This window comes from Saccostrea cucullata, unplaced genomic scaffold (assembly GCF_032062105.1).
Source record: "Saccostrea cucullata isolate Sc308-1 unplaced genomic scaffold, CSIRO_AGI_Scuc_v1 ctg330, whole genome shotgun sequence".
In the NCBI taxonomy this organism is placed as follows: Eukaryota; Metazoa; Mollusca; class Bivalvia; order Ostreida; family Ostreidae; genus Saccostrea; species Saccostrea cuccullata.
In genome coordinates, this window is record NW_026935947.1 from 172,162 (window position 1) to 296,575 (window position 124,414).

Below are 124,414 nucleotides of genomic sequence, written 5' to 3' on the forward strand. Positions count from 1 at the left end.
ATCAGAACAAAGGAAATTTCCCATCAAGGAAAACTCAGGCTTATCAATGGTTTCCAAGACGCACCCTCCATCCTGTTAAAATAACAAGAGCATAAAAAGAGCATAAATAATGTACATACTCCAATAACTTTACTCTCCCCTTATTTTTTGTCAAATCTTTTTAATCAGTAATATTTCAATCCATCTAAATTTTTCAAAACTCCTCTATGTTTGTGAATAACATGTACATACCAGTTTTGTATTCTAAAGAACAAAAAATAAACATATAAATCTGGAACAAAATGCTCCCTCCCTTTCTTTAAAAAATGTGAAAATGTTTTCTTCAAAACAATTTCACATATCGTAAAATTTTCATGCTAAACGTAATTGTACCTTAGGGTTGACCTTGGCAATGTGAGAGTTGATTTTGGTCACACCACCTTTACCATCCATTTTAACATTTTTCATCAACTGAAATATTAAATAGGAAACTTTATCAATCAATTAGGCATTCAAAAAAATATATATTTACATTGCATTGCAAACTAAAAAGTTTCACACTTTAAAACATATGCAGGATAAATCATTCTCTGGGTAATACTATCTTACAGGATGTAAAATGGAAAAGGGTATGCTTATTCTCTATGCAATAAAGACTTAATATCCATTTTAGCTGTTAATATCAACTACAAAATTATTCACTGCAGGAATTCTCTTTTATAAAACAAAAATTTTGCTGCACAATTTTTATATCAAATATTGGTTAATAACCCATGCTAGAAAATACGAAGAAGTAGGTAAGCCTGACCTCACTGTTGACCCCTACAATATGACACGGTCCAGCGCCCGCTCCAATCATAAAAGCACCAGGCAGTCCTACAGACTCCGCTATCTGACGATAGGTAAACTTCTGTATCAAAAGAAAGAATAAAAGGCTAACTCAATCTATTCAATTCAAACAAGATATTTTTTCTGTTATAAAGGTCATTTTCAGCTTGAATTAAACATCATTTTAGTAAGATTTGTAAAATATAAATGAATCCTCATTTTTTTTTTTCAAATGTCCAATAACCACCATCCTTGGGCAGAGGGGGTAGAATTCTCAAAGAAGCCTTTGAGACTTTCTTGTTTGTAACTGTCCCAGTGTCATTAAATTTCAACACTAGAACACACAGACTACAAAACCTTTAAAAGATACCTTGTCCTTCTGTGGGAGTGGTAGCAGAAATCCCGGTCCTCCTACATCTGCCAGGCGAGCATTTCCACATAAACCTGAACAACAAACAAGGATTTATTTTAGGTGTCTATAATGATCATAATGGAGAAAAAAATTTAAGGTTTTTAGCTATCTAATATTCATAGTTATGCAAACACACACCCAAAAGAGAATACATGTATTGTAATAACTTATGGATTCTTATAAACTTAAAGCAATATTCATAAATTAAATTGTAAAAAAAATTTCAAATAGAGTAATAGAAATATTCTAATCGTATTGCTGATAGATAGCTGCAGATCTGTAGCTCTCCGAAAAATAAATATTGACAGACCGGAGAGCTACAGTGCCACCCATTGAAAAAACTGTATATTTATTGCGCACGAAAATGTGCACACGGTTTTGGATTAATTCTTCCAGATTCTTACCTCAATTGCAAAAAGGATAGATTTTAAAAGATTCCTTACTCCTCTATCAAGTACTTTCATACTTTACATCTGTGCGAAGCGCGCTGGACCGAATTATCTCACAAACCAAAATGACATTTTAAATAGGCGAATTTTTCGATGATCTCAATTTCAAGGCCAGGAGGGCTGTTAACAACAACTATTAGGTATGTTTTGTCGTGGAAATAGTGAAATAATATTATGGGAACACACAGTTGGTAATATTTTGAGATGACAGTTTTAAAAAATGGAGAAATAATTCCAAGAAACAGCACACTTTTTCGGTGCAATAAATATACAGTTTTTTCAATGGGTGGCACTGTAGCTCTCCGGTCTGTCAATATTTATTTTTCGGAGAGCTACAGATCTGCAGCTAGCTGATAGAGTGATAAAGTGGACTTTAAAAGAAATTTTTTTCAAAGATAAACTTCGATGATGACTAGCGACAACTCCCAGTAACTATGAAGACATATTTTAATTTACCTGGAGCAGCCAATGTAAATGGCTTCTGGGTTAAATCCGGACAATCTACGACAGATACCGAGATATTTGTAAAGTTTTTCTTCAGGCCATCATTCAATACTACAATAAATAAAATAAAACCATAATGAGTTGAGCAAAATAATTTAGAAAATAAAAAAAAATAGATGAAAAAAATTAATAAACACAAAGAAAATGCATAAAAAAATGAATATCTAAAAAAAAAAACATAGAATGCACAAGTGGTTTAATAAACAGCTGATAAACTTTTTGTTTCTCAATTTAATTTATTTATTTTTCAAATCAAAATCCAGCATTATTTCGCAATAAATCATTTGATGAAGAGATTAAGTATTATAAATAAGAGCTAATACTACAAAAAGATCGATAGAAAATGTATTTTATGCACAAACTGTTCTGTTACTGTTAGTACAACACAAGCAATGTGTAGTTTTTTAACATGACGAGATAACTCATCGTGCATGCATGCAACCCCCCTTCTTTCCTCCTTGAATGTTTTTGAATCACGTAATGTCAACCTGAAAAAATGTTTCTGCACAAAAGACACAATTCAAACTGACCTTTCACAACTTCATCCAACGGAGGAACGTGAGCTGGTATCTTGTTAACTGTTGGCGATGACATCTCTGCAAACAAACTTTGGTCTGTCGGCGTGCGAAATAAACGGAGTTATCGTCTCCTGTGAGCATTCTATGGATCAATTTTCGCGCAATAAATTCCACGCTTTGAATACTTTAAAATTTCACCCTAACCTCATTTATGATTAAAGGAGATATGTATCTATACTTTTATTAGGTGCATGTATGACCATAACCCCTCTTTTTGTTTGTCCCTTCAGAATCTCGCCAAGATCCTTCTGTTGATTCACCTCAGGTATTTCCATACTTTAGACAACTTCCCGCGAAATTCTGTCGGAATCCCTCGGTCTAGATCCATTGTAGCGTTGCAAGGAGAACCATGCCCCCAAGAAAACGAAAAACTGTCCTTAAACCGACAGAAAGCCTTGATAAAACTTCGGTTGAGAAGAAAGCAAAGACAGACGCACCCGTTCCTAGGGTTATCATCGAACATTGGTAAAAATAATTCTAGTTTTCAAAACATTATTGGCTAGCTACGTATACTCAAAATACTGCACTGTCTGTCATATGGTGCAGCTGGTATGCTAATGCTGGTAAGGACCTGTAGAAAAGTATCTACCCTCGAAGAACAGCTTTCATCTTGACCTAGTGAATACACTGAATAGTTTCCAATTTTAAGGTTGATGAGGTTTTAATTGTTATAAATCGAAACGAGGGATTTGACTGCTTTGACTGGATTTGGTTGCTTTCCTTGATTCCTTTGTCAGTCCAGTCCAATGCGAAAATTCGTAATATTACGAAAAAACGTAAGATTACGAGAAAGCGTAATATTACAAGTTATCGTAATATAAAACAAATATTACTATTTTTCGTAATGTAGTTAAATTACGAATACGCGTAATATAGCAGGTTGTAAGAGTCTATCTTACGAGTTTTCGTAATCCAAGACAAATTCAAGTATTGCACGAAATTGAGTAGCGGGTAGCAAAGTATGACGTTTACTACGAGATGCCACGGGCGATAACTTGTACGACTCTTACTGAGATTTGAATTCTGTGTATTTCAATAAGAATTTCACGAACAGTTGAATTATGAGACGAGGGTGTGATTTTTAGGGTAGACTTCGCAAGAAAAGTAGGGAGTTCGGGTGATATAGACCAATGCGACATGCTTAAGCGAATATTGAAATTTATTGGAAAATTGGTCTTATCCTTGGGAAAATTCCTATAAAAGAATAATAAAAGAAATTGTCCACTCACCCATCGTTGGCGGTACTTTCTTCTTGAATTTCCATGCTTTCTGATAGGCGTAACTGACAAAACTGACCGCGTGCTATCAGTAGCCGTGGAATCTAATATATAACTGACGTCATACTTTGCAACCCACCATTCAATTTCTTGCAATGCTTGAATTTGTCTTGGATTACGAAAACTCGTAATATAGTCTCTTACAATCTGCTATATTACCCGTATTCGTAATTTAACTACATTATGAAAAATTGTAATATAAGTTTTATATTACGATAACTTGTAATATTATGCTTTCTCGTAATCTTACGTTTTTTCGTAATATTACGAATTTTCGTATTGGACTGGACTGTTTGTCCCTATATTCCTCCATTAACCCATTAACAATTTTCCCTCCCCCTCTTACAGTTTTCCCCCTTCTCATCTCACCTGTACTCTCTAAAATTAAAACCCATATTTTAAAAAGTATTATTTAATAAATCGGACGATTTATTAATCGGATACATAAAATTTTCTCCATTGGCAGCGTTGGAGGAGGTTTTGGAGTCGCACTTCTGTTTCGCTTTATCTGATTGGTTAGATATTTAAACTTTATCACAATTAACCAATCAGATAAAGCGGAACAGAAGTGCGACTCCAAAACGGCATATAAAACATTAATGGTGGGGGTTTAGGTTAAATACTTCAGTAGGAGAACATCTCCCAGATAGAGCGTTAGCAAAATTATGATAGGTAACACTATTATTACCTTGGAAATCTGTCTCGAAGCGGGGAACCCCCTGTTTGTTTATAATTTTTGTTTCTTACCTTGTGTATTTTTATTATACCGAATAGGGTCATTCTTTAAACGTGAGAAAAAGTACAATCTGCTTGCATATAACGACATATATATAGATGTGTTGGACGGGGAATTTTTATATCTTTGAGATATTATACACTCTTACATTTTTTTTTCATTAACAAAAAAAAGGGGGGGGGTTATTATCCATACTTCAGGTGCCTGTGGTTTTTGCCTGTACGCCGATCTGTCTGTTTGTCTCGCGCTGTTTACACACAAAAACTTTTAACTTGCACATAACAGAGTAAATTCTCTATTGAGAAGTTGATGGCTCGTTTCAATACTCCCCCTCAGTATTGAGGGGGAGTATTGAAACGAGCCATCAGCTTCTCAATAGAGAATAATAACAGAGCTGTTGCTATCATATTTTACATGTGTATTTATTGTGAAAAGACCTTCCTTTGGGTACCAACATACATGTACAAGTATTTGACCTCTTGAAAAAGCAGATTTTAAAGAAGATAGACCTTTGTAATTTCATGTATTATTTATAAAAATAAATTATCAGAACCTGGGATCTAAAATTGTATCATAAATATTGATGAAGCACAGTAATATAAAAGCAGTGATGTGTCTTTTAACCAGCAAATCCTGACAAGTGTACAAGAGGAAGGCCCTGGCTTTGGCTGAGGCTTTGAGGACAGAGTTTGAGGATATTCCTGTAGAGTTTAACCCCTCTGCCCCACGGAGAGGAAGCTTTAAGGTTACCTTAATTGTGGGAGACACAGGAGGTACTAGATTTTCTATTTATAATGGTACAGTAAAACATGATTATAGCTAAGACACTTATCATGAATTCATGCATACAGTGAAGTGATTTTCATTCCCTGTAAAAGGTGTGTAAACTGAACAGATATAATAATGAATAATGTATTTATGAATTAGAATATTTGGTTCCTTGCTTTAATGTTTCAACTGAGATTGAAACATCCAAATTTCATCAGATAAATTTTGAATACTAGTACATGCATTTTTAGCTCACCTGAGCCGAAGGCTCAAGTGAGCTTTTCTGATCACATTTTGTCCGTCGTCCGTCCGTCTGTCTGTCCGTCTGTAAACTTTTCACATTTTCGACTTCTTCTCAAGAACCACCGGGCCAATTTTGACCAATCTTGGTACAAAGCATCCTTGGGTGAAGGGGAATTTAAATTGTTAAAATGAAGGGACATATCCCCTCGCAAGGGGAGATAATCAAGAAAAGACAAAAATAGGGTTGGGTCATTAAAAAATCTTCTTCTCAAGAACCACTGGGCCAGAAAAGCTGAAACTTATGTGGAAGCATCCTGGTATAATGTAGATTCTAAATTGTTAAAATAATGACCCCCGGGGGAAGGGTGGGGTTACAATGGGGAATCAAAGTTTTATATATAAATATATAGGAAAAATCTTTGAAAATCTTCTTCTCAAGAACCACTGGGCCAGAAAAGCTGAAACTTATGTGGAAGCATCCTGGTGTAGTGTAGATTCTAAATTGTTCAAATCATGACCCCCGGGGGAAGGGCGGGGCCACAATGGGGTATCAAAGTTTTACATAGAAATATATAGGAAAAATCTTTGAAAATCTTCTTCTCAAGAACCACTGGGCCAGAAAAGCTGAAACTTATGTGGAAGCATCCTGGTATAATGTAGATTCTAAATTGTTCAAATAATGACCCTCGGGGGAAGGGCGGGGCCACAATGGGGAATCAAAAGTTTTATATAGAAATATATAGGAAAAATCTTTGAAAATCTTCTTAAGAACCACTGGGCCAGAAAAAGTGAAGCTTATGTTGAAGCATTCTGGGGTAGTGTAAATTCTAAATTGTAGGAATCATGACCCCCGGGGGAAGGGCGGGGCCATTATAGGGAATCAAAGTTTTACATAGAAATTTATAGGAAAAATCTTTTAAAATCTTCTTCTCAGGAACCCCTGGGCCAAAAAAGCTGAAACATATGTGCCCATGGAAGGATCATGGGGGAGTGTAGATTTCAAAATGTCTAAATTATGATCAGTGGGGTAGGATGGGGATGCATTATGTATAACAAGGGGGAAATCTGGTAAAGAACAGAATGGTCAAAGCTTCTCAGGTGAGCGATGTGGCCCATGGCCCTCTTGTTTAAAATATATTTTTATGCCCCCCTTCGAAGAAGGGAGGGCATATTGCTTTGTTGCTGTCTGTCGGTATGCCGGTCTGTCGGTCCATTTAGTTTCCGTTCATTTTCTTCACAACCATCGCACATACTGAAATGAAATCTGGTATACAGATACATCAGATGAATATCTAGGCCAAGTTATGTTTTGGGTACGATCACACCATTGTTGTCAGAGTTATGCCCCTTGTACTTAGAAAAATTCCACTTATTTGCAGTTTCCGTTCATTTTCTTTGAAGAGGTTGCACATATTGTAATGAAATTTAGTATGCAGATTAATCATATGAATATCTAGGTCAAGTTCTGTTTTGGATACGATCACACCATTTTTGACAGAGTTATGCCCCTTGGACTTAGAAAAATTCCACTTATTTGCAGTTTGTCAACTTTCTGTTCATTTTCTGTGCAGAGGTTGCACATATTGAAACGAAATTTCGTATATAGGTTTATCAGCTGAATATCTAGGTCAAGTTCTGTTTTGGGTATGATCGTTCCATTTTTGATAGAGTTATGCCCCTTGGACTTGGAAAAATTCCAATTTGGGGGAGGGGGGCATAAGTATTTTTCAAACAGCTCTTGTTTAAAGATTAAGTTAATTAAAGTTAATCTTAATACAAGTAGAGCTTTTCAAAAAAGCTTACCATCTTTAGCAACAATTTTAAACAGTAAACAGATCAACACTTAAAAGGCCGTATAATTCTTTTGAATTTCTTGATTTTGTATTTCTAAATTAGCTTTTTACGGGCATTAGCCCTACCACGGTTGTCGCTCGGTCATCTCCGTAAACTTTGACTGGCCGAGAGCTTTCGGCAAGCCTTGGCTGATTCCCATTCACTCTTCAAACAAGAAAGGGGAAAAGAATAATAACAAATTGTAAAGCCTGCAAGCAATAACTATCAAATTTTATTTATAATGAAATTAAAGAGACCTTTTTATTTATTGCTATAAAAAATATCATGTTATTAAGAAATAATTACTGCTGATTTTGTTGTTCGTTTTGTCATTTTTTTAAGATTGGAAATCTTGCAAAATTGTTAAGTCGTACGAAAAATAGATCATCAGAAAATTATCTCCCTTGCCTTGAACAGCATTTTCAACCAATGAAATAATTGAAAATTTTCTCATCATGCAATTTCTACCAATCACAAAAGAGAGGAAGTGGATAGTCCGAAGACTGTAAAAAACTTCAACTATACAATACCGTCTTCCAAGGAAGACGGTAATCAACAGATTCAGACTTTAGAGTATTGAACCAGTTATAAATCAATGCCTGTGTAACAGGATGAAAGAGGAGAATCCTTGGACCTTAATGGTCACCTACTTAGGCTACTATGACTCCTCCATTACCCTGGGGGACTAGCCTGCTCTAGATTTATACCTACTTAAATTTACACTGCATGAGAAAGTTTGCTAATCATTTTTGTCAGTTATGTTTTGAGTTAACCAGAATTTTTTATGTACAGACTCATAAAAAAAACTCTAGATATATAGGTGTGATGTACTTCTAAAAAAAAAAAAAAAACTCGGACTGTGGCCCAATAATAAATATTTCTGTCATTGTCCAATGATATTAATTAATTGTATTCTTTGTTTTTTTATCAGAGGTCCCTCTTTGGACTGGTATCAAGAAAGGCCCTCCCAGGAAACTGAAGTTCCCAGACGATCCCAAGCCAATCTCTGACATGATCAAAAAACATTTACTTCCTTAGATTCGATGTTCGTTTATTACATATACATTGTATTACAATGAATAATCAGGCTGGTTTACTTATGTAGCTGTCACATATATATCATCCAGAATTTTCATGCATTATGTCCTGTGTATGACAGATTTCATGTAAAGTAGTGCAACATTTCGCCTACCATGGAAACTTGATTTTTTTTTCTACAGGTATAAATGCCGATTGTAAATAATGGTATGTGCTGTTAATTAAACCATGCATTCATTTAGCATGATGTCTGTGTAATTACTGTGTACATGTGTTTTTTCTCTGTTTTTTATAATTCAAGTAAATCACTAAAACTATACAGTACAAATTGATTTGTTCATCAAGTTGGTATCTTCACACAGTGTCAGCAACTAGAGCTCAATCTTTTTGAGCGTATCAAAGGATTTGATTTTAATCAGACTGGAGCTTATAATTGGTCTGGAGGGGCTAGCTGACGAGGTATTATCTACGTTGCTCTCTACAATATTAAAACGATGTTTAAGGTCAGACGACACGTTCCTCAAATATATGTTTTGTATCTCTTGGTATTATATCAAAAATTATTCATATTAGTCATTCTCTTTTGATTTCTACATTGTTTTCAAAATGTTTTTTAATGTAAGTACACAAAAATTTGAGTTACAGACCATTTAGAAGATTACCCATAAGGGTTATATAAGAAATATGACCCTGTGGCATCTTTTCCAAATGCCTGGTAAGGTACCCTAATTTTTTGTGAGGAAGCTTGTTTTAGTACCTTTACTTCAATGACAAATTCTTAGAAAAAATTATATATTTTTGAGGAACGTGTCGTCTGACCTTAATTCATGTACAGGATAGTAGTTTGGATAAAATGACCCTGAATGCAGACCAAAGCAAAAAAAATATTTTGTATGGACTATTAATTGATAAACAAGATGTTTATGTGTTTTGTGAAATCCTGATGTCCCCATATGGCAACATAGGATATACTTTCTTAAATGTAAATTGAAATATGGTACTGTTCCAAAAAAAGAAAGGGCTACATTATTGCAGCCAGTTGATACACAAAGTAAGATCTTCTCACAAGAAATACACATTATGAAATATAAAAGCCTTAGCTCCACCTATTCAAAAGTGAAGGCAAGGTTAAAGAATTTTTAAAGTAGGTCAAACTCCTATGTCAAGGTCACAGTTGTTACTTTCTAAAGAAAGGTCTTGTCACAAGGATTACATAATTGAAGTTTGAAAGCCTTCCTGTAACTGTTGAGAAGTTAAGACCAAGGCTAAAGTTTTTTAAAAAGAAGGCCAAACTCCTAGTTCAAGGTCAAAGGATCAAAGTTGTTGGTATTCTAGGAAAGCTCTTGTCAGGGGATAACATATAGGAAGAATGAAAGCCTAGCCCTAATCGTTAAAAAGTTATGGCCAAGGATAAATTTTTTTTCCACAAAAATTTTAACCTTGCCCATAACTTTAGAGTGGATGGGGTTATGGCTTTCATTTCTCATAGGTGTATTCCATGTGATAAGACTTTTTTGTACCACCAAATTTGAGTTTGTGACCTTGGAGTTTGATCCACTTTCACCAAAAAACGATGTGTTTGAGAAACACTGATGCCCCCGTATGGCAACATAGCAAAGGTTGAATTTTCTCAAATGCAAGTAAAATATGATGATACCCAAAATGAGGCCTTCTCACAAGAAATACAGTTGTGAAATATAAAACCCTAGCAACACCTGTTCAAAAGGTATGACCAAGGATTATGTATTTAAAGGTAGGTCAAGGTCAAAAGGTCAAAGTTGTTGGTATCCAATGGAAGGTCTTGTCAAGAAGAATATATATGTGAAGTTTGAAAGTCCTAGATCCAACCGTTATTGCCAAGGTTAAATTCTTTTAAAAAGTAGGTTAAAGTCCAACAGGTTATGGTTAAAAGGACAAAGTTGTTGTTTTCCGAAGAAAGGCCTTGTCACATGGATTACATATGGGAATTACGAAAGCCTAGCCCCTACCATCCAAATGTTATTACCAAGGTTAAAGTTTTTGAAAAGTAAGTCAAACTATAAGGTCGAGGACAAAATTGTTGATATCCAATGATAGGTCTTTTCACAAGGATTACATATGTGAAGTACGAAAGCCCTAGCCCTTACCGTTCAAAAGTTATGAAGTTATGGCCAAGGTTTAAGTTTTATTTTAAAGGTAAGGTCAATTTCCAAGGTCAAGGTTGTTGGTATCCAATGGAAGGTCGTGTCACAAGGATTACATATGTGAAGTATGAAAGTCCTAGCCCTTACCGTTCAGAAGTGATGGCCAAGCTTCAAGTTTTTTTTTAAGTAGGTCAATCTCCAAGGTCAAGGTCAAAGTTTTGGTATCCAATGGAAGGTCTTCACACAAAGAATACATACACAATATATGTCACACATCTAAAGACAGATAGATAACAACAAAAGCTACATATACATTTTATATATCATTTTAATCAGCATATATTCAGAAATTTTTTTTTTGAGTCAGAAGTATCCAATATTCTCCACTTCAGTTACTATGGCAACAAATCCTAAAATGTTATTCTCCAAGTGTTTTCCCAGTATTGTCCTAAATAACTTAAGAGACTAATGCTTAGAAATTTCTGACCACTGTGTTGTAATTTTCACAGGATACTTGAGACTTTTCTTGTTTTATATCTGGCTTTTTAGAACCCCCAAAGTACATATCTATTTTTATTTAAAGTTGCATTTAAATAAATGTGTCGTTCCAGAACTACCAGTACGTGTTAATTGGTGTTCACTTCTTTCGCTCTTCCTTTCAGTCAATCTTGGAAACTTGAACCGGCTCTGAACGTCAATTGGCTTTAAATGCTGAATTTTTTTATGTAGACACAAAACTCAAATTTAAAATTTCTAAATACTACATATGGTACACTTGATACAATTACCGGCATTGTTACAATCCATTTCCCTAAACTGATGGATCTAACTTTAATGAGGTTTTCTCAATGATTGACTTCACTTTGATATTGTTCTCATCTTTTCTTGATTTTTTTTTTGGTGTGTGTGTGTGTGGGGGGGGGGGGGGGGGGGGGCAGGATTTAACTGTCTTTCATCTTTACATTTTGATTAAGTTCAAACTCTAAATATTCTTATATATGAAAACTAGACAGTATATTTTCTGATCTGGATATTTTTTATCATCACACCCTGTACAATATTTAGGATATCGTTTTTATAATAAAAGTTTGCTACAATTTTTTGCTGCAAGTTGTACTCCAATTTGAGAACATCTGAAATTATGCCATCATTGATTATATCATCAGTATTACTTCTTGGTATATCATACTTTGCATTATCATACCCGGTAATTTTAGATCAATATGCTTAGCCATGATAGTGTTTTGGTATTTTTGATTTCATGCTCGATATTCAGATTATGCCCATTTAGATGTGTGACAAATATATTGTGAAACACCCTATATATGTGAAGTTTGAAAGTCTTAGCACCAAGTTCAAAAGTTATGGCCAAAGTAAAAGTTTTGAATTTTGGTTTAAAAGTGTGTCAAACTCCAAGGTCAAGAGGTCAAATTTGGTGGTACCCAAAGCAAGGTCTTGTCACAAGAAATACACCTGTGAAATATGAAGGCCATAGTCCCCCCAGTCAAAAGTTACGGACAAGGTTAAAGATTTTGCAGACAAACAGATAGACAGACGGGCGGAGAGGGCAAAAACTATGTACCCCGAAACCTTGTTTACGGGGGCATAAAACATATTTTAAACTTAGCCATAACTTTTGATCCGTTGGGGCTAGGGCTTTCATACTTCACATGTGTATTAATTGTGACAATTAATACCTTTCAATAGGTACAATATTTTTTTGAACTCTTGACCTTGACCGTAGAATTTGACCTGCTGTTTAAACACCTTGGCCAACAGTTAGAAATAGGGATTTCATATTTCACAGTTTTATTCCTTGCAACATGAGCTTCCTTTGTGTACCAACATTTTGACCTTGACCTTTGAAGTTTGGCAACATAGCACAGGTTAAATTTTCTCAAATGCAAACCAAATATGTTGGTACCCAAAGTAAGGCCTTCTTGTGGAATACAATGAAAGGTCTTGTAACAAGAAATAAATGTGAGAAGTATGAAAGTCCTAGCACCCACCATTTAAAAGTTATGACCAAAGTAAGAGTGAGGTATTTTTGTAGGTCAAACTCCAAGCAGACCATATTTGGTCAATCAGAAGTTATAAGGAAAAATTAACATTTTTGAAAAGTAGGTAAAACTTTAAAGTAAAGGTCACGAGATCAGTATTCAGAAAGTCTTGTCACAAGCAATATACAGCTTTAGTAAGTAAGCCCTGTCTCTTCTCATTAAAAAAATCATGACCAAGGTTAATGTTTTTGGAAAGTAGGTAAGGTCAAGGTCACGAGGTCAAAATTCATGATGATTTTAGAAATGTCTTGTCACGGGTAATACACAAGACCATTTTAAATACAATTTGATTTTCGACCCAGTGACCTTGACGTTGATTGACCTCCTTTAAAAAAAATTAAACGTTACTTTGAATTGGCCATAACATTTGAATGAGAAGAGATAGGACTTTTATATTAAATATGTCTATTAATATTTGACAAGATCTTTCCAAATACACTATGATTTTGACCTCGTGATCTTGACATGAAGTTAGACAATAGACATACTTTTCAAAAATTTTAACCTTGGTCATGGGTTTTGAATAAGTAGAGATAGGGCTTTCGTCTTATATACCTGTGTAATGCCTGTAACGGGACCTTTCTAAATACACTTTGATTTTTTGATTCCGTGACCTTGGCGTTAAAGTTTGACCTACTATAAAAAAAAATTCAACATTTTCTTAAAATTGACCATGTTATGATCAAGTTAAATTGAAATCAAATGAAACAAAATTATTTTTTGAAAATAGCAGTCATTTGGAACATGTGAATTCATTTATGACAAATTATTAAACTGTTTCTTTAATTTTGGATATCTATTGATACTATCAAGCTTGTATTGTTTTGTTTTTTTGTTTTGTTTTGCTTTTTTTTAAAGAACAAGATTTGTTTGTGAAACACATACCCCCGTATGGCAGCATAGGGAAGATTAAACTTTTCTTAAATGCAAACTCACTGGAAATACAATTATGAAATATGGAAGTAGGCCAAGTTAAAGTTTTTCCTAAGTACGGAAATCTCCAAGGTCAAGGTCAAAAGATCAAGGTAATTGGTATCCAATGAAAGGTCTTGCCACAAAGAATACATATGTAAAATATGGAAGCCCTAGCCATAACCCTTCAAAAGTTAAGGCCAAGGCTAAAAAATTTTAAAAGTATGTCAAACTCCAAGGTCAAGGTCAAATGGTCAAAGGCTTGCTATCAAATGAAAGGTCTTGTCACAAGGATTAAATATGTAAAGTATGAAAGCACTAGCCGTAACCCTTTAAAAGTTATAGCCATTGTTTGCTTTTAACAGTAGGTCAAACTCCAAGGTCAAAGGGTAAAGTTCTTGGTATCCAATGAAGGGTTTTCTTACAAGGATTACATATGTGAAGTATAAAAGTCCTAAAGTTATGGCCAAGGTTAAAGCTTTTTCATGAGTACGGAAATCTCCAAGGTCAAGGTCAAAAGGTCAAGGTTGTTGGTATCCAATTAAAGATTTTTCCACAAGGAATACATCTGTGAAATATAAATGTCCTGGTATCTACTGTTCAAAAGAGATGGCCAAAGTAAAAGTTTGGGATTTTTGTGAAAAAGTAGGTCAAACTCCAAGGTCAAAAGGTCAAATTTGGTGGTACCCAAAGAAATGTCTTTTCACAAGGAATACACATGTGAAATATGAAAGTCATAGCTCCATTAAATCAAAAGTTATGAGCAAGGTTAAAGTTTTTTGCGGACAAACAGACAGACAGACGGACGGACACGACAAAAACTATATACCCCCCGAAACTTCGTTTACGGGGGCATAAAAATTGGGTGTTGCTAAAACGCGGAACGGAAAACGGAACGGAAAACGGAAAATTTTTGTCAAATTAACAAATAACATAGATTCGATATAAATCACACAAAAAAGCAATATTCTTGTTATAAAAATCATTTCTGATAAAAATTTATTGTAAACTATTATATATTCATGAGTCATACACACCCTCTGTGAAAAAAATGGTACTGAAAGAAATTCGACCCCCCCCCCCCAAACACACACGAAATAGGATTTTCGTGTTGGGCATCGTCGGAAACCCACGGGTGATCTCGTCTTTACGAGTAAAGACGAGATCACCCGTGGGTTTCCGACGATGGTGTTGGGCAAAGGGCATATTATGAATTGGTGTCTCATAATATCGCGGTATTTAATCCTTTTGCAAAAAAGTGTTATTCCAGTTTGTTTACTTTAACTGTCATCAAGTACTTTCTATAAACCAATCCATGGCCTAACTTTTTAGTGTCAAATTATTTCTCAAATTTGCAATATTTAATTTGTTGTCTATTTTTAAAACGGGAAGTCTTATTTATCTCCTAAATTGGACAGTCTCATAGTATCGCGGTATAGGAAAACATGGAAACCTGTGGCTTACATAGACTTCAAATTTTATTTTTATATGAACGATGTAATTCTACATGAAAATTAAACAATTATACAAATTATAGATTTTCAAACCATGAACTTTATTATGGCTTTTACCAGGTTATGAAATCAGGAATCTTAATATAATAAAAAAGGGAATGGAAATCTAAAAAATTACGTTTTATTTGAATAAAAAAAATTTACCAACGCATGTTCCATACATTTTAACCATAACAAAAGTCTTCATCCGGATGACAAACAGATAGCATTTTAACAGAAAGGATATGAGCTATGTATCTGAATTTTTGGAATAAACCGCGATACAATGGAACCCGCGATATCATGAGAAGCGAGTATGCCCCTTATTTTGGCTTGCCAAATTTGTTGTATGTTGGAAATTTTTTACTGACCCCCCCCCCCCTTTCAATTTTTTTCCAGTGTCAATGTCTGTAAAAATTAGTTATGATATTCATATTATGCACGCAGTGTCGAATTCGCGAACAAACTCATTTTTTACGGGTCATTCATATACACCTTCTCCCCCCCCCCCAAAAAAAAATACATACATATGTACCGCAACAACAAAATTTAACTTCATTGAATGCAAAGATTCTGTATTATATCTACCACATGAAAGTTTTCCATCCAGAATTTAAATATATAGAAAGCGACTCTACTTTGAATAAAATTTTAATAACCAGTGTGTAGAAGAGATGTTTATTCGAGCTTGCCATAAAAGTTTGCCCTAAACGTAATCTTAATAATTTTTATTTTTTTTTTTTTACATTTTATTTCTCTTTCCATGGTTCATCTAGATATCAAATATTAAACACCCCCCCCCCCCCAGTCAAAACCTATTTACTACGGAAATGTTCGGCCAAGTTGACATCCTCACACTTTTTGTGAATGTAATTAATGTAGTATCAGGAATCAAATAATTGTTTTCTTTTTGTGTTTTATCCCCCCCCCCTCCAGAACTTTGAACAATTGTTTTCTTTTTGTGTTTTTGCTTATCAAATACTTTTCAAGTTCGTTTATCCCCCCTTTTCAAATTCGATTCTAGGTGACTGCTATATGTTAGCGATTTTCGTAAATAAGAGACTGAGCATGACAAAATCAACTTGTTTTTAATAGTGGGGGATTGAATATGTACAAGATAGATCGTTTATGATAAAATCTGTGTATTTTAAGTGATTTACATTCCGTTCTCCGTTCCGTTTCGCTTTCCGTTCCGCGTTTTATCAACACCCATAAAAATACATTGTATCTCATGACCTAATGTTTTGTAACGAATAGTTTATACACGAGTTAATAATGCATCGAAAACGAAAGTAGGCAATTGACAAATAACCAATGTAAACAATAAGGGATTAATAATTTCAGCTCAGCGGTGAGTAACAATATGCTGAATTTTAAAAATATTTTCTTTCAGTGTTTTAAAGTAAAATCAATTCATGAAATGCATGAACAAATTTTGGTGTAGTGTCTCGATGTTAAACGTTACACCAGTCTCTTTGTAGCGACACCAGATCAAAATTTGTAGTCTTTATGGATCTCACTGAGATATTACTCTTAAGGGAATCAGATATGTAAGGAAGATATTTCAGTCTCAAAAAGTTTAAGCAATTTATAATTTATGAAAAAAATACTGCAAATTTTAGCTCAATACTTGGCACTTTGAGCAGTGAGGGATCTTTCTCATGCCAGTCAACCCAGAACATAAAAATCAACTCCTCACTCTAAGCCTCAAGAGCAAATGCTCACTCTGATCTTGGCGCAAAATGACTGCTCGTGCTATATAAATGTTAGCTGCAGAACTGTAACTCTCAGAAATAAAATATATTGACAGACCAGAGAGCTAAACAGTGCCACCCATTGTAAAAACTCTATATTTATTGCGCACAAAAAGTTGTGTTTACTTCTGAATTAATTCTTCCAAATTCTTACCTTAGTTGTGAAAAAGAAAGATTAATTTTTAAAAATTCCTTATTCCTCTATGAAGTGATCCCGTAGTTGACATCTGCACGAAGTGCGTTGGACCGAATTATCTTGCAAACCGAAATGGCAGTATAAATAGATGAATTTTTCGATTATCTCAATTTCAGGGATAGGAGGGCTATTAACAACAATTATAAGGACTGTTTTGTTCTGGAAACAGTCAAAGAATATGTTAGGAACACACGGCTAGTAATATTTTGAGATGACAGTCTTGAAGAAATAAATCGAGAAACAGTGCATTTTTTTTGTGCGCAATAAATACACAGTTTTTTCTAATGGGTGCCACTGTAGCTCTGCGGTCTGTCAAAATATTTTTTTTCGGAGAGTTTCAGATCTGCAGCTATATAAATGTATAATTATATGAACTCTTTTTCTCTCTAATAAGATATGGAGAAAGCCAGCATTAGCTAATAGCTTAAATAATAATGTTTTAAATTATTCAAACCATTTCAATTTTTTTTATTTAATATAAAATAATATCATTTATTTTTTCCTATAAGTTTGCCATTTCACATTACATGTAAAATGTATACTTTGTTTATATCAGATTAAAGATGGGCTCAAAACCTAGCACACGACGGCATGAGACCCTCAACACAATCAAGCGCACACAGCCAAATACTCAATCAACAAGGAATGTGAAGTCTGAAAACACTTTTTCTCCTCATGAAGTTCCAGAAAATTCAGACAAGTCAGATGTAAAGAGACAGGATTCCGTTTCCTGTCGAGATCTCATGATCAGCTACAGTCACCAGGATAAAGAAATGATGGCTAAACTAAAAGGTAGGTCTGATTAAATATTAATTTTAAAAAAGTTAAATATAAAATAAACACACCAATGACACACAGCAAATACACACAGAAAGGCACTAGTACTGCTTCAGTGCTTCATTATAAGATGACTGAGATCTTGTCAATTGGGATTTGTCATTTAGTGAATAGAAAATTACATGAAAATTTAATTGTTATCAGTATTTGTGGAGTAGGGTTTCATCATGTTCATTGTGTTGGTCATCATCATCAGTGGTAAAGATTGAATTTTTTCTTTATTTGTTGGAAATCCTATTGTATTTTTATTTTAATATTTACTGACCAGTGGGGGGAGGGGATACTCTGTATGTATTATTCAGAGATACTCACTTAACTGATAATGAATTATACCTGCATGTTCATTTCAGAGAACCTGGAGATAAATGGAATCAGCGTATGGGTAGATGTGGTAGGACTTGGTGCAGGAGTAGATTTTCTCAGTAAAATTGGTCAAGCCATTCTTGATGCAAAGGTATTTATATTTTAACAACGGTTTAAAAAGCTCACCTCAGCCAAAGGCTCAAATGATCGAGCTTTTCCGATTGAACTTTTTTTTCATAATCCTCTTCTCAAGAACCACTAGTCAGATAGCTCAGGTGGTAGACAATCTAATGGCAATTAAATCTTTGATTCATTCCAGCTAGATTGCTTTACACTTTTAGTCCTGAGTTTAAATTCTGATACATGTAAGTGCATATATGATCAGTCAGTTTTCACCCTTTCATTTACAAACTTAGTAAGATTTACATGTAATCAGAAAAATTGTGGGATTACCAAGACAGCATCTTGTTAAAATATTATGCAAATAATGGGAAAATATAATTTGGAGAATTTTTATTTCATTTCAGCTGTTTGTCTCGTTGCTGAGTACCTCCACAGTGAAATCAAAGTACTGCCAGGATGAGGTGGCCTTAGCTTACATATCAAAGAAAGCCATGTTTCCAGTGGCTATACAACCCAAGGAAGAAATATATGCCATTATGGACACTGGAATGTAAGTTGATTGAGGTATAGATATAGAATTTTTAATTGAGGAGGTTCATGTAACTCAAAAGCCGAGGAGGTTCATGTAACTCAAAAGCCGAACCATGAAATTTTTATTTTGTTGAATTTTAGTGATTTCTTGTTTGTTTTCTTTTACAAGGAAACTACAATTAGCCAGTTTAGAATGGACTACACTTGATCCTGATAATTTTGATGAGGGGTTCCAGGAATTGTTGCCAAAATTAAAAGCAGAACTTGAAGATCAAGAAAAGGAAGGTATAAAATATAATGCCTATAATGAATATATGCAAGAATTTGATAATTTTTTTCAAAACTGACATCAACTGGATAAGACTTTTTTTTGATGAAGTGTTCAAAGTAATAATTATGAGAAGTGTGACTGATGTTTAGAGAGGGAGGGGGTTTTAATCAGACTGGACATATTTCATTCAGAACAAGATGATTCTGATATATTTTTTTCACTCTTCATAGTAAAACTTGGTCACAAGGTAACAGAAAGATTAAAGGAGAGGCAGAAAAAATTTCAGAGGCAGAAATCAATTTATATTGATCCCCATTTGTCAGAACACCCAACGGTGTACTGGAAAAAAATCTACAAAGACCAGGAGAGCGTGGAACTGGACCAGTAAGTGTTAAATAATAAAAAGTTTACAAGGGTTAATCTCGATCCTCACAGGAGTCTAAAGTTTTAACCCTAAAAAAAAAAAAAAAAAAAATCCAGAAAAAATTTTTCCAACCCTCACCTAAAAAACACGTTTTTTTATGGTAGTCGATGGTGGGAAATTTTTTTCTGGATTTTTTTTGACATTAAAAACTTTAATTACCTGTGATCTCCTTTAAGTTTACAAGAGTTAATCCCCTTTAAGTGTACAAGAGTTATTCCCCTTTGAAGTGCTAAAGTTTTGAAATATTTTAACAGAGTTAAAATTTATAATGGTACGTATGCTAGTAAGAAAGCTAGCATGGGTTAAACCATATGTTTTAAAATACCTACTGGGTATTATGAGTGAAAAGACTGGATTTATTTATGTCTTGACACATTGTGATTAAAAAAAAAAAAATAACCCAAAGTTACAAATAGTTTGATAAGATTTACAGTTTTGCATATCTTAACTGTGGTCTCTTTCCAGATTTGCTGAAGACTTTCAGAAATATTACAAGGATGATTTAAACAAAATCTATCCTTCAGAAGATCAGACATGGTTAATCAACAACTTAAAAGAGGAAGTCTCCATGTCAGTGCAGGATTCAGATACAGCGGAAATCATTACTCCAGAAAGTCTCACTGGTATACAGAAATTCTTAAAGATTATTCTTGCATATTTCATTGAACGCCATGCAGAAAATTTATATTTAAGAATTTTGGAATTTATGGAATTTTCAAATCCTGTCACAAAAATACAATACTAATGTACACAGGATTTGAATTTTAATATTTATTGATTGAAAACCTTCAATGCTTGGTGGACTGAGGCATGTTATTAGGCAGAACTGTGATTCAGATTCTGAACTTAATATTAATTTCTAAGTATGAGACAATATAGAGATAACAATTCAATTTCACAGAAATATTACTGTACATGTAGCGTGCATTATGATTCATAAAACCAGACATATTTGTATTTGATCTCTCATTGGCAAAACGTATGTCAACACATTTAGGAATGATCGTCAAATCCCTTGAGACAATTAAAAACTTTTGCATTATATGTAATATTTTAAAGATTGTCTTATCAAATGAAATTCCTTTTCACTGGAATTAACACTGGACTCTTTTTTTTTTTCCTCTGGGGTAATGTTAGAGTAGATTTCAATCATTATAATGTTTTCCCTATAGACTTTTGTACAGTGGATGGGGAAGAACAGGCACTCTGGCAGAGGGTGACATCTTATGCTCAGGATATGTACGCCATGAAAGATGTGTTTGCCATGGATTCCTCTGTCAGAGTAGATGCTATAGAAAACCTTGGTAAATACTATTTGTCTGCCCCTTTTTGAAAGTAAATTGTGGAAATATGTTTATGATTTCTATATTGGTCATGCATAGCAAATATCACATTGCATTAGCTGCCAAAGGAAATGCATGCAAGTCTTGAATTCCATGTTTATATTCTGTATAATCTTAAATTACATACATAATCTTTAAGATGGAAACAATTGTCTGAAAATGTGGTTTTCTTATGTGCAAAAATATGTTTAAAAAATTTTAACAAAAAAATGTAGAAAATGTGAATTTTTTCCTCAAATTATTAGGAAAATACCAAAGTGCCTCAGTGATAGAATCTCTGAGAGATTTACTCCGAAATCAAGACTCGAACATCAGGGCAGTAGCAGCCGTGTCTCTGGCCAAGACAGGAAACCAGGACAAGTCCACCATTAATGCTCTCCTCAAGTGTCTGAGAGACAAAGATCGACTAGTCAGGGAGGCCGGATGTTTGGCACTCGGACATATGAAGGCAAAGATGGCTGTGCCAAAACTTCTGCACTTGTGGTAAATGAACATATAACTTATATCATTTGGATATTGTATTAAAATTGTCATTAAATATAGGGGACCTGCTTAACCAAATTTTATCAAATATTTGATATTTTGACATATGTCTGTATAGAAAATATGAAATACATGTACCAAAAAATGAATATGTAAGTGGCAGACTCATTTTGTTTCTTCTTATCAGGAACATACTTACTATATACTAGTATGAAGGTCCCTTATTCTATCAGAATTAGTAGGGTTTTGATTGTCCTTTTTTTTTTTAATCTTTGAAAATATTTCAGGAGAAATGATTTTATTTCCCATGTAAGAGAGGCAGCACAGGCAGCACTTCTCCAGATAGGAGGAGAGAAGGTGGACAAAGCCATGCATATCACAAAGGTCCTGGCGGAGGAAATCCGTCTGCTCACCGAGGAAAACTGATGGCAGCTGCCAAGTACACAGGGAACAGATATGGTCTTTACTCTTCTAGGAGATGGACAACAATTGCTCAAATTAATGCCAAGTGCAACAAATTTATACTGTGGTTTCATCAATATTCGTTGAGCACCAATTTTCGAGGAATTCGTTATTGAGCAGATCCACGCAATTAAATGTTCATTGAATTGAGAAATCTGTTACTCATTTGAGTAGATAATGCTTTAGTCCACAAACTTATGTATCCTCGAAAACGTCTGTTCTACAAAATCCATGAAAATTGATGGCAACGAAAATTGATGAAACCTTAGTATGTGTGTTGATATATGATATTAGTTGTATAAAAACTTAGAGTGAGAGAACTCTTAGTGCAGTTTTAATGGAATCATCTATTTTATTCACCATAGAATTTGTTAGTTCCATTTAGCAAATATATTATTCTTCTAGAGTATTATTCTTCTAGTCTTGGATAAAATACAGTTTATATGTATTGCACATGCATTTCTTTACATGCATTCTGTAGCAGTCAGTTGAAATCAGTCTATTTAGCTTGCCAAATGGTGCCTAGTCATGCTTGCAGAAGTGATATGCCTTGAAAAAAATTGTACAAATGATAAACTAGGAAGGGTGGATATTTATTTGACCAGCCAAAATTTAATTGCAAGAATCAATTTAATAAAAATGTAAAAATCATGAGAAATGAAGGCAAAACAAACAAAAAAAAAGGAACAAAAAAATTTATTGTTTATAAACCTGGGTCCTTTGTTCAAATTGACCATGGCTTTCATTTTTTTTTTAAGTTCATGAGGGTAAGAATTTGTCTTCTCACATCAAGATTCAAGAATCATAGCAGCACTTTTTGATAAAATTGCTTACAAGTGTGAAAAGTCAACATCTTGTAACCTTTTCAAAGAATTTAAAAAATATTTTTGTATTTACACCTGAATAGAATGACTTTTTCCTTCAGACACTCATAAATTGAAAATTCATAGAGGATTTATTTCATGAGATTATGAGCCTATGATGGTTTGATTGCTGTGTTTCTATGTATTGACACCATTGTGATGTATCTTTGTACATTACAGTTGAACAGTGATACACAGGTATCTCAAATATGTTAAAGTGATTTGGAATTGTGATTGCTTATTTATACATAAGTGTATGCTACTCTGGATATCTCAAATCCTCAGATATAATAAGCGTTTTCTCAGTCCCATGGAGTTTGAGAAAACAAGGTTTGACTGTAATTTTAAATTTTTACAAAAATTAAATTCCTGCACCAGGTCATTGGTGATAGTTCTTGTACCTTTAATTAGGAAAAAAAACTATATTTATGCCAATACATATTCCTGTATGTAATATATGTATGTTTAGAAAGTACAGTTGAAATTTTTATCTTGAATATCATGGATTTGTACCAATGAGTTGGAAGTCCTAACTACTTTTTCTTGTTGTTTTTTGATCTCAATATTTTGAATCTTTGGATGTTTTGTTTTTTCATTGGCCCTGTCAAGTTCAACATTGTAAGATGTGACTGTGGCATAATATAAATTTGAACAAGAATTCTGTCTAGGTGCAAGTTTTCTAAATTTTATATTGATTGTTATCACAAAATGTACACATTATATGTGCTGGTCACAGAACATGATTATATACGAATAATTAACACAATTTACTGACTCATGGTTGTTAATCTTTGCTTAAAAATACTTTTTTGTTTTTATTTATTAGTAATTGCCATGCAATTTTTGCCTATTGTTATATCCCAAATTTTGTTGGGTATTTGTTACATGTTTATATTTTGGATGATTTTTCTCTTTGTCCGTCCTCTTCTTCAGCCTTGAACATATTCAAACTTTTCTTTGATATCAGGTCCAATTTTATGGTTTTTTATCCCTTCGACAGGCAGAGTTGGATATAGGGCTTATAATATTACACTTTTTTATGTGGCTTGGTGGATTAGTTTGTCCTTTTGTGCATAATGAAAGTGACATAATTTTTAATTTATAGATAAGCTTTTTGCAAGGGATGCAGTGCTTTGTGGAGCCTTCATTATATTTAAATCATATTACTCTTGAATTTCACTAACTTAGTACTTTATAGGGGTGTAATGATTTTAAAAAAATGTGCTATAATTTGATACTGTGTGGTACAGCAAAACTCGTTTAGTACGAACACAGATATTGTGAATTTACAGAAATAGCAAAGTCATCTTGGATCCCCGGCTATATAAATTTAATAAATTTTGTATACAGTTATAACGAATTACGGATATAGTGAAGTAATTTCATAGGTCCAAGCGACTTCGTTGTAACCGAGTTTTGCTGTACTGGTTAATGTACTGCTTTTATTCAGTCACATTGTGACAAGGAGTTTCTCATTGAAGAAAAAAGACATGAATTTATAAAAATTAATTCATGAAAGGCAAAATATCATGCTAAGTATCGTGATACAGTCCTAGTTTATCATGATATACCAAGGTATCATGGCACATCTCATCATATTGTTATATCGCAGAACTTGTACAATATAAGTTGCCAATTAGACATAATGTTACCTAGTTTATAATTACATGCAAGTAGTAATATGCAAGATATACATTTGTAAACTATAATGATATTATTCTTCTGATAGGTGTCAGTGAGCATACCTGTGACCGATTATACAAATTATTTATTATATATCATATACATAAATTATTATTTTTATTGCACTTCAATTTGAATTTTATTGATTGTATTTTTTTTGGCAGCACTTACTGCAGAAAAAATATCTTGCTTACATTAGACGCTATACAATGTATATATATGTAGAAAGAGGCATTATGTCTGCTTTTGGACACTTTAATATTAGCTCTTTAAGTTATAGTATACATACACAATATACATTGCTGTCCAGAGCCAAAATATTCAAGCTTAATTCTATTACTCTGAACAAAATCACTTTTCAAAATTTTTCTTTTTCATTTTTTTTTTTACTACAACCAGGGGTAAGAAAAAGAACTTGCCAAAAATAAATTTTAAAAATATCTACCCCTAAAAGAAATATACAGGACAGGTAATGGTTTGGCTTATATGTTCCGATTTTTTAGCTCACCTGAGCTCAAAGCTCAATATCCCCCACCCTTCCTTCTTAAAAAATGATGGGTTTATCAGACTGAATGTTTGTAAGACATTTCAAAAATAATATTTTTGACAACTGTGAAATCACTAATCTTTTGTGGAGTAAAATTTCATAGTTTGACAAAAATTATTGGTTTCATGGGGAATTGATTTTATGGCATAAAAAGAGGTTAGTATGTTATATATTATTAGAAATTTTATGTTCAACAGATGAAAGGGCATGAATTCATGGATCTTTTCATACCCCCTCCCTCAAAATAAATACCCAAATTTCACAGTAAATGTAAGCATATAATTTTAAATTGATCAGTGAACCATTCTTCGTACAATTACATTGCTCTCTCATTTCTTTCAGCTTTAAATTTTGTAGGATTTTGGCTGCTATTTACTATTTATGTAATGCATGGATTTACCACAGCACTTTTAAAAATTATTTGTACATGTATACACTTAATCTAAATACCTCAGAAAACACACTACTTTAGTATCTTGTGTTATAGCAAAATGTTTTAAATGTTCAAAGTTTTTGATGTCTTGTTAATAACCTGTGATTTTGATACAAATATTATTACTGTTAATAGTAACTGTATTTGAATATTTCTGTAATAAACTTAAAATTCTTTTTTAAAATAGTTTTATTCTTCATTCATAAATAATGAAATGCTATGAAATTCAACATAGACCTCATCTTATACTTTAAACCAACTTTTATTCGCGACGACTTTATTTCGCGATTTAGCAGGGAGAAACTAGTTTGCAACGATCAATTTTCGCAATCAAGCCTTTTTGGATCTGATATTAATAGACACATACACTTTACAGACCGGTTCGCGACAAGCAATATTCGTGATGACGAGGCTCTCGCGAACTTTGCGATAATTTCTCGCATGCAAATAAAAGTTGGTTTACAGTACTCGTTTCTATAAAGGTAAAGATATACATATAACAAGAGATGTTTGTAAAACACTTATGCCCCCCTCCCCCCAAATTGGAATTTTTCCAAGTCCAAGGGGCAAAACTCTGTCAAAAATGGCACGATTGTACCCAAAACAGAACTTGACCTAGGTATTCATCTGATAAATCTTTATACTAAATTTCATCTCAGCAAGTGCAACGGTTGTGAAGAAAATATGAAACTGCAAATAATTGGAATTTTTTAAGTCCAATGTCAAAAATTGTTACCCAAAACAGAACTTGACCTAGATATTCATCTGATAAATCTGTATACTAAATTTCATCTCAGTATGTGCAACGGTTGCAAAGAAAATGAACGGAAACTGCAAATAATTGGAATTTTTCTAAGTCCAAGGGGCATAACTGATCAAAACAGAACTTGACCTAGATATTCAGCTGATAAATTTGTATACCAAATTTCATTTCATTATGTTCAACCCCTGTGAAGAAAATGGACGGAAACTGCAAATAATTGGAATTTTTCTAAGTCCAAGGGGCATAACTCTGTCAAAAATGGCTCGATCGTACCCGAAACAGAACTTGACCTAGATATTCACCTGGTTAATCTGTATACCCAATTTAATTTCAGTATGTGCAACGGTTGTGAAGAAAATGAACGGAAACTAAGTGGACCAACAGACCGACCGACAGACAGCAGCAAAGCAATATGCCCTCCCTTCTTCGAAGGGGGGCATAATCATTCCAGTAATTATAATAATTTCTGTAAAGGTAGTCTTTATCATTCCTTTAAAATAAAAGGTGACTATAATCATTTTTGTAAAGGTAAAGGAACCTATGATTATTCCTACAATGGTACCTGCCTTCCTCTGGTTAGAAGACTTGAAACAATTAAGGGTTGCATAATCGTGATGTTTAAGAACATAGGTGTATATAAGATTAACCAAAACACAAAAGAACGTGAATTTCCATCTTTAAAAAAAATGCATAGTATATCTAGTAAAGTTCTTTATTTTTTATAACTGAATGTACATACAGTCTAGTTAATCGGATCATTAACTGTCCATAGCCTCACAAAATAGAGCAGCACCAAAGGCAGAGTCACACTGTCTGCCCAACTCAACAACAATGTCACCATATTGGGTCATGACCTCTCTTTGAATGATGGGATTTTTATGTATCACTGATCCTGTCCCTAACAATTTTCTGACTCCCTTTTGTTTTAGATAGGAAGGAGACACCATTCTGGTGATGTTTTCTATGAGTCCTTTACAGAGGGCATGAAACACACTGTGAAGGTCCATATTGCTGGCTGTGATTCCAGATACTTCTCCATACTGTGTAGGAGCATGCCTCTCTCCAAATATGGTGGGATGAACCTTTATCAGAGCACTCTCATTCTTGTTTGTTGTGGAAGAGGACTCTAAAAGGGTTTTCCATATATCCTCTTTACTCTTGACACAACCTGAAAGAATTTAACATCAATTTAATGCATTCAGATATCTGGTACATAAAAATTGAATATATCTGTGTTTCAAAAATAAGAATGAATTGCAGACCATGGAAGCAGTTTGTTTACTGTGGTTTCATTAATATTTATTGAGCACCAATTTTCGAGGATTTCATTGTTGATCAGATCCACGAATTTAAATGTTTCATTGAATGAAGAAATTTGTTATTCATTTGTACAGGCAATGCTTTTGTCCACGAAATAACATATCCTCGAAAACATCTGTTTTACAAAATCCACGAAAATTGATGCCAATGAAAATTAATGAAACCACAGTATTTGTTCATGTCTTACCAAAAACTCCAATCCAGTTTTGTACCATGTTGACAAACTGAGAGAGAACATTCCCACCATTTAGACTAGCAGCCACAGCCAAGTACTGGTTATTAAAGTAAGGGAAAAACTGGATGGGAGAGGAGGCTTCTGGGAATGTTGGGACTGTCTCAAGGAATTCTGGGAAAGCCATTTGACAAGAAGTTCCCAAGTTCAAAACTAAAAAAATTAAAATAAATCATTATTCTGTGCAAAACGGTACAGATTTTGAAAAACTAGCTCACATCAAATCCTTAGCTATATTGAATTTTTAAGAAAATTATTCACAACTTTTAAACTAGTTTTATCAATTCTCTATTTTGTGATGCATTAACAAGGTTTTCCTGATTTAATATTTCATTTAAGTTTTTATAAGTGTTTTACAAAAGTTTTGTATTAATATGGATTAGAGATGTAAACAAACTCACCTGCCTCATCTGGATTACTTAGAACTGAGTACACAGCACACTGTGTGTCTCCCAGAGCAACTAAAACCGCTGTTCTTTTCTTTATTCTGAACCAGTCAAACTGTAGGGTACCAGCTTGTTCTCCAGGATTCACTACTCGTGGAAGCAGATGAAATGGGAATGATTTCTGTTCCAATCTGTGAAACAGAGCATTGTAGTAATTGCATACAATTCAACTAAGATATTCTTACATTTCAATAAATATTTCTATGCAAAGACACACAATAATGAATCTTACATAAAATGGTCATTTAATTTTTCTTAATAATCATCAAAACACTTGAATGAATGTATGGGTCACACATGGAATGGCCTATGTACTGTTTACGTTATTCAAAATGAATTAAAAAAAAACAAATTATTTTTAAAAAATAAAATGTACTTTGGAAATAATCTATTCAAAATAAATTGTAATCTGGTCAGTCATCTGCTAAACTGATGTGGCATAAATTGACTATTTTACTATATGGAAGATACCCTTTTATGATATATTATAAACACTTTATTGAACTTGAAAATAAGCTAGTACATGTATAAGTGATCTCATTCACATTTACAGATATTATATTACCTACATCTCCTTATTCCAACACCCTGCACTTGAATCAAAGTAGCCCCAGCTAGCTGCAAGTTGCTTAGACATGATGGGTGAATCCAATCCACACAGAATACAAATTAAGAAATCCATTATTGTTCCAGCCCTATCAAACCTGGCTAAATAATCTGGTTGGTGCTGGGATAACCAGAACAAGGTAGCGTTACCATGTCCGGTTGATAAAGGCAGATGGGAACAGGGCTTTGGAAGGGAAGTAAGAAATTCTTCTGAACATCTCTGGTCCTGCCATGTATAAAGAGGACTGGTATGTTGAACATCAAAGGAATTGTTTTCTTGGGAGTAAAAGTTGTTTAAATGTTTTGAGGACCACAACATAACTCCATGCATTTGTCCTGTTATGCAAATTTTCTTCACAGAAGAAAGGGTTTCTGGAGATAGCTCCTTCATGCATGACTGTACAGTAGATAATATAATAGCTACATCTTGCTCAAACCCAGCACTTCCTACATTGCTCTTTGTATCTGCTTTTGTTGGCTGAGAGACAGAAGAAACTTGTTCCCCATTTAGCACAATACTTATTTTAACTGACGTTGTTCCCAAGTCAATACCCATAAAATATAATCCTGACATTGTCTGAAAATCAAAAGTATTACTCAGTGAAAAAAATATATTTCAATTTGTGATATAGTATTTACATTTTAGTTATATAAAAAGTAATATGAAGATAATATAGATATATCTTTTGCTTGTGACACACTTTAAGCCTTATCAGTTATCGTCCATGTTAGAACTGTGATTTCAATGTTTTTGCAAAATGTTCTGGTTCGGAACCTTTTGTTTACAGAAAATTTATTATTCGATTACAAAACTTTACCAACTCTTTTTGCATGACACTTCTATACAGAAGAAATATTTAGCTTTTAATATTAGTTCATGGGATGATTGAAATGCACATACCTTATCAACCAGGAAGCGAATATATGGCACTAAATTGAGAATCTAGTCGGGTGGAAATGTATATTTCCGCATTAGTGCGCTAAAAACATACAGCATATAATTTTTTTTTTTTTTTTTTTGGTTTCAGATGTATACCAGTAAATATATGAAAAAACACACGGAGATACATTTAAAATGATTCAGCAGACCAGCACTACATTCTCCCAATTTCCCCTTCATCACCATTAAAGCCATATATGGCGTAACTGATCAAAAAAATATATTTTTGAAAAATACAAAATTAAGTAAAGAAACATAGTTAATACATTTAAATTAAAGCTTTTCATACAATTCTGAACACGAAGAACACCTCGTTTCATCTAATAATACGATTTTATCTTCTCTGTAATGTGTTATTTAAATCTTTTGTATTTTTTGATAGAAAACGAGTTATTCCAAATTAAATTGTGATACAATTTATAACGCAATTGACTTAGATTTTGTAATTTACGGAAAAGTTCTATCTTTATATAAAGTAATGATACAAAATAATAAGTTCTTATAATTTTAGTCTAATAATTTCCATTGTACATACGCCATATATGGCTTTAACGTTAACCCCCACCCCCCTTCCCGAAAAAAGATCGATATATATAGGCAAGACACTTCAACTTACCGCGGTATTTAGTGCAAAGCTGACACGACTTTTTCTATTATGGAAACTTAGTAATATAATCAATTCTTTCATAAATAGGGCTCCCATATTGATTTTCATCAACAATAGCATAATATTCAAATGGAAACTGAGCTTCGATTACTTTTTATTATACCCCCCGCTTGAAAAGCGGGAGGGTATATAGTGATCGCGATTTCGCTCACAGTTAACCGTCTGTAGTCTTTTTTTTCTCTTATCCGCAAATCCTATGAAAAAACACACTGAGTGAAATTTAAAAACTTTCACAGAATCTTTATTACATATTGCCATTGTGCACCTCCTATTTTACTTTTTTATTCGACAAAAAGTTTAGATATATATAGCAAAACATGGACATTGCCATTTTTTGTTTACCTATGACTTTTCACATAATAGAAGCTTCTAATATAACATTTGACATAGCAACACATCGACATTATGGGAGGCGGGGGTTCATCAACAATAGCATAATACTCCAGTATTCAAATGGAAAATGAGCTTCGATTACTTTTTTTTTTTTTTTAGAAATGAATGTTATGCCCCATCATATTAAAAGGAAAATTTGAGAAAGTTAATTGAAAAATAAATAATGGACAAGCAAAAGTGAATCTTTACACCAACAACAGATTTGTTTCAAATAATTGAGAGATGGACTGGAGCAATTTAAGGTATAAAAAATGAAGTAAGCTACTGACAAACAAGTTGATGAAACAAGAATATCAAGTTTTGTGTTAAGTCATCAATTCAAATTTCTATGGTCCATAAAATTACATTTTCAGCAAATATATTCTACCAATAAGTTGAATGCCGACTTTTTTCATATTAGGGCCACACCAATTTAATTTGTTTTTAATTGGACCTGTTTGCTTAATGTATTTAAGCAAAAATATACAAATATGGGTATTAATTTAAATTTCCTGTATAAGGAATTTCTGTGCCAATTTCTATTCTATTTCTGCTAAATTATGGTATTTTAAATCATCATAACCTACAATTCAGAAAAAGTAGAAAAAATATGCAAGTCCACTCAAATTCTTTATGTTTGCCTAAAATTGTGCTTTTAAAAAAGTAATACAGTATTATTATTTAATCGCTCATCCAATGAACAAAGTGCAATTCTTCTCTTCAACTTAAATATCTCAATGCTCTTCAAGAAATAATTTTTTTGCAGCCTAATTGTTAGACCATTATTTACACACTGAAACATGTACAGATTTTTTGTCTGATCTAGATAAGAACATGCATATGGCAGGTCAATAAGGGATGGTTACTGCTCATTATTTGTTTTATTTCTATGAACTTTTGAGTTTATTAATGTTCATTATCTTAATATTTTCATTCATTCACTGACTTTGGAGTCTGCCACATTAATCATTTCTAATAGGGCTTAGAGAAGAATTGCACTTTCAGCTTACAATACAGATTACCTTAGGTCAAGAATGTAATATTTCTTCAAACAATTTTTATACCCCCCGCTTGAAAAGCGGGAGGGTATATAGTAATCGGTATTTCCGTCCGTCTGTACGTCCGTCCGTCCGTCCGTCTGTCCGTCCGTCCGTCTGTTACGCTTCTGGGTACCCATCTCTTATCCCCAACTCCTCTCATACCACTGAAGGAAATTTAATGAAACTTTCACAGAATCTTTATTACATATTGCCATTGTGCACCTCCTATTTTACTTTTTGATCTGACATATATTTTGGATTTTCCAGAGCAAAACATGGATACTGCCAATATATTCATATGGGAGGCGGGGGGTATCATTTAGTGAGCTCATTGCTCACAGTACCTCTAGTTTGGTCTAAATATGGATAAAAATGTAATTTTTATAGTATTAAGGATATCCGATCCTCAGCCAGGAAGGATAACTCCAAAAATTAATATTTTATTTGTAATGCATCAAAATGAAGCTTGAAAATGAAATTTTTTCATGCAACAATTTTCATTTTATTCAATTTTATAAGATTCAAGGTTTTTGGAAGTCTTAGAAAAGGTTTTATAAAAAGTTGAAATTTGTACCCTATAAAAGGAAAAAAAATAATTCAGTTTTAGAGAAATAAGATTTTGTTGAATCCAGCCTTAGATACCAATGCTTATTAGCAAGATATGAAATAAGAAGTGATTTGTGGTGTCTTGCAATGATAGCAAAAGACTTTTACACTATGTATTATAGAATACATGATGGAAAAAGAAGACAAAAAGTACCAAATAAGGATAAAAATCATAGCAATTTCTCTGAATGCCTGGATACCTATAGTTTTTTAACTTAAAATATATTTGTTGATCAATTTACAATTAGAAAATGCATCGCTGATATTCCAATTCGTTTTTTGTGCAAAAATATTGGATATTTGACAATTTTCCCTATATAATGTGATTAACTTTATTTTTTAACGTTAAAGAAATACTGTGGATAAATTTACATTACTTTGTGGATTCAAAGATACTTTTATGAGTATTTTTGATTACTTAACTGCTAATTTTATAAACCTGAGGATCGGACTACCTTAAATACATTTTCTTTATTATTAGCATGGTGGTAATTTCTCATTTTATTTGAAGACACACTTATAATATTTGGTACTACCTACATACAGTTTAAAAATTTCCTTTCTGCCATCCAAGACTTTCTTAGATAACAGATTGGTGGTGGGGGTGTTTAAATAAAATAATGAACTCGGATGAGAAAAATAAGTTATTCCTTTATTTCATGAGTTTCATACTTACATCACATGAACATTGAATTGACAAAAATTGTTCAAAACTCACAATGATTTAATTTCTTAAATTGATAAATGAATGAAATTTGGCACCATATCTGAAATTCATTTCCTGAAAGACAAGTGGGCATCCTGAGGTAGAGATATGATCTGCTTAGGGTCAAGGTAAAATAATTTAAAGTATATTTATTTTTATATACAGTCTTACATATTCTACTGAGATATCTGAAAAAAAACCATCAAAAAGGATACACAGTCTTTTTCCTGGAGAAGCTTGATCACTGATTCCAATGGAGGATAACTTTTCAAAGAGTTGACATGCCCAACCAGTATCAACATTTTCTTTGCTCTTGTTAGAGCAACATTCAGCCTCCTGATATCTTTTAACAGCTCACCTGACTGAAAATTTAAAAATAAAATCTTATTAGGTACTTTGAACTCACAATTCATATATAATAAAACTAGGACTAAAACAGCCTACATTTTCAAAATACAGTACGGTAAAGTCCTTCATTTGGGACTTCAACTTGTACTTCCTTATAATCAAATTTCTTCATATCCAAAATATATACTGTAAAGTCTCTTGGAGGATTCATAAGAATTCTTTATAAATGAGATTTACTTATAAATGAGTTCTTTATAACCAATTTCTACTGTAATCCATTACACAATATTGAATTTAGGACAAGGAAATAAATATTAAAAGTAGGAAATAATGAAAAAGCAACCAATTGTGAACCTTTGTTTCTGCATCTGTTGGAGAAGAAAAGCTTCTGGTCAATGATATAATGATGACATCCTTGTCTCGACCTTGGTACTGATCTACTGTGTTGACCTCAACTTCCTGTTTGCAGGTTAAATGGTCACGGATCAAAGTCACCTGCTTTCTATAAGGAGCAATTACCCCTATATTGCTTTCTTTTACACCAATCTGAATTCAAAAAGAAATAAATCCAGATAAAAAAAAATAATTGATCAAACTGTATAAATAACTAAAAGACTGTAGCTCTAATGCTAAATAAATTGTACTTATAACAAAGCACTTGGACTTGAAACAAGGAAATAAGCAATAAACAGATATAGAAGAATGAACCTTGGTTTATGATTTTTTTTAATTTTACAGACAGATATACAGATAACAGTCACCTCCTCCTTGTTTGAAATCACATACATGCCAACTTTTGAAAATTCCCATGGGGGATTTAGCGCGTGAAGACAATTTTCAAAGATTTAAATTCGCGACATTTTATCGTGAAATTAAATGATATGAAATGATCTTTTTTTTTAAATTTATAATATTAATATCACTTATCAATACAACTTAAGGATTAATTTAACACAAAAAATAATGTTTTAATTTCTTTCCAAAATTGAAATATTTTTTTCTAAAAAAGGTGCCTCTCTCACTAAAGAAGGGGTATTTAGTTACATATATAAACAATATTTTTTTTTCTACCAGGACACATATTTAATTTAGTGAAAAATTGAAAATTGTACAACTTTTAAATCATTTTTTTTTCAAAGGCTAAATAATATATGAGGTTTTGATACTGCAAAGTCCTGTTTCTGGAAACATTTTTGAGATTTTATATTTATATTTCAATTAATTAGAAATTCTAATAAGATATTAAATTTACAGAAATTTATACCACCTATCCAAAAGAGAATTATTTTTTTTTTTTTTACAGTCATGAAATTTGTCAGGCTTGATGCCATGTGGGTATTTTCTTAAGTCATGCACATATCTAACATATTACTTTTGGGAGAAGGGAGGGAAAAGAAATTCTAATTGACATACCCTTGGTTGTTTCATCTTAATTTTTTCATAATATTTTGACTGGCAAACTTTACAGTATTTTTCATGATAGGTAGATAAAATCAGCAGCTATGCTTTGTAGTTTTCTACTTTCGTTTTCAAAAAACGATCTCTTTGGATTCCGATTTCATGGTTTGATTAGTATTTTATTGTCTTTAATTTATGTTTTTAATAAAAGAACTAACAATTATCAGGTTAACCTATGTGTTTCACCTTGCATACCCCTTAAAACTGACAAGATAATCCCTAATTGCCCCAAGCTATAAGCTACTTGTACCTGGACAACTGCGTGTGTTCAAGCGTGAAGTGATTTCCTGTGGCTAATTAACATGATTAACACCTGGTTAAATGTCTGTGTGCATTGAATAAACAAGTCTGACATTGTTATCCCGACTGTCAAAATTCAGCGGTAGGAAAACTTATAAAATCGGAAATTTTGGTGACTTTTTTTTTCAAATCGGGAAATTGGGGCAATTTTTCTCTCACGATCGGGAAAGCGGGATGAAAGGGTAAAATCGGGAGGATCCCGCCTAAATCGGGAAAGTTGACATGTATGAAATCAGTCAAGTAAAACTGGAATGAAAAATAAAGCTGTATTTATATCATACCTTAACAAAGGATTGTACCAGACAGGTAACAATCTGAGCCTCTATGACATTCTTGATTAACCCTGAACTATCTCTTTCTTCTTGTGCTGGCACCTACAACAAATGAAATCAATATGAATTCTAGATGGATAGTTATTACAACCAACTCATGAAATAAAATATTTATTGTAAAATCTCATATGTTAGTGGTATGAAAAGATCTACGAATTTATATCCTCCAAAAAATGTTTTGATATTTTCAAATAACTCCCAACTTCTTCAAAATTGAAATCAAAACCCACCAGACCAATGATTTTGTTTGATTAAACACGGTGACAAAGTGACAAAATATCATTTTGATATCTTTCACACTGTGACAAGATATCACTTTAACTTAATTGCAGCATTTCCCTGCCATAAACATAATAGTACATGTACATTTTCTCAAATTGTTCAAAATGGCATGTTATATAACTGTTAGTTACAAGTAAGGCAAAGATTGCCTATTCAGCTACAATATATTGCCACAATTTACATGAACCACTTTGAAAAGTGTATAATTTACCTTATCCGTGTCCAGAAATACTGCTGCCTTATAAGGGTCATCTGACAGAACTTCTCTCATCCAGCTGTACTCCTCAACAACCTGTAGAAATTATTTTTTTTAAATTTTCAGTTTATTACCAGAGAGAAGTTTTAAGAGTTATCAAATGACAAGACCACCTTCAATAAAGAAAGTTGCATCAAAATGTACATGTAAAACTTTCTTAATATGATGTAAAGTGCAAATTTTGAAAGGAACAATTTTGCTAACAAGTTAGACAGAGCAAAATACATTTTGGGTGTGTTATGGGTGTCATTTCTCAATTAAATCAGCATTTTCCCCCTGCAGTTTATTTTTCTGTAAATAATATATCTTTTATTTCATAAATATCTTTTCAGAAAGGATTGGTTTCTTTATTACATAATCGTCTTTCTTTATTTTTAGCCAATTATAACAAAAATTCTATCTTCATTTTTGATAAAATTACTTCATTCACAAGGCTGCTTTTAAACCATTTCAATCTGTTGAAGGCAACAGCATCATTTCCACACTTAAGACATCCATTGTAGACAAGTGTATTGCTCAAATACATAATGTCTCTGAAAAATATTGAAACAAAATATCAAGCATATTGAAACACAGCAAAATGACCATTTTACTAATGTTAAACTAGCTGAAATAAAAACGTAGATTGGATCGGAACTCTGAAAAACATCAGAAATGGGATTAGGTGCCATAAACGAGAAAGCAAGAGAGTGAATTGAAATGCCCATACCTGTTCATTCTGTACTGTAGATTTAATTCAAAAGTAGCAGATCCATTTTGTAATCTAACAAAAAGGCTCTCATCCATACCCAGATTTCTACAAAAAGGAAGGAAATATTCACCGATTAACAGAAGTGTGTCCAAAACTTACATGCGTACATGTATGTGAATGATATAAATTTATATTACTAAATGTAAAATCTGTAAAGTTGATATCAACTTTTTCTGTATGTTTTTATCCTTGTTATTTCCAATCCTGGAAGTGCTGAGTTTTAAATAACAAGTTTGACTATATCAAATGTTTCTGCAGCAGTGAGACACAGCTAATGAATCTTACTGTATTTTTTGTTCTATCAATGCAAGGACAATAGCATCTATAAAGGACGGGTGATACAAACAAAAGATGAATATCTGGATAAGTACATGTATATAATTTGGGTCTATTTTGATTGTAAATGATGCAAATAATAAATTTCTAAACTATTAAAAAATTGCAAAACATTTTATTCTAAGTTTTATAAACCTATACAATTTTTTTGTCATTTTAAATCCCATTTTAGCGAAAGTCTGAATGAAAAAATAAAGCTGTGCAGTTAAACTTGTTCATTTTACTTATAAAAACATGATTTTTTAAAGTTATATTCAAGATATTTGATAAAATTGCAATGAAAGTTGCATTAAAAGTTTTTTAAAATTTTCCAGTCAAAAATTAACATGCAGTGAAACAGCTGAACAAAGAAAACTCTACCTAGCTTCCTTGCTCTGTACAACTGGTGGCAGCTGTTTGGGGTCACCCACCAAGACGAACCTATCAGCGAAGAAGAGGGGCGCAAGGGAGGCGGGCTGAAGGATCTGAGAGGCCTCATCCATTATACAGACGTCAAACCTCCTCTGGGTGAAGACCGGGTGGTTCATCCCTAAAGCTGTGGTAGCAACCACTCTCTGTTGAGCAGAATATGAATCACACCAGAGGGTAAAGAGGATCATCACCAATGTTCATGAATTTTAAACATCAGCTTTACCCACAAATTTGATTGAAAAAATGTTAATTTCATCTACATTTTTTTTTAAATTTTTGGATTAGCTTCTTTAAACTTATAGATATAATATATATAATATATATATTTTTAATACAGCTGAAAACCTACTTGTGAATTGTAGAATTCCCTCAGGTCAGCCACATTAGAGATTTTTTCTGTCAACTTCTCTGCTCCGTAGGGCTGTACAGTTGGATGAATTTTATTTTTTCTCCCAAAGCGTAAAAAGTTGACTTTCTCCTGAAAAATTACAAACTCTACATTTGTAGCTCAAAGGGATAGAATGTGACATTAAATACATATTAATGAATCAGCTTAACAAACAAATTAATTTTATTGACAAATTACCTTGAGGAGTTTGATGAGTATGTTGTCCACTGCTGAGTGGGTGTAGCTGGTCAGTAAGACAGAGTGTCCTAGGAGGGTCAGGACCTTGACCAGAGCCACAATGGTAGAAGTCTTACCTGTCAATCAAAATGTCAGTTCAATCTGTGTTAATTCTTAAAATTAGGTAACAGATACCACCGGGTATATCCAAACAAGTGGGATGTTTTGTTTTCAAATAAATGTTGGTAAGCAAGAGAAAGGTTCGAGGTACCCATTTTCTCAATTTAAGAACGTAATCCTTGCACATCAAAACCTACAAGAACATGATTATTTCAGAGTGATTGCACAAACTGCAATTCCAAATGCTCTCCTTGTGCATTGTTTCATTTCAGAGATTTTAATGTCAAAAAATCAAGGTTTAGAAATTACTTCAAACCTTGAGTTCGTATGTAAAAAAAAATAATTTTTTTTTTATCATTTTTTATTTTACTGTTAAATATATGTTTCTATATAAACATTTGTACAAAGGGTTTAAATGAAATTCTTTGACTGTAACGAAAAAAATGTTGTGTCCAGGGTGTATGCAACATGTTTAAAGTTAAAATACTCTTAACTAATAAATACATGTAACAATCAGTAAAGAATGAGAAAAAAAAAATTTTTTATTAAATGGTCATAATTTATTTTTCAACAGTTTTGTTATATATTCAGCAGGGATTTTAATTGAATAAAGTAATTGTAATTGTGTTGAGTGTAATTAATTACATTTTTCAAAGTAATTGGAAGTAATTTTACTCCTTAGATAATGCTTCCTTACAAGTAATTGCAATGTATTTAAATACATTTGAGAAAAGGTCATGTATTTTCAATTACTTTTCAAGCCTACATTTCAACATACTTTATATCCCAATGAAAGTTGGGATATATTTAAAAAGGTGTAAATTCATACAGCCTGAAGTTTTACTTTCAAATAAATGTTGGTGACAACACTCACCTGTTCCCGGGTACCCCTTAATAAGAACATAATCCTTGCACATCAAAACCTACAAGAACAATGATTTCAGAGTGAGGCACAAACTGCAATTCCAAATGCTCTCCTTGTGCATTGTTTCATTTCAGAGATTTAAATGTCAAAAAATCAAGGTTTAGAAATTACTTCAAACCTTCATTTTATGTAAAATAAAGAATGTGACAGATATTACTGGTTTTATTTATAGCAAAGGAAGAGAAAAATATGGATTTGAGAAATTGAAACTTTACAACAAACAAATAGAATAACCATACTTGATAAAATCTCTTGTATGTTCTTAATGTATGTTTAATTTGTGTGCCAAGTTATAGTGTGTCACACTCAAAACTGTAAAGGAGTAGCATTTTGAAAGAATTTCACAGAAATTTTATTTGTTTAACCAGTGTGTCACACTCATTATAAATCAAAAACCGATAAACAGAATTATGTATCTTGGTGTAGTCTACTTGTGTGCCAAGTTATATTGAAATCAGACCAAAAGTAGGAGGAGTAGCATTTTGAAAAATTGTTTACATACCCAAGAACAAAAACATTACCATCGCATAAGCTCTTCTGGTCTCTGACCAGTAGAGCTAAAAAAAAGTGTGTTTTTTTAAAAAAAAATTTTACCTTTAATATTTTATAAAAATAAAACTTGTTTAAGGGTTTAAAAATGTCTTTAATTACATTTGAAAAAAAAGTAATTGAAAGTAATTAATTACTTTTGAAAAAATAACAATGTAATTGTAATTGCAAGTAAAAAAAATTATCATTTTACACATAAAGGACACAATTCATCTGAGTGAACAAACCAGTTCTAGTAACCAGAGTATTGATCATGTACCTTTTTCAATTTCTCCTTTAGACATTTTTAAGATGAATTCTGGCTTCTTATTTTCAATAAAAAGTTCTCGTAACCTGCAACTAAAAGAAAAGACAACACAATTTACATGAGTACATAATATATCAATTTATCAATATCACTATGTACATAAAGCAGAAATAATATCTAAGTGGATTTATTCCTATACATACCTGACAGGCTCATCATAAAGAAGTCGAGACAAATTAGAGTAAAATATGGCTGACGTGTTATAACTGTCATATCTGTCTAAACGGAAAAGGTGAGATTTCAAGGTCGTCAGCCTCTGTAACCCTTCTCTGAAACAAGATAGGAATATATCAAAGCCTGCAATGGTCCTGAAATGTAGTTTGAATCTCCATTAGTCAAGGTCATGACTTTTGATCATGACATGACCTCTTTTTTAATTATAATTGATAATTTTCAAGCTCAAGATGGCTTTCAATGTTCCTCTAAATAAAATCAGGGTTTGAACACATCGTATACACTTATCAGTGACTTAGGTCTAGCACCTTCCATTCCCCAGATAACATCACAACCAACAGCATATTCTTCCTACTTTGTATTGAAATTTTGTTCACCCTGCAATATGTACCTAACAATACACTACCAGATAACACAAAGTATAAGCAGAATTTTTAGCGAGGATTTAATTTTGGCATTATTAGCGAGCTGAGATCGCTAAAATTGAATATCACTAAAAATTAATTGCGTTTTATTTGTAATGGCTTCTTTAGTGAACTATTTTAATCACTAAAATTACATCGCTAAAAAAAGAATACCAGTTTTTAAGGACAAATCGCTAAATTTGCATCTCGCAAAAATATCTACTTATACGGTATACCTTTCTGTCAGTAGGACTACTTCTTCCTCTGTAATGTCTATTATACTGCCAGCACACACTGCTACAAATTCTGATTTCTCTGCCGTCACAATTACATAATCATGCTTCAAAATTCCCACCATGTTCAGGGGAGGACTACCTAGTCTTTAAAAAGAAAGCAGAGAGTTTGGAAAAAAAATTACATGTACTACAGTGTTCAGCAAACTAGAATTTAAGATAACTTAATTTGTTTGATAATATGCATAAAATCTATGAGTAAAAATAAACTGGTTTTTGTTTAAAAGCATAATCAATCTACACATAAATGTACATGTATATGACTAGAAGTGAGCCTTATTTTTCTTGGTCACAGCATTTTCTAGCCAAAAGTGATAGTTTACCCTGCTTTTCGATGAAAATGAATGAAGACCACATCCTTGTCCTCGCTGTTTTCTGTTTTTTCAGGTAAAACTGTCAGGTGACTCAGACAATCGCCTTTCTTCTCCCTATAATAGAGACATTTCATTTCACTTCAATACCTGCACATGCACTTGCACAAAGAGCTACTTGTACTGCATTTCAATGAATACAGTCAAACTTTATTATCTTAAAATTAAATGGAGCCAAGGAAAATTTTAATGATATCCAATGATTTGAGGTACAATGGTTAAAACACATATTTTTTTGTACATAAGGCAAAAACGGCCTGAGACTTCCAAATCATTTTGACAAAGATAACAATTTTCAAGACACTGAAATTTAACTGTACAATGTATCCACAACTTTCATTATTTTCCACAATATTTCAGAAAAATAAATAATTTACTATTTAAAATTTGTTTTTACTTTTAATTAAAAGCACATGAATTATCAATAAAGTACACAAGACTTCTAATATCTCCACTTAGAAGACATACACTGTATTTAGTGACACTAAATGTAAACTCTTTCTGAACAGCATGAACCTCTCTGTTCGATAATCCTGTCATGCACCAGATCTAACCTTGATTAACAGATTGACACAGATTTCAATGATCTGGCTTTGTTCTATCATGATCCAGCAGCAGACACCAGTGGATAAAACAAAAATACATCATATGTCTAAACTGGCTGTGTTAGGTGAACAAATATATATCTGAACCAACTTTTGCATGGCATGGTTATCTGACAAAGCTCGATTCTCGACATTTCTACAACAGTCAACATCATACATGTTTTATATAACGTCAACCACAAGCCCTCTTTATGCAATTAATCTTTAAGTTATAGCTTAAAAGCATATTCAAGTATTGTAAACTAACTTTTATTAACACATGCAACTATAAGGCCATTTCTTTTTGCCCAACTCCCAAGAGATGAATTCCATTATGTATGCTCTTTAACTTCGCAATGAAATATCTAAAAACACTGTGAGCAATTCATTTTGCTAATAGCCTAATCATTTGTAGAGAATGTTTCTTCAGTATATGATAAAAATTAATTTTTACTTAATTTGATTTTTAATAAGGATACAACTATATTTTTACATTTTTTAGGATTATGAAATTTAAAAGATGTTTTTTAAAAAAAACACTAATAATAGTTGGTTTACAGTATGCTCCATGCATAAATAAAATAATGAATTTTCTTGCAGCATAAGAATAAAATAAGTTTCTAGGAAAGAAAGAGGTGGGAATAAGACCTGTCAGAAAACAAACCCTACTTCTGATAGAGAGCACAATTGAGAAGCTGAGGACATTTGGTACAGGCTCGTGGGTTGTTAATCGTTTGCGGGGGTATAATAAAGTACACAAGACTTCCAATTTCTCCACTAGGCTGTAAGTCACTAAATGACTGTCCTCAACACTACCTTTCTGAACCTGTCATGCACCAGATTTAGTAGGCCATCTCATTCCTCAGATTGATGATACCTGTAACAGTTAGAGACATTGAACTATAAACAATCATTATTTCAAGGTAAACTATGTGTTATCAACATCATACATGTTTTATATAACGTCAACCACAAGTGAGCTTTTTATGCAATTAATTTTAAGTTATGCTTAAAAGCATATTCAAGTCGTTGTCAACTTTTGTCATGTGCGAGAAATTTGAAGTCCATTTTTACCTTCTTCTCAAATAGAAACACTGCGAGCAATTCATTTTGCTAAGCATTTGTAGAGAATGTTTCTTCATTCGCGGAAATTAATCATCGCTGATTGATTTTCAACTGACGAATCGTGAATAAAAGATGACGTGAATAATAGTTGGTTTACAGTATGCTCCTGCATTTAATAGGGCTGGGATAATTATGATATTAGAGAATATATTGCATTTTGACAAAAAATCTTCTATCGCAATACGACCACTGATATAGGCAATATATATAGGTTAAGGAATTTTGTCATTAAATATAAAAATGGACTTATAAAAGTTTGTTATTAAGCCAAACAGTAAGTCAGAAGTTGTTTTGTGGTAAAATTTCAGAGCATAACTTAAATGAAATCAACAAGATTTTTTTCCGTGTTGGTTACTTATCATAGTTGTGTACATTCCGCATGTAAATTAAGGTAAATATAGTTAGAAAATGCCATTTTTATTACATTGAAAATATTGTAATACATATCGCAATACATTTAAAAATATCGCAATATATCGCAATACGAATTCTCAGGCCAATACCCAGCCCTAATAAATAAAATAAAGAATTTTCTTGCAGCATAAGAATAAAATAAGTTTCTAGGAAAGAAAGAGGTGGGAATAAAAAAAACCTACTTCTGATAGAGAGCACAGTTTACTGAGGACAGTTCTGATCTGATCTGTGTTTTTTCCTAGCCAATTGCTCAGGTGAGCGATGTGGCCCCTGGGCCTCTTGTTTTTTTTAGAAATAATTTATTTAGAGCAATATGTCATATCTTTTCAATGTCAGTCTTTAAATATTCAGTCATGGCTATTTCATATCATTATTATATCAAGACCGAAACTGCAAATCTAAAATAACTGTCCAAATTTTAAAAATAAAATAGTGTAAATCACTTTTTATTGCCAAATGCTGGTTGACAGCTTAAAATATCATTCGAGTAATTACGTGAGACAGTGTGCTTGCGAAATTTAAATTCTCGCATATAATAGTTATCAACTTTTCTTTTTTAAGATAATTTATATAGAGCAATAACCACAATTTGTGAAAATTTTCATGGCTATTTCATATCATTATTATATCAAAAATAAGGTGCAAATCTAAAATAACTGTAGTGAAGCCTTCTACAGTAGGTACATGTAAATGCTTTTATTAAAAGTTAAATTAAAGAAAGCCCAGAGTACATCATTTAAAAGAATTAATGCTGTATCACTGCTGTCTTTTATGAAGTTTGTACACCCTGTCACCCACCCCTCTTGTTGATGTGATCCACCTCTATCATTTTCATCACTGGCTCCTTTAGATACAGGAGGAGACCTTGTTTAGGATCCTGACGTCTGTCTGAACTCATCATGCTGTATAAGGTCACCTAAAAAAATCACCAGAGAATAACAGGTAAAACTACACACTGTAAACCAACATATATTTAATTCACAATGCTGGAGTTTTGAATCCATCTGCCACTACTAATTTTCATGACTCATTCTGCATAAATACACTTTTGAGTTAATTGTCATGGCCCAACAATGTTGACTCTCCATTATTTTACAGAATAAGTGCAATTAAACATGGTTTTATCACGCAATGTTTAGAACAAAAATTTTGCATACTCCATATTCTCAATGCTTCAGCCAAATTAACTGAAAAATGTTTTATATATAGTGTGTACGATAGTTAGTGGAAATTGATTTTTGAACAAGTTAACGAAGATATGAGTTGGCGCATTTCTCAATGCTTCCTATCTAATAAACTTTATCTATGTCTATGTGTGCAAGATATTTCATGTTGTACTTATATTTTTTACAGAGCAATACAATTAAAAATGATTTTATCACATAATGATTAGAATACAAATTTGACATACTCTGTATTCTCAATACTTCAGTCAAAGATTTGTGATAAAAGTAAACAATATATTTTCCATTAAAATGAGTTTAAAATTGAAGCCCCCCCCCCAAAAAAAATGGCAGACTTTTATTTTTAATTGAGTATTGACTGATGCAAACCATATGCTGAGAATAGTCTGTGTTTTGAGATGTGTCATATATTTTTGTTATTTATGTCCATAATTATGATATATACATGTACATGCTATGTTGAATCCAAAAACTTTAAAGTTTTTAATAATTTAACCACTTTCACAGTAACATACTTGGCCTTTGTGCTCCATGGAGAAACTGGCTCTTCCTGTTTTTAGTTCCAGAGGGACAGTAGCTCTATGGTTCTTATTCAGCTAAAACAGAATCGTGGGATGGTATATTACAATATTAAAACAAACATTCAAACTTTTACAGAGTTTAAAGAAAGTGGACCTAAAAGTTTTACAATGAAAGCTGTAAATCTACGAAAATATTATCATTCTGCTGTTAAAATCATATTAAAAACAAGTACTTATATTATAAAGGAAAACCGATAAGCAAATACAATACAAGATTACCGTAACATCCACTGTCAAATCAATTTTGCCTTTAACTCCAAACCTAAATACAAAACGATATCTCCTCAATAGACAGAACATAGTTATGGATATGTAATTCAATGTATTGTAAATTATCTCCTTCTCAAGAAGGAAAGTGAAACTCTTGTTCAGAAATTAATACCTTGGTGACCAGATGTTTTCCTCAATGTCTCGAACACTGCTGACAGTAATATTACCAGACGTTTTGCTGCAATACAAAATCCAAAGATGTAAGTACCATTATTACCTTATTTAGCTTTTTAAAATCCTTTATATAGAGTATTTGAATGAAATCCAGTCTAAGGATATAAACTGAGGACCCCCTCCCCCACCCCAACACACAATCTTTATCATACTCTGGGATATTTACCACTTTACTTCTCTTCATACTTTGAATGTACTCAGAATTATTTTCTATTCCTATGCGGCTATGCCCAAATCATGATCTGAGTGTACTCAGACTCATTTCAAAACTTTAAGCTCCCATTACATTCCTAGTTTACTTAATATTTTTGTCTTCGAGCTCTCAATAAGTATCCCAAGTGTACTCACTATGTACACTTTTAACCTCTGATAAATAAACAAACTTACAATGTAGCATAATTCCCTGTTTATTAGCTCTCATCACAAACTGAGTGTACTCAGAGTATTATAGCATCAATCTGAGTGTATTATAGTGTATTTTCATACCTTTGAGTTTCTTTGATACTCAGAGTGTATTTTCATACCTCTAAGCTATTACTTTGAGTGTACTCGGTGTATTTTCCAACATTTAAGCTCTTATAACTATTAGCAGATACTCAGAACTCAATGTATCTCCCTATATTCAAGTTTTTCTAAAGCTGAGTACTCAGTGTACTTTCCTACATTTAAGCTCCTATAACTGTGAGTGTACTCTGACAGTGCATTTTCCTACCTTTGTATTACCATCATACTTTGAGTGTACTCAATATTTTCCCTTAACTTGGAGTTCCTATCATACTCTGAGTGTACTCATTATATATTTTTCTATTTTTAAGTTCCTATTACTGTAAGTGTACTCAGTGTAAATTCCTACCTTTGAGCTCCTATCATACTCTGAGTGTACCGAGTATGTTTCAGTAACCAGCTCTGTAAGGGTGGGATATATTTTTTAATTTCTTCCAATACTTGTAAATCTGTCACACCATTGCCATACCTAAAAAAAAATTTTTCAATTGATTTTTTTTTTAAAAGTAAGAAGCTGAAATGTTCAATTGTGTACTCTCTTTGTAGATTTTATGACGGAGGACAGGTACAGAAAGAAATACACACAGGTCACATGAATGATTAAGGTGATATAAAATGCATTGTCATAAGTCCATACCATTTGCAATAACAGACTGTCCATCATATTTTACTTTGAAAAAAAAAACAGAAGAAATAGGCAAATTTTCTTTCACAATCCTGTATGATTAAACAGAGTTTATTTTGCTAATTCAACGACAGAATAATTTTGTTTAATGAATTCATTGTTATCCTAACTTACATTTCGTGGATAAATTTGCTCTGTTTCATTGTGTTTTCTGCCTCTGTTGTGATTTGGTTCTCTTCATACAGCTGTTTTCTTAAAACCTGTCATAAAACATAGACAAGTTACTTGCACTAGCTTAAAAACTGAGTTGTATATTAGCCAATATTTCAAACCCTCAGAGATTTTGAAGTTTTTTTCTTATTCCTTCAAATTCGGGATAACTACGTTTGAAAGCCTATTAACTGTGAACTCCAATTGTCAACATTTGCCCAATCTTTAAGGTTACGACTAATGACAGGGAACAAAATTTAGTATACAGTTAAACCACATTAACTTCAACCCAAAAGAATCAGAACAAAAACTTTATCTCAATTTAACATATCTATGGTATTTGATATATTGATGTTGAAGATCCCTAAGAAAACTGTACATAACAATGCTTGTTTGTAAACAATGAAGTACAGTGGCTTTGTTGTTCTAGGAACATTTGCAAAAAATATACTTTTGTATTCCTATACATGTACTACAGCGTACAGAACATTTCAACTGTTAATCTGGTACATGTGTATATATCAAAGGAGAGATTACCTCTTGAAATACTGAGTGGATGATGCTGCCATATAACATCTGGATGTTTCCTCTGTCACAGCCCTGAATAATAATAGGTCTTTTTTTATTTCAAGTATATTTTTCATGTCTGTAGGTCCAACAAAATGAAAAATAAAGTGCCCCGCCACAGCATGATACGCCCGTCAAATATATTGTTCAATAATCATAAATTGGTTAAGGTGCAAGAAAATCAGATAACCTTGATTAACAGATTGACCCAGATTTCAATGATCTAATTTCCATTTCTTATCATGTTTAAAATATTGTACATACATCTCTAAGAGACTTACAGTGTAGGAATTAATTATAACAAATTATACATCATATAATTCTAAACTGGCTGTGTTAGAACTTAACAAATATCCATCTGCAGCTTATATTGTTTATTGCATATTTAATGGAATAATGGAAATGCTACAGTCTAATAAAAAAAATCAAAAATATATTATTCTTTTGACTATAAAATTCTAAGTGAGGCATGGTGACTGCAATTTGTTGCAAATATATAAAAATTGAAATGAACCCCGGTAATTTTATTTCAATGAACACATGTATTATTAGTTTTCATTATATTATACAATACTAATTTAGTTTTAATCACACATTAAACATCAATTTGTTTTAATTACATTACTCCAATTGAAAGATCTTTATCTGGACTATAACCATCAAGAACTCTTAATTAACACAAGCAACTATGAGGCCATTTCTTTTTGCCCAACTCCCAAGAGATTAAAGATAAAGATAACAGCTGCATTTACAGAGATAAACTCATTAATTTCTCTCTATTTCTGCTATCAAAATTCTTCTTGACCAGTGCTTGATAATTATGCCCATGGGACAAACTGAATTCCTCCTCTCAAAACATTAACATTTGTTACAGATTGCTGTTAAAGAATATGATGAAAAATAAGTTTTTACTAAATTTAACATCTTTTCATAAGGATTAGTTTTAATTATATTATACAATATTAAATTAGTTTTTATCATACACTGTACTTTAAAGCATCAATTTGTTTTAATTACATTACACCAATTGAAAGATCTTTTTCTGAACTAGCCATCAAGAACTCTTAATTAACACAAGCAACTATGAGGCCATTTCTTTTTGCCCAACTCCCAAGAGATTAAAGATAAAGATAACAGCTGCATTTTCAGAGATCTGCTCTACCACTTAGCGCCTGACAATAAACTCATTAATTTCTCTCTATTTCTATATATGACCAGTGCCTGATAATTATGCCCATGGGACAAACTGAATTCCTCTCAAAACATTAACATTTGTTACAGATTGCTGTAAAGCATATAATGAAAAAATAAGTTTTTACTTGATTTAACATTTTTAAACAAGGATACAACTATATTTTTACATTTTTTAGGATTATGAAATTTAAAATTTTAAAGACTTAGTTTTTTTAAAAAAATCACTTAAATTAAAGGTCACAGTGACCTTGAAATAGGCCGCGACACACCTTCTACCTAAGATGCATAAACTGGCCAAGTTTGATGACTCTGAGTCTAATAGTTTTCTAGTTATGGGCCGGAAAGGATTTTTCCATATTTGGCTATAACTTCTTAATTAAAGGTCAGAGCGACCTACTTTTTGTGCGCGACACACCTTCTACCCAAGACGCATCAGATGACAAAGTTTGATAATCCTAGGCCTAATAGTATTAAAGTTATGAGCCGGAAACGAAAAAGCTAACAGACAGACAGATGGACAGACGCGAAGCCTATAACATAATACGTCCCGTCTGAAGACGGGCGTATAAAAATGCAACAAATAAAATTCTCCAATAAATCTAAAGTTTGATATTGGTGAAATGCATACACTGCATCACATGGTATTGTAAAGTTCTTGGCATAGATTTTTTCCCCTTATTTTCTTATTTAGAGGAATTATCTTTACCTTGAATTTGTCATTTAAGATGGATCTGAAATAAAGGAAAGGAAGAAAAAGTTTAGAATATTTCATTCACAAAACAAGAGTTTTTACATTAACATGACTAAAATCAGAAAACATTTTGGATTAAGCGTAGATATTCAATTACATCTGCTTAAAGCAAGTGCAGCAAAGGGCACAGAGTTGCCCTCATACTGAGATCTCTAACATATGACATCAGAGTCTAGATGTACCAAATCTCATATGCAGTTTGAAAAGTCAAATCTAAATTAAGAACGAAAATGTATCTGTGCTTCTCCTAACGGTCCAATTGTCAACATGTACACAATTTAAGGTAGTTACTTACTTTCTCATGCAGAATATACTAGACACCACAGTTGTCCCTGACAACAGGAGATCTGGGTTAACTATAACAAAGCCTTCTTTGTCTGTGATTCTACAACTTCCATTACTGTCAAACGTTCCCAGGATGTGAATTGTGTCTCCCTCCTCAACATGTGTATCTGACCTTCAAAAAGAAATGAGCATTCTGGGAGTATTTTTCACATACACCTTCGTATGACTACATGTATCTCCCTATGTCCACTCAAAGAGTATTCCAACAAAACATTTCTAAGAAACCATACATTTGAAAACTTGCAGCTGGGGTTTCAATTCTTTAAACATTATGAGTATAAGTTTGATCAACAATGCAAGAATACATGACTTTGAAATTGAATTTTTACATATGGTCAGCATTGTAAGTGTAAAAATACAACTTACATTTTTAAAACAGTTTTTGAAAATACAGCATGGCCTCAGATCTGTTTCTGTTGAAACAATGATCAAGTCACTCTATTGAAAGAAAGATGAAGTCACCTACCAAAATCCACAGAGTACACATGTCCTCATTTGTTCAGTGTCATATGCCTTTACATTCAGCACTATTTCATGACTGAAAAAAATCCAAATTCAAAAACAAGTTTTATTTCATTCATTTTATAGAAAAGAGAAGCATAAATGTTATTTCATAATTTCAAAATTAAACCTTAAATGTTTGTACTTACTTGATATGCTCTTTCCTCACAACAGTGTGCCTTCCATATTTCGTACACATTGGGAGTTCTGTTTCAGTATCTATTAATCTTAGAAGTAAAAAATTCCAGTTTAAAAAATGCTAATCCACTTAAAATGCTGATAAAGATTACATAAAATGACAATTTAACATCATTTGAACAAAGAAAATACAGTAAAACACACATATAAATAGGCTCCAGGGACAGGGGATTTTGCTTTGTTATGAACTTTATTCATTATATTTGGTAGCTTCACATTTTGTTTAAAACCAGGGCTGTGTACCCTTCCATCAACATTTTTATCAAATTGGGAAAATTTTAAACATAATTTCATGTATTAACACCCTCCCCCTCCGGCAAAATATTTAATCATGAAAGCCATTTATCACTTTGAAAAGTATACTTGAAAAGCTGAAATTTACAGGACATAAGTCATAAGGTCTAATTAAATCTATATTTAACAGACCAAACATTTACTTACTAGGCAGGCATTTTTTTTATTTTCATATGATACAGAGACTAAAATATGTGGGGAGGGGGTGTATTTCTTACTGTTTAATTGCATCTTAAATAAGTCAAAAATTTATATTATAAAGAATAATTTTATTGAAATTATCAAGTTTCTATTTAAAATTTTCCTTTTAAAGGTAATATCATAAAATTGCCTAGATCTACAATTTATTTCTTTTTTCTGGTCATTTAACACATGCAAATGAAATAGATAGCATCCATGATTTTATTTTAGCTTATAATTCACTTTGAAATATACAAAAAAATGGTTATCCTTGTTTAATAATAAAACACATAACAAAGACCTCTATTCCATGACCGAATTAGGACGGTCATGACAGGATTTTGCAGATTTGTTATACATCACTGCTAAATGGATCAAATAAAGGATGTATGTGTGGAAAATTAGGTGATATAAACGTGAAAACACGTTTTGGGGAATTTTAAAGTATGAAATTGGGAAAATCTAGCACTTTGTGCCATTGGGAATGGGTCCGATATTCGGTCCAAATTTGAGGGTAGTGACGGCCCTGAAAACCCTAAGGAAATGCATGAAAATCACTTTGCTATAAGTGTCAATTCATTATAAGCATATTCTCTTGTGTATAACTCTATACATGTACTTACTTGTTCATTTTCACATCTGTTTTGAATGGTGACAATGCATCTAAGCCTTCACAAAGACTGTCATCCATCTGAGTCTGGAACTCTTCAATGTCATCCACCATTGGAGGAGCTTTTGGTATCTGGGAAGCAAACTCCTTAATGTTTTGTGTAGCAGTTGTAAATTTCTCAGAATCTTCTGGTGTTCCAACCAATTCAATATCCATACTTTCTTTGTCCGTGTCTTGAAATTGTTCTCCTAGAATGGAAGTCCAGGAAGATTTGAGCTTCATAGATACTGCAGTGCTAGGTGTGGTTGAATTTGGGGCACACGTTTCCAAGCATTGCACAGAAGTAGAGTCTGCCCTAGCTGTATAAAATTCTGCATGGACTTCCTTATCTAAAGTCTGGAATAAGACCTGTTCCTCTTTTGAAACTTCTGCATTCTTTATCAACACTGGGCTCTTCTTCTTTGAGAGGGATTTTCTGTTCTTCAATTTCAGAGTTGTCAAGGGGGTATTTTCATCAACAAACATCAAAGGTTCAGCACTCGTTTTGGTATCCAGCTCTCCCAGTAACTCTCCTAAAACATCGTCATCAGCTGTTGTCACACTTTCATTTTCACTTTTCCTTTGTGCACTCATGGTTAATTGGTAATTATTCACAGCTGATACTTTTGGTTTTATTTTTTTCCGTTTTTCAATAGGTTTTACATTGCACAGATTGCGCTTAACTCTAGTTTTATCCATGACATCATTGCTGTCTTTGAAATCCTCCTCGGCAGTGACTCTTTTGTATTCAGGGGATTCCCCAGTCTTTGACATCCTCTTGATGGACGTTTCATACAATTTAGTGGGTGTCTCTGCATCTATTGTGATCAAACTGGAGTCACATATATTCTCTGCATCACTTTTAATACTTTCTTTTTCTACTAAATCTTGATCCTGCATACTTTCTGAGCTTTTTCCGATCTTTGTTTGGCCAAAAACCTGTGATTCATTTTCCATCGATAATCTTGAGTTATCAAAGCTTTCTTTTAGACCTATTCCAGAATCTCTGTTGTCCACCTCAATGGTTACATCTTTCAGTCTCTCATGGCATCCATCTCCTTCAACCTTCTCCAAATTTTCACCAGTTTCCTTTTCAATGATATTTTCTTTAACATGACTAGACAAAGATATTGACACCAAACTCTTCCGAGCTCTTGATAACCGTTTCTTCTGAATTATCTCTGCTTTTGTCAGACCAGGTTTCTTTCCTACTGCTGTGGTGGATGTCAAAAAACTTCTCCCAAAGCCTTTCTTCCCCTTAGACTCCACCTTTGAATCTTCCGGTGTATCAGGAATCATGATTTCTTCACAGTCACTGATCGAGTCATTCCTCCCATCTCCCACCCTACAGACAGCAGGGCTTTTGAATAACTGAGTTTCCGGGATTACAGTTGGCTCCTTATGAGGTATATCTCCCTCCCCTTTAGTTTTTTGGGGAAGCCCTTCATTGCTTTGAACTGAGCTAGACTTAACACTTTTCCAACTTGTGGCATCAGTTTGATTGGTTTTTAGAGATTCTGTGGACTTGTTCTTTTTGAGGGATAATTTAGACGCTGTTGTGGGTTTGTTTCCAAGAGTTGTAAATAGATTACTGGTTGCTGGTTTACTACTAGCATTTCCTTGCTGAAATTCATATTGTATTTTTTGTTAACAAATAACAGTCAGGGGTGTGATTGAAATCCATCATTTTTAAAAATGATGATTTTCAGTCATTAAATTGATTTTTAATAATGATGGAAATTCATCATTTTTTAGTAAAATGATGAAAAACAGTCATTTCTATTTTGAAATTTATTTTAGAAATAGAGTTATCTCTGATTTTAAAAATGACTGTTTTTCATTATTTTGTATCAAATTGTTGGGTCTGGGCACACTTAATTATCTCATTAGTTTTAAGGGGCGCACTAAATTATTTTGGTTTCAATTACTTGTCAAGATGTTTCTCTACACAAGGGTCTATGGCAGGATAGTGTACTATATCTAATTACTGTAGTAAATGGGATGAGAAAATTGACTTGAGAATGGAAATATGATGTCATATTTACAAAAATCAGAAAATTGTGTACATTATATTTTGACCATTATCCATCATTTTCAAAAATGACTGATTTCAGTACCACCCCTGACTGAATAAACATACTTGTATAATATGTATTTTATAAAAATTACACATTTACATGTATTCCCTTTGTTGTAACAATGCTAATAGCACATAATTATTGTGATGTCCCTGATAACAACTTTTATAAGCTGCAAATTCATTTTGAATTATAATAAAAGTATCAATATTCTTTGTCTAAGAAAGTACAGTCCTGTCTCCTTCAAGTAAACTTTACCTTCAAAAGGGCTTAAATAAGCCCATATGAATTTTGTCAAGAGCCAGGACACACTCTCAAGAGTAAAGAAATCTCTGTGCCATTTACTATTATTATACTTTCATGTTAAATACTACAATCTGATTGGTTTAGACGCAGTTAACAATCCGTTCTATTACCCTCAGTCGTAGCAACACACGTGGCAAGGGTAACACAACGGTAATGCCACATGTGTGGAAATTATGCGCGTACGGTTCACCGTAGAATTCTCAAGACGTCTGTTGCACGTTTGAAAGAACCGGTATAAACTTGACTTCAGTAAAAGCTTGTCTCCGATGTAGCTTTCTTGAAAACAACAAACGACAGACGAAACATGCTTGTGAGTGCAGAAATAATGAACCTTTAGATGATAAAAGAGTCTTAGAATATTAAATTAACAATAAAGAGGTCAGTTAAACTCTTTCGAAGTAGCGGGGAGTTTGAAAGCTTTCTAAACGTGAACTTAAAGACGATCGTCGATTTTTTTTTTTTTTGCTGACATCCTAAATCAAGAAGACATTCAGTATAATAAAATAAATGGTGCCTGTTTTGGAGGGTAACAGTTGAAATTGGCACCCCAAGGAAAACCATTGTCAACCTCCGCTGACGCGTCGGTTGACAATGGTTTTCCTTGGGGTGCCAATTTCAACTGTTACCCTCCAAAACAGGCACCATTTATATAATGTAAGCTACCACTATTTTTCCCTAATAAAGTATTAAATGACTTGTTTGGGGTTATTATATATCCTTGAGTTTTAAGCAGTTCTCATCTTAAATATAAATAAATCTCATGAAATGATAAAATATTGATAACATTCTCATTTAATGATAAAATATTGATAACATTATCATGATTCTATTACCAGGACAAGATCAGTGGTCAGCACAGACAGATATGGGGTGGGGGGGGGGGGGAGGAGAGAGGGAGGGGGGCAAGTGAGATTTCTATAACCTTTGACAAAAAATATATTACCTGAAAAAAACTTGAAATCTTCTTTTGCTTTTCATCCTATCAAAAAAAAATTAATCAATCTGTTAATAGATTAATCATTACAAGTATAAATTTCATTATATCTGTTTAAAATTAATGTTTTTATCAAATATTAACAAAATATACCTTTACAGGTGTTTTCTTGACTTTTCCCATGCTTTAAAATATCACACTCCTCCAAACATTTTCTTCCTAAAATCATGGGTTAAAAATTAGTTCAGTAACATTTCATAATTACGCCATTCCTCATATATACTGAAAGGAAAAAGAAACGCATAATTTACTTTTAAATTAAAGTAAAACTATTATTTCGAAAATGTTTTCCAGTATTGTTATCAAACATTTTAATTCATCTTTAATCTACAAGTTACCAAAATCTTGTGTGACTTTGACTGATAATTCCTGAGTTATTGAAATTGATATGTCGATACCCCCAAAAATTAAAATAAAAATTCTCATCATCTCCCTTGCACATTGGTAACAACATTGATTTTCCTGTGCATTGAGTTCACCAGAGCATTTATCTTTCTCATATGATTATTATTCAACCCTTCCGACAATAGTCTTAATGGTTGAGAGTAGCTGTATTACGGTATTCCAAAGCCAACAAATCCCCCCCCCGCCAAATGAGTGCCATGAATTTTTGTTTTAGAATAGAATTTACAGAATCCAGCTGGTTTGGTACACGTGAATGTTTGTGAGAAAGTCTCGACAAACACTGGCTACATTTTCCCAGTGTGAACATGCTAAAAACATTACGCACACGACGTGTACGTGCGCGCGTGAGAGTAAAATCGACGTAAAAGTTGCCAAGCTCGCGGACCAAATTAGAGCAAAGAATTTCTGTCAATTTTAGGGTGAAAATATTGGTATGATAGTTTGCTGTATAAATATCGGTTTCAGTGATAATATCTTGATAATAACTGAGGTGACATGATGAAAAGCCCTATATTGATGTGACGTTGTTACGCGTCAACGTCACCGCCATGGTTGGTTGGAAACCTTTTAAGTTACTCTCTGACAACTAAAAAACCCTTTTTTGTTGAAAAGTTTAAAACAAACTGCACAGCAACATGTTGTTGCCTTTTTATTCACTTACACAATTCAATTACTGGAACCAGTGTAACTTCCGTCAGCCATATACCATGATTGCATGAAATTTATACCGATTGCAAATGCGGAAAACGATGTCTATAACTCCAATGCATCGATTAGCACTACAAAATGTGATCATAAAATTGTCATCATCAACATGCACGTGTTTTTGGCTTTTTATCACTTCCCCTACGTAATGCCATACATTTCATGGCTGAGTAGTTTTGACCAGCAATTTTAGTGCAAAGTAACAAAAATACATATATGACCAATTTTCATAATTTTCGGCCACATAGTCAAAGATTTTTCACATATTATGTTCTTATGCATTTCTTTTTCCTTTCAGTATATTTGTTCCTATACATCTTTAGCAGCTATTGAATTTATTTCCAACTTTTGATGATCTGTCCTTCCCCTGTGGCCATGAAATGAACAAATATGAATCTACATTATTTATCAGCCTACAGATGCCTGCATATGTTTATGTATACTTTGATTTTGCTATTATTGAGAACAAGATTTTTGAATAAATCTAATTTCGACGTTGCCTATTACCCAATATAAACTCAACAAGATTCATAGAAACTAAATTTTTAGCCTGGCATCTCTCAGAATCTCAGACCAATGTCACAATAAGTGATTTTGGGAAATCTTGTCCGGACTTCAAAAGCTTGATCAATTGATTCAGGCTTAACTGAATTAGCTGTCAGCTTCAACAAATTACTAAATTACTAATTAAGACTTCTACAATCATTTCCTGTAGAAATGACTATTGTTCAAAGTACTGTTGAAGCAAACAACTAATTTGTTTCAGCATGTACTGAAGGAAACAAGTAAAGAAGCAGTGGCAAGATTTTTGGAGTCCATTTGTGTGCCAATAGTTTGTGATTCGGAGAGAGTTTGGAGCTACAAATCTCTGAAATTATATACGAACAGTGCCCAAAGATACTTTATGTCAAGTTTGGTTGATAATGGGTCAATGGAAGTAAGTTATGAAAAGTTAATGCCAGTGACGAAGATTAGCTCACTTGAGCCACTTCATGCTTTGGTGAGCTAAAGAGTGTGATCAGGTCCAGCACAATCTCTTGATTTAGCTATATAGCTTTAAATAGCTATATAGCTTTATTAAGCTATTCAGTATAGCTTAATTTAGCTATTTTACAACACATTTTTCTTAAAGGTTTAATTTTCTCAGTATGTATAAAAAAGCCCACCTTGGTGCAGTGATGATATACAACTTTGAACTCTTCTTAAAATAATGCATGTAAAAATCACTCATCAAATTATGTCTCCTTGAGAGACTTTGTACTCAAAGTTCTACAAGTTTGGGGGCTAAATAAAGCAATTGATACAGTTACTTCTGCAATGATATTATAATGGAGACCAATTATGTTCAACAAGATAATTGATTGGTAACAGTTCAGCACAATGAGAAGCAATCATACTTTTCCTTGCCTCAAGGCACCCAAGGTAGTGGACAGTTAGTCTAACAATAGAAATTCTCTTTTTGCTTAAAAGTATTCAAAAGCTGCAAAGTTAGAACTAACTTTGATTTTGATTGTTGTTTTAATAGTCCATAGTACATGTATGAAGAGTCAAATACAGTTTACAAATGCGACTTTTTGTTTATTTTCAGCAAAAAAACATATCTGTGAAAAACTGTATATAAATATCTAAATAAAGCCATTTTGAATAGCTTAATAAAGCTATATAGCTAAATCAAGAGATTGTACTGGACCTGGTGATTTACTTTATAGAAACATATTTATGTTCACTTGAAAAACTCCATTTGTAATTATAACAATTTAACAAACAGGTTAGGATACTCATCAATTACTGTAGTACATAAATATTAGTTGCACAAGTACCTGACTATGCGGCTGTCACAGCTGATTTGCAAATTTACAAATGGTTGCAATCGGATCACTTAATTAATTGAGGCTATTGTTTAGCCGTATATTAAGAACATTACCTGTAATTCAAAAATTCAATACATATTAGAGGGCATTCCGTATATTTAGAGCTTAGTTAACCAATAATAGGCCTAACCGTTGTAATTCAGTATTTACAATTTGCGCCATGTTTTCTTTCGTATCTCCTACACAGAAGATTTCGTTATGTATACCGATCCCGACTGGTATCGGGCAAGCTAAAGCTCATTTTATGCCTTGCAGAGAAGTGTAACCAATAATTCCAATATCTACATTGAGATCCCTGTGATATTTTACTTTTGTCAAGTTATTCCTACCAGGACCGTAGCAAACATTTAACAAGAAGCCTATTGTTGTCCACATCGCTCACCTGAGAACCTGCTGCTATTTAAAGGAAAAAAAAAGCAAAAAAAATAAAATAAAAAATCAGTTCTGTATTGAAAAGCTTCAATGCATAAATGGTCCCCAACTACCCTTAAAGGAGAAAGGGAGTTTTAAAAAGAAATGAGTCTACATGTTAAAGAAATGCTTATAAATATTTCTTTGTTTCCCCTCCCCCTGGGTCATGAATTAAACAAATCTGTATCTACATTACCAGGCGATCCTTCCATACAAATGACCAATAATGCTTTGCTGTTCTTGAGAAGACGATTTTTAAAGATTTTCCCTAAAAGATTATATGTAAAATTTTGATTTTGGTTCGGGGTGGAGGGCATTATTTGAACAAAATCAAATCTTCACTACCTGGGTATGATTCCACTTTTGTTTCATTTTTCCTTTCCCAGTGGTTCTTGAGAAGAAGATTCTAACATAGTCTATCGATGTCTGTCAGTGTGATTTAAACGAAGGGGTTTGTTGAAGCGTACTTTTTTTTTTTTTAAGAAATATTCGATTTTTATATAGAATGATTTCAGATTCCAATTTTTGGACAAATTAAATAGATTTCACATTTACGTTTCCATCATTATCAAATAATAAGTCCTTCAGTAAAATAAAATGTTTTGAAGATGACATTACGGAGAACATGATTTTAGAAAAATATAACTTTTCTGTGAATTTTGAAAATTGAGAAACATTTTGTCTCAGAACGGGGGATTGTCCACGCATTATACACCCTCTTTCTTTAATTTATTAATCTTTTTTTCTAATCAACTTCTTTAACATTTTTAATTCTTCTTTTCTCTCTCTTGTTGCCTCGCCCCCGATTAAAAAAAGGTGCCCAGTGTTGTTATATGTATATCATTAGTGTAAAATGTTTTCAGTTCTCAAACCTTGACCATCAAAAAATTCTGGAAGAAGAATATTAATATGGCCATTGTTGTAAATGCATACATGTACATGTTTATTACATGTACTATATATTTTACATGTAGAAGATTTCTTACTCTTCGATTGTATCTCGATCAGAGGATTTTCAAAATTAAACTCGGCATGATTGAGAGAAGAATCTTCAAACAGTGTTAATAGCGTAGATATTAACGACCAGAATACTTCTGATGTGGTAGCCTTCGTGATTATAAGATGATGGATAGCAGGACTGCAAAATGATGCAAATTTCGGTCAGATTCAGCATGCTTTAATTTAAAAACTTATTTAAAGCGATATACTATACACATGTACGCAATACACAAATGTATATTTATATAGGTAATTAGTTTATTATTTGTTGTTTTCATTTTATTTTTCATTGGGAACGAGCTTTAGTTTTGGTTGAAAAAAATTAAAAGGATTTTGTTTTAAAATTGTCAAACTTTCATTTTTAATTGTTATTTATTAATGACTAATACGTAAATTTCCAAACTTACAGCCGAAAAAAATTATATATAATATATGCGTGATTTGACAATAAAAGCAACATTTCAAAGAATCATAATTTTACACCCCCTTCACCTTGCACACAAAACTGATCATTTAGCAATTTAGCTTAGATCTGATATCTATAAATTCTTTCTTTAGAAAATACACTTAACAGTGTAAACTTAAAGCATCGTATTTTGATATATTTTTTTTCAGTTAGAGTTATCTCCCTCGGCAGGAAGTGGTTTGATCGTAGAGCATGCGTGATTGCATTATTTTCAATTTCCACTCCTGTCTGCCTGTCATATTTGCTTTTGAGGGATTTTTTTTATTGAAAGTTTACAGGTATATTAATATCAATACATGAATTATACATTTACAGTTATGACAGTGCCATTTTTTCTTGTGACATGATTAAATTGTCATATGTTCAGTCTGTTCGTGAAAGTTATCTTTAGTGATGTGTCACTGTTCTGCATATCCTTCATCTGTTTGTTCAGATAGACGTTATGTGCCTGGTCAGTTGAGTTCTCATCACAGAAAAAAATTATGTCCATTGTGTGTACATAAAGTTTATCTACCATCTACCTTGACTTACGATTGTTTTAATACAATCACTGTGGATTGATGAATATGCATAGATCGACCTGCAAGTAGACAGGTGGAATTTGCAAAACTCAGGCATAGATAATGAATAGATAAATGTTTAACAGTTGAATATTTCTGTATAGGATGTTTGTAAAGTAATTTATGAAGTGATGTGACATGAATGTTTAAATGCAATAAAACTAAAACTATCGTTAAAATGATATTGTCGGTTTAACGGGATGTATTCGTAATGTAGCAGAAAGAAACACGGGCGATAATTCGCATAGTGCATTTACTAGGAACAATCTAGAGAGTTCCGAATGTAAACATGGCAGGTAATTTGAATCGAGAGAAAAACATTGAGAAAATTAATTGGATTTTCGTCTTTAGATGGATTATTGTTTGGGATAAAAGGCATAAGCAATCTCAAAAAGGTTTGTTTTAATTATTTTGGTAGTTATTCCCAGTGCAAATCATTTTATATTCTTCAAAATCGTTTCGGAGCGGATCCGCTCCGATCTGCTACATTGCAAGTATATGGGACGTATTCTAACTGTGGTGAGGGCTTGTACCGAGACACAGTTAGATTATTCTAACTACAATAAAACCAGTCAGGGATTTTTTAGGGTCTCTCTGGGGCCGAAATTCGGCCCCATTCCCAATGCTGAAAAGTGCATGTTTTTCCCAAAATTACACCTAAAAATTCCCAAATTGAAAAAAAGTGTTAAGTTGTAAATTATTAAAATAAAACAACGAAAAACAGGTGTTACGTTCCCTATATGTGCGATGCAATCGCAAATACTCGGCCATTTCCGTAAACGATAAATAATATGTGCGATGTAGGAGCCATCCGAGAAGTCATTCGGAATACTACGGATGTTTCTAAAGCAGGATCAATGTTTAAAAATTAAAGTCGGGATCGGTATTTAATAACTTAATGTGCATCATGGCGGTCTCTCCAGTTTGCCCCAGACGGTAATTTTCAGGCTGGGTTGAATCGCTCTTTAGTCTTATTCTTATAAACTAGTCAATCAGTACCGATTAATCACTCATCAGGAACAAACCTAATAAACTAATTGTGCCATCCTGCATAAATAAAGGATATTATTATTATTATTATTATCAAATTTCATTTTTTTAACGAACTTCTTAAATAAGGTAAAAATAAAGATGACAACATATAAATATGTTCATTTACAATTTTATCATACTCGGCGGCTTTGCCATTTTTTAGCTTCTAAACTTCAACAGCCGCTATTATTTCATATCAGTAAAGCTGATTGAAGCCAGTTTCATACAATAAAAGATAAGAAAAAAAATGAAACGGTTGACTTTTGCTTGTTATTTCCTTTTTATTTGTATGAAGATATTTTTCCCAATTTCAACCAAATATCGCTGTTTTTCCCAATCTGGACGGCCCCAGCCCCTGGAATCAAAGGGTAAAAAAATCCCTGCCAGTATTGCTTCCATTCCAACATGCCTTGATCTGAATTCAGGATTTTGTTGTTTCTTAATGTGTAGTGTTTGTACTAAGAAAGCTTTATTTTTACAAATGTCTGAACTATATCACTGGATACAGTTGAAATTACTCTGTTTGGGTATAGTGCAAACCTGCATTCTACTAGCTGTTGACACATACTTCTGATAAGAATTCCTTCAAAGACATTAATTACACTCATTTATATGAGCTAGGATGGCAGTTATGCATGAAACTTACTGTCAAAATGGATATTAATGTATCCATGAAAGCTTAGTCCTATTAATAGTTAAAAGTTTTTAGAAGTAGGCACTAAGAAAATTATGATGGTATTGTCAACAGTAAATTATGGATAAAATGCATAAATTATGAACCAAACAAATTCTCAAAATATAGAACAGGGAAAACACTTGTGATTTTATCTGCCATGAATGCAAAACTTTTTGACAATTGTAATCCTTAGTCCTATGCCCTATAACCTTATGACCTTTACCCTTTTTTGAACTAGTAGCAAATTTTTTGGGCCACTCATTGGTCAATCTAGTTTCACATTGATAAGTCTCAATCTGGTAAAAAGAAATAAAGTAATTTTTGAAATATGAATATAGAACTCATGATTGTCATTTTGCATGAAATTGCTTTAAAAATGCACTAGTGCCTGCATATTCATTCGTGTTAACAGAAAAAGACATACTGTTCATTTTTCAAACATTTGTTATGACCAGCAGTTCCAGAAACTCTTAACGATTGGTTGTTATCAGATCAAGATCACACAGTGAGTTCACTTTAATACATGCATTTCTTGATATAATTTCATTTATGTTATCAATGATTTTTTAGATGATGATTTACACATAGATAAACTATAAATGAACATTTCAGTCATGAAAAAAAATATTTATTGATTAAGATAATTGAAATAAAGTAAAAAATATTCATTGATATATATAACTGTAGGCATCATTGTTTTGGGAAGGTGCTCTACAGATAAAGATTTATATTTAGAACATTGCTGCTGGTTTTTACATATTAAGTTTAAGATTTTATTGATAGGAAATTTTAAACTACCATAAACAATCTGGGAGACGGTATACATGTACAGATTTTTCTGCTTCCTTCCTTTTTCAGTATTTAATTGTCCACTGATTTATGATTTATTCTTTTTTTGATGGATGACCTCATTAACCTAAGCTATTGTAATTAGGTGTATGGATGCTAATTTTTGACCCAGTATGGCAGTAGGAAGTAGCATGGGCTTACAAGCTTTAAAAACAGAAATCTTCATGGGAAATCAAATTCAATTATTTTGTTGATACCGGAGTAAGTTTCCTCATTCATTTAGCCTGACAATATTGTACTATAAATCTGTGAAATAAACAGAGTATCACCTTAAGGGGTAATTTCAAATTGTAATTGTTATTTACATCCCATGAGTTCATTTCCTAGAATATCAAAGTAGGTCATAGTTGGTTACCGGTATGGATGATACAGGATTGTCAGAAATATTTTGTTTGCTAGGTAAACGTATGGCAAAGATACACTTTTTTTTTCCTTAAAAATTTTCAAGAAGAATGAATTAAGGTATATGAACACATAAGTTCACTAGTCCATTATGTTTTGTCGAAATTTATAGCATAGAAATTTTATTATAAAACAGCTGTTCTGAGAATTTTTTTTTCTGTAGTCAGGCTAACTCTTGAATTTGTCATCACGGGATGACTAAGCCCTGCAGCTTGGCAATGCATTCATTTTAAAATGTCTGCATCTTATTATCAGAGATTGGAATTTGAATTGTAATCTTGATAACTTTATCACATGCATGTAAGTATTGACAGGTCTATATTTTATTGCCCTGGTAGCCTGGTAGAGCTGCTTTTTTATTTAAATGCCATTTGAACAATAGGGCAGATTGGTACATGTGTTTTAGCTGCAGTGTCAAAATCCCAAATGAATGAAATTTTGTGTCAAAAAGAGTTTTAAACAGATGTAATATTGAGGGATACAAGTTTGGAAATATTTCCCACAGAATTACGTCCATGTGTATACTACTTTCGGAAATTATCCATTAAGAAAGTACAAATTATATTGTCAGAGTCCTTGAAATTGATGACACCGCCTATCAAGTATATGTAACATCAACGATTTGGGGATTTAATAACATCTCTATTTATAAAATAAGCGGCCGCAGATTATTATCTGGATAAACCTGCACTTGAGCAAATGAATCACTGAATAGTTCATTGATAAATTACAGGCCTTGATTATTTTGTGATTCGAAAGCTCTTTTTTTTTTTAAATGGAGGACCTCTGAATATAGGCTTGTTAGCCTAGATAGAGGTCTGTTTAAGGTTTAAACGACGGAAACTGATTTGCAGAGAGATATTGCTTAAATCGTATAAAAAAAAATTTCTGTACAAGTTCTTTGCAAGTGGTGGTACAATGTATTACTCAATTAAAAAGTTTTAAAAATTGTATTTTCAGGACCTCATTAGTGGTTACAATGTGAAGAGTACAGCATAATAATTACGGAGCGTTTGGAATTAGTTGTGGAAGACAGAGGTAGGTATAGTAGTTATAAATGCTATTGTTTGCCGAATTCTGTGACTGAATCATTACACATTACACATATGGACAAGTTGTTATTGGTGTCTGTGTGTCAAGTCTTGTCATGAAGGGGTTGATTTAAAGCATTTCAATCACTATAATATACATTGGAGCAAGTCTTCCCTTATGAGTTGATGTTTTTTGTATCAAATGACTATCAAAATGTTAAGGGTTTAGGGGCATATGTTGTGATAAATGAATATTTTACCAACTCTGATGTATATGTAAATAAAGTATGACTAACTGTCAAGAGACAAATTTAATATGAAATTTGAAATTTAATTTCTATACCCTTGAGAAATGCTGAATTTTATTTTCTGCATTTTGCTTACAAGTATAGGTTTTTATAGATACACGAAGCTCTTTCTAGAGAAGTGTTAAATTCATCAGTCAGCTATCAGTTACACAAAGTATTTAAAATTCCTCAGAAGCCAGTGTCGGGGACTTGATGTCAAGTAATTTTTAAACTAAATGGGAAGAGGTATGTGTATTGTCAGGTGAGAAGACCCCAGACAGGTGCTCGTTTGTTTTGTCAACAGGTGTGTATTACATTTTGTGGACAGTGAAATATGTACACGGAGGTTATGTCACAGCAGGGGCCTTTGTGCCCCTAGGGGGGTGGAACATAGTGAATGTGACCTTTGTTGACCTATGGTTTTCTTTAGTGTTTAATGTAAACATTTCCATTATATGTTACTTGGGGGTCTTGTGATGTGAACTTCATGGTGTAAGTTTCATTAAGTGTGAGTTTCTATTTTGAGAACTTTCTCCCTTCCAACTTATGAAGTATATACTTATTGATAATAAGCTAACAGCTTCCTCATATTTTTTCTTTGGATTTTCACAATATGTGGTGTTTGTACCATAATTAATGTTGCTAATGAACTTCACGTATAATTTCTTTTTCCTGCTGGCAGCATTGAGATGTTTTGGAGGAGTTTCCCCATCATCTTTGCCTTGGTGCCAAAATCTGTTCTGTATGTGCATGCTGATAAAAAAGCAATAGTACCTACTTATTTTTTTTGTATTGCTTGTGTATTGCATACAAAAACACAAACGATCATGTGCTGCAATTCCAAAAAACAGAAATATTAGGAAGAAAATATTAATTAGGGGAAATACCAGTGTTCAATTTTAGTTCAGGAATATTTTCCCCTGTGAACTTAAAAATACCAAGATTTAACACAAATATAAGCAGAGAATATGTGAAAGGATTATATCCAATGGCAAAACAGTGATGAATGATAGGCTCAAAACACAATGTGTGTCATTTCTGCTGTTGGTTTCTTATCCAAGTAATCATTGTACAAAGGAGGATTGATAACACTTAGTCGTGCTTTTGGTTATTTGTCTCCAAGCTTAGAGGATTTCTGTCTGGATATCCCAGGACAATTCAATTAACACCAAGAATCGATTTGTTTCTTCTTCAGTGCAATTGTAAGTTATCTGACATTGGTTGTAATCGACCCTTAAAAAATACCCTATGGAGTAAGTTGGTCAGAGATATGATTTGCAGTTATTCATGCTACATTGATTTGGTGTATATAGACAAAGTTCGGAAGGTCAAATCACTGGAAATTAAATGATAGAGTAAATTTGACATTATACATGGGTACATCTCTATTCAGGTTTGTCAAACATAAATCCCCTTTAAACAATATGTCTGAATTCCGATATTGACATTTAAACCCATTGAAAATCATTTAATTGAGAATATACACTGATTTATTTCTTGAGCCTATTTCTACATTGCATAAATACTTAGAGAGTTGCATTATAAAGGGACATACATGTGTTATTGACCTATGGTGAGAGCATTTGGCAGACTCGCTCATTCATAAAGAATGCCACAAATATTATTGCATATGGCTTAGATACTTTATACATGTATGTATTTTTTATCCTTGAATAAAGAGAAGGCAGTTTGGCTAGAAAAATAGAACTAGTTTGGGTCTTGTTGACTGATTATTGTATTAAATAGTCTAAAAATATTATATCTGATCAGTTTTACATAGTAGTAAATATTAGATTATATATTGTCTTATAGTTTACCCTTTTTAAAGACCCAATTTTTTTACCGTACGGTTACCTGAGGAGGGGGAGTGGTCCAAGTAACAGTGGTGTTATTTACCTGGAGACCCCCGATACCCAAGATGTCAAAAATCTATATACACGTAGCATTACACAGGAAGTCTGTGTCTGGTGATCAGGGTCGACATTCCGTGTTTCATGTCTAAATTTGAGTGAAACTACTTGAAATAATTGAAATATTTCAATATAAAATTTATTTATAAATACTTTTAAAGCGATAACTAATGAAGAAAAAAATTATAAAGAAATATCGTTTTTTTTTAATTTAGAAAAAAAGACAAATTAAAAAAAAAGAACACAGAGTAAAACTACAAAGTACACATCATTTTTTTTAATTAAACTTGTGTAATTATCAAAATTAAAAAAAAAAAAATATTCCATTCATTATAAGGTAGGCCTATGCGTCGTGTGAACATATACAATGCACCGTACCGCGATAGGAATATTGCCTATACGTTCTGATCAACAATAGTGTCGAAAATATTCACAATTTCCGGGTGTTCGTGTGTTTAAAATTTTTTTTATCGTTTGCAAGATTACTTTTATACTTTTAAGAATTGATCTTTGGTTGTATTTATTCACTTTTTAATTCCGAATATTGGGTATTGACAGATGTTAGGAAATTAATTTAAAAGTTACAATCTCGAAACTCCTATAGCTGTTTCGGACATTTCAGAACTTTACAACGGAACATGGTATATATTGTATTCATATATACGTAGATAAAACATGGGATAATTTTTTTTTCATCCATGCCGTTTGTGCTAAAATCTTTTCCTATTTATCATATTCCAATTTTAATCTGCAAATAGCGTTCCTGTGCACGGACTGGTCTAAATTCTACAGCAGATATCTTGGACGACATATCGCCTAAAATATACAATATAGCCGTTGAGATTAAAAGCAAATATTTTATAAAGTCATGTTTTAATTATCTACTCTCAATTGTTTTTAAAATAAAATTTTACCAAGATTCTTTTTTAACTTCTGTGTATACAAGGCGGCTACATGAAAGTGTTTGACGCGTGACCAGGCAATCGTTTTCAAAGGACACAAACTCAGACTATCATGTAGCACGGGTGGCTGACCTGTCAATCAAATCAGAAGCTATTGTTTTTTTAATGATTGACAGGCGGTAAATTATTGATCTTGAATCAGGTAGATTTTGGGGGCGTTAACATAAAATTGGGTGTTTAAACTAAGTAAATGATAAAAATGAAAGACAGATGTGACTTTTTGCACAGGAAATTGTTCTTATGGCTGCCTACAAAGATTCTTGGATAATAGACTTTGTGAGCAAGCTAGTTTATTTCCGAGTCTCTGAGGTCTAGATTGTTAAATACAGAGATAGTCAATCAATAGTTGGAATGAAGTGAGAGTGTTATATTACATGTGAATTATTGATCCATTCTTTTATTTGTTAGGTTGTTATACTAAATCTTGTTTGCCATCCCTCCCTATTCTTGACCACTTCATGTATAATACCATATGTCACTTATTCCATGATACTGATGTCCAGTTTGTTTGATTATTTCAGATGAGTTTGCCTCGACCTTCGGGGCTGAAGGCCCCCTCCAAGATTGGGCGCCCCACCGGGCTCCCCCAGCCCCGTTCGGCAGGTACAGGTATCCCCACCCCTGGGTCTGTGCACAAAGCCCAAAGTAAGCTTCTCCTCACGTTGTCATTGTTCCTACACCAGCGAGGTCATCTGTGATCTGCATTTCACTCATGGATTTGTCAAAGACACATGACAAATGACCTATTCCAGGAGAGAAGTGCAGATTACTGTTGACCCAAGATGGGGTTCATTATAAATACAGTAATAACAGCTAGGAATTATAATTCTGAAAGTCATTTAAAAAGTTCTGGATTATGGCTAGATCTATTTTAAAGAAAATGATTATCAAAAACACTGTTGTTAAAATTTAGAGTTACTTCTCCTTGAACTGTTGAATTATTATTCAAAATTTCTTATCAGCCAATGTTAAACAGGGTAGAAAAATTACAGTTGGAAATGAAGATATGTTGATAGTCAGTTTTGTTAACAAAATGGATGAAAATACATGGTAAACACAGTCTCATCCTTGTGTATATAAAGCTTATGTTGGTAAGGAAAAAAGAATTTATCTATATAGGAAATCAGCTATCCATATCATACTTACAGATAAAATCTGCTATACCCTGGCCTTATCTGGAAGTGAACACTTGAGAAAATTTTAACAATGTTTATTTTAGCATGTTAGTGTAATAATTTTGGAAATATATGTATATATTTAGTTAAACATACTGTATTTAAATATTGAACCCCATTTTGAATAAGCAAATTCATAGATGTCTTAATAAAGATCAAAATATTGTGAAAATGTTTTTAAAAAGAGTTTTGAATTTTCAGCTGAATTTGCTCTGCTTTTGTTATTTCCTGATTTGCCACTTGGCACATTAGATTTCTTGCAGTTAAAAGTACAAACATCACACTTCCATTCTAAATCTCTGCACCTCTGCACTACTTTGAAATCTGCTTTTCATTTGAAATTTCAGTGTTGGTTGATGTTTGTGCTGTTAACTGGGAAAAATGGGCCTTCAGTGTTGTTTTGTAGTGCAGTGATAATTTGTTTGCAGAAAAATTAATGTTGAAGTGAAATTTTGTCAAAAGTAACTGTGTGCAATGCATGTTTAACTGTCTTAGAGAATTCATTTAAAAAAAAACATGGAATAATTGGGAAAATGCTCTTTCATTTTTCTTGTTTTGTTGTCTTTTTATTTTCAAACTCAACTTTCTGGCTTTATGTTTAAGGTTCTGGTGCATGTGTCCTTTATTTTCAGCAAGCTTTTAGCAAAATTGCACTTTACTTGTACTTTTCACCCATGGGCTTCTGAAATCTTACTTCCAAGACTTTTGAAAGTAAAAAAAAATGGAGATAATTTTTGATAAGGAGATATTTAGACTTCGTGAACATGTTTTTATTTACTTGATCACCCTCATGGCACAATGTTTAGAGCATCTGCTCTAGGGTCGTGAAGTAAGAAGTTGATCTTTACGTCGTGGATTTGAATCCCACTGTGAGACCTGGAGACCGGTCTTTCGGTTGAAACCATGTAAACCGAGGTCCCGTGTTGCAGTAGGTGCTGGCATGAAAAAGATCCCTCACTACTCAATGGCCTTGACTGCTGAGCATAGGACAAAATTTGCAGCTCTCCTTGGCAAGTGGTGGCATCTCTACGAGTCAAAAATTCTTGAGAGGGACATTCAACAATTTACAATCAATCAGTGATATATTTTCCAGACAATCTCAGTGAGTGTTTATTACCAGTAATACCATACACATTATACCGGTAGATGACAAACCATTTCTCAAAGAATTGGTCATTTGCCAAGGTAGGGAGGGAGTTGGGTCACTAAGAGTTGAAAGGGGGTTGGGGTTAAAGCCATGAAGTTGAGTTTGGTTCTCTTTAGTATCCCCTCCTAAGTTGTGACTAGTTGCTGTGTATGCTTGATTTGTTGAAGGTGCTATTGCTAAGAGCGCCCGAGCTGCTGGTATTAACGCCAATTTAGCCGAAAAATATGCCGCCGAGATGGTCCAAAAACTGCCAGGTAAAGACAGATATATAGAGATGTACACAGATATTTTTTTTAGACATTATTTTTGGGAAAATAATTTTATAATGCAGTAGATTTCACTCAATTAGTCTGAATTAGATGTATATCGTTAGAGGGAAATTTGTAGTAGAATTTTTTTAAGTGTGATTTTTTTGTAGCTGGATCAATTACGAGAAATATAATAATTGCCTAAAACCTTCAAGATAGTTTTTATTACATACTATATATCACAAGTTTCTTCCATCTCAGACGATTTCTGCTCTGTCAACTGCTTTTTTGTTGTTTTATAGACTAAATTCCATTTTTGCACTTCATTGTTTCTCGTTTTTCTTCTTAGATTTTTGTTGGGTAAAAGCTGCTTCAATTTAAACCAGCTTGTTTTCATTTAGAATATTTGCAGATGCTTTCTAATTAAATACAGGCTTCGTTTCTTTCAAATTTATTATGTATGAATGGATAGCTTTCTCAGTTGTGAGTTTCTCTTTGTTTAATATTATTTTCAGCACATTACTAGTAATATATATGACCATTGTAGAAATTGACATTTCAACTTATGTAATTAAATGTATTTATTTTTATATTAAACTTCACTAAAAGGTCGGAAAGGTAAGAATCCTATATCTGTAAAGGTCAACTGGAACTCTGTGTATTAATGCTTCACTGACATTTAATTAATTGGTTTAAGATTAAGGACTGCCTTTGTTTAATTTTCTTTTAATCAAGATTAAAACTTTCTTTTGTCTTCAATTAAAATACTTCTCAGTCAAAGTAATGGGATTTTGCATTTTAACCAATTTGAAAGTAAACTGAAAAAGTCACAAGCTTTCTATTAAACAGTTTAAAAAAAACCTTGAAATTTTTATCAACAAAGATTTTTTTCCCATGATGTTTCAAGTGTAAATATAACATGATTATGTTAAACATATATATATACATATTATAAATGGTTGGAACAAAAGGTGAATATTTATGGTCCCTCTGCACAGCTTTCTTGTTTTGTCTACGCCTCTACGGATGCCTATGGACCGCCACTCATCACTGAAATGTCCAGCTGTGGTGCACAGTAGCACAAGTCATAGGGCAGCTAGGATTATCAATAATCAAATTTTTAAAAAAAGTCTTTTCAGAAAAATTAAAATGAAAAAAAAAAAACGTTAAAAAAGTTTAAATAGAAATTTCCTGCATCAACCTATACACTGTAATATGGTTGGAGCTTTTTGTGATGTGGTTTTATCTCATGATTGCAAAAGACTACAATACATGTTCTTCATGTTTGTTTTCACATGGTGTTATTAATAAATATTAATAAGTTTGTGTGGGCAGTATTCAGCATTTCATCCTGTACAGAGATTTTACAATAAACTACTCTGATATAAAGTGCTGTACTAGGGGATTTTGACGTATTCTAGACAAGGAAGCTTTCCGATTTGTAGATAAATATATTTCCTTCATGTATATCGTAAAAGTAGAAATACCTTGTGGAAATTACTTGTCCTTAAGTACCTAAACATGTACCAGTACTTGATATTGAAATATTGATTCATTTGTAAGTCATGTATTGCTATTATACCTTTAGAAGTATTACGAGTCATCCCTTGTTGAATTTCTAAACTTTAAGTGTTTTCAATAGAATTAATATAAATGCTTCAATTAGTTTTAAAATTTCATTAGTTGGAATAAATATCGTAAAATGTTATAGCTACTTTTATATATCATTATTATATGCATATGTATTTCCCTGCACAAATTCCCAAATGCAATGGTGTTTTTTTACATAGAGCAAAATCATAAGTCATTATCAAAATTTTATACTTAATTTTATATTAAAGTTTATTTTTATTCAAGGATATGATTTTAAAACATTTTAAAAAGATTTCTTCTCATCTGCGATGTTATTAATACTTGATATAAAAGGAGATTTATATTTATTTACAATAATCTTAATTTATATTTATTGAACCAGCTTATTATTTTTTTTAGCTCATTTAAACATTCACAGTTGCTTTTGTTACCTCTTCTGTATTCAAATTACAAATGGTTGTCTGTTTAAGGTCCAGATGGCCTGCCTCCCCCTCCCCCTACTGACGACTTCATCATCGGAGACCGAGTTTGGGTCAGCGGGACAAAACCGGGTCACATTGCATACATCGGAGAGACCCAGTTTGCCACTGGAGAATGGGCCGGTGTTGTGTTAGATAACCCAGAGGGTAAAAATGACGGTTCAGTGCAAGGTGTCAGATACTTTCAATGTGAACCTAAAAGGGGGGTGTTTTCACGAATTTCAAAACTTTCAAGAACTCCGGGTATATCCTCAGAGACCCCTAAACCAGAAGATGCCATGTCAGAAACGGGGGGTTCAACCTCGGTGAAAGCCAACGGCACTTCTCATTTACCATCTAGTTTACGACCTACAACTCCTAAGCCACTCGCAGGGTCTAGGGCATTGTCAACATCTTCATCGAGTGTTAACAAGGCAGGGGTGTCCTCTACTCCGGCCACCAAAAAGCCTGGACTGAAAATCGGTGATCGAGTGTTAGTGAGTGGGACAAAAACAGGCACTCTGAGGTACATAGGAGCTACAGACTTTGCTAAAGGTGACTGGGCGGGAGTAGAACTGGACGAAAAACAAGGCAAAAATGATGGAGCAGTGTCTGGGAAAAGGTTTGAACTTCAAGATGAAAATAAGAAGTGCATTTCCTTTATCCTTTCTCGAGCTAATATTTTATTTTCTTTCTCATGAAGATGTTTTTTACAAAAAATCCGGCTTCAGATGATAAATCTCTCAGATTCATTGCATCATTGCTAATTGATATGGTACATGTTTGATTTTATTAAACAGTTTAATTCACAGCATCTTTATTTCGGAAATGTTTTTACAGATACTTTGAATGTCGTCCTATGTTTGGACTGTTTGCCCCAGTCCACAAGATCACGCGGCTGACCTCAGGTAACGTGACCTCCAGTATGTCAGCGTCAACGCCCAGTCCGCAGTCTCGCTCCCTGATGAACACCAGCCTGCGGATGTCACGGGAACGCAGCGGCAGCCAGGACTCCGTCAGTTCCATCAGCTCCACGGCATCCAGCGTCTCCCGCAGTCGGGTAAGGCTGGGTGTCAACTCCCTCAGCAGCAACCAGGTACATGCAGCTATACTGATGCTCTCAAAAGTTTCTCTCCACGCTTTCATTTAGCTCTTACAGGCTATTCCAAAAATAAAGTCACATTTTTGCACACGTTTTTTTAATGCAATTTCACTTTAAAGTTTCAAAGTTATATTTATTCAAGATTTTTCATTTTTGTATTTTTATTGTAAAACAACCAAGGTCAGCCTCACGATTCTCATGTTTCTCACACCAGCACTCCATATTTTCACATGTAACTTTAATCATTTCCATTAATAGTTTGTCAAAGTTCATGTACATTCCATATGACCTCAAAATACTACATAGAAGTCTTTAAAAGATAGTAATGTACATTGTGACAATGAACTATTTAGGAATCATGATAAATGAGGAGCATACTAATGCTAAAAACCAAAAAATTTTGTTAAAAAAAAAATTGGAATTTGGTAAATTGATCTTTTTCCTTGTTTCATACAGGGGCCATATTTGGTCTTTACTTAACCTATCGTAATTCTTTCTGTAACTGGAAAAAATCCTAATAGATATTTGTATGAATAACTGTTGATGGCTATTTATATAATTGATTTTATATGAAATGGTAACCTTAAAGTTTGATTTAAAATTTGAAGATAAATCTGAAAGTTGAATCTATACACATATCAGCATATATAAGGTTACTTGAACTTTGACAACATCAAGATTCATTTCATAATTATCATTCTTCTCCCAAAAATATTGACTTTGAAATATAATTTTGATGAAAAGTGGAGTGTTTTGTGAAATTCCAAAATCAAATGTCAATAGATTCATATGGGTTGAATTGAACACAATTTTTTCTTCTGAAACTGAGGACATATATGTATTATACAGCTCTAAAATGGAATGAAATGACATATACCATATAATGCTTCATAATAACTCTTCATGTAGACCTAACTGTCTTGCATGTTTTATAACTGTCGTGTTCAATCTTTCATTTCATTCTTATCAAAAATTAGTCTAGGATATTAGTTTGCATGAAGTTTAGAAAATTGATGCAATATATATGGTAGGTAATTCAAAAGTGTCCAATAGCACTATCATTGCAAACACTGTCCTAGTCAGGATAAATTTTTGATATTGCTCAGGCCTATTGGGCTTGCTTGGCATTTAAAGCTTATAGGGAATTGATTCAGATTCTGATTTTTTTCTCATGGTTTACTGAGAAATGAATTAAGATTTTCTGTTGTCAAAGTGTAGTGTAAATGGAAGAATATTGTTTGAAAGAAATTTCAAGTCAAATCTAAGTCTAAATATCTTCTTAGGAAGAGCATTCTACATGTGGTAACTCTGATATTTTCAGTTGAATCTCTTGCATAAAAAGGTTGGTTAGTCCTTTATTGCACAGTTTAGTCACTGGATGATGTGCCCACATTTTGGGGGTTTCATTTCTTCAAAATGTGAACTAAAATCAAAGAATTAAACTAATAATTTCCAATTAATATTCATTATTTTATTTTAATTTCGTGTGTGTTGGTCCTGAAGCTGACCTTGATTTATTATTGTTTCTCACTTATTGTGTGTTTATATGATAAATTATTAAAATATTTGTGCTGAATTTGCACTCATTAAAAATTAAATTGAAAATTAGTTTGCATTGGTAAGCTGCATGCGCTGTTGCCTGACCTTTGTGATTTTCAGCAACTTTCACTTTTAAACACTTTTTCTACTTTCTCTTTCTAAAAATATATATACATATTATAAAGTGTTATTTTCTGAGAATGCTTATCTCGACATTTGTATTAAAACATATATTTATGAATACAATTGTTTACCATTTGTCATAATAAATATTTTTTTAATGTAATGTGTATGAAATAAAAATGAATGATTAAAACTTTCCTTCCCACAAAAACTAGATGTATAGTGTACTATAATAATGCTAAGAAAATCTAATTTCTTTTGAATGTCCTTTACAATGTACAATTTACTTTATACTAAACTCTAGAAGATAAATATTAGCTGTTCTCATGTCAATTTCCTTAGCATGTCACATGCCTTGAGCATTTCTTTTGTGCATTGTTGTGCATTATAAGTACTTTTTCATTGTTGTGAAGCAGACACAAGTTTGTTGTTGTTTTCATTTGCCATAAAAGCGTGATTTTATTTGATACAGCTACCTTTACTCAAGGCTCGCAAACTGCAGTTGTCACCGGTAAAAAAAGATTTTGTTTCAATTTACTGAAGCTATTGGCAAAGCATTTTCTTTGGCAATATGCATGCATTCCTTTTGGAATCTGTCAAAGGACGTAGTTCAAATGCAAAATTTGGCTCCTAGCTATGATGATGGCCTGCATTTTAAAGCTCCTTGTGATTTGGGTACTTGATGGTGATATTACTCAATGGTTTGAAAAAACGGTCAATTGTTTTATTTTGCAATATAGGCCTATTTCATGATAAAATAATAGAAAATGACATTTTAGTGTGTTGTTCTGAAATATGAAGTTGAAAATTATTTAATGTTATATACATATTTTGCATTTTTTAATCCCCAAAAAGAGAAACATATACTAATATAAATTACACAGAGAATATGAATTACACAAGAAAAAAGATATAATGCTTATAACACTATTACTTGGAAATATAGCCCCACCCCACCTAAAACCAAAATATGACAATTTACTCTTGCAAAAGGTGAGTTAACCTGATCAACCTTCAAAGAACTAGATACTTTCCTGTACAGTTTTGGCCTGAAAATTAGATCTAACTTGCTATTTGTGAAAGCTTTCTTCTGCTTTTATAATGCTGTGTATATGCTTGTAATTTATTGCAGCAGCATTATTCTGTAAATATCCAATTTGAAACTCTGACATATATAATCATATCTGTTCAATATAGTCACTTTTGAAGAAAAAAATACACTTTTTTTTTTTTAAAGAAATTCCTTCTCAGGGGTGACTGCTCATGAAAGTTTATGTGGGAGGGGGTTGTATATCAACAGGGATTTTAAAGTTCTAGATGTTTTTATAGTCAATTAGTGAAGATCGATGCAGATGATTTGATAAGAATCTTGATTTGGTTGAACTGTGATTTTATTGGTTAATTGTAGTGAGCAGACTCCTCTTGTAATACATTGTACATATATACAGACAAACCTTGATTACCTGCCCCTGTTCCTGCTGCATGCCTTTTATATTCGGCTTGGTATGCATGCAGCCAATGCATGGGTTTTAGTTTTAATAATGATATTTTAACAAATAGATTTAATAAAATCGTATATTCAACATTTTATGGTCGATCATATAAGCACAGTGGTGTGGGAAAAGAAATTTTAAAGTAATATATACCTGGTATATTTGTCTAATTAATTCTTAGACGTAATTTCATGCAGTAGCTCTTTTAATGTAAAACATATATATTCATATATAAAAGTATATTATAGTATACATTCACAGTGTATAATATTTTGTATGCTTATATGATGATTTATATATGCTAATGACACAATAACAAAGGGGTGATGCAGACAGGCTGAGAATTCAATTTTTTTCTAAAAGGGCTCCATTTATCTAGGCATTGGTGCCCAGTTTGTGTTTACATATATGTGTATTAATGCCTTGTAATGGTACTATGGTAAGGTAAATCTTTAAAGGGGACACACTTTTGATTATGAATTACCAATTATTATGTGATACTATCATACTAAACAGGAGATTTGGCATATCAAAAGTCAAAATTAAGGCTTAACACTATACAAAATTGGCTAACATTAACACACAAGAATTTAAAGGAGCTGTCTGTCATCACCTTTAATTTAGCCTATTAGTGTTGTGTAAAATTTCATATGTATTGTATGTGTGATCTAATGATACTAATAAGACTTATAAGCAAGGGGGATAATCTTTGGTGTACCATTAACACACAGGCCAAAACCAGCCAACGACCTAGTTCTCTAAACCTGACCGCCACCACTCAGGCCCTACAGGTAAGTCTACCTGCTTACAAGATTTATTTACACCCCCCCCCCCCTCCTCCCATTTTACAAAGAAAAATTTCAATTTATCCCCCTTCCCTGAAAATTCATCTTTACGTTCTTGGGTTATTTTTCCTCGTTTTTCCTGTTCAGGGGTAAATTTAATGGTGATTGGTGTTTATATTCCATACTTTGAAGTACAAATCATAATGACTTGTTATAAAAAAAATAGAAATAACTATCCCCGATTCACGAAAAAAAACCTTGTAAAATCGAACTGAAAAGTGATTCAAAATTTTGGTCACAAGGAGGATTGAATCCAGGTCGCCAATGTGAATGCGCTTTTTTCTCTTTTACCCACAACGCGCAAACCATTAAGCCACTGGGAGTACTGCTCTACATATACTTGTGTATACTTTTGCAATGGTACACCTGTCTACGAATCAGAAATGGCGGGGCACTTTTCATAATTTTGCGCCAAACGCCACGAGTAAATATTTGTGATCTATTAAATAAGTTTTTAGCTTCAATGAAATAAAACGTTCTTATCGCCTTTATTTTATTTCAACGTTAAGAAAGTATATTTAACACATTGTACACATAACATATCGTACCCAGCCCAGTTACACTAAAGCAGTGAAACGGAAATAAAGTTTTAAGATTGACACTGAATTGCAACGTACTACTACGTGAAAGTCCACGTAGTTTTTCACATTTCATGTATTTTTATGTCAGAATGGTTTAATTAAACGCTCAGCTGCCCCCATTAACCCCTATTCGCGAAATGGCTGACAGAGACAGCCGCCATCTTGGGCCTGCTTCAGATTTTCAAATATTAATATCTAGAGGATCAACCAATATTTAAACAATTTATATAGTAAGCATCAATAGAAGTGTCTCTATTAATATTCCAAAAATAAATGAAAAATATTGAAAAACAAAGAAAGTTGAAAATTTGGACTTTTTGAATTGGCTTCCGGTAGCGACAGGGATGACGACGAACGAAAAGTTGCGTCCTGGAAATTATTGATCATCATCTATAAACTCTGAAAGTTTCACATTGATATCTTTTACCGTTTTTGAGTTTAATCGTGGACAAAATGTCGTTTTAAAATCAGGAAAATGGTCCAAAACTTGGCACCAGAGAGGAATTTCCAAAAACTGTCTTGGAACTTTCAAGAGTATCTTACAACACATCTTTCCTGAAAATTTCATGTAATTCTATCCAGTAGTTGTCGAGAAATCGTGTCAGAAAAATAATAATAATAATAATAATAATAAGAAACAGTACAATAACTTTTTACTTAATGATTTTCAGTGTATAGAGGTATTGGTAAATAAATATCCCAGTCATGCAAGGATGCAGTTAATGTTTTGTCAACTTGTAGAAATAAAGAATTCATGATACTTTTTACAAGACTTGGGCAGATTTTGAGGACAGTAATAACTTAGAAATTCATTAGTTGATATATAGGCTTTTTATCTTCTCATTATCCATGTATTTGAAATAAACTATTGATTACTTTTCATTTGCTTTTGGGGTACAGTATATTACAGAAACTCCCCAGCATTTGTTATCAGATTAACTTTTAAGAATTCCTTAATAACAATTTTTTCTGGTATTGGGAACTTCACATCTTCATAACTTTCTTTTTGGGATTTGGGATTTTTAACCCTAAATTCTAATGTTAATATTTTTATTTTGGTTTGTTTTCATATTTTAATCTCATATATTTACACATTGTTTACTGCTTTGTTTGAAGTGATTTTGTGATATTAACACGGCTTCTTTCTTCCTCTTGCACGCCTGTCTCTAGAAAGCACTGAAGGAGAAAGAGGAGCACATTGAACAGCTGTTAAAGGAACGAGACCTCGAGAGGGCAGAGGTGGCCCGGGCAGCCGCACAAGTCGACGAGGTGCACCCTCTTAAATTATCTCCCATCGTACAATAGTCATAGCAGGTCTTCACAATGCCAGCAGTGTAAAATTAGGGTTTAAATTGTATAAAGGTTACCAGTACCTATATATAAACCAAAACTAAAAATAGATGTGTAAAGTTGCATTGCACATTTTCTGTTTTCTCATAGTTTCTAAAATTTTCATTTAGTACATCATGAAGTCCATCAATTTATACCTGCATCACAAAAAGCTATTGAAGCATTACCTTGAATCATAAGAGTTACAACCTGATGTACCTGTGAATAAGGTTGATTTACATGTATATAGAAGATAGTGCATAAATATGTTAAACATAGCTCATTTCCTTGATGTAGAGATTGTTTTTTTATGCTAGGCTGAAGGACAGCTGGCCAGTATGAGGAGCGAGCAGGATCGGTTCCGTGACAACACAGAGGAAGTCCTCGAGCGGCTGAGGACAAAAGTGGAGGAGCTAGAGAAGGAGAGGACTGACCTCAACTGTAAACTGGAGGATGAACGCAGGTAAGATGTTGTCCTCAAAAACCATAACTATTTATCTCTGTCTTGTTTCAATAAAGTTGAATTTTTTGTTTGGAAATATCTGAATACACGTGTTTCAGGGAGATTAAAAATAAGTAATATATTGAAAAAATGTTATTATGGTATAGGTTTACACTTTATTTGGTGCCAAATTTGGTGGTTAAACTTGTTTAATTTTCTGATCAATTTGTCTTTAAAATATACAGGAAAGTAGAAGATCTTCAATTTCAAATTGAAGAGGAAGCTATATCAAAGGATGATTTAGAGGTGAGATGTTATATTTATGTTAAAAAAATATATGCAGTGCTATTTAAGTGTTGTGGCCTCAATAATTGAGAGGTTATCCACTCTTTTCCAGTCACGAACGGAAGTAGATGAAGAAAAATTAAGAAGTATAGAAAAAGAGATGAAGAAAGAAAAAGAAAGGGCTGATAGGAACGAACAAGAATTTTTCACACTAAAGGTAGAATATTAAAATTTACTTTCACCATGCACTCAACATTGAAACATTTTAAACAAAATGCTCTACCTTTACATATTGAAAGGAAAATGCTAAAGAGGTATTGAACTAATTAATTTATTCCCAATCAAAAAAATTTAAAAGAGAACTGTACAAAGAATAAAAGAAATAATTCTACTCCAGGCAATGCTGAAAGACCAGACAGATCGACTGACGTCCACAGAAGAGATGAACATGTCTTACCTTGACCAGATAGAGGAACTCACCCACAAACTATCACAAGCTGAATCCAAAGTCAAGAGCTTCGAATCGTCACGATTAGAGGAGGGAGCCAAGGTGGAGCATTTAGGCTTTTGCTATTCATTTTAATCTTTCTCTAATAATGAGTGAAGGGTAAAGTCTTGTGTGTTTTTGTTGTAGGGATATTTCTCTTGTGTGTTTCTGTGAAAAGTTAGGAGTTTTATTGAGAAGTATTGAAACATATATTAGAAAATTTTCTTGGCATCTGTATATGACTATATGTACATACAATATAGGTTGAAAAGCTTTTTTATTTAGAAACTTTTTGCAATGTAGTAAAGAGCAATGAATGGTTATTTCTGCAGAATTTGTTGAATTAAAATAGCATTATGATACTCTTTGAGCCAGCTTGAAATATTTTCTTGAATGCAATTTTATATTTTTTTCAGAAATTCATTTTCTTTTTATATTCTTTTGTGTCTTGACTCAGTGCACATGATTTCTTGATGTGATGAAACTGAAAACTGAATGTTTTTTCTTCTTTCTCTGCTTTTATATTTTCTTCATCAACTCTGCACCTTTTCAGGCCAGTCAAGTAAGCATAGAGTTGGTGGAGAAATCTAACCGACTTATGGAACTAGAAGACATTCTCTCGACTCGTGATAAAGAAATTAAAGATCTTCACTCCAAACTGCATGAAGTGGTATGTATGCTGCCTGTGCAGCATAGCAGCAAAAGCATGATTCTAGCACAGAGTCATTTTCCTCCCATTCTATTCAGTGTGTGAAATTCAAGCATTTGTATCATATGCATTTTTCATAGCTTTACAGTAGACATGCAGTTTATATCATGTGTGTTTGATACTATATCCCACAATTAAAACTTTTAAGGCTATTGCTTAGAAATTGATGATTTTTTAGATGTTTATATGATAAACTGAGCATCTCTAGTAATTGACTGTAGTAAATATGGCTGCTAATAATCGCACCTTGAATCAAGCTTAAAAATGACACAGTTGTGATTTTTACGTACATGTATCTTAATTGATTCTTCATAACATAGAGTAGTTGCTTTATGAAAGACATACTTTACTTTCACATACATGCATTAAAAACTGCAGAATTTTTAATATCAAGATTGAAAAAATTATAGAATAACTCTGAAAGGAAATGTGATTATCGAAAATTATTTTCACCTTAATGTTTCATTTCATAGCATTAAATCATTTTCCATGAAAATATGTATGCTGAAAAAATTTTGCAAGGAAAAAACTAATTCACTTTTTTTCAAACTTTTTAAAAAAACTTTTTTTCTGCACAAATTTCTCTGTAGAGGATCACGATTCTGAATTGATCTTTTTTCTGTAGAAAATTGGTCTTTGTCGGCTGGAACTGTTGTTTGGTTGCGGTGATTTGTAAATTTATATAAAACTTGTAAGTGAAGGACAGACTACGTCACTCTTTTTGCTGTATATCTATAGTTGCACGAGCTTGGCTTGGCTTTTTTCTGACATGCATGCAGAAATGGAATGATTTGGCACTGACATTACCAGATTTATACAGATTGTGGAGTTGATTTTTCCCCCTTTTTTATGCAGGGTGATTTGATGACTAGACCATGATTAGAAATTTATTATTTTTACATGTATATGTATGACCTTTTTATGTGACTTAGCTTACTGTAGAATTTTTTTTTTTTTTGTTTACACATGGTAGATTTTTAAGTTGCGTAAAACCTCAGAAAAATTACACCTGAAATAGAATTTGTATGCTTACAGTATGTTTCCTTTTGAAGGTGATTTGTCTCGAAGCTCAGGTAAACAAAAATATCTTGAATGGATCGGACAATCCTTTCTTATCCTACTGAATTCTACCTGTTTTTATCTCATAGACAAAAAGACATAGAATTCAATTTTGCATGCATTTTCCCAGGCCACTAAATTGAGGGCATTTTTCTCTGCCGAAAAATTTGAAGAAATCCAAGTTATATTGACAGATTGAAGTGAAATTTTAAAATTTTTGCCGTGTCTTTGTCAGCAGTGTCTGTTGTGTTGCAGTGGACAGATAGAAGCTTGATCCTCCCCTGAAAATCACTAATCCCTTGCACAATTAAACAAGAAAATATGCCACAGAGCACTTAGTCACATTGTAACTAATATGTATATTTTATTAGATTTTGATATTATACCGGTATAACTTAAAATTTACTTATCTCTGTCCAGGTTTACTCAAATGTACCAAATGAATTTAGGAAAAACTCACATTAGTATTCCTATAGAAAAAGCATGACCTTCCAACCTATTTACACGTATAGTGCTTTGATGCATTTTGCTTCTTTTCCTTCTTTGGAATGTCTGTAATGAATGAAATGTATGACATACCTTTCCCCAAGTAAAATAATATAACTCCCTGTATTCCTTAATCTTATATAATGAAGTGATTGTTCTTTCAGAATGGTGGCAGTGTGGGTTAAATATGAAGTTCTGAATTGTTTTGTATGTGGTTTTGTTGTGGTAAATTGGTGATTTTTCAAATATAGGGTGACTTTTGGTGTGATTCTTTTCTTTTTATGCCTCCACTTGAAAAGTGGGAGGGGTATATAGTGATTAGGGTGTCCAATGAAATGCCCTTCAGTCTGTTTGTACATTCATTAGTTGTGGGGGTATAGCCATAGAGTGGAGAGGGGGTATCCTTTTGTGAACTCATTGCTCACACTATCTCTAGTTCTATTTGTAATAATTAATAATTATAAACAAAATACAGATAATTTCAAAGCATGGTTAGTACTAAATGTAGTAGTGCTTTAATGCTGGAGAAGGTTTTAATTTTATTTTTCACACTTAACAACACCATGACACATATATTTTCATTTTTCTAAAATTGTTTGCTATTAATTGACATTGCTAATAGTAATTGTATACTGTAGAGTAACAATCAGTCTGTGTATGATGAGACTTTAAAAAAAAAATGACTGGTGTATTCTGTCCTTCTCTTGGAAAGTCTCTAGAAGTCGGATGTAAAATTCATCATGGTTTGCTATACAGATTTGAAAATTTGTTCTGTTTCAGCGTGATGAATTAAGTGCCAATCAAGGGAAAAAACAAAAGATGCAAGAAACTGTAAATAGTAAGTAAAGAACTGTTGGTTTGATTAGTTTTGCTGTGTACAGCACTACAGGATCTTCTGATAATTATTTTCCCTTGGAAATACTTCCATGTCTATAAAGCAAATTTGTGAGTTATGCCTTTAGGTCTTTTGGTTTCTTTGATTATGTTATAAAATTTGTATTAGTCTAAATCAAGGAAAATCAATGATAGAAATTAATTGGTTCATTTTTAGGGTATTTAGATTTAGAAATAAATAAAAATGGCACCTACATTTTTTTAGATGTATATTTTGTATTGGAAAAGAAGGTATAATGGATATCGGCCAGGAAAGCTCAGTGGAGAATCTTTAATTACTAGCAATACAGGGGGGCCTGAGTTTGATTCCTGGTCCAGCCATACATTGTCTTCCTTTATATCCAAATATTGGTTAGGTCCTTTCAATAAATAAATAAATTTTGTAAATTTATTTGTTGACAATTTTTTTTTCCAGATTTAACAAAACAATTATCAGATAGAGATGAGGCTTCTAATCAGCTTAGCACAGAGTTACAGAACCTGAAATCGCAGCTCAGTGGTTTGTACCTTGTTGTCTATCATTCAAACAAACAAATAAATAGCGATAAAAATAAACAAATAAAATTTAATTTATAATGATATTAAGGTTTAGCAAAAAAAAAAAAAAAAAGTAGCACAGCTGTGTTTTCTTGTCCTTATCTTTAATTTAGTAATTTTGAAAATAAAGGCATAATCAAGAAATGAATAAAGAGATTATAATTATTTTTCTGTAGAATTGCAGAGAAAATTGGATTCTAGTGAGGAGAAGAACAACCAGATAACTGAAGAGAAAATGAAACTGGTAAGTATGTGTGCACTAAAAAATGTCATGGGGCTCTGTTCGCTACACTAGTCATACCTAGGTCCATATTTCATGTGTATTCATAAGACTCCTTCATTGATGTTTTTGAAAATAAGAACAGGTTCATTAGGGATGTTTTAATGTCTTTACATTTGTTTCTATGCGGCATGGTCATTCATACATGTGATTTGTGAGGGAGGTCAAATATTCCAACATATATAATGTACATTGACCTTTATCCCAAGAATATAGAATATGAAATGTATTTAGTTGCTATAATTATACATTTATGAAATCATTTTCTGTTTGAAAAGAAAAAGGGACAGAGACCCATGTATATTTTTATGTGTTTCAACCCAGTATATAGATATCAGTGTCATACATGTATATACCCTCCTAAGCTTTTGTAAAATTGTGAACTGGTGTGTTTCTTTGTGAGATATACTGGCTTCATTGTGGGCAGTGAGTGTGTGTATGATTATTTTCTTTTTTTATCATATCATTTATTTTATATATCCATGAATTATTATTTTCACATTGAGAGGGTTTTGTAATCACCTTGGATATGCTATACATGTTGTATATGCTAGTCATTTTCACACAGCAGTGTAAATATTACATAGAAGCCGCTAGAGGAGTAAAAATCACAATCATGGAAGTCATTTTTTTTTCGTAAAAATTTCATTTTGATTTCATTTTGTTATTTATGTTTTTTCTCCTTCCAAACCATGTGCCTTCTGAGTTACTAGATTTTATTGCTTGTCATATTTTGTCATATTCCTGTAAATCAAAAATTTCCCTCTTCAGTCTTGTAGTCATCAGATAGTTGAAAGTGATTTCTGTTGTTTCTTGCTTCAATTCACCATGCACAAATGCCTGGTAAAAGAAGTATGTGTCCCCATACACAAATGTACATTGCTAGTGATATTTTTAGAATTGGTGTAATATATACTAGCTCAGATTTCTGTTCCTTAATCTAGTGTAGTGTACATTATATTTAAAGTATTTATGTAATTTAAAACCTGTAAACTGTGTATCTGCACATGTATCATCATTTAATCCTAGAAAGCCAGATTTAACACTGGAAATCCATTTTAATCATTCAAGAAAATCAGTAGATGTAGAATATCAGTTGGCACATGGAGTTGAAGAGAGTTTCAAATTTCAATTAATTTTATAAATTGGTTAACTATTAGTTAGTTTGATTTTTTTTTCTTTCTTGCCTCCCCTTTTGTATCAGGAGCACCAAATGAGTGAAATGATGAAAAACTCGGGAGATAGCTCAAACAAGCTATCTATGCTCAACGATCAAGTACAGGAGAAAAATAGGTCAGTCTTTATTTAAAGCTTTATAGTTGGATGGCTTTACATGACTTTGCTTTTATATATATATATATTGGCTGCACAGAGTTACAGTTTTCCTCCCCCCTCACTAACAAATAACCCCTCTGACCTTTTATCTGTAAAAGGTTTGTAGACTAATCCTGTAGTTTTCCTAGCAAATTCTACTTTGTCTTTCAGTACTGTAAATAAATTCTAAATGCCTCACTTCAGAGTTGCGGAGAGGTATGAATAGTGAAGTGATTATGATCACTTAGTTTGTGCTTGCATCTCATAAGCCTAATTCAGGGAGAAACATTAACTGTAAATGGGGTTATTTTCACCCCATGCTATTTTCATCCTTTCACACTTGCAAACAATTTTGCGACATTTTAAATTTGCCCAGCACAGTTCTGTTGAAGAAATTTTACTGTCTTTGAGTTTGAATTCTTCCTGCTTTAAATTCACTCACATGTATCTAGGACTAAGGGGGCAAAAATAAAATGATGGCAAAAATTTCCCTGTAAACAGTATTTGTAATTTACAATTTGATCTCAATGTATTTCATGAGAATTTTATAACTCTGTAGTAAAGAAAAAAAGCATATTGATTATTTGATATATGGGGGGGTTCAAAAGACAAGATAAAGATGATAAAATTGTAAAGGAAATGATATAAAATCTACTTTAATGTTGTGTTTAAACCCAGGGACATGAATTTTTCCACCTTTAATGATAGAGTTTGGTTATTCTGCCATTGCCTCCTTAACTTCTACAAGGGAAGAAGCATAAACATTCTTCTTTTGAAATGTCCCCTTCTATTTCAATTCTTATGGACAACCCTGTAGTTACTATCTTAAGTAATCATGTAAGTGCAAGGAAGATTGTCTCATCATCTTACATTGAATAAAATACATAAAACCTTATGCAGTACAAGGGACTTAAGAGATCAGTAAATTAATGGTTTTGTAAGTAGTGTTTTATTATCAAACTTAAAATCTAAGAAATGGTATTTTTCGAAAAATGGTACTCATTGCTTGGAAATGCTCTTCTTCAAGATCCTTTTGTTTTAAAGAGAGAACATTTTCTCCGTCTATAAACTTTTATTTGGATGCCAATGGAAACTTGGTACAAAACAATGAAGGCATTCCTAGAAAATACAAAAATAGGGAGGCAAGAAAGTGTTCCTTGGGTAGTGTGATATTAAATTGTTATTTTGAATAATTTTTAATTTTGAAATACATTCACATTTGAAGTTTTCTGAATCAAGTTTTACATAGAAATATATTTAGAACAAATCTTAAAAAGAACCACTGAAACAGGAAAGCTGAAACCTTATGTGGAAGCATCCTTGGGTAGTGTAGATATTAAATTGTAAAAATCATGACCCCTTATAGGGAATCCAAGTTTTACATAGAAATATATAGAACAAATCTTTAAAAATCTTCTTCTCAAGAACCACTGAAACAAGAAAGCTGAAACTTATGTGGAAGCATCCTTGGGTAGTGAAGATATCAAATTGTTAAAATAATGACCCCCGGGGATAGGGCAGGGCCGCAATAGGGAATCCAAGTTTTACATAGAAATGTATAGAACGAATCTTTAAAAATCTTCTTCTCAAGAACCACTGGGCCAGGAAAGATGAACGTTATGTGGAAGCATCTTTGGGTAGTGTAGATTCTAAAGTATTAAAATCATGTAAGGGGAGGGGGTAGGGAGGGGGGTACGATAGGTATAGCAAGAGAACTGCTTCACCCAAGTTACTCAGGTGAGAGATGTGGCCCATCGGCCTCTTGTTTATTTGGATGCCAAGGAAAGTAACAATGAAGGCATTCCTAGAGGGAGGCAGAAGTGTTCTGTATTATTTTGATAATTTTTAATTTTGATGCATTCACATTTGAAGTTTTTTGAATCATCAATTTAGTTCTGGTCGATTTATGCAATTTCTGATGATTATGTAAAGTTGCTTTTGAGTCACTTCATTGCTAGATTCACTGATTCAGAGCTTATCCATTGGGTGTTCGAGATGTGTTCTTTTTCACCTTCTTATTTCTGTCCTATTGGTTTAGGTGTAAATAATTTCTCTCAAATCCATCTCAAATTTCTTCACAGCTGTAAGATTTTAATTTCATTCATTTTCTGAATTAATAAAAAAATTATTAACATGCATCTTGATTTAGGTATAAAAACTATATGCATGTTGGAGGAATACAGTTATACTTAATATATTTGAATCAAAGCTAAAATGTACTCATGACTCAAATTATGCATCTACATTTCTTTAGTAACAGTTATTTTTGACAGGAGAAAAAAAAGTAAAAATGAAGCTTAAAATCTTTTAAGTTTGTGAAAAAAAATAATTTTAATTAATTAATTTGTTCATCATTGAACCTATTTTTAGAAAAATCCAGGATCTACAAGCCGCCTTGTCAAATTCTACTCAACAATTGGGAAGACTTAACGACGAAATCGAAAATCTCAAAGGGGAAACAATTAGGGAACGGGAAAATATTATTGCTAGATATGAAGAATCAACTAAAACCCAGAATGGACAGATTGAGGAATTAGTAAGTAAAAAATAAAAAATGTTATATCACATTCTGTGTTTGTGATGTTTCTGAAGATGTTATGAAACTTTTATTTTAAAAAAATAATTCCAACATGCACTAGATATATAACTTCCAATGAAACCAGATTAATTTTAAAAAATTTTTTAAAAATGAAGTATGTTTAGGTGCATTAACTATTAAAGAATGTGATTATTTTTGGGCATTAAATGGGAATAATTGTACATGTACTGAAAAATGTTGTAATATGAATGAATTGCAGCTTTCATATCATGATACACAAGTACTTTGTGTAGCAGGATATCTGCATTGTCTTAGTCCTAATAAACAGTACAATATAGCTGTATTAATATGAATTTACAGATGGATTTGTTTTCTTTAACAGCAAAGGGAATTATCAAAGGCAAAGACAAAGATGCAGAAGATGACAGAAGACCACAAAAAAGACAATGAAGACGCACTATCACGTAAAATTAAAGAGATCGAGGAACTGAAGAAACAGCTACAGGAGAGTATAGAGGAACAGGAGAGACAGGCTGTACAGACACAGGCCCACAAACAGGTGCTGGAGAAAATCACCATGGAGAAGGAGGCTCTACAGGTGAGCAGAGGGGGAGGGGAATGGGGGTATGATAGGGGGTACTCAGTGCTAGACTGAAGAGGCAAGTTTATTAAGAATAAGTTAGTGTTAAGTTGGGAGGCGTTGTAACAGTTGTCATAAAGTCTTTTAAAAGTCTGGATGTTATGTGAAGGTTTTCTTAGAACAGAAAAGTCAAAGATGACATAAGGTCATGCAAGGTCATACAGGAGTCTTCACACTGTAGGTTTGTAAATGGTAACTTATAGTCTTGCAGGTGGGGATTGTGTTATTAGGAAATTAAACTGAGACTAAGCCAGGAGATTGTGTTTAGATTAATTCTGGGTCAGGTTTGTAAGGGGTACAGTACTAGTGAATGGTAACTGAGGTGAGACTATAATTGAGGGTTTGGTAATAATTACTTGCAGACATTTTTAAGTGGAGGGTGTGTGTTAAGGGTCACCTTTAATCATGTTTGATTGGGGTCAGTTTATGGGCAACAACTGAGAAAGTCTTTAGATACATGTACATGTATAATGTTATAAAAAAAAGTAGGTTTTGATATTAACTGGGTTTGATACTGAACATTATTATCAATCTTCAATGAAAGTTTTGCACTGCTGTCCATAACAGTCAAGAAAAATTATATGTACCTGTGTTTTGTTGCTTTATACAAATTTCATTTCAGCATCACATATATGCATAAGGCACATCATTTGATTCATTTTAAGTCATCATTATCATGCAAACATTGTGTCACGATAATCACACGGTCATTATTGCTTTTCCACAGCATCTTAGAACATGGAAGGTAGGTGGACATTGTGTCCCGAGTGGTCACTCTGTGTCAGACATCGCACTGGACACCTTTCTTCTGCCATATTGAACCAAAAAAATTGAAAATACATAAATGATTTTTTTTTTTCTGGATCAAAATTGTTGGGGCCATTTAAAAAAGTTTGATTTACATGCACTTTCCCAACTAGGTTTGAAAAAATTGGGTTGATAGGTAAATTGAAATTTTTTTCCTAGAAAATTTGAAGATCAAAGCTGAATTTTCAAAATCTATATTTTGGAAATAATTTTTTTTTTAAATGCTTCTGGAGGTTAAAAAAATGTTTGAGTCAGGCCATTTTAGCCAGCTAGTGGGGAGAGTGCAACCAAACAATTTTTAAAGATGGCTTGGTGAAATTTTTATTTGCTTTTGCAGAAGAAAGGTTGACTCTGTTTTGAGAGAAGTCCAATTTTTCTAATCTGTGTGTGTTCATGTCAGCATCTCATCCAAACATCTGATAATTCTTTATCTTTTGTATTCCACAGTCACCACAAATACCAACCCTTTTCTTAAAGTATAACTCCAAAAATATTACTAGTATATCAATAAATTAAACACTTTGTAATACACATAAAATATAAATTGTAAATCATAGTTTAGGTTTCAGAAATCCTTGTCCATGAGCAAATCTAAATCATTATTCAAATACACTGGAGTGCTTGTTAATGACCATATGCCAGGACTGTGGTAAAGAATCCATGTATGGAAATCCAACAGAAAATAAACTTTACACTTCTGACTTTAATACACCCCTTTCCAGTTCTTTTAGTTGAGAAATATGCATCTTTAGTTCCAAGATCACCAAATACTATGTGCACATTTCCTTTAAATTCAGTACATTTATTATTTTGAGTTCATTATAATTTCTTCAGTATGTGTGACTCCTAAAGCAAGTTCTTTTGTGTAAATGTATTTATTTCTTTGGCTGACTTTTGATTTTTGTAGAATAGAATGGTGGGCTCATTTTGTAGATTTTTTTTTTTAATTTCTGTTAATAGTAATTAAATCTTTAGAAGGACATGTTTGGTAGTAGTATCTTTATTTATTTAGTAGAAAAATTTGGTAATAAGTGTATTCCTTGGTCCCAAATCTTAGAAAAGTAACTTTAAAGGAAAATGTGGTCTATTTAACACTTAATATAAAAATTACTTGAATTAGGTCATATTGCTTAATTTGATAATAAATCATTTATATTATCTTCACATCCCCATTTACATATCTGTATATCTGTATTAGATTTACAAAATTAAGCCAATATAATAGTAATATCTTGAAACAGCACCCATTGAATCATCTAATACTGTACACATGTGATTGGATATGATATCCCAACCCAAATTAATTCAAATCATGCAAAGAATAAATTAAACACAGTAGAATCACGATACTGAAACATATAGTTAAATAATTTATTAAAATATGTTGACCAATTCCATTATCATAAAATCATCAGATGAAGTAAAGTTAGGTTGCTTGAATTAAAATTGGATTACATTGCTTCTAATTCTAACTCATCTATGTTTCAAAATGAGAGAAACTTTAAGGAGAAAGCAAGATGATTATTGATTTTAGAATATTCATTCATTTCTCATTTTTATTCATCATTCATAATGGTTGATTTCGGTGTCAAAAAATTACTTTGGTAATGTTTGAAAGGGATTTAAGTATTTTCAATTGAATTATAGTTTGAAAAAGAGAAGACTGAGAAGCAAGTGAAGCGCTTGGAATCAGAGCGAGATACGGCCAACACAGAGCTGATTCAGGCCAGAGTTGAGGCAGCTAAGGCACAGTCGGAGAGGGAAAAGTTCACAGTGGACCTTAATACTTTGGAGGAAAAGCTGCTTGACTTGGGAGGGGAAATGGAAAAGGCTCAAAAGGCCAAAAATCAGGTACCCTATTGAAAACTAGCAGGGGTGTGTAAGAGATTTGACGGAGCTCTAACAGAGGAGATATCATCATATATGTGCAATCCTAAAGGCAAAACTTCAACTTAGCCCCCATTCCCCTGTTTTTGATTCATTGATATTTAATAAAATACCTAAATTCATCTGTTCATAGAATCATTATACCTTTGCGGAATATACAACTTTTGTATATAAACTACAGCTTAGATTTTGTTTTGTAGATTCAGAAAGAACTTGATGCAATCACAGAAGAGAAGGCAAAAGTCTTGGAAGAAAAAGGTCGACTGCAGGATGATGCCATTACAACCAAAGCATCTCTACAACAGAAGGACATGCACATTGAAGAGCTCCAAAAAGAGGTAATTTATACTCAATATAACAACGTGATTATCCATGTAATTCTGTTGAAAAACTGAAAGTATTGTAATTATTAATTATTGTTTTTGTTTGTCAGAATGAACGGCTGAAGGGGGAGGTAAATGATCAGCAGGAGGCGCTGGCTCAGGTGTCACAAAACTCATCCATCACGTCTGACTTCCAACAGAGACTGTAAGTACTACCTGAGATATTGTCAAACCTGGTACGGCAAGAGTACTAGTCTAAGAAATATAACAAATTTACTGGGTAACTTGAGTAGAAATTGATTCTTCACTGTTTCTGCTAACTAAGAGTGTTTTCATTTGCCAGCACAATGTACATAATGTACATGAACATATTAATATTGAAAAGTGTAACCTTCCCCACCTTCCAAAAATGGAAAATGACCAATTTATGTAAAAGGGATGTTTGATTGATAAATTATGTGATATTTTATAGGGAGGAAAGTCAGAAATCCTTGTCTGATCTACAGAAGACTTACAGAGAGTTAGAGGCTGAGAGGGATTCCATGAAGGCTCAGCTGACCTTTGCTAACCTGGTCACGGAGGAACGAACTCGGGTAAACTAGAACATCTAATGTCAGGCATTGTAATGGTGTATTCCGTTGTCATGACTGATAGAATCGTTTTTTTACAGAGTGGCTTACAAGATTTTTTTTTCATTGAGTAATTTATATGGTGTTTTATGATATCTAAATTCAATTTACAGGTAAACTTCGGTATCTCGATATCGGATATGTCGACAACCTGGGATATGTCGACGTCCGTCCGCGGTCCCGGCATTATTTACTATATAAAGGATTTGCAAAAACTCTGATATGTCGACATCAGTAATGTCGACTACCCCGCTTATCTCGACGTATACTCACAGTCCAAGAGCCAAATTTACCTGGTATATGTCGACATTGGGGCAATTTTCTGCTCTTCTTAACCCAATTGTTTGTCAGCTGGTCGCTCATCACGCACGGACGACTCCGTGTATCTCGATGTCGTCAGAAATTCACACCTTTCAAACCTATGTTTTGACTACATACTGCTCTGTAGAAATGTGTTTGTAGAGGAATCCAAAGCCCCCTCGGTGTCTCTGAGACGTTGTTTAATGTTCAGCTTGGGTAATATCATTGATATCGATTCTGCGTCAATGTAAATCTTACAAACCATTTATATATGTCGAAATCTAACAAAACTTTCATATTTTGAAAAAAAGTAACTGAATAACAATGAACAATATACACATTGAATTCAGTTTAACTTAAAAATTGTGGTAAAAATGCACTCAACAGGAAAAATCTAAGACATGCATGACTATTGCATCAGCCGTAATATAAATGCATGTGTAACATCATTAAGTTTGTTTAATGCGCAATTCCATATTAAATTTTGGTTTGAAAATGAAATGAAAATTAATAATGAATGATTATGAAATAAAAATGAAATGAAATAAAACATATGCATTAATTTTTTCCGTATCGATGAAGTCGAATTTGTACCGTTCCGGTTTGGAGTTTATAAAGCGCATTTCGTTTCCTGTTCTGACAGAGCTAGTTGCACGCGGATCGAATGCTGGATTGGAAAACTGTTTTTAGTAAATGAGAAGATTTCGATAAAAAAGGAAAGCATTTCATAAATAATATTTTATGTGAATAACTTCTTAGATTTTCTAATAAATATAGAGGGATCGCTGAAATAAACGAGCATACCTGTCAACATGGCCAAAATGTTTCGGGGGTCCAAAATGTTTGGTATTAACATATATAGAAATTGATTCTTGACTGCTCTTACTGAGAGCATTTGCATTTGATAGCACAACGCGCGACAACTTTTTGCAAATACAAAAAGTGGCACTTTTCACTTTTACACATGAATATAGAACGAAAATAAACAACTTACAAGATAAAGCTTCATTATTACATGTAATATCATTAAAAATTTATCATAAAATTTACTTTTTATTCATGCAATACATTGTTTAGAAACTTGTACAATGTGAATTAATTAATTTTGAAATTATAAAAATTTATGTACACTATTTATTCTGCGTGTCCATAAGAGCCTCATTTATATAATATTCATGGCAAATGTTGAAGTTTAACTTGGCACTTAGAAAAATTGATAAGGTTCTGCAGACAGTCTGAGTTTCCAGCTTTTAATAGATGCATGAATGGATTTTTCTCACTAAGTTTAAGGAACATGACTTGTGTCCTGGATTTAAAGATCTGAAATTGAAATAATTGTCAAAACTTTTAAAATGCTTATATTCTTAATATAATGTGTAAATCTAGTATGAATGAAATAGTTGGACCCTTGTTTTCTTTTAATCTCATAACATATATAAGAATTTTTAAATATGTAATACTTTATTTTAGTAATGTTCTAATGTGCTAATTTTATATTTTAATTTAGAAATTTACCCTGTGTAGCTTTGTAAATTTAAAGAAGTCTTCTAAAGACACTGTCTTGTTGCTCTGGACTGTAGATTCAGAGGCTGTTATATGCTGATGTTGATGCAGGATTTACTAAGACATTGAATCTCAAAATCTGTGGGGAAATTTTCAGACTCTTCATTAGCTTCCATGGAATTGTTTCCCTCTCCTTGTCAAATTAATAATAGAGTACTGTAGCTAATCTTTCCTGATAATTGTATTGTTTATGGAGAAATACATGTAGTTTAGTCTTAGGTACTTGTACACTTATTTGCAGCAAAGTATCAAGTACTTCCATATTGTTATTTACCGTCATGTTCTGTAAAATTTTCCACATCTGGCATCTCTGTCTTTGATAATATACACTTTTAGTGAGAATAAGGGGCAATTACAACTGCAATTACATCTGGTAGCACAGTTGACACCTTGTTGATTACCTGGTATCAGCGGCAATAAACAGATTAGCTACAGATAAACACTGCATGACCTCCATTTTTGTGTTGACTAGTCGGTATTTTATGAACCGAAGTAGGTAAAAAATCCGGATTTTTCAAAATCGGTAGAAACGGCAGTTTAAAAAAAATTCGGTAGACAGTCGGTAGGGATGGTTAAAAATCGGTAGACTCCCGATAAATTCGGGAGAGTTGACAGGTATGAACGAGCTACAGTCTATGGAAGACATGTAGGTAGTTACATGTACATGTCTGTTCAGTTTAGGTCTATGGTTTTACTATGCTGTAAAATTAAGGACGTCGAGTCTCAACTCTGATATCTCAACACCTCGGATATCTCGACATTTTTTGATTGTCCAGTCGATGTCGAGATAACGAAGTTTACCTGTATTTGGGTAGGCGAATCAAAAAAAATTGTGGTAAATGGAGTAAAGTGTTTATTACATTATACAAAAGAAAATAGTGTTTATAGGTGCAATTTTATATGGGATTCTTGATTCTAAACCAAATATATTTTGTAGCTGGAAGATCAGAATCAGAAACTAAACAGGGAGGTCGAGGACATGCAAACAAGGTAAAGTGTTGTCTCCCTTGATGTAATATCTTCACAGCAAGAAAAGCAATTGGGAAAAACTGAATGCTCAGTAATTATGAGATCAACATTATTTTATCTTTGCACATACCATTAATGTACATTTACACTGAAATTTGTATCATTCAAAATGTCATATATAGCCATAAATTTCATTTGCTTATGAATATTTTTATGTCTTTCTTTTTATCGTGGCTGTATCTTCAATGACAATCTTTTACATGGTAAGGGTTTATATCTCTAAAAACAGCATCAAATTTGTATTGCATATATTTGGAAATCCCATGTTTCAAGCAGCATGATTTATTCTGTTGTTTATATATGTCATGATGCATGGTAGTTTAGTTATGATGCAAAACATGTATCTGTATCAAAAACCTGGATTAAACATACATGTATACAGTATACAGATGTAAACAAAGTTCCTGTTAAATCCCAATGTGATCTTAACTCCTGATCCAATTTAAGTACATGTATAAATGTTTTCCATAACTTTGGGAGGGGTCTTAGTTCACCTGTAAAGAATTTAGCACTGCCAGATCTTGAGAAAAATAACTCCCTTGGGGATCACAGAATCATGCTTTGATGAAAAAATTATCTATGCTGTAAAGTGAGAGCTGACTTTGAAAAATAATGAATAAAGATTATTAACACTGATTTTTAATATTCTTAATTCTTTACTTTCATTTTCATGTGACTTGATAAGAAATGAGTCATAGTGAAAATACATATAAACACTTGTAAAGTATGATAACTGAATGCTTAAAATGTATCTGGTCATGTTACTAAAAACTACACTGTGTATGATATGCATCTCACTAACAATTTAAAAAGAATGAAACTTACATGTACTCATCTACATGTATATTCAATACAGTATAAACAGGTTTTGTTTCATAGTTTGCCAGAAGAAATATTTCTCAGTGTATTTGTGGATTGTATTTCTTTTCCCTTATAGTAGTGTGGTCTCTTATGTTACTATTTTACATAATTTACTTGTCAATGTTGTAAAAATTATCATTTGATTGAAATACTTTTTTGTCTGATTTAAGATTTCATGTTGTATTTTCAGTCAACTTATTTGCATGTGTTGTTTGTCTTGACAAAGTTTCTTATGATTCTCTTTCTTCCATTAAATCTTAGAATATATTCTAAAAATAAAAAGAAACAAGAATTGTATTGTAAAGAAATTTCAAATTGGGATATTTTTTTTTAAGTGCTAAAAATATTCATAATTTTGCACATTCAGAATTATATGCTAGACATGTCTTTTTGATTAGTTCAGGGATTTTTGCCCCCCAAGTTATAGTGGAAATTTTTTTATAATTTTTAGCAAATTTGAATTGCACAAAAATATTTTTTAAATAAATCACCAATAAGAAAATGTAAACAAAGTAGTTTGCAAAATTTTGTAAAAATTAACAGCATTTTTTTTTTTCAAATAAAATCGAGTAAAAATTTGAAATTTATAGTAGTTTTTAATGCTGAAACATTAAATCATTTGGAAACAGTTTGTAAATGTTGTTTACAATTTTTTTTTTTTCAAATGACCAGTGGGTCCTTGAAATATACAAGGTACCTCAACAAATAGAGAAGATAGATTATGAGATTCCATCTTGATTTGATTTACATATACTCTACAAGTAGTTTATAAGAAAGATGTATTACAAATAGGTTTATGTATTGTTTAAATGTCTGATACACAGTCCTTGAATGCAATTTATGATACAGTATTACTTTGTTTGTAGACACAGTCAAGAGTTGGATGAGTTACAGAACGCCAACACGTCCCTCCAGAGTCAGCTGGACAACACCACACAACAACTACAACAGAGAGCGGAAGATCTCGAGAGACAGAAAAAACAGGTATACACTAGCAGGGCACAAGGTCAAAGGAGGGTATTTGGAAAATAGACATGCACTGAATGTCAAAAGAAATTGACAGAACTTATGACATGGAATGAAGCTTTAATTAACCCCCCCCCCCCCTCCCCCACACACACACACACACCAACATAAACATTGACAGAACTTAAAAATTGTAATTTTAGATTACAAAGAATTGTACACAATATTTTTTTACACATCAATGCATTGCAATATTTTTTTAATATCATTATTGAAGAATATCAATTGTGCTTTTATTCCTGCATTATAATAGGGATTTCCTTCATTCTTTAGATTTCCAACCTGCAGAATGAGAATTCTTCTTTAGAAGTGTACAGGTCCAAGGTCCAGAATATGGAGACAGAGAAGTCCGAGTTCCTGGAGAAGATCAGTAAGCTGGAGAACTTACTGAAGGAAGCCAAGACTAACGCGTCTAACATAGCCAGTAATGATAGCTTAGGTAGGTCTAAGTGAAGGAAAGTAATGTCATGGGGTAAAAAATGAAAGTGCTTTGTTCAATGTTGATGGAACTAATGCATAACATAGGCTGTAATGATAGAGATAGGTCTAAGTACAGGAAAAGCTGTAAGAAAAAATGAAAACCGAAGTTTTGATGTAGGGAATGGAGCCTCATGTGAATTAATATCAAAGGGCCTGATATGAAATATTCAAGGCCTGAGATATTTTAAAGTTTAGATCTGAACTGAAAGTAGAGTGTTTATCTGAAAGAAACGTGTTTATTTGGATGTATAGTGGAGTTTCATTAATTTGGATGCCAATTATCACTTTGCCTTCAGCTAGTATTCAAGTTGCTTGCTTCATTATAAATCTGAACAACTTTCTGGGGGAACACAAGTGTCCATATTAATGAGACTCTACAGTATCCTTGGTATTTGAAATATTGGAAGTGCACAAAAATAATTAAGGTCATCTATATTTTTAGGAATTTTATTGAGATTTTCTAATTTTATAACAAAAGTACATGTATACACGTCCACAAAACCTTTTTCCAGGGAACCCAGCAGTATCCAGATTAACAGAAGAAAAGGATGCTGCTTTGGGCCAAGTAGACTTCCTGAATTCAGTCATTGTAGATCTACAAAAGAAAAATGAAGAATTGAAGACTAGACTGGAAATAATGGAGTCAGGGGTCGTTACTAATGGAGACGGTGATAGCTCCATGGAATCTGAGTGAGTTGCTTCCCTTTGTAGAAAATAACAAATTTAGGATTTTTTAAAAAAGAATAGTTGTCAGTAATAAAGTATGTCAGGGCCAATTTCTGTATGCATATACTGTATGTCTCTAAAAGTAGTACATTTATTACTTTTTTTCAAGCTGTTGAATGCACTTTGATTTTTACAATTACCGGTAATGAATTGCAGATCTATAAAATGGATTTGAGGTTTGAACTCTCTTAAGCTTTGAAACATATGAAAGCTCTGAACTTGCATAAGGAAATACTTGTTTTTAATGTATACATATGGAATACATTTTTGTATCAAAAGTAGATGTAGTGTACTTTGAAATAGGAAATGGTGTATGTAAAAATTACCTCGACAGCCTATAGCATTATTGGACTTGTGGTTACAGATGATTTAAAGTGAAGTATTTTAAAAGTGAATGGAGATAGTCCTGCTTGACATGGCACCAATAATTATAAAACTTCAAATTTTTGTCCTTTTAAAAATGTAAAATAAAATAAAGGTTTTGCTTGTCTTTTTTAGGGCTCCTAAATCCCGAGCTCCGCCTCGTTTGTTCTGTGATATATGCGACGTCTTTGATCAGCATGACACTGACGACTGCCCTCTACAAGCCATGGACTACGAGGATGATGCCCCCTCCCCCACCCATTACCATGGCGACAGGAAAGCCTCCCGTCCCTACTGTGATATTTGTGAAGGTATGTCACTGTATACATTTCATCTCTCACAAGTCATAGTTTCATCATCAGTTAACATGCTCGATATTATGCCTAGAAAATATAAGTTAAAAAAAAACAAATAAAGCATGGCATGAATTAAGAAAAAAATTGCATTTATTTATAGTGTTTGTCCTAGACCTATTATAGAATTTCCATATTATTTTATTTTGCATATTTTTTTGATAATTTGCACACATATATTGTCAGAAATATAGAAACTGTAATACTTCAACATTTTCCATTAAAATGAACTAAAACCTAAAAAGAAAAAATATAGATATGGCATAATTTTTTTGGAAAACGTATAAGTGACCTTATTTGTGTGCAAATAGATCACAGGCTGATTAAATGATAGTGCTGGGGATCAGGGGTGAATGTGCTCTTTCTTTTTGCAGTGTTTGGCCATTGGACTGATGAATGTGATGATGAGCAGACATTTTGAGAATGGATTGCCTACTCCACTAACACCATGTTGGCAGCTCCATATAAAACACTCACACTCATGCATGATCCACTCCTGGCACTGTCTTGTAGATCCTCCCACCATACAGTGGATATAAACTAGTGTAAAACTAGAAAATGTTTAAAATAGATTTACATCACAGGATGTACATCAAGATATTTTGATATTCAGACTTCTCATACCATGCATATTTTCAAAGTATCTGGATGATCTGTATATGGGACATGTTCATTAATATAGGAGGAATGTAAAAGATGGAGCAAATTTTCGAAGATTGTAGAGCATTTTGATTTGAATGCACGATCTAGGGAGTTTTATGTTATAAACTGAATTGTTATATTGATTATCACCTATGAATCATGGCACCAATGTTATTGTGTTGAAAATTGATTGAAGGCCTCCATCAAAAAGGGTACAAAATGATTTTTTGGGCCAGTTTTACATCAGTGCTTGGGGAAAAAAGTTGTTTTTGTGGGATGTTAAAAATTGTTATGTGATAGTAGTTTATCTAAGTGATAGTGCTATAGTTGATAGTTAAAATACTGATGAGATGCTAATCCTGAATGCTGATATAGATTGTGTAGTCTTATAAAAATTAAGTTTGTATAGTGCTGAGAAATGAAACGAACAATAATCCTGAATATCATTTAAGAGTGTAGCAATTTCTTTGTCACAAGAATTTCTTTTAGTCATAGTTAAGGGTCATCTGTTTAGAGCCTGTGGTTGCCCCACAATCAAAATCCAGTTGGGCATTAGGAGTGGTTATTGCCTTTGTTGATTCCCTTTGTTATTCTGATAAAAAAAAATGAATTATATTTTTATAGTCAATTGTATTCTAGTTCATTATATGCCAGTAATGATTATAGCAGTAGTTACTGTGAGTTACTTGTTAAGGTGAGATGAGGTATGAATACTGTGAGGACTAAATATGTGTGATTTCTGCAGTTGTTGCCAAAAAAATCTACCTGGTATTAACTAACTACATTTGAATAATTTTTGGTTTGAATGTGTGGTTTACCTTTCGTGCCCCCACCTTCCTGCATCCATTTGATCTGAAAGAGGGGGTAAATCTAATGTTAGAACCACAAGTAGATATGTTAAAAACATGGGGTGTTTGCCTTTAGTCATTATATTACTGGGACTGAATTAAATTTTAAAACTTCCCATTTGTTACTTATCAGTATCGGTTATGTACTGGTGATTGTAAGTAGTGCTTATGTATAGGGAACTACTAAGATGCTGCATTGTACTAATGGGGTCTGATTGGGAAAAATATATAGTTTAGGAGACATTTGTGAGATAATTTCTCTGGATGTTAAAAATATTTTTAAATTTCAGTTTCTTGCATTTTTTGTTTTGTAACTTTGGGAAATCTCAGGGATTTAGATTTATAATTTATTCGCACAGATGTGTACAAACTTTATTTCAGTGTTAACTTAATTATGAAAAATAGAAGACTGGGAAAAAATGTTAATACATGTTCAAGAGGAAGTAGGTCAATTTTTTTATGTGTTAGCTTGATTTTTTTTATGTTAAGCTTGTCTAAAGCACAATTTCATTTTCACTCAAAAGAATTTCTGTTAAAAAGCATTCCTTTTAGATAGTGATCTGTTCATTTATAGTGTGTGTGGAAATGGATGCTGGCTTATGATTGCTTTTCATCTCTCATTTTACCATTTAACCATTACTCAGTATTTTGGGGTATACATGTAACAGATTGTATAATACTTGTAAAATGTAATTTATTATCTGTATTATTGCCAAGCTTATTGTTTAATACATCAAATGCAATATGTTCACTTTTAGGATTTTCTCTAATAAAAAAAAAATCCAACTGATAATTATGTGGTCATTTTGTGAAAAATAATTTTAAAAAAAAAACAGCCTTAGAGAGTATAGAATTACTTGAAGTTTAGCTTATGCTTTTGCTTTGGTAAGATGTCTGTTGTATGACTAGCTGTCCATCTTTCTGTAACATTTTTTCAAAATACTACCCCTCTTTCAGTTTTGGTTTGGGTTCATTAAAATGTACTACAAAAGCACAAGCCTTTAGATTGCTTACAAAAAAATTGAGGTGTTAAAAATTATCTTTTTTTGACACACACAATTTTTTGAGCAATCCAAAGGCCTGTGTACAAAAGTAGTTTAAAATGTTTCAGTGGTTACTAAGAGGGGGGTTGGAAAAAGATTTTCAAACATGAAAAAATGGGTTTTTAAAAGAGCACTATTTGACTATTTTCCTTCTTTTGTTGCAAGATATCTGTATGTACTTTGAAAAAAAAAATCATTTACTGCATGTGTAAATTTGGTAAATACCTCCTGGGCTATTTTCAAGTGTGTTAGACACTTTTGTGTTTGATAAATACTGATTCACAGTAGTTATGACAATTCTGAACACAAAACTTTTGATTCAAAAAACTACATACAAGTAGTATGCATGAATATGTAGTAAACCTCCCAATTTTTCACCATAAAAATCAATGGAAAACGGAAATAATTGTCCAACCCACCATAAATGCTCAGCAGAAATGTGATGTAAAAAAATTTTTTACACCCTCCCTTCCAATCAAACAGAAGATTATAAATTGTTGTTTTGCAAATCTACTGGTGTATCAAAGCTTTTGTTGATTATGGGGAGTATACAAAATGCAATATAAAAAGTTCATTTTATGGAAATACATGTACAACTGCTGCAACATTAAAAAAATCTCAATCTTAATCAAGGGTAGTTATTTAATTTTTTTTAAGTATAAATTTGCTTAAATAAATTATGTTCGTAGAAAATTGTTTGTTTCCATAGTCCTTGTCAAGACGAATATAAAAAAAAAAAGAAAAAAAAATAATGGCCAGTGTGGGGGTCGAACCCACGACATTCGCGTTATTAGCACGACGCTCTAACCGACTGAGCTAACCGGCCGTTGTGTTTGTGGATCTTGTGTTAGTATTTAAAGCTTATAATAACATTGTAAATCTATATTTAGATTAATCTTTGTTATGTGTGCGGATCTACTTTTTTTTTATTAAAAAGATAGGAAAGAAATCGAACTTCTTCCTCTTTTAAATTAATTGATTTTTTAATTAATTAATAAAATTTCGTGTTTTTTATAGTACAACACCTCTCTAGTCGAGAGCTACCAGTAGGAACTTTTTAAGGGCCCTCTCTACCATGTCTACACCAGTGCAATTTTTTTTTGTGGACATTGAGAAAAATATATATTCAAACACAACACAGTATCGGAAAATTAATCAAACACAACACAGTGTCAATGAGTACCCCCCCCCCCCCCCCCCACCTCCCCATAATAAGGCATGTTTATCTCAGTAGAATGTGGATTAAATCATTTTGTCACATTTTTGGCTTAAAATGTATTTGTTTTATAAAGAGATTGTACAAGCAATAATACCATTAAAATTTTTTAAAACTAATAATTATAAAACTTTAAAAAAAAAAAATATTTCCATAAAAAATTTTCAATCGTTAAGGCTTTAGCTCAGTCATAGTATATCATTTACAAATGTTTGGAGATAAATCTTTGACTAATCTTCATCAGTTGAAGCTTAAAGGTACACTAACCAGATATTTTTGAAGCTTTGCAAAAAATACAAGAAGGATATTTTTTTATCAAATTTTAAAATATTTTTTTCTCTCTCAGAATTCCATGATCCGTGCGAAGCAGCAACAGGTTCAGTAGAACATCGTGAGAGCCGGGCCGACACGATACCATCACCACCTGAGGAAATATCAGAGGAACCCTCGAAGAGTTTTATCTTCAATGATCCTAAACAATCACCAAAAAATACGAATAATCGTGATCAAACTTCGTTATTAACTGCTGCTGACCCGAAAACGGAAGGATTGCCGGCTAATTACAAATACCTCAAAAATGAAGGAAATGATAACGGCCACCAAAATGAAGCACCTCCCGGGGATGAAGTGTTAAGTGGCGAGGTTACAGAGGAGGGAGAACGAGGGCCTGTAGAAAGTGAAACTGGGAACGAAACTGAAGGGAAAATGGACGATTCATGTCGTGTTAGCTAATATAAAATAACATGCACATACAGATCTATAATTATGTTAAATCATTTATTAAAGTAAATATATTAGCAGAATATATTCAGAATATGTTAATTAACCTTTAACAGTCCGTACAATTATATACTATTTAGTGGAGATTTAATATTGAGTAAAGTAGGTTTCATTTCATTACTTTATTAAGATATACAATTAGATTATATCAAAATGAATGATATAATTTGCACATGTACATCTTCTATATTTAGAGTAAACTTTGGGCATTAAATGTATTTATAAAATCGTGTATAATAAATCCTATCTAACTTTAGCCTGTTCCTTGTTGGATTATTGCATCTCTTGCGTTATTCACCCATTCTCAATATAAGGGCTCAAATGATGTCGCCTCATTTTCATTTAAAAGAAATACCACTGATGTAATTTTTAAATATATATAGTCATATAACAATGAATAAGAATTCATATAATTATCGATCTGAAAGGGTATTTAAGGAGTTCCAAATTCAAATATAGTAGCCTATTTGAAATGTACGTTACTGTCGAGGCAAATATTATTCTGAATCCCCTCTGTGTAATATATATTTTGATTCTCAAGTAAAAATTTTCTGATAAGTTAAACCTTGTATCATATATATTTCTTTTCATAACAATAAATACATTTTCTTTGTGATAATAAATAATTTTTATTGTGCAATGTCCCTGTCGCTTAATTCTATTTCAACCACATTACAAACAAACACAAAGATTATACACCTGATAGTTTTGTTCTCCTTTATTTATTGATGGGCTAAATTTGAAATTTCAAAGGATTAATATATATAATGTAACATGAAATTGAACAACTTGAGCAACTTTTATAAATATGTTTACGGAATGAAAGACATTTTCAATCGTAGAGATAAGAAAGAAATGTACGTTACCTATATTCTTCCATTAAGAATACATATTAAGTAGAAAATATCACGACTCTGAATAAGCAATGTGTGTATCCTGTAAACTGGCAAAGACGTTTTGCTTAACACAATTAAAAATTATTTTTTACATGAAAAGTGATCATTTGAAATGTACGTGACTGAAATGTACGTTACCATGAAATTCGAATTAAGTGAATCTCGCACGAATTTTCATGTATTCTAATACTTTCACACACTCGAATGTGTACACAAAGGAAAGTTTCAAAGGTTGGAGGTCGGCTAAATCCCAAAATTAATAAAAAGAAACGTCTCTGCTGAGGAAAAAAATATATTAAGGTCAATTATTATGTAATATAATTTTGATACCTGGTATATATTTCTGAATACGAAACCTGTATGATGCATTTCTTATGATATGCAGGTTCAAATAGTATCAATATATTGCGCGTCTAACGTATGCTTGTTTGATTTTTATATTTGAAATGTACGTTACGTATGGTAACGTACATTTTATGTATTTCTAACTGATATTTTTTTTAATTTAGTCAATGAATTGCGTTTACACGAGCGAAACAAAATTATCGTTACAATCCATTTGACAACTGGCCACATCTAAATGCACCCCAATCCTCGTAAATGTTTTAAACTGTTACCACATGCTAGAAAATTTATTTCTAAGTGTCTTAAATTCATCTTTGGCAACCTTTTTGCAGTTTGTTTACTTTTCATGTGCGTTTTCGTTAATATTAATTGAATTGTTGTTGATAATTTAAAACAAGGTATGCATAGGCTTATAATTGGTAAAACAAAACAAAACAAAACAAAAAAGAAAAGAAAAAGAAACAAAACAAATAAACCTAGAACACAAGACGGTCACGTACATTTCAAATACTGAAAGGCACACTAATTTTTCTAAATTAGTCATTAAGATGACCAGAGTTAATATATCAGTTTTGTTTGAATCATTGCATTTTGGGTTATCTTTTTCCAGATCTGCTGAAAAGCACGTATGTTTGTGTTTTGAAAAACGATGTTGCAACATACTAAATGAAATTGTTAACAAGACTGTCGATGGATATATTCGGAATAGATTTATGTTAAGTTTCAATAGATCATAGCAAAATACATCTGACTCTTATATTTTTTTGTCTGTAACCTTGTACACAGTTAGAAGTAACTAGGCTACGACCGGTGTCAATTTCAGCGAAACAGCACAAAAGAATGGTTATGAACTGAGGTGTACGGGACTCCCCAATAATATGTGAAATGAACGTTACCGAAGTGACGTGACATTCATGTAGTTGATGAAATAACCTCGTTTGTTACATTATGATTTCTTATATTACTGCCTTAAAACGCTTCATTGATATGATTTTTATGTCAATAATTGCTTTTTTTTCAATATTTTCTTATTACTAATTTTCATATTATTACAAGCTTGAAATGTACGTTACCTACTCATATTCTGAGGCAATCGTGTCTTTATAGTGGTGATTGTGACATATAACACAATGTGATTACATAGAGAATCTTTTTTGGAATAAACTGAAACAAAACGATGAATTTTTAGATGAATTTTAGATGAATTTTAAGCTTTTTATTAAATAGAAATATATCTTGAAATGTACGTTACATTTACATAGTTTTCTAAATCGGCATGGATATATGTTAAAAAAGACAATAACTACAAAATAGAATTTTACTACATGTACATGTTAGGTTCCAGTATCTATTAAAAATGACAAGATTCCAAACTGATCGCTCTTAATAAAAACAGAGAGAAGAATTGAGAGCATATATTTAAATAATGTTTTTACACATCTGGATCAAAAAGTAACCTTTGTTTTTTGAAAGGAAAAATCAAACGCACGTTCGTTTGCCGAGAAAATATGTTGGTGACAGAGTTGGTAGGAAGTGCTGGTGTTAAGATGAGATATTCCAATTGTGATTTTAATGACTACATTTTTTTTGACATATTTTTTTGGACATTGAAGAAAGAGTAACGTACATTTCAAGCTACATTTCTGAATAAAATCACCCTCTACTTTATCGTCTTGTCATTATTTCATGTATTATAATTTGATGAAAAAAATCTGGAAACAAAATCTTCAGATACTTTCTTTCAAAGGTAATTGATAGAAAAATTGTTATCTTGAACTTCATTTTTTAAAAAATCAGAGAGGCATTTGTGCCCTTATATTGAGAATGGGTGTATTGTTTAATTTTTCTTTATAGTTTTTCATGTTTTTATATATGTCAATAAACAGGAAGAATTAATGGAAAGGTTTTTTTTCATCATCAAGGCTTATTCACAATTGCATGTATTATATATATTTTTTCCCTGTTTTAGTTGTATATAATGTATATATGTTATTTAAAATATTGCACCTCATGTACCATATTTTGGTTTGAACTTTGAGAGAATAAATATTGAACTTGAGTATATATATATGTGTTAATTAAAATAATTTTATTTATTTAACTAATGATTCATTTGATTGTTTATCTATTGAATTCATATGTTTGGATGTGTGTATTAATTGTTAATACAACGTTATCTTTATATAATTTCGAAAAAAGGGGATATCAAATATAGCTGAGATCTTTGTAAGGTCTAGGCTATGTCATATTAATTATTGACTATTATTAATCTACGTAACAACTGCGGTTGTTCAACAATGCATGTTTTTAATATTTATGTACAGCAAAGTACAAACAAACATTTTATTTAAGGCAATATTCATGCACTTGTACAATGTTAATATTAAAGTATTCTGGGTACGTGTCTTGAAACTTAGAAACACCCAAACAAACACAAACATGTCCAGTGTTGTTAAGCCAACGTTAAAATTGCGCGCTCAGCGGTCATTTTTAAAGTTAAAATTAAGTAAACAAAATAAGTAACGAAATAAATAATTTATAGTCATCATACGGAAGGTCATTAAACATGATTTTCCTGATAAAACAATGACTAAGATGATGATACAGACAGCTCTTCACTATGTCGACTGCGCATGTCCGTGATGTCACAGTTACAATATCATTAGAGAGGCGAACACACGAAAGTCACCATGATAATATGAGCGTAGCTCACTATTTTGCTTTCTCTCTTGCTATTTTAATTTTAGGAGGATGGTGTTTCGTTTGGTTTATGCATATTTTGGCCATAATCTATGGGTAAGTACATTACATTTTTATTCATAATGGTATTTTTAGTATTTTTTATCAAAAGACAAGCACGGCATGTCACCGTCGTGACCAGAAAACATCAAATAATCAAGTTTTTATCTATACTGACTGATATAAATCAACAACATTAATTAATAAGTTTGAAAGGTTTGTCTGTGTACATTAAATTATTAATTATCTGATCCCAGAATACTGTATGACTCCATAACATGGAGGAATGCCGAATTTCGACATGCCGGTAAAAATGGGCGGGGTGTTGGGGCATGAATACGTACTTCGGTATTCCGCATTGCTTGTTTGACAGAGAAATTCATTACAGATGACCGGTATGACTAAGAACTGATTTGTATCGACTTCAGATTGGGTCAAGATTACAGATATATTAACTACGTTTTGATTAACAAACAGAGATAGTTACTTAGTACAAACCGGAAGACATAGATGTAAATCACATCTTTTGAACCTGTGCCTGTGGACTGGTTTACTTTTCATTAGGTTTAAATTTTTTCGGTATTTGTTGAAATATTCATCGAATCTCATTGCCCTGGTAGAAGGGTTATAGGCTGTGAAGTAGTACCCAACACTCTGTACTCAGGGTAGTCATATGATGATAGTAATTATACCCTTTTCTGAGTCCTTGAACATGGAACACACTTTAATGAAAAGATCTCTTTCATTGAAGTGAAAAGCTTCTACCTCAACACTGACCCACCAAAGCAATCAAAATGCACAGACAAACAATCATTACTGAAGTAAATAATGGTTTACTTGCAAAGGATTTGCTATATCTGTCGATTTTCAATGTGCTCTTTCTATATTGATTTATATACATGATATATATACCTTGAGGTAGCTAGCAAAAAAAAAAAAATATTTTATCTGCTAAGGAAACACACCAGGGAAGTTGTTTTCCTATAATTGTTTGACATCCTTAAAGGGGTTTTGTTGTTACAGATGTAGCTCTATCAACAGGAAAGGCAATTATTTAATCTATTATAAATTATAAATTTGTATTTGATTGATTATCTCTTTTGGAGTAATTGAGTGATATGCCTATAGTGAAGAGGTCTTATCCGGTAATTCAGAATTGAAAAGTCTACTAAAAATGAGTTTGTTGGTTTTATGAACTTTTTAAGTTTGCCAGGTCATGTCCTTGACATACTGTTGTTTAATTCCCCCTTCCGTTCTCTCTCCTCAAATTATCCCTAAGTCAGAGGTGATATACTATGGAAATTATTATGTCACAATCAGTGATTTATGTACATGAAGTGTTACATGTATTCTATACTATGTTGTGTACACACACATATGTTACATAAAAGTGACTGCTAATTATTTGCTAACTGCTGAGAAACAGTGTATGGATAATCGACACAGCTTTGGGAAACTAAATAGTACCAGTGTGTATGTCCCTGACATAATTCACAAAAAAGAGTCAGCTGAAAATTCTGTCATTGTCAAGAATTCTCAAGTTTATTTGACCTTGTTTTCATTGCCCCTTTTTTAATGTATTCAAAATCTAAGAATGCTTTCATGCAGAGAAACTTCTACTAGTTCTACACACACATCTATCTTTCCTTATAATAATGATATTTACGGTAATGGCAAAAAATATTTCTGTGACAATCATGACCAAAATAAGTCTGCTGCATAGTTGTGGTGTGTATTTATGTCTTCTTGCAAAGTCCTAAAAGAAATGTGTAAACATGGAGTTGATTGGGGCCAGGTAAAACCAGTTTCTAGACGGTTTTGTTTTTGTCGTCATGTGGATGACAATACCTTCATAGGTCAGGGTCAAAGGGGATTATCGTCCCATGAATTACAATACTATTCTGTTGAAATACCATGGTACACTCGATACTTACAGGAAATTAGTATGGATACATGTTCAAGAGGGCAGTTTTATAAATTAACAAAGTAGGAAGTACTTCAAGTGTTAGAAATAAAACGTTCTGCTGGGAGGATTGTACGTAGATAGGAAGTATTTGTATGAGGGACTATAAATTCATAAGTGGCCCTGAGTAATGTGGGATTAAACCTAGAAATCTGTATATTTTATAATCCAGATGAGTTTATGTTACTAAGCAGGATAGTCATAAGCCAATATTATAAAATGGGTCCTTTTCAAAATGTTCTTCTATCCAAGTTTCATTGCAGTATAAACTGTATAAACTGCAGTTATGGGCATGGAGTGTGAAAAGTGGCAGAAATTTGGTATCATAAAAAAATTTTATGATGCAAAACTTTTATATATTAAGTGACAGTGAATGTTTCTAACAACATGACAACTGTGAATCATGCATATTTGAGAGGGCATTAGAGTAAAACTATGTCCCCAGGCAAGGAATCATTGATCAGCATGAAAGAACAGATTTACACATTGTAACAAGGAGCCCTGCAGCCCTTGTGACCATTCTAAAGTGTTTGTAATAAATCAAGTGAATTGTTCTGTAGTAAGTTAGCCCTTCCTCATCAGTGGAATCTTGTTATTCAGCCCCCTTATATCCACCAGGGGACACAATTAAATAGAAGTTACACACTGGACTCAATTTAATGAAAGCCCTCTTCTGAACCTATACATGTATCAGTCCCAGTTCTTTTTGGACTGTAAGTGTGTAAATTGTTCACATAAACAAGATAATGGGGCATTGTTATCAGTTATGTCAATTTGTATTTAATGAAGTGTAGTATACCTAGTACAGTGAAATGAAACCAGTTAGTACTGGGTATGATGAACTAGAGATAGTACTCAGGTTATCATATCAGCTCAAATGGATTCTGTGGATTTTTATCAGTAGTTGTGATAGCTGGGAGACATTTCACAGTCAATGTTTAAAGTAGCTAATTAATAGAACATGCATGTCTGTGGGGGAGTGGCAGATGCCAATTAAGTAGTCAGAGAGGTTGAAGAGGGGAGGGATGGATAAACACAATATTAAGTTGATTACTAAGATGCTTTTGACGACCAGTCTACATGCATATTTGGGTTGATTATTAGGATAAGGAATGGATGATTGTTAATTTTCATCACGGGGTTTGAAATGTCACGAGAGATTATTGATTGAAAAAATACCTATTTTAAAAACTTTTACAGGACCAAATGATTTTGTTGTGAGGTATATGGTGTATTGAAGAATAAGAGCACAGGACTGAAGTCTCAAAAAAGTGAAAAAAGTTTTGGTGACATATACATGATAAATTTAAACACATTTTATCTGAGTTGATTTAAAGACCTATTTTTCATTATTCCTGACCTTGGCTTGCATGATAAACCTTAATGTATGGTTGATACATTTAGTCTCTGAGGCCTTGTCGTGGTATGAAGTGTGGGCAAGCATAAAATGTCTTTCACCTTAGAGGACTCTGGTTGCTATAGACTCAAGGAGTCGCATTCTATGGTTTCCAAACAGTGCGGGAAGGTTATTGATAGTTGGAATTAAATGTCCCACAATACACATTAAGTCTTCACCATGCTCACCACTGGCATTTGAAAAAGTAAAGGGAAATCTTTAAATAACTTATTTTTTCATTGCTTTGTTTTCTGTCTATGCAGTCCTTCAGAGTGGGTGATTTTAAATGACATATAAGGGATATTCTGTTAATATTTTGTATTATTAAAATGGATTATTCAATTGGGCCTTTGGTACATGTAGAGGATCCAGTTTAAAGTAGTTTTAGTCTTTTTAGAATTAAATAAATGAAGCCATTTCAAACAAACATTAAATGTATGATTATGCAAAGAATAAGTCTAAGAAGCATGGAAAGTATATTCCAATATATGTAATAATGATCTTTATGGAACCCAAGTGCAATTGGATATTAATCTTTGGTTATTAAAGGTCTTTATATGTGATATTTAATATCGTGTTGGGACTTGAGTGGTCGGTCGGTACATAAGTCGCGGTTTGTTTTCATCGTTGGTAGGGATGACAGGACTATCTCTCTACGAATGATTGCCATTGTCAGTGATAGTCCGTTAGAAATATATAATGTTGTAGTACTATAAGTAGAGTTTTCACGGATGCATAACTAGGTCAAATTCCTGACCCGAATGCCTCTCCTTTAAATGAGAATTAGGTGAACTGAGAAAACATGAATGAAACACAGTATGAGTGGAATGTGCGTGGATAAAGCCATTTAATTGAGAAAACAATCACAAAACTAAGATACAGTTTCTTAAAAAAAATTCCCATCAGTACATCATTACCCATAATTAAGTACATGTACGAATACACAGACTTATGAAATCATATACACAAAGTAATCTTTCTGAAATGCATGATTGTTTTTCTTTTCAGAAAATATCGTCTACACCATCCCATTCCGCCTCCCTCCCCGGAAGACCTCCAGGGCGTGTCCATCATTAAACCTCTGGTCGGGGTGGATCCAAATCTTTATTTCAATTTAGAGTCTTTCTTTACAACTGTCTATCCCTCTGTAAGTATTGAATTAACACTCATCTATTATCTTATGTATTTGTTTATTGTTGGTATTAACAATTAAATTTTACCATGGTGTTTAACTATGTTTTTATTCTCAGACTATAGTGATCCTTAGTTAAAGAAACATGAATTATTCATATTTTTTACATTATTCAAGTGATAGTCGGGAGAGTTATAATTAGAAATGCACTAACTGCAGGGAAATATGTTCCAGGCTACTGGATGCCTCATTTTCCCCTTGATCCATTAACTTTAAAGCAAATGTCAACCCAGGGGGATATGAATGCATCTGCTCTGATGCAAACTATAGTAAATTTGCTTCCCTGAATATTGAATGTTTTTCAGTGGTAAAATTGCTTGCAAAATGAATTTGTGCAGCATGGGGAAAAATGCAAAATAAGCATGGTGTGAAATGAAGGAGGGGAAAATCCACTATCTGGCCATCAAGACATGTTTGAACTCTGAGTCATCTATTAACTTCAGTAATACACATATGTTACCATATGTTGGGGGCCCCGATACTGTTTCCCATATGCAGTCTTTTGGGGGAGATATTGATAAAATTTTATCAGGCTATATGCTTTCCTCTCATCCCATTAATTAGTCTAATTGATTCGAAAGCCTGCACTGCTGTGAAGATCATTAAATTTACACATTAGCAAATTTTACTTTAATGGTAGAGCCCTATATAGTTACTTTTTCAGTATCTTTTAGAAGGAGCATTTACTTTCTAGCTTACTAAGGTAATGATATTTTCATTGCTTATTCAAATGACTTGCATATATTTTTTTTCTTTTTCAGTTTGAACTTCTTTTCTGCTTACAAGATGAAAGTGATCCAGCTCTTATGGTTGTTAAAGCCTTAATGGAAAAATACCCAAAAGTAGATGCTAAAATTTTCATAGGTAAGTTTGCACATATGCTACAGTGGTTATATATATAGGGGGTGTTTTGTGACAATGTGTTGTAAGCCGTATCATTATCCCTGCGTTTAAAATCAATATCCTGGTATTGTAAGCAATGTGTCAAATCAATGTTGACTTGCTATTCCTTTGGGGGAGGGGGTCTGGTAAAGAAATTCTTTAGATTATGCAATGCAGCATCGTAGTAAATGTAAGAATGTTTTCTTTGCTTTGACACCCCCCCCCCAAAAAAAAATAATAAGTTAATGGCACATTTTTAAGGAAATCTGCAATGTTTAAGTGCACTGTTTATTTCATTTGACATTTAAAATATTTGCTATTTATTTATTGTATTCTTTACACTTGTCTTCATTTTTTTGTAGGTGTTAAATATGTTGGCCCCAATGGGAAAGTCAACAACATGTGCAAAGCATACGAGGCAGCCAAATATGATTTGATAGTTATATCTGATAGTAGTATTTTAAGTAAGTATTACAAATTCCATACTTCTGTGAATATGTAACTTTTTCTTCAGTGTCTAAAATTTAATCCTGAAGCTATTGATTTCAATGAACAGAAGAGAAAAAATAATGATAATTCCTGATTCTCATGAAATAACCATGACAACCCTATGTAGTCGTGATATTGTGTGAGAAAATGATGGATTTTTCTGTGCTGATATGATTGTAATGGACATGGAACAATCTCTGATTAATGAACGGGGTCAATTTTCAAAGTGTTAAGGACAGCAAATTGTTCATGTCAGATTGCATAGAAGGCAAAAGCCCATGCATCATCGTTATTAGATTTTTCGGAGTTTCCCTTGCAGGGATCGATACTAACGAGATTTCCTTATTATTACTTTTGCAGTGAATCCCGATACATTAATGGACATGATGTCTTTTATGAAACCTGATGTAGGGTTGGTTTTACAGATGCCATATTCATGTAATCGCAAAGGGTTCGCTGCTGTATATGAAAAAGTAAGTGTCAGACATGCATAAAATCCTATTCTATATACAGGTAATAATATACGTATATACAACATGAGGGTTCAGAATGTAGCATTGCTGCAAGGAATCTTCCTGGTGATAGTATGTCAGTGTTAAAAAGAAAGAAGAAAAAAACTGTTGAAAGCTTGATTGAGTCCATTATAAACTGTGTGAAATTATACTGTAATACAGTGTGAAATAGATCATGGAAATATTTAATCCTTTTCACCTTCATAAAGGACAAATGTTGGCTAAATATTCAAAAATGCAACAGGGAACAAAATTATTCAAAGAATAAACAAACTTTAATGTTTGGATGCAATAGAGTAGAAGAGTCTGTTAACAATTACATAACTTTAATACTACATGTAGTTTAAGAATAAGTTAGTTGGATGGTAGAACATCTTAAATAAATAAATAACAAATTAAAACTGTGGCCTAGCAGACAATTAGAATTTCAAATCCTGTGGAATATGCATGTTGATGCATATGTTTTTACGGTGTTTGCACTTGTAGTAATGCTTGTTATTGTCTGTTGCAGGTTTACTTTGGAACATTTCAGTCCAGAAACTGCCTTAGTGCTAACTCTGTAGGAATTAATTGTTCAACAGGCATGTCTTGCGCTTTCCGAAAAGACGTTTTAGAAAAATCAGGAGGACTTGCTCCTCTTGGCAAATATTTAGCTGAAGATTATTTTATCTCTGAAAATATAAGAAAAGAGTGAGTATCTGTCATTTGATTAATTTACAATTAATTTTTTTTTGTTTTGATAAGTATTACATGTACTTGAAGACAATAATATGTTTTTCTTATGGAATTATCAGCAATTTGTTCTTAATAATTGAACAACATGTAAGTTTTGATGTTGTCTTTTGCAGAGGATATAAAACAGTATTATGCAGTCAGCCAGCACAGCAGAATTCTGGACACTACAGCATGAGTCATTTTCATCAAAGACTCATCAGGTACAGATACATTGCACCATTAGGTGTCCATCATTCTAAACTCAACAGTAACATGCAATCTACACTTCAAGTCCATCATTAATCAAATGCAGAAGTAACAAGTTTCAAGCTTACCAAATAAAGTAGATACAGTAAAAATTGCTTAGGAGGAACTTAAATAAAAGGAAATCTTAGAAATAAGAAAACATTATCTTTTCCCCATCCTCCATATGATGACACTTATGGACATGAAAAAAATTCAAGTTCTTTAGGGAACTGATATGTACACAGTACTTCATAAGAAGGTTTAACTCTTTTCTAAAAAAAAATTCTGTAGGGTTGTTAACATGGGTTTGTGACTTGTGATTATAATTTGATTGATTTCGATCTACAGGTGGTCTCAGCTGCGCATCTCTCTGTTACCTCACCTCATCCTGTTTGAGCCGCTGTCCGAGTGTATGTTGATGGGCGTGGTGGCCTCCTGGGCCGCTGAATACATCTTTGGCATCAGTTCCATGGGCTTCTTCCTCATGCATGTTCTAGTCTGGTTCCTGTTTGATTACACCCTTATCACATGTGTCGAGGTAAGCTTACACAGGGTTTGTTTACGATTTGTTCAGCATGTTTGGGCAAATACCCTAGTCAGTGGAGCATAGTGACTCACAATGTTCATTAGAAATTTTAAAATTTTGCTTGAAGATGCAGACAGTGTTTCTAAGAAAAAGCTTTCAATTTTACTTTGTAATTTACTATTTAAGGAATCTTAAAAGCTAATGCATTATCAGATACCTGTACTTACAACTCCTATTGTTAAATGAAATTTTTAAAGAATGCTTTTATTTCATTTTAAAATACTTTACTTTTACAACCTTCCAAATTGCATTTTCTGCGGTTCTGCATTCATGACTATATAAAGTTGAATGAATATTTGAGTTGACTGTATAATTTAATTATCTTCTCATCTGTGAACTTTCTTAATATTGGTAAAAGAGTTGATCATGCATAAAGATCGTGAAAATAGAGTCTGTCTTAAGATGATCAATAAATAAGATAATTTCTGTAAGCTTATAGATTTTATGTCTCAATTTTCAGAATGGACCACTTCCTTTTTCCAAATTTGAATTCTTGGTTGCCTGGATGTTGCGGGAAGTGTTATCTATGTGGTTAACGATTCAGAGCCATAAGACCTCAATAGTGCAGTGGCGACACAAGAAATACAAAGTTCTGTGGGGTGGGACTATCGAGGAAATTGTGTGATTGTGGATTTATCGTGTAGAAAAGGACAGGATAAGAAACAAAGTTTCCACAGTGTGCAGTCTCTTCTGTTCCAAACTCTTACACACTTGGCTGGATCTGTCATCGTGTGCAAGCAATGTCATGAGAAGTAGACACAACCTCCTTAAGAAATCTCAGAGCATATTTTAAAGTGTACATCTGTCCATCATTCATCCAATTTAAGAAAAAAAAATATTTTGGATATAATGTGAACTATACACAAATTCAGATTTTTATCTCTGCTCATTTATTGATTTTTATGATAATTTGGATTGAATTGTTCCATTTAAGTCCAAAATTCTGTGGGTAGAAGAGGGTGGGTGGGTGTTAAATACAAAAAAAAATAGCAAATGATTGTAAATGAATACCATATTCCTGTCTGACAGGGGCTTTTTCAGGGGACAAAGTCCTGAATGACGACAGTATTATTACATCTTTTGTGAGATCTGAATACTCATTTTTTATAGCACTTAAGTCCTAGCACTGATTTCTACATGCATTGAGGCCTCTAGCAATTTAGGGACTCTGCAGGTAGAAAGTTTTGCCAAGCATTTGATGATATTCAGTTCACATTTGCCAAAATATTAATTGTTTACAAGATTTCTGTTAATTAACTGTTCAGTCTATTGTACCCAGGGTACTGATTTAAATATTTAAGTTAACATAAATGAATTGTCAATTGAGAAGAAGCTATGGTGAATTCAGTGCATGCTGTTTAGTGCTGGTCCTCTGGAATTTTATTTCATGTGTCCTCATTAGGAAAAAGTTTTTTCCATTTGTTCGTTAGTTTGTTTTAATTTGCATTTCATATGTGTTCTTCCTGTGTTACAGGAGTTTAGCGAAATGTTGCCATTGAAATCGAAAGTGATCAAATATTTGTGAATTGCTCACATGCAAACAAAAAGATAAATAATTAAATGGATAAATAAGAAACTTTTAGAAATTAAAACAAGTGGATAGATAAAATGTATACTTTGTTCATTCAAACAATGTTTTGTACATGTCAAAAATATTTTTATCCCCTCCCAAATAGTGCATTTACTCTTAACATGGCCTGACTGCTTTTTACCATATTTTGTGAATTGCAAAAATTTATAAATCGACGAGTACATTTTTATTAACCTTTAAATGTTTAATTTATGTCTGGTCAAGCATGTGCAAGTATAACACGGTTACCTGATTAGAGTTGATTGACATGGCGGGAGGAGCTATAGGTGTATGATTAAGAGATAGGAGTTCACCTTTGTCATCCTATTGCACAGGGCAGTTATAATGCAGCGGCATAAATTTATTATTGTACTGCATTATTATCAATAAAATCTGGTATAGACTAAGCCTTTACAAATCTCTTATCTCCGATTTATAATTTAGTACATACAAACTTATTAAACAATGCTTTAGTTATTATCAAAATTTTACCATGCTTTAATTAATATTAAAAAATGTTTAATATTGTAATGTAAATGAAATAGATGAAAATGTTAACCTTTAAGAATTTGTATTCATGTACCGATATGTTTCATTCTTGTTTCTCGATTTAGAATCAAAATTAAGATGTGTCATTATTCTTTTTGTGAATTAGATATATGTATTGATCGATAAATCACAGAAAATAACTTCTTGGGATTTGATTCTACTATTCAATTTGTCTGTTGTAATGTAATAGCCCCCATGCATTGATGACTCTGCGTGATATATTACCCTGGTCCACCAATAAACCGTGGGTAAAATGATCATCTCTTTGGTATGTGCTATTGCAGTTCAATTTTGTTATTCATGTCATTTTTTATACAAAAAAGAAATAAAAAAAGAAATTTTTATACTGAATAAATCATGTTTTCCTTATTTTTGTATATGTAGTATATGGAATATTAAGCACCACTGTAGAGAAAAGGATAGGATTAAATTTAACGTGTATGAATATGGATTTATTATATAGTATGTGTTACATTTATAACACAAGCATCCTGAAAGATGTGGCATTGGTAGAAAATTACGTGAAAACTAGGCTAAATGTAGTTCAATTATTTTGATGCATATTTATAAATATAGGACATTCTGAGGATGTCATTTTGGATCAAACTTGTTCCAGGCTAGAATTCTCAAAAGAATTTTATTAACGATGATATACGCAAAGTATGTATATCATTATTGTTAAATTGGGCAGTGTGTCAGATTTTTCTGGAGATAGGTGTAAAATTGTCTGACTGGAGACATCGATTGTTTGTATGACGTAAGATGGCGAGAGGTTGTGTTTTGTATACACATTTAATGTCATCCCGATAATTAATTAACCTACAGATCTAGACGGAATGTTGGCTGCACGCAAATTATTCATCAGCGAGATGCAGGTTATCTGGGATGTCGATGCAACATTTATTGAAGTACTGGAAAAAGACAATAGTGCTGACTCCACTCTCTCTATACCAGTATTTTCCTCAAGGTGCATTTACTCTTTATACTTCCAGTGCTCCTGTCGTTTACTAATTATTGAATAGAAATTCATATAAATTTTCTAATTCAACAATTTGTAAACGACACTCGATTGTCTAGCAATACCGAATTCATGCTCTCTCTCTCTCTCTCTCTCTCTCTCTCTCTCTCTCTCTCTCTCTCTCTCTCTGTATACTCATTAGGGAAATACCTTTATTAAACTTCAAGCGTAAATCGTGCATACATTTACAATATACCTTTGAAATTTTGTCATTACAATGGTTAAAAATAGATGTGTCCTTTTACGTATCGTTCTATTTCATCACTCGAACCTGAGTTTGGCAAGGAAATTTTTATTTAAGGTGTAATTGATATTTTTGATAAAACGTCCACTTTACGTGACTCTTGAAAAACTAAGGTTGCTAGTTACAAAAAATTCTATTTCACTGTTTAGATTCATTTAAACTCTGTACAAACAAAGTCAAGGATTTAAATCGTATCGCAACTTAATTATTCGGTCAAAATTTACATATCTTGTTTACAAACTGTAGCTGTGTTATCCCACATTATATAGATGGCTAAAGATTAGATTTCTACCTTGTTGAAAAGGATATGAAATAAGGGTGTCACGACATTTCGAAATCATTTTTTAAATTATTTAATTATAATTTTCAAGACTGGAGACAATTGATCTACAAGTATATACATACGATTTAAGGGGGGGGGGGGGTATATGCTTTTTGACAAATTGCTCTCCTTTTTGAACGAGAAAGAGAATACTGGTATCTAATCAGGATTTTTTAAAATTAATACTCATGGGGTTCCAAAACATTGTTTTTGATTTTAACAACATTAAGGGTACAATAAATTGACAATATTCACAGCAAATTGAGTATATTTCCCTCTCAAAATGATATTGTAAAGATTGTGGCACGTGCTGTTCTGTTCAAACCACTTTTTTTTCGATAACATACATTAGTGGTCATATATACCTCTTAAATTTAACTTAAGGTGACTGGCTCACAGTACATCTTCATCTATACGATAATTGAACTTTGGATTATCGTAATATGACGTGATATGAGGCAACTGTATAAAGCAACTGACCGTTGTTATTAGTATATACTTGTATTATCTGGTTGTTTTGTTTTAAACGCAGTTCTTAATGAACAAAATCGGAGAGGTTTTATATGTGACCTTTAGGTGAAGAACCCCTGACGAATAGTAACCCTTCAGCATTGTTTCTGTGGCATCTATTACAGGACTTGAATTAAACATAGGTACCGGGGTATATATCAAAAATGAATAAAAGAGAACATGCTACTCGTAACTTCTTTCCTTTCTTTCTTTCTTTCTTTCTTTTTTTTTTTTTTTGGTTTTTAAAATGTTTCAGCAGGATTCATGAAAAATCAAGCCGAATTTTTCTCCATTTTTTTTTTAAATCGATTTAGAATTTCTATGTCCTGTTACATTGAATTACTATTTCAAACTTTTATATACCCGGTAATATGAAATACAAAAATGTACAAATCAATCAAACGACCTCCACTGGGCTTGTGACAAACTGTCTAAATATGAACCAGGCCACATTTCTCCGTAACTGGGTGATAGATGTACTCTCGACACCTCAAGTTGGATCAAGAAAGAGTATACAGCGTAAAAAATAACCCTGCACACTAGCACTGAATATTTGAAATAAATTTCTGTCCAGATTTAGTAAATTTATCTTCAGTTACCCTTTAATGAATAATAAGCTTTTTAATTTCACATGGAAGGAAAGAGTATATTTTTATTAAAATCCTTTTCATAGGGGTTGGGAGATAAATTTAAAATACAACATGTATCTACTATATACTGAAGACGAACCCCAAACTCTATTTGACCTGTGCATTAGAAACATGAGCTGTCACTTTTTGAGACCATATGTATATCATGGTGTATATACATGTTTATATATCATGAGTTATAACTGGACTTGCCATGCAAAACGTCGGGGGTACGTCGGGGGGTGGGGGTGGGGTGAGGTTGGGGACACAGGTTCAATACGCACGAGTGGACCGATATTGTGAGATGCTGGGCTTAACCATTTATTCAATACGTGTCTTTTTTCCTTTCTATTTCAGACCAACTTATTTCCATTACAATTTAAAAAATATTCTTATTGTGTACATTTAAAAACGACTTCAGCAATAATATATTGCTATGGAATTATAAAGTAAATATTTGTTATAAAAAAAAAATATTCAAACCAACGCGAAGAAGAGGTCTTTTTCCTCCTACCATGACATATTAATCAATGAACCTAACTATGTGCATTCATGTTCTGTTCTTTTTCGTTCATCAATGGTTAACAAGAATTTAACTCATAAATTCAGACAAAATCGGGCAAACATATACTGAAAGGAAAAAGAAACGCAGGGTAAACTTTTGAGATGAATTAGATTTGTTTTTCTTAAAATATTTTTTAGTTTTCCTATCTAACTTTTAAAATCATCTTTCAAAAAGACATAACGAAATTCTCATTTGATTTTGTCCAATTATTCATGAGTTATTGAAGCTCAAATGACAATACCCCCCAAAATTGAAAATCGAAAACTCTTATTATCTTCAATGTCCATCTCGTGCATCTGTCAAGTCTTATTCCTCCTTTGCATGGAATTTCATCAGAGTGTTCATCTTTCAAACCCTGGCTATATTTAGCATGGGTAACCACGCAAAAAAATAAGTCAAACGGCGCGCGCATGCGCCAGTGAGATGTACAACAGTAAGTTGACTGGCTCAAAAAACCAAATTGCGGAATTGTTTTCTTTCAAATTTCGTATGAATGTAATGATTATAATCGTCGTCTCTATAAATGGCCGTTTCTGTGGTATTAAAGTGGCGATTTAAGATATGGCAGGACAAATAACACGCTCGAAACATGGCTCTGTTTCGCGTTATTGTCATCGTCACGGTTGATTGAAAACCACTCCAGACCCTCTCTGACTACAGGTAACACGATTTATGGGGGAAAATTTACAAGAGACTGCTTTGTAAACAGTTGTTGCCTTTTTCATTAATTAGGCAATTCGAAAACAAGACCCTATTGAACTTCCGTAAACTGTGCCAAGATTGCAAGAAATTCATGTCTCTTAATATTGAAAAACGATGTACATACCTCATATGCATCAAATAATGCCACAAGATTTGTTGACAAACTCGTCGTTATCAAATTGCACGCGTTTTGGGCTTTTTAGCGTTTTCCCTACGTGACGTCATAAATTTTACGGTTGAGTAATTCTGAATACTGATTTTGATGCACCGTAACTAAATTTCTCTTCTGACCAATTTTCGTAATTTTCGGTCATGTGGTCAAATTTTTATCGAAAATTATACTACCCTGCGTTTCTTTTTCCTTTCAGTATATTTACACGTACTAGGAAGTTATAAAAACTGTGGACAAAAACCTTCACAACTTCCGTATTAAGCTATAAAAAAAAACACTTTCTTGTCTTGGTATTGTGTGCTTTTGACTTTCTTCCTTATAAATTGTAGCATCATATTGCATACCAAAACATTATTGACCAATATCAAGTATAAGGAAATTTTTTAGTATTTTAGAGAGAGAGATTTCATTTCTTTAAATAAAAGGAAATCGTCCATACAAAGCAATTTCAAGTGAAGTGTTTTAATAGCATTTACGGGGGTGTTTGGACAAGAAACATCGTCCAGGAATTAAACAATTATACGTCATGTGTAATCCATCCTTTAAGTATTAAGTTCAAGATGAGCACACAGAACAGAATACAATGACTTTTTTGCATGACTAGTATGAGTTATATACATGTGATTATTTGCGTTTTAATTAAATGAAGCATATCATTTTATCTTTTCTTTTTACAGCGTTGCGCACGTTCTTATATTGTTCGCCTTCAGTCACAAACGCAGAAAGAAATTCATAACCTGTAATTTACAGACATCATGGAAAATATTAAAACTGATGTATGACAGATATTTAAGAGAATATTTTTTAAATAAATATTAAACTGCCAGAATTTTTTTGTCCCCAGTTCATGACACCTATTTTGAACGTGTAACTAAACTCGATTTTAACAATCCACAGTATGGAAAATATTTTTGAAAACGTAACGTTCAATTACTTTATTTCTTTTATTTGTTCAAAGACAGTTTATGACCATATTTGTTTCTTACCAAAAACTGTATAAATTCAATGCAAAGAAAAATACTAGAAAATATTTAGTGAGGCTAATCTTATCTCCAAATCACCTTTTTTCAAAAAACCTAATTATGAAAAATTTTCCTTTCATGATGCAGAGCAAAATGTGATACATTATAGATTCAATTTTAATGATAATGAAATCAGCGACCTAAGTTTTTTAAAGTCAACAATATTTCAATTTCCCAACAGTTTACTTTATATTTGCATTTAATAAGTGCCGGTAAAATAACCACTTTATTCTAATTAAGAGAAGGTGCCAGGCGTCCAGAATTTTATGAACTGTCAGATGCATTCAACATGATCTACTATAGTAATGTAAAAAAAAAAGTCATTTTGTCCATAAAAATTAAACTGAGGACTCACTAATCACTAGGTAATAAAAGATAACTCTGTATATCTTACCAAGCACACCAGAGTTATTCTTCTTTGTAAGACATCACTAAAAACTTATGTTTCTATTAAATGCAATCTGTAGGCCCTTTTGTTTAATGAAAATTTTATTAAATAGGAAGGAATCAACTCCTGAGGATTTAGAAATGTACCATTTCGGGAACTGCAGTTATGACCCTAAAATCATCTGAATAAAATATCTTACAATCAAATGTACATGTTGAAAGTCCTCTCCATAATCATACCCAGAGTCAATTGTCATAAAAGTCACCAAAGAAATTCTAATATTTTGAATAAGGAGAAATAATATAGTCAAGAAATAATGATCTTTGAAAAATTTTCTCTTGAAGACTATGTTAATTAAAGGTAGTCAAAAGCAGCCAAAGCATCTACATGGACAAGAAAATACATACTCATCACTCAGAAAAATGTTAAAAAGTGTTTCTACACTCTACACACTATGATGGATCATGTGACTTCCCCATATGATGTCATTATTAACAAACAGCAATTTTATGTTTGCTTTCTTTGGAATTTACATGTACCAGTATATAAGAAAAATAATCCAAAAATTGAAATGCAGATCTTAAAAATATAACTTTTAAAAGTAATAAGGTCTTAAAATGATGACATTCATGAGGAATAATAAAAAAAAAAATTTCCTTTTATAAGTTTATTCATAATGTGTATATCAGGACCAATATAATGTTTTAAATATATTTTTTTTCAAACTAAATATTATGCTAAACACATTTTTTGTCAATGCAAACAATATTGAAAATGTCTGCACTGAAAAAGACTAGATCTAACATGCTGGCCAAAAAATACATACAAACTAATAGCTACTTTCAAAAACTGAATCAAAATAACTTGCAGAAAATTGTGTAAATAACAAAAAGGTAATAAAAACATTAAAACATTACGGTAA

The 124,414-nt window shown here is 32.6% G+C and overlaps 7 protein-coding genes and 1 non-coding gene across 23 annotated transcripts in view; 4 read left to right on the forward strand and 4 right to left on the reverse strand.

Annotated features, from left to right (window-relative positions):
- The window catches only part of LOC134244325 (ester hydrolase C11orf54 homolog), a 5,827-nt gene extending 2,593 nt beyond the window's left edge, over positions 1-3,234 (reverse strand). The window contains exons 1-6 of the mRNA XM_062726583.1: positions 2,703-3,234; positions 2,125-2,223; positions 1,178-1,251; positions 788-889; positions 373-450; positions 1-72 (exon numbers count right to left, since the gene is read on the reverse strand). The exon at positions 1-72 is cut by the window's left edge and continues 15 nt beyond it. Coding sequence (XP_062582567.1) covers positions 1-72; positions 373-450; positions 788-889; positions 1,178-1,251; positions 2,125-2,223; positions 2,703-2,766 — 489 coding nt within the window. The 5' untranslated portion in view covers positions 2,767-3,234. The remainder of the gene's footprint in view (positions 73-372; positions 451-787; positions 890-1,177; positions 1,252-2,124; positions 2,224-2,702) is intronic.
- Positions 3,235-5,400: 2,166 nt separating this feature from the next.
- LOC134244324 (selenoprotein H-like) lies at positions 5,401-8,961 on the forward strand (the record flags this gene model as incomplete). Its single annotated transcript, XM_062726582.1, has 2 exons — positions 5,401-5,536; positions 8,539-8,961. Coding segments are annotated over 2 exons (243 nt in total), but the record flags the coding sequence as incomplete, so codon positions are not given.
- An 8,783-nt stretch (positions 8,962-17,744) lies between these two features.
- On the forward strand, positions 17,745-21,948 carry LOC134244307 (uncharacterized). The gene is made up of 9 exons (XM_062726565.1): positions 17,745-17,975; positions 18,371-18,474; positions 18,851-18,996; positions 19,147-19,262; positions 19,479-19,632; positions 20,138-20,295; positions 20,845-20,976; positions 21,261-21,498; positions 21,786-21,948. The coding sequence occupies exons 1-9, from the start codon at positions 17,747-17,749 to the stop codon at positions 21,922-21,924; spliced, it is 1,416 nt and encodes a 471-aa protein (XP_062582549.1). The 5' UTR covers positions 17,745-17,746; the 3' UTR covers positions 21,925-21,948.
- A 4,750-nt stretch (positions 21,949-26,698) lies between these two features.
- Positions 26,699-29,487, reverse strand: LOC134244308 (sedoheptulokinase-like). The gene is made up of 4 exons (XM_062726566.1): positions 28,817-29,487; positions 28,203-28,378; positions 27,757-27,954; positions 26,699-27,417 (listed from the first exon to the last, which is right to left on the reverse strand). The coding sequence occupies exons 1-4, from the start codon at positions 29,425-29,427 to the stop codon at positions 27,008-27,010; spliced, it is 1,395 nt and encodes a 464-aa protein (XP_062582550.1). The 5' UTR covers positions 29,428-29,487; the 3' UTR covers positions 26,699-27,007.
- A 3,647-nt stretch (positions 29,488-33,134) lies between these two features.
- On the reverse strand, positions 33,135-55,256 carry LOC134244301 (DNA replication ATP-dependent helicase/nuclease DNA2-like). Its single transcript, XM_062726559.1, is given in 33 exon segments — positions 33,135-33,297; positions 33,400-33,546; positions 33,887-34,078; positions 35,572-35,664; positions 36,116-36,196; positions 36,582-36,693; positions 36,870-36,956; positions 37,608-37,801; positions 38,008-38,136; positions 38,245-38,360; positions 39,218-39,266; positions 39,863-39,915; positions 40,077-40,156; positions 40,268-40,393; positions 40,939-41,082; positions 41,319-41,447; positions 41,835-41,899; positions 42,059-42,107; positions 42,620-42,827; positions 44,288-44,405; positions 45,189-45,269; positions 45,474-45,516; positions 45,637-45,702; positions 46,552-46,671; positions 47,002-47,087; positions 47,575-47,637; positions 49,505-49,529; positions 49,845-50,006; positions 50,361-50,432; positions 50,545-50,622; positions 51,691-53,339; positions 55,044-55,079; positions 55,188-55,256. Coding segments are annotated over 33 exon segments (4,728 nt in total). The 5' UTR covers positions 55,218-55,256; the 3' UTR covers positions 33,135-33,252.
- Positions 55,257-60,211: 4,955 nt separating this feature from the next.
- Positions 60,212-103,947, forward strand: LOC134244326 (CAP-Gly domain-containing linker protein 1-like). Of its 16 annotated transcripts, XM_062726586.1 has the most exons (31): positions 60,212-60,229; positions 64,431-64,508; positions 68,182-68,305; positions 70,150-70,236; positions 72,294-72,903; positions 73,122-73,377; positions 75,518-75,556; positions 77,270-77,329; positions 79,135-79,233; positions 79,611-79,756; positions 79,981-80,041; positions 80,133-80,237; positions 80,418-80,570; positions 81,061-81,177; positions 82,269-82,289; positions 83,542-83,599; positions 84,071-84,154; positions 84,369-84,436; positions 85,677-85,765; positions 88,157-88,322; positions 88,708-88,923; positions 91,420-91,623; positions 91,860-91,997; positions 92,093-92,187; positions 92,455-92,575; positions 95,412-95,464; positions 97,231-97,348; positions 97,664-97,829; positions 98,383-98,560; positions 99,095-99,270; positions 103,408-103,947. In XM_062726586.1, exons 3-31 carry the CDS (start codon positions 68,182-68,184, stop codon positions 103,791-103,793), a joined length of 4,194 nt encoding a protein of 1,397 aa, XP_062582570.1. In that variant the 5' UTR covers positions 60,212-60,229; positions 64,431-64,508; the 3' UTR covers positions 103,794-103,947. The 16 variants fall into 16 exon arrangements, with proteins under 16 accessions (XP_062582570.1, XP_062582569.1, XP_062582572.1 ...); XM_062726585.1 differs by lacking the exon at positions 60,212-60,229 and having other exon boundaries at positions 64,373-64,508; XM_062726588.1 differs by lacking the exon at positions 60,212-60,229 and having other exon boundaries at positions 64,373-64,508; positions 97,237-97,348.
- Trnai-aau (transfer RNA isoleucine (anticodon AAU)) lies at positions 102,598-102,671 on the reverse strand. Its single transcript has one exon. It is a non-coding gene; the product is annotated as a tRNA-Ile (tRNA).
- A 3,740-nt stretch (positions 103,948-107,687) lies between the features above and the next one.
- LOC134244328 (ceramide glucosyltransferase-like) lies at positions 107,688-117,913 on the forward strand. The gene is made up of 9 exons (XM_062726601.1): positions 107,688-107,878; positions 112,189-112,327; positions 113,134-113,236; positions 113,617-113,718; positions 114,104-114,216; positions 114,767-114,945; positions 115,104-115,190; positions 115,564-115,753; positions 116,262-117,913. Exons 1-9 carry the CDS (start codon positions 107,703-107,705, stop codon positions 116,424-116,426), a joined length of 1,254 nt encoding a protein of 417 aa, XP_062582585.1. The 5' UTR covers positions 107,688-107,702; the 3' UTR covers positions 116,427-117,913.
- The last annotated feature ends 6,501 nt before the right edge of the window (positions 117,914-124,414 follow it).

Bases quoted from the DNA above. Each gene is read 5' to 3' on its own strand.
- LOC134244307 (XM_062726565.1), top strand. From the start codon at position 17,747: ATGGGCTCAAAACCTAGCACACGACGGCATGAGACCCTCAACACAATC. The intron at 19,633-20,137 runs GTAAGTGTTAAA...GTCTCTTTCCAG, and splicing joins GAGAGCGTGGAACTGGACCA to ATTTGCTGAAGACTTTCAGA. The intron at 21,499-21,785 runs GTAAATGAACAT...AAAATATTTCAG, and splicing joins CCAAAACTTCTGCACTTGTG to GAGAAATGATTTTATTTCCC.
- LOC134244326 (XM_062726586.1), top strand. From the start codon at position 68,182: ATGAGTTTGCCTCGACCTTCGGGGCTGAAGGCCCCCTCCAAGATTGGG. The intron at 75,557-77,269 runs GTAAAAAAAGAT...ATTAACACACAG, and splicing joins GCAAACTGCAGTTGTCACCG to GCCAAAACCAGCCAACGACC. The intron at 88,323-88,707 runs GTAAGTAAAAAA...TTTCTTTAACAG, and splicing joins ATGGACAGATTGAGGAATTA to CAAAGGGAATTATCAAAGGC.
- LOC134244308 (XM_062726566.1), bottom strand. From the start codon at position 29,427: ATGTCAGGATTATATTTTATGGGTATTGACTTGGGAACAACGTCAGTT. The intron at 27,955-28,202 runs GTGAGTTTGTTT...TAATTTTTTTAG, and splicing joins AAGTAATCCAGATGAGGCAG to TTTTGAACTTGGGAACTTCT. The intron at 27,418-27,756 runs GTAAGACATGAA...AAATTCTTTCAG, and splicing joins AAACTGGATTGGAGTTTTTG to GTTGTGTCAAGAGTAAAGAG.
- LOC134244328 (XM_062726601.1), top strand. From the start codon at position 107,703: ATGTCGACTGCGCATGTCCGTGATGTCACAGTTACAATATCATTAGAG. The intron at 113,237-113,616 runs GTAAGTTTGCAC...ATTTTTTTGTAG, and splicing joins AGATGCTAAAATTTTCATAG to GTGTTAAATATGTTGGCCCC. The intron at 113,719-114,103 runs GTAAGTATTACA...TTACTTTTGCAG, and splicing joins ATCTGATAGTAGTATTTTAA to TGAATCCCGATACATTAATG.